This window comes from Lagenorhynchus albirostris, chromosome 19 (assembly GCF_949774975.1).
Source record: "Lagenorhynchus albirostris chromosome 19, mLagAlb1.1, whole genome shotgun sequence".
Classification (NCBI taxonomy): Eukaryota; Metazoa; Chordata; class Mammalia; order Artiodactyla; family Delphinidae; genus Lagenorhynchus; species Lagenorhynchus albirostris.
Genome location: NC_083113.1, coordinates 9,589,782 through 9,729,854, shown reverse-complemented (window position 1 = coordinate 9,729,854; position 140,073 = coordinate 9,589,782). Strand labels below are relative to the sequence as shown.

The following is a 140,073-nucleotide window of genomic DNA, read 5'->3' as shown; positions in this document are numbered from 1 at the left end:
CCCTTCCACTCAGCAACACCAACCCACTGCACAGGCAGCCTCACAACTCCAGGTTCAGCTGGTTCCTCACCCCAGGAAGTGGGGGAGGTATTTTTAGTTACAATTAACCTCCCGCCCAGTTTCTCTCCTCCCCCAAGGCACAGCCAATTGATTTAATTAGAGAGGATTAAATGAGAGGTATTTTCAACCAGGTGGGGGAGGGGGAGAGGAGAGCTTCCCCTCCCCCACCTGCCAGTGTCCCTTTGCCAGCCAGGCCAGGTTGCAGGAATACAAAGCCCTCCCCTTCATGTAGACCTCAGGCCTTGGCCCAGCCCTGCCCCCTCCCCCATAACCCTCCCCCACCCGCCTTTAAAAGTGGGGAGAAGAGGTGTCGTAAGTCCTTCTTGCTGTATATCCCTCATCCATCCCACTTCAGTCCCCGAGAGTTTGGGGAGAGACAAACTGTAATCATAGTCACCAAAACAATTTGTAACTCAGAAAACAATCGGTGATATAGGCCCTTTAGAAATCATAGACTCTTAGAATTCTATTTTTAAAAATGAGGGGTTGTGAGGCAAGTGGTTAGCTCACAGCCTGCCTGGGTTCTAATGGGAACACCCACTCTCCAGCTCTGTGACCCGGGGCGAACGATTTCACTTCTCTGGACCTCAGTTTCCTGATTTGGGAAATGTGGCCAGTGATCATACCTCCTCCTGGGGCTTAGTGGTAAGCATTTACCAGATTGATAGGTATAAACCTCCTGGAACAGAGCCTGGCACAGCACGAACTAGAGAAAGGGTAAATAAATGTGTAAAGGAGGCACCTGTACTCCCATCCCTACCCTGCTCTGCTTTTTATGACACTGTCAGCTTCTCACAGGCTAAATGATGTGCTCATTTATTTGGCCCATCGTGGGTCTTCCCCACTAGGATGTCCGCTCCCCCAGGGCAGGGTCTTGGGTTTGTTCACTCAAGTGCAGGGACGAGCAGAGGGTGCGTGTCCAGGGCATACGCGTGGCCAGGAGGAATGAATGACGAGGTGAAGGCGGCTGAGTCTCAGAACTATGGAATTTCTTCCGTTCTCCACCTGTTTCCCCGGCACCTGCTGGGTATAGGGTGCTTGCTGTCTGAGGCCCCAGGTCACCACAGTGACAGAGAGAGACAAACTCCTGCCTTCTGGAAGTGCTGAGGTTCCAGCCAATAATGAATAGGCAAATAAGTGATGGAAAGAATTCCAGGGAGGGGGTGATGGGGGACAGGGAATGAGGTGAGAGAGAGTGGTGGACAGAGCGGGGTGCTTTGGTTTGGCTGTTCCTGTCTTTGCAGAGGTGACCTCTGAGCCAGGAAGGTGTCCCAGGCAAAGGGAACAGCCAGGACAGACACCCCGAAGGGGGACTGAGCTGGTCATTTTCCACAAACAAGGTCAGCCTGCTGGGGTATGTTACCATGTAGCCCAGTCACTCCTGTTGTCCCCACTGCCTGCCAGCAGAGCCCCCTTGCTGACCTGTGGCTGGCCACAGATACACAAGAGAGCCCTTTGGAAGCCACAAGAACTGCCCAGCTCAGCCTACTACATCAACCTGTAGATTAACGTGCTAAAAATTAATTGGCCTTTTGAACCATGAAGCTTTGGTATGGTTTGTTACACAGCAATAGCTAACCAATACATACAGAGGGCCTGAGGAGAGAGCAGGATAAAAAGCATCAATTATTATTACAATTAATAATATGAGCTTCAAACTGATGAGAATTTGAATCATGGAAGAGACCCACGAACTCAGATTGGTGGCCTTTTGTTTTTAAGACTTTATGCTTAAAAAAAAAGGTAGAAGACAACACAAGAGGGGAGTGGGGGAGGGGGAAAGAGGGTGGGCTGGGAGGATGAAGGGAACCTCTCTAAATGTCGGATCTGGGTGACCCTCCTTCCCTGATGGCCCCAGCCCACCCCCAATCCCTTCTCTGTCCTAGGGGTGGGGGGGTACCCAGCCGCCATCTTCTGAACTCCCAGGCCCAGGATCTCAGCTCAGGTTCCAGGCAGAGGTGAGGGCAGAAGTGGGGCACAGGGCCTGGAGGCCTTGTCTTTGTCCTTGAGAGACCCTCGAGTGGGTGCTCAGGCCCCTCATGTCCCGGCAGGGCCCCAGGGAGGTAGGCATTGAGTTGGGGGGGGGCCATAGGAGGTGGGGTCCTGAAGCCAGAGGGCCAGACGTCGACCAGAAGCAGGTATGAACCTGGCAGTCACAGTCCAGAGGTTGGGGTCTGTGGAAAGGAGAGGAGAGGCCAAGTCAGGAGATGGAGAGGGCGTTTGGACCTACATCAGGCCTTCTGCGCTGTCCCCACCAGCCCCACAGTGAGAGGGACACAGAGAGAGAGACAGAGACAGAGGCAGAGAATCAGAACAGAAATAAAGGGAAAGAGACAGACAGAGATGAAAAAAAGACAAGGAGACAGTCAAGACAAAGAAAGAGATAAAGATAAGGAGGGCTTCCCTGGTGGCGCAGTGGTTAAGAATCCACCTACCAATGCAGGAGACACGGGTTCGAGCCCTAGTCCGGGAAGATCCCACATACGTGGGATCTTCTAAGCCCGTGTGCCACAACTACTGAGCCTGTGCTCTAGAGCCTGTGAGCCACAACTGCTGAGCCCTCATGTCACAACTACTGAAGCCTGCGCACCTAGAGCCTGTGCTCTGCAACGAGAAGCCCATGCACCGCAACGAAGAGTAGCCCCCACTCACTGCAACTAGAGAAAGTCAGCGTGCAGCAACAAAGACCCAACGTAGCCAAAAATAAATAAATTTAAAAAAAAAAGATAAGGCGAGAGGGACAGACAGAGCAGGATACAGAAGAGACATGGAGATAATCAGAGATGGAGATGTGGAAAGAGAAAGAATGAGAGAGACAGAAATAAAGGGAGAGACAAAGAGGAAAAGGCAGGGATTGGGAGAGACAGAAAAGAGTGGGGAGAAAAGGCAGCTTGCTTGGGGAGTAGGATAAGCAGCTCCCTCCATCACTCTTGGTCCCAGAGGTCCCCTGACTCTGGACCAGGGCTCACCTGTCTGCAGTTGGTCAGGGCAGAGCTGAGACCCCCCATGGACCTGCCAGGCACTGAACAAACCTCTGCTCCCAGGCTCAGGCCTCCAGTGCTCTCCAAGCCTAAGCCCTTGCAGGTCTCCACTCTCATATCCCAGCCTTTCTGTGGGCCTTGATTTCATTACTCACCCATTTGACACACCAGCCTCAGCCCAGCCCAGTCCCTTTGTATGTACGTGTGTGTGTAGTGAGGGACTGTCTTATAGCCTTTGCATATACTGTTCCTTCCTCTCCTGTCTCACTCCTCTTATTCTCCTGGTCTCAGCTCCAAAGTGCCCTCCTCCAGGAAGTCCTCCCTGAACACCCCAGCCTAGGCCCGATGCCCCCTCTGGGTTCTTCCAGTTCTTGGGTTCCCTCCTCCCAGCCCTGCCTACTGTAGGTCATTACTGTCTGGGGACAGATCTGTCTCCCCCACTGGACTGTGAGCCTCATGGGCACAGGGCTGGGTTGTCATGGTCACTGCTGTGTCCCCATCACCACCCAGCACAGGGCTGGGCACACAGTTGCTCAGGGAATGTGTATGGAATGAATGAATGGATGCCAAACTGAGGAGTTTGGACCTCATCCAATGGGCACTAGGGAGCCACAGAAGGGTTTTAATCCAAGGAGAGTCAAGATCTGATCTGTGGGGCTTCCCTGGTGGCGCAGTGGTTGAGAGTCCGCCTGCCGATGCAGGGGACACGGGTTCGTGCCCCGGTCCGGGAAGATCCCACATGCCGCAGAATGGCTGGGCCTGTGAGCCATGGCCGCTGCTTTAGAAACTCCAGGCAGCCTCTCAACCCTGGGCGTTTGCACATGCTGTTCCCTCTGCTTTTCTAAGCTGAGTGAACCTGCACAAGTGAACTCTTCTCTCCGAGCCTCAGTTTTCTTATCTGTAAAATGAAAATAATAATAGCTTCTCTCTTTTGGGGTTATTGTAAAGACTGAGAAGATACTCTAGACTGAAGACTTGGGAGAGTAAAAGAATGCACCCTGCTACCTTGCCCCCAACCTTCTGCCCAGTGGTCTCCTATTCATCCTTCAATGCCCTACCCAGAAGCTACTTCTTCTATAAAGTCTTCCCTGATATCTCAGAGATAGCTGATGACAGCTGTGTTTTATTGTTTGAACTGTTGGACTAGATTGCCATTGGTTTCTAATGTCCACTTCCTCATGAGCCCAGAATCTTCTCAAGAGCTGGACCCTACCTGAGGCATGTCAATATATGTTTGGAAATGTATGTAATATGTGGATGGGTGGATGAGTGGGTGGGTAGGTAGGTGCGTGAATGCATGGGTAAGTTGACAAGTGGGTGGACATGTGGGTGGGGGGATCAATGTGGAGGTGGGTGAATGAGTGGGTAGATGCATCTTCTGATGGATGAAGGGTGGTGGATACACACATGGATGGATCCATGGGTAGGCAGGTAGGTAGGTAGGTGGATGAATGCATGAATAGGAGGGTGGATGTGTGGGTGGATGGATCAGTTTGGAGGTGGATGGATGAGTGGATAGGTGGGTGGATAGATGAATGAATGAGTGGATGAATGTATGTTTGGATGGATGAGGGGGTTGGTGGATGATTGATGGATGGATAAATATATGTATGGGTGAATTGATGGATGGATGGATGAATTGGAGAACCCTCAGTTCAGAGACGCAGGCTGACCCTGCTCTGGGTGGGCTCACTGTTGGAGTCTGGAGGGGTTGAGAATAGCACAATCTCCAACCTAGTGCCCCTAGGCCTAGGACACTCACATTTCTCCTGACTCCAGCCTCTATAAATAATGCCACTCTCCTTCTAAGTTCAAACTCATCCCCATTGATCCTGGAAGACAAAAGAGGAGTGTTAGTGGTCTTCACCAGACACCCCCATATGCCCCACTCCCCCTTCCTTCCCCAGGGGACTCCTCTATCAGGACAAACTGAGTCATCCTTTAAGAGGGTGCTGGTCCTTTAAGGAAAAGTGGAGCTTTCCAATGGGTGGTTGAAGCCTGGAAGAAGCAAACTCTGGGAGGAAAGGTGGGGACCAGGAAATCTGCATTTGCATCTTCGACTCCCCTTTTAAGCAAATGAAGCAAGGTATTTTTCAAGAACTTAATCCCAGAAGGTGGGGCACATTGTTTGGAGGAGGGGCCTGGAGTGCTGGGGGTGTGGCTTAGTTAGGGGGCGGGGCTTACCTGGGGGCCTGACAGTCACTTGTGGCTGAGTCTCCGTGTAGGCCCCCATGGGCTGGCCCTCTGGGCTGAAGGCTGCACCCTGCCCTGCTAGGGGAGTTGACGGGTGCAGGCTGAGCCCCAGGATGCCCGGTTCAGGCTTTGATACTCCCACGGGAACACTAGGCCCTCTCTTCCCACCTTCTCCCTGTACCTGTGCGGTTGGATTGATCGATCATTGGTTGCACGATGCGTCTCCGGGCATTAATAAACCTGGGAGGGGGCCATGGAAACGGAGGAGGGTGCAAAGAGGGAGTAGAAGAGAGGCAGAAATGAATACACAGGGACAGAGAGAGAGCAGGCAAGAGAGGACGGATACAGGGGCGGCAAAGCAGAGGCAGGACGAAGAGAGGCTCCGAGGGGCTTTCGGGCCTCCTTCAGCACCGCGGACAGCGCCCGGCCTCCCACCCCGGGCTGGCCCACGGAGCGTCCAGGCCTCCGGTGTCACTCACCAGTTGTTGACTTGTAGGATGGTGAGCCCCGTGTCCTGGGACAGCTGCTTCTTCTGCTCCTCTGAGGGGTACGGGTGCTGTGGCCACCAGCAAGAGTCACCCTGCTTGCCTGGTTGCCCTCTGATCCCCCAGGCCTGGCCTGCCCAGGTCCCAGGGAGTTGGTGAGCCCAGGCTGAGGCAAGGCCGGGACAGCTGGCGGCCTGTCTGAGCTTCTCCGTGTTCCCCGGGGCCCAATGGAGGGAGGCAGAGCCAAGCTTCGGGCAATTACACCGGTGGGTGTCCCCCAACCTCTTCCAGCAATTAGAGGCTAATTGGCCAGCTCTCATCAGGGAGGTGGAGCTGCGGGAGGGGGGAACTGGGGGAACTCCACCTCCCTGGGGAAAGGCGGCAAAGCCCAGCACCAGCCCTCTCTGAGTCCGATAGGTCCTTGTGCATGTCTCTCCCCGTCACAATCTCTATCTTTCTCTGTGTCTGTCTGTCTGTCTCTCCCCCAATGTGACTCAGTCTCCCCCTGTGTCTCTCTTGCTCTGACTCAATGTTCTCCATAACTCCCCATCTCTATCTTTGTTTCGGCCTCTCCCTGTCTGTCCTCCTGTCTCCCTGAGGCAGGGTGGTTTGCTCATTAAGGCCAGACTGCCTGCATTTGAACCCACTTCTGGCTGTGAGACCTCTGGGCCTCAGTCTCCTCATCTGCGAAATGGAGCTAACAACATCGCTGTCCTCATGGGGTATGTTTGGCTGGATGGTGGATGACTGATGGGTGGGTGACTGGATGGGAGGGTCTGGGGTGGGGGAGAGGACTGAATGAGTCCAGAGCCCTTAGTGGCACCTAGCACACAGGTAGTGCTCATGGATGTTTGCTCTTGTCAATCCCCATCTGCTTGAGATTTTCCCTCAATATTTCCCTGCTGCCTCAGTCTCCCGTCTCTGGGTCTCTCTCCGGGCCTCAGTTTCTGTGTAGCCATCCTTCTCCATCTCTCTCTCTGCCCACCCCGCACCAGGGCCCCAGGGCTCTCACCGAGAGGTGCTGGAACAACCAGGCTCTCATGATGTTGGTGGCCACCTTGGGGAAGATCCCTCTCTTCTTGTTCTGCCGGCGCTCGTGGTCCAGCTCTTCGTCCTCTCCCCCAGAACTGGGAGAGGCCACATTTGTGTCTAGTCCATCTCCTGAGCAGGGAGAGGCATGCTGTGCTGTGGACGGGAAAGGTGGGGGACCAGAGGGACCCAGAACTTTCCCCCAAGGCACCACTCCACACCCCAGTCATCCTTGCCCCTCTGGAAGTCCTACCTGCTGTCTAACTTCAATCCTTAGACTGACTCCCACCTTTCCCCTCCACCTCTCAAGCTTCTCACCTTGGTCACTGGAGTTGTCACCACTCTGGGAGGCCAGGCCCCCGCTGGATGGACCCGGGGTCCCCAAATGTACAGACCCGCTGTCTTCATGGTCTCTAATCCATGTAGTATTCTGGAAAATAAGACTTGGAAGTCAGTGCCAAGGCTTGGGGTATAATATACTACAGTGGCTAAGACCACGGGCTCTGGAGCTAGGAGCCCTGAGTGTGAAGACTGTGTCTGCCTCTTTCCTGGCTGTGTGTGACCTTGGGCAAGTCACTTCACCTCTCTGTGCCTCAGTTTCCTCCACTGCAAAAATGGAGGACAACCATCCCCACCCCCCTCACAGAGTGTGGTAAGGATTCAGTGAGTTAATTTACGTAAAGGCACACGGCAGTCACTCAGGAAAGGTGAGCTTGTACAGATCTCTGGCACCTGATCAGAAATCCCGGGAAGCCAGCGCTCTTTCAAAATTCAAAACTTTTCATATCTTTAGGCAGTGCACACGCCACGTATTTCCTGACACCTCCACAGTGTCTGGGGCGTAACCTCGTCATCAAACTCATTAACATTTCTGCAGCAAAATGGATGAATATTTAACTAAGTGGAATAAATAAAGGCTGTAAATAGCCTCTCAGTTCAGGTCAGATTTTGCTGCCAAATAAATCTGCACTAAACTTATGGGGAAAAAAACACCAACTTCTAGTTTTCAGAGATTTGGTGGTCTCCAAATTGCTGATCAGGGAGTCGGGGGTTGTATTTTCTTTATCCAAACTCCTACACACTTTGAGGAACTTGACAATGTGTTGAATTCACCCCCTGCCCCAGCTCTGTGTCCCAGGAGGCCGACCCACCTGTATAGATACATCATTTCTTTGTCATTTGGTTTAAGGTTCTTCAGTTGTTGGGAGGCAGACTGGGTGGAAGTGGGGATGGCAACAGCCGCCTGCTGTTGCTGAGCCCTGGGGTACACCCCTGCCCCTGGTGAATGTCCTAGACCCTGCCCTCTGCTTGGTAATTAGCCCCTCACCCCTGCAAATGGATGCATCATTTGTGTCCTTCCAGGGCTCAGCCTGCGACACGGCACCTTAGAGCAGCTTTCTCTGGGCTCAGAATATCTGTGTGCAATTTAGAGTTTGAGGGCTTTGGGGATGGGTTGTGTGCAAACGACAGAATCATGAGGTCTGAAGGCTTTTGAGCATTGCTGGAATTGTCACCCTGCCCTTCTGGCATTGGATCTGATCGGATGAGCGTCCATGTCAGTGTACCTGAAGCTGTCCTGAGACTGTCATGCAGCATGTGAGTGTGAATGTGCTAATGTCCGTGCCCGACGAGGCAAGGTTGTCCCTGGAGAAGAGGTGTCACGTGGGCAGAGCTAAGACACGCAGCCGTATTTGAGCGTGGTTGTGTCACTCTCTCAACCGGCCAGGTGGCTATACCTGGCAAATGCAAGGCTACGTTTATTTTTCTAAGCTTGTGGCTGTAGTTCTAGGGGTTGGGGTCCTATTTGGGAGACAGTGTGTGGTTATCCTGAGTCCTGCATGAGTGGGCAGGCAGCTCCGTGATTCTTTGGCGGGGGACGATGGCCAGAGGGGTGTGTTGGCAGCTGTGTGAAGATATAGAATATGGCTACGCCTCCGAGGGAGTTGTAACTGATCAGCACATGCACGTGGTGCTACTGAGCGGGTGCATAATACGGGTGTGGGGCAGAGGGTCCCTGAGGCTCATCTGTGACTGCTGTGTGCGCGTGCTCCAGTCTGTGTAGTCGTGGCATGGCCACGTGCCTGTATTTGGGTGTGGGTGTCATGTTGTATAATTGCTGCATTGACAGTGTGACCGCCTTGTGGGTAGGGGCCTCACTGGGATCCGCACAGCTGTTGTGTGATTGTTGCCTGGATGCCTAAGTCTATGAAACTATAGTCTGATTGTATCTGAGACTGAATGAATCTGGGGCCTCGTGGCCATTGAGTGGCAAGGTGTGTGCCCACACCTACACTAGTCCAATTGTTAAGAGGTTAGGGTAGGACTTCCCTGGTGGCGCAGTGGTTAAGAATCTGCCTGCTGATGCAGGGGACACGGGTTCAAGCCCTGGTCTGGGAAGATCCCACATGCCGTGGAGCAACTAAGCCCGTGCGCCACAACTACTGAAGCCCGCGCGCCTAGAGCCCGTGCTCCGCAACAAGAGAAGCCACTGCAGTGAGAAGCCCGGGCACTGCAAGGAAGAGTAGCCCCCGCTCGCCGCAACTAGAGAAAGCCTGCATGCAGCAACGAAGACCCAATGCAGCCAAAAATAAAGAAATAAATTTATAAAAAAGAAAAAGAGGTGAGGGTAGCGTGTGTGTGTGCGTGTGTGCGTGTGTGTGCGTGTGTGTGCGTGTGTGTGCGTGTGCAGGCACTGTGGTTGCTCTGGGTCTAAGCGTGGCTGTAGCTGAGTTTATGTCGTAGGATCTGGGGCCATTTGGCTCCATCTCCAGCTGGGTGGCTGTTACGTTGTTGAGGTGTGTGTACTGCACACACACACACACACACACACACTCTCTAGAACGGCAGTGTCTCAATCAGGCTGTGTGATCTATGATGCTATTATGCCGTTGGGCTGTGAGTGTTTAAGTATGTGGCATATGCTATCACCTTACTGTGAGTGTAATGGGTTTTGTGGCTCTCTGTGAACCTATGTGGGTGTAGCCAAGTCTATGTGTGGCATCTGCAGCTGTTGGGGTGTGTATGCGTCCTGTCATCCAGCTGTATTGCAGTCTGTGTGGCTGTTGCATAGTTGGTGCCTGTCCTGTGGTCAGGCCATGTCTGACTGTGGCTGTCTCAGGCCGTGTGGTGTGTTGTGTGTGCCCTGATACTGGAACCCAGCTCTCTGGGCATGCCTTTGGTTTCAGGGCAATGCGTGTCGCCCCATCCTGGGGCCCACCTGATCTGGGAGGCTCGGGCAGGAGGCCGGGTAGTCGTCGAGATCCTCCCTGCAGCCGCCGTCCCGATCCTCGATGACCAGGTCGATGGGCATCTTTCCCTTGAGGCAGGTGATGTAGCGGTGACAGAAGTTGTCGCACAGGTCGTGGACCTGAGGGGGCACCGGGGTACTGGGGGGGCCACCCGGGGGCCAGGGCTGGGGTGTATAGGGATGGGGGTGGCCTTCTGCTCCAACTCTGGTGGGGAGAGAGCCTGAAGGAGGGGTGGAGGGGGCAAGAAGGGAAGGGATGGGGGGCAAGTGAGGGCGTGAGGGCAAGTGAGGAGCACTCACCTTCTCCAGCTCCAGCAGGTGGAAACGGAGCACTTGAATGGCTTGTATCATCTGAAAACAGAGACACAAGAGGGGAGGGAGAGAGGGAGCGAGGGAGCGAGACAGAGAAGAAGGAAGAGGAGAAGGTGAAAAAAGAGAAGAAGGAGGAGGAGGAGGAGAAGAAGAAGAAGAAGAGGAAGAAGGAGAAGGAGAAGAAGGAGAAGGAGAAGGAGAAGGAGAAGAAGGAGGAGGGGGAGGAGGAGGAGGAGGAGAAGGAGGAGAAGGAGGAGAAGGAGAAGGAGGAGGAGGAGAAGGAGAAGGAGAAGAAGGAGAAGAAGATGAAGGGGAGGAGGAAGAAGAAGAGAGAGAAACAGAAAAAGTGCATTGGATGACAAACAGAAAAAAGAGTGCAAAGAGAGACAAAGACAAAACGACAGGGGCAGAGAGAAATAGAGAACAGAGATGGAGACCCAGAATTAAGGAACAAGGGAGTGTGAGATTGAGATCAGAGACAAAGAAAGAGAAGCAAGAGGTGCAAGAGACAGAAGAGGACCCATCACAAGAAGAGTGAGCTAAGGTATGCTCTAATAATAGCACCACATCCTTTGCCTGCTTGCCCTTGGATCCATTTCCCACCCTTCACCTGAAAACTACATTTCCCAGAGTCCTTTGCCAAAGGGTTCAGCCAATAGGAAGCTCTGGTGGGAGCTGGAACGCAAAAGGAAGGGACAAGTCGGGGTATTTCTCCCTCTCTCTCCCTCTCCTCCTTCTCTTCCCTTTCTCCCTCTTCTCTCTCCTCTCCTCTCTCCTTTACAGCTAACTGCTTTTATTCATTTTGATGTGAGCCCTGTTCTGACTGATAGAACAGCAAACACTTAATGAGTCCCCATTCAGTGCCAGGCATTGTGCTACAGGCTTGACTCTCCTTAACTCATTATACACTCGCAACAGCCCTACAAGATAGAAATTATTACTAGCTACACTTTACAGATGAGGAAAACGGGGCCCAGGGAGCTGGAACTACTTGCCCTGGTTCTTAGAACTAGTAAGTATAGAGCTGGGATTCGAACTCAGGCCATCGAGTCCCTGTTCTCAAACTCTAGGCTACACTGCATTGCAAATGGGCAACAATTATCACTATTTGAGGACGTGGGCCAGGCGGTCTCCTCTTTGCTCCCACAACCAATCCCAGGGCTATGGAAAGTGGAACAGGAGACCCCCTTGGAGGAGAAGGAGTTGGGGAGGGCCCAGGTCTCACCAGATTGTCCAGCTCCGGGTTGGAGGAGAAGAGAGGCCTCTCGGAGCGGACCTGGGAGAAAGAGAGAGGCCAGGGAGGGCACATCCTGTCTCCTGCCCACCCCACTTCACTGGTTCTCCTGGCGCACAGCGGATGGTGGGTGCCCACCTGCTTGGCAAAGGCTGCGATGTCCTCATTGAAGGAATCGGAGGAGCATACGTCACTGCCTGGGGGTGTGCCCAGCCCAGTCCCAGCCCCATCACGGGGAGAACACGTGGCCAATTCACATTTCTCAAAGACCAGGGCCAGCAGCGGGAAGAGCGGGTGTCTGGGGAAAGCAGGGGGTGAGAGTTCACGAGGGGAGGGCAGGGGGGCTGGGAAGTATGGCGCAACCGGGAGGTGGAGAGGAGACCCAGAGGGAAGAGGTGGAGAGATAGAGACAGAGTGAGACAGAGTCAGAGAAGAGAAACATATCCAGAGAGACAAAGAAACAGGGCGGGGGGCACATCCCGAGACCCCATGGAGCCCTCAGCCTTGTCCCCACTCACCCGTAGATCTCATCCTTCTCCCTCCTCAGGCCATCACTATCCAAGCCCAGGGGCGGGGGCTGGGGAGGCCGGTGGAGGCCGTAGGGCCCGGGGGCTGTCGGTGCCGAGGGCACTGCCTCCGAGAAGCCAGCCAGGGCTGCAGTGCTGTCCACGATGCCGGGGTAGTGGGGCAGCTCATCGTACTGGGTGGGGGGAGGTGAGAGGGGAAGAGCCCCAGGGACGTGTCAGCACCAACAAGAAATCTCCCTACCCTCGCACCCAGGAAATGCCCCCTCCTTGCCCCAGTCACCTGCCCTACTGTCCCCAAGTGTCCCAGCCTTGCTCCCTTAGGCCCCCGATGTCCCATGGGGCTGTCTGGGTGGGACTGAAGGCCCTCTCCTCAAGCCTTCCTTTGGACCCGTGGACTGTGAAAAATGTCTCGTCAGAGATTCCCAGTGTGTGGGCAGGAGGGTCCAGGGGAGAGAGACTGACCCAGGTCTTGGATCTGAGGGTCAGGGTTGGGGGGGGTCAGGGATTGGCTGGCTGGTAACTGCTAGCTTCTCACAGAGAGTTAGGGGAGAGAGATTCAGAGAGAGGGAGAGAGATGTGAGAGAAGAGAGAGACTGGGAGGGAGATGCAAGAGAAAGACAGAGGGAAGGAGAGATTAGAGGGAGAGAGAGAAATGGTGAGAGAGACAAAAAAGATGGAGAAAGAGACAAGAGATAAAGAGAGATGTAGAGTCAGAGGGAAGAGCAGAGAGGGAGAGAGACACACACAGGGAGAAGATACAGGAGAAACAGGCAAAGGGAGACAGGAGACAGGGGGCAGAGAGAGAGAGAGAGAGAAAGAGAGAGAGAGAGAGAGAGGGAGGCAGAGACAGAGACAGAGAAGGGGAGAGAGAGGAGGGGAGAGAAATCGATTCTCACTCCTGGGCACTGCCCATCAAAGCAGTTCATTGTTTGTACACAAATGTACACATACAGCCTCCCCCGCTTCAATTTCATTTCACAGATGAATATGCACGTCTGAGTGCATCTTAACTTGTCACACTCCACTCCCCATGTGGACCCACCACACACGCGCGCACACACACACAGCCAAAAGCCAGGCGCAGGAATGAATGAGTGGGTGAATGAATCAATGCGCGAGACATTTAGCACAGTGCCTGGCGCACAGTCAATAAACACTTGTTGAACCAAAGTATAACCCGGCTCAACCACACCAACGCACTTGTGCCAACAGCCCCAAAGAGAAATCACGCGTGAGATTTCTGTGTCCTGTCATCACAGAAGCACACGCACCGGTGAAGCCAGGGGACCTTTAAGTCACCCACGTCCAATCCTTTCCTCGGAGATGAAGAAACTGAGGTTCAAAGAGGCAAAGGGACTGGAGAGGGGGAGGTACCAGTGTTCCTGCCATAGCGGGTGTGTGCACGGAGGGCTCTGAGTGTGTGTGTGTGTGTCTTTCCTTTTCTCCTAACTTCTCCTGAGCACTGAAGTTAAATCCAACTGCCCCCCCCACTGTTCATCGCACATCTCAGGATGTCCTCGAAGCCTGCGGTATTCCTGCCCCCCTCCACCCCCAAAGGTGCCTGCTCACCTCTTCGCCTGTCTCTCCAACCCCAGGACAGCGGAAGAGAATCCCTTGGCCCTGCCTGGTGAGACCCACCTCTCCCAGCACTGTCCCCACGCCTAACCCTCTGGAGGACATGGAACAAAAGTAGACCAGGGAGAAGAATAGGGGAGGGACGAAAAAGAAGGGGGGGGTAGGATAAAGGGCCTGAGATGGAGGGGAGACCAGGGGCAGAGAGAGGGGAGACCCGGGGTTAGGAAGAGGGGAGATTCAGGGGCAGCGAGAGGGGAGGCAGAGAAAGAGATGGTGGAGAGAGCGGGATGGGCTGATGGGGGCCAGAGCTCCCCAGGGAGGAGATGGAAGGATGGGGGATGCGACCACCGGCCGGGGCACAGGATCGTCCGCCCTCAGACCTACCCTCCGGGCCATGGGCTGATGCCGGCGGCAGCTCCCGGGTCCCTCCAGGGCCTGGCCGGCGGGGAGGGCGCAGCCAGGGGCAGCGGCCCCAGATGGCCCGAGGGGCCGACGCCAGGGGGTGGGGCAGGAGGCTGGGTGCCCGGCCCCCCCACCCCCACCGCCGTCAGCGGCAGGCGCCGGGCCGTACGGAGGCTCCGAGCATGGACCCCCAGCCTCCTGCCCCCGCGGGGGTCACAGCTAGGGGCTCCTGCCAGCGAGGGCAGGGGCGAGAAGGCGGGGGAGGGCCGCCCGAGGCCCCCTCCCCGGGGCCCCCAGTCCCTCCCCCGGGTCCTGGGAGGATGGAACCAGCCCGAGATCCACAGACCGAGAGGCGGGGGAGAGGGGGGCGCGAGGGGGCCCGGCCCGGGGGGCGGGCGGCGGCTCCCAGCGCGGTGCGGGGTCCCGGCGTTGGCGGGCCGGAGGGATGCTGGCGGCTCCGACTCTCCCTCTCTCCCCCTCTCCCCCTCTCCCCGTCTCTCCCTCTCTCTGTGGTCACATCCGGAAGTTCCACAGCGGAGATGCTTAACCCACTGTCCGCCGGCGGCTCGGCCGCTGGAGGGGCGGGGCGGGGCGGGGCGGGGCGGGAGCGCCCGGAGCCCCTCCCCTCCCGTCGCCCTCCCCACTCCCGGGGGCTGCGGCCGCTCTCGGGGGCGGTTTTTTGTATGGGAGTCTCGCAGCGTCTGGTCTGCCTCGGTCCCCACCCCTCCTGCCTTCCTCTCTCCACGTCGCGCGCTCGGGTCTTCTCCGCCTGTCCCCCTCCCGGCCGCCCCAGGTCCCTGTCTCTCTCTCTCTCTCTCCCCCCTTTCCTCCTCCTTTCCACCCGACCCCGTCTCTCTCTCTCTCCATCTCCCTGCTTCCCTTTTTTCGCTAGGTCTTCGAGTCTCTCTCTCTCCATTTCTTTCTCTCTTTTTCTCTCTGTGTCTGTGTCTGTGTCTCTCTCCCATCCTCTGCTCCCCACAGCTCTGCCCCGCTCCTGGCCGCCCACGCTCCCACTCAGGCTCTCTGATCAGTGCCTCTCCCCCTCCTCCTTCCCCTGTTCTCTCTCTCTCTCTCTCTCTGACTGGGAGACAGCTCAGAGGAGAACCAGAGGCTGGAAGTAACCAAACCCTATGATGTACTTTCTCTTCCTTCTCCAGCCCCGCCCCCCCCAACTTCCCACCCTGGGAGACAGGGACACTTGTGCGCTTGCCTGAAGCCATCTGTGTGTGTGTGTGTGTGTGTGTGTGTGTGTGTGTGTGTGTGTGTCCCCAGCTGTGTCTGTCTGTGTGTCTGGTTGTTGGATCATGCCTGGTGTGGGTGTGTTGTTTCTGTTTCTGAATATAGTGGGTGTGTAAGTGGTGTGTGTGCGCACGCATGCGCGCACATGCCTGGAAATACCACTCTGCCCCTCTGCCAATGTTTCACCTTTGCCTTTTGGAAGTTTCTTAGCCTGAAACCCCCTCAACAGCTCTCAGGGAGTTTGTGATGGCATCTCCAAAATTGAGGGTAAACGATGTGCCTGGTTACACATCTGCTGGAGAGCAGGTTCACAGCTTTGACCTGATTCCCGGAGGAGCCTGGGACCCAGGCAGCCTTTGAAACTGGTGTTCTAATGAAAGAAAGATTTCCGCAACAAAAGTGTATTGAGTGCCTACTGCGTGTTGGGTAACGTTCTGGAGATGTAGCAGGGAACAAAAGACAACCGTTCCTGGTCTCCTGGTGCGCACATGCTACTGGGGATGGTGTGGGGGAGAGAGATTTGTCCGGTAAATAAATGTGTAAGTGTAAAATCATGCCTGGAGGTGATAAGTGCTCTGAGACGAAGCAGAATAAGGACAGGGGGATGACAAAAGCTGGACAGGGCAAGTTCTCAGAGGAGGTGACATCTGAGCAGAGACCAGAAGGAGGGGAGGGAGGGAGCCACATGGATGTCTGGGGAAGATCATTCCAGGCAGAGGAGTGGCAGGTGCAAAGGCCCTGGGGCAGGAATGTTTTGGAGGCCAGCAAGGGCAGGAGAGGGCATGGGGCTGGGGGGAGGGAGGTTGATACCCCTGGGATTCCTCCTCTCACTGGTTTTTCTACAGTAGTGTCTTTAGCCTCTGGTGGCTGCAGATTCCCAAGGGGATGTATAAGTGGGTATCAAGAGGCCTGTGAACTCCATCAGGTTGCCTGGCAAATTATGGTCTTGGTGCTTATGTGTTTTCTTTAGGGAGATGGCCCAGAGTTTTCATCCTATGATCAAAAAGGATACTTGACCCCCCAAAAGTTACAAACCATCACCCCAGAGTAAGAGCTCCAGAGAGAAATGAGACAGAGATCCAGAGAGAAAGGGACAGAAATTGGAGGAGGGGACAAAGACCGAGAGAGAGAGAGAGAGAGAGAGAGAGAGAGAGAGAGAGAGAGAGAGAGAGAGAGAGAGAGAGGGGGGGGGGGGGGGGGGGAAGAGAGAGAGAGAGAAGAGAGAGAAGAGAGAGAGAGAGAGAGAGAGAGAGAGAGAGCTGCAAGCCGTACACCCATCCCTGCTGGGCTCTCTAAGGTTATGTTTATGACCCTCATAAACAGCTCCACCTCACCCCACCCTGCTGCTCTTACCTCCTCCCAGCTTGTGGACCTTAAGCCAAACCACCCAGGCCAGGCAAGCGGGTGAGAGAGCTGCAGCTACAGCATGACGGACTGAGGTTAGGACAGCAGCGGCACTTCCCAGAGGGAGAGGGCAAGCTGGAGGGCTCTGGCTGAGGGCGAGGATGATGGCCCTGGTCCCCCTCAGGCCTGGGGAAGGCCGTTCCTCGTCCACCCAGGATTCAGCGTCACCTCCAGCCCACACCCCCATCTCTGTCTCTCCCTGGATCGCTTTCTCGCCGGTCCTCACTCTCTCTGTCTCATCCAGGATCTCCATCCCTGTCTTTCTCTGTGTCCCTGACTCTTGTCCTCTGACCCCCCCTCGGCACACCACCAACCTTCCTTCCTGGCTATGCCTGGGTCTCCTCCAGGAATCTGGGGTCCAGACCCACCTCAGACCAATTCTTCCTTCCCTAAGCCTCAATCTCCCCATCAGCTGGATGAGACTTGGGCTTGAGGAGTGAGGAGTGATGGCGAAATGGTTAAACTGGTAGATGCCAGGACTCTGGGCACCTTGTCTGAGTCCGGTGTCCTCAAGCCAAAGGGTGCTCCCCCTGAAACTTTCCCACGCACTGTCCCGCGGGTGACGCTGGCCCTTTAAGGCAGGCGGAGGGGCAGGGGAGAGCCTTTAATCACTGCGCCACACACCCCGCCCCCCAGATAGGGGTTTTGGGGTTTTGGAGCAGAAAATTTATTTAAATAACTTTTTAATTAAAGATGCAAAGCTTTTCTGGGTGCACCCCCTCCGCTCCCAGCCGAGGCTTAGGGTGCGGGAGCCAGGGGTCTGGGCCCCCAGCCTCTCTTTGGGTCTTGGGGGATGTGTGTTGAGGTCCCCTGGCCCAAGCTGATTCTGAAAACAAGGAGGGTGGCCTGATCTGATGGGGGGGGCAGGGGGCGGTAAGTGGATGGAGGGGAGGAACCAGCTGTGTCTTAACTGGGTGGCGGCCTTGGTGAAGCCAATGGGGCAGGGCGGCTGGGGAAAGGCAGAAACAGTGGCGCAAAGAGGGAAAGAAGGAAAGGGGGTCAGACTGAGGCCCAGAGCGAGCCGGACAGAGGAGGGGGTCGGGGGGAGAGGGAGGGAGAGACAGAGGCAGAGAAGACAGGAGACAGAGACCAGAGTTACTCCTTGCATCACTCAGCCCCCAAACAAGGAGGAGGGGCTTGAACTCTTGGGCATAAATCTTTTTAATTAAAGAGAAGAGCAAGGGGAAAGCAGGAGTGTCTGTGAGAGAACCTGCTGGGGAAGGCAAGATACTGGAGGGAGGAGGCAGGAAGCTGGTTTTCTCACTCCTGCTGCCTCCATTCTGTCTGACACACACACAGACACACCCTGGCCCGTCTCTCTCAGACCTCAGGCCTCCTCTGCAGAGCTGGTTTCCCCCAGCGTGGCCACCAACCTCTCAGTGGCTGGGCGGGACCCTGTTGCTCTCTTCGGTCCCCCCACAGGGGCTGTGCCCACCAGGGAGCGGCGACCCCCAGGGAACCCCAGGGGTCCCCAGGGTCTGCGCTCCGAGGCTGTGGGAGCCGAGGGAGCGAGCGAGGACCAGCTCAGGGCCCCCCATCTTCCCTCGTGGGCCTGCGAGCTCTCCACCTCAGTTTCCTCTCTTTCTCATCAGCTGTGTTCGCCTCGCCCTCCTCCCCCACTCCTAGTCTCTCTCCAAGGGTCTGTATCTCAGGGGTGGGGAAAGTGGATCCTACACGAGGGGGCCTCTGTGTCTCTGTTTCGGTCTTGGGTGTCTGTCTTTCCAGCTGTTTGCCTCATGTGTCTCTCCCTCTATATTTTTGTCTCTCTATCTCTGTGTCTCTCTTTCCCTGGGCGATCTCTCTGTGTCTCTGTCTCCATCTCTCTCTCTCTCTCACTCCCAGTCTCTCCCCTTCTCTTTGTCTCAGACCTCCCTCCCTCCCCCACCTCCAGTCCGTCCCTGGGGACCTGTGTCTCTGGGCCTTTGTCTCTCCACCTCTCTGCACCCCCATCCCCGTCCAAGCCCTCCTCCACCCGGCTGCCCAGGCCTTTCATAGATGCATCGCACCGAATCCCCAGTTCCTTCCCCTGTGCCTGGCCCGGCCCCAGGAGAAGGAAGCATTTATGCTGGTGGGCCCCCTCTCCTCCGCTCCCGGGCGCGGCTCTCCGCCTGCCGCCCAGGCCCATCCAGCACCAGAGCTGGTGACTCCGGAGGCTCATTTGTCACCCGCTGCCTGCCGCCCCACCAGGCAATCGTACCATTAGCCATGGCTGGCCAGAGGCCACCGGGAGGACCGGGCCTGACGCGGGCGGAGGAGGGGCACAGGGCCGCACTCCCCACCCACTTCCCGTCTCTCCGGCCTCTCTCTCCTTTTTCTCCGCATCTGCCTCCCTGTCTCCTTTCTGGGTCTCCCCTCTTCACTCCTCCTGCTGCCTATCCCCTCACCCCCACCCCCATTCCTCTTTCACTGTGTCCCTCCTTGTCTTGGGTGTGTGTGTGTCTGTCCATCCATCCGTCTGTCTCATGTGTCTCTCCCTCCATCTTTTTCTCTCTCTCTGCCTCCATCTCTCTCTCTCTCTGTCTCTCCCCCCTCCCCCTCCCCATCTCTCTCTATCTCTGGGGACCTCTTTCTCTCCTGTCTGTCTCTGTTGCCCTCCCCCCACCCGATGTTTTGTTCTGGACGCCCTCCCTCCCCCGCTCCCTCCTCTCCTGACCCCAGCTGCCCCTTTTCAATCCATCATCCTAGACGTTTCCTTCCCTTCCCACCCAGGGGGAGAAAATTGCTGGGAGAGGGCAGAGGGAGGAGGACGGGTGCCCTGGGAGGCCCGTCCCTTCTCCCCCCACCGCCAGCCCTGAGTGCCTGGAAGTCCTCCCTAGAGTCTGACTTCAGTCCTCAGGGAGACAGCAGGATGCAGACGAGGTGCCAGGAGCAAGCCCTCCCTGTTCCCTGGAGGGACAGAAGCTCTGTGCTCCCAGGGGCGAGGCGGGGAGAAGGGGGCTGGGGGGCCTGGGGCAAGCGGAGGGGGAGACCTGGGCACCCTTGTGCCTCCCCTCGTTCCTTGGTGCCCACAGATTTTCCCACGGGAACAGGGATGCCCCATTCACACCCCTCTGACCCAATAGCAGTCCCCACACCACCACCTGGGACGCCCCCCACTGAATGAAGCGGCCTTCCCCCTCAGCAGCCGCCGGGGGTTGGTAAATAAACGCCCCAATTTCTTCACCCCGGGTTGGGCCCCCAAAGAGGGTTCTACAGAGTCCCCAGCGGACCTCATCGTCTACAGGGGGTGACCTGTGTGTCAACACACCCCTTAATGGTTTCCTTCCCTGTCTCCCCTCCAGTGTTTCCTGGAATCGCCTTCCAAACAAGCCACTTGCTTTGGGCTGACTTCTCTGGAGCCCAGCCTGAGACGGCGGCCAGCCAGGGACGTGGAGGATGGGCAGAAAGGGGGGCAAGGCGAGAAGAGACGCCCCCCCGCCCCGTGATGGTTAATTGTATATGTCCACTTGGCTAGGCTATGGTACCCAGTTGTTTGGTCAAACACCAGCCTAGATGTTGCTGTGAAGGTATTTTGCAGATGAGATTCACACTGAAATCAGTTGACTTTGAGTAAAGCAGGTTATCCTCCATAATATGGGTGGGCCTCACCCAATCAGTTGAAGGTCTTAAAAGGAAAAGACTGAGGTTCTTTGAGAAAGGGAATTCTGCTTCCAGACTGCCTTCAGATTTTTTTTTTTTTGCGGTACGCGGGCCTCTCACTGCTGTGGCCTCTCCCGTTGCGGAGCACAGGCTCTGGATGCGCAGGCTCAGCAGCTATGGCTCACCGGCCCAGCCGCTCCGCGGCATGTGGGATCTTCCCAGACCGGGGCACGAACCCGTGTCCCCTGCATCGGCAGGCGGACTCTCAACCACCGCGCCACCAGGGAAGCCCTGCCTTCAGATCTGAGCTGCAACCTCAGTGCTTCCCTGGGTTCCCAGTTTTGGACTTGCCAGACCCCACAATCACATAAGCCAATTCTTTAAAATAAATCCTTTACTATCTGTCTATCTACCTATCTAACTATCTATACATCCTATTGGTTTCATTTCTCTGGGGAACCCTTACTAATATACTTCCAAAATCTAAATTGCTATGAGCATGTGAGGCATGACAAAGAAATAAAAAGAACATAAGGGTTCAAGATGTAGCATCCTTCGGGGCTTCCCTGGTGGTGCAGTGGTTAAGAATCCATCTGCCAATTCAGGGGACACGGGTTCGAGCCCTGGTCTGGGAAGATCCCACATGCCGCGGAGCAACTAAGCCCGTGCGCCACAACTACTGAGCTTGAGCTCTACAGCCCGTGAGCCACAACTACTGAGCCCAAGTGCCACAACTACTGAAGCCCACGCGCCCAGAGCCCGTGCTCCACAGCAAGAGAAGCCACTGAACGAGAAGCCCGCGCGCCGCAACGAAGAGGAGCCCCCACTTGCCACAGATAGAGAAAGCCCGTGTGCAGCAATGGAGACCCAACGCAGCCAAAGAAAGAAAGAAAAAAAAAGATGTAGCATCCTTCAACAGATGAATGGATAAGCAAAATGTGGTATTTTCCTCCAGTGGAATATTATTCCTCCATAAAAAGGAATGAAGTTCTGCTCCATGCTACCGCATGGATGGACCTTGAAAACATTAGTCATGCTGAGTGAAAGAAGCCAGTCAAAAAATACCACACGTTGTAGGATGCCAGTTATGTGAAACGTCCAGAATGGGCAAAACCATAGAGACAGGAAGTAGGTTAGTGGCTGCCTGGGGGTGGGGTGGGGTGCGAATGGGGCGTAACTCCTAACGGGTACGGGGTTTCCTTTAGGGGAGATGAAAAAGGTCTGGAACTAGATAGTGATGATGGTTGCGCCACATCGTGGTGGTAATAAATGCCTCTGAATTGTGCCCTTGAAAATGGTTAAAATGGTACATTTTATGTTATGTGTATTTTACCACAATTAAAAAAAAGAGTTCAAGATGTAGCGATCCATAGAAACTCGAGACAAGAGGCGGTGGTGAATTAGCTCTAGAGATGGTGTGTTAATTTCCTGCTGCGATTGTAACAAATTAGTGCAGTCTCAGTGACTTAACACAAATTTATTCTCTCACGGTTCTGGAAGCTGAAAGTCCCAAATCAGTCCCAGTTGGCCAAAATCAAGGTGTCCGCAGGGCTGCAATCCCTCCAGAGGCACTAGGGGAGAATCAGTTCCTTGCTTCTTCCGGCTTCTGGGGGCTGTGGCATTCCTTGGCTTGTAGCCACATTGCTCCAATCTTCAAGGCCAGCATCCTCAAATCTCTGCCCCGTCTTCCCATGGCCTCCTCCTCTGTGTGTCGTATGATCTCCTCTTTGCCCCCCTCTTCTAAGGACCCGTGTGATCCAGGATCATCTCCCCATCTCAAGATCATTAATGTAATCACACCTGCAAAATCCTGTTTTGTCATATAAGGGAACACATTCACAGTTTCTGGGAATTAGAATGTGGATATCTTTGGGGGGCTATTATTCAGCCTACCAAGAATGGCCACCAACTATTCCTCCCCTCCTTCTAGGGTGCCCTCTCCACCCACCAAGAGGTGGTGTCTATTACCCTGCCCCTTGAATCTTGTGACTTGCTTTGACCCACAGAATATGGCAGACGTGGCCTTACAGCTTCCACGGTGGCTCTCTTGGAACCCAACCACCATGCTGCAAAGAAGTTGGTCTAGACAACTAGGGGAGGAAGGGGGGCTCCAGGGAGAAGTGAGGTGGCCCAGCCCACAGACAGCGCCCACTGCCAGCCATGAACGAGGGCACCTTGCACATCTGAGCCCCAGCCAAGCCCCAGGATGAATGCAGCCACACGATGATGTCAGCCAACACCACCATCAACACAGAGAATCGTTAAAATCATTGTTTTAACCCACCGAGTTTCAGGGTGGTTTGTTACTCAGAACTAGATAACTGATAACAGAGACACAGACACAGGGGCAGTGGGCAGGGGCCACTGACATTTGGAAACGGAGAAATAAGGTGTGGGGGGCGGAAGATACAGATCAAGGAAGCAAAGCAGAGAAACAGAGGTGGAAGGGTCAAAAAGAGACAGAGACCTCTGGAAAGAGACGGGTCGGGGAGAGACAGCAGCGCACAGACAAGATGCAAAGAAAGAGAGAAACAGAAATTGTCAAGAAAGACAGGGGCTAAAGAAAAAGAAAAAAGAAAAAAGAAAGAAAGACACGGGCTCCTGTCAGCCCCAGCTAAGTCAGCCACGTGAGTGAGTTATCTCACGAGTTAGTGAGTTGCCTTCAGATAACTGTAGGCTCATCCGACAGCTGATTGCAATCGTGAGAGACCCCAAGTCAACCCCTAGAGCCTAAGTCAACTGGAGCCAGCCACATAACCATGAGAGACAATAACTTGTCATTTTAAGCCACTAAGTTTTGGATGGTTGTTTTGTAGCAACAGATACCCAGAACAGGATGCATGGAGTGTCACAGAAAGGTAGGCGAGGAAATCGGGGGAGGTTTTAAGCTGAAGATTTAGTTGGAGGAAATCGATTAAGAACTTGGGAAACTGTGAGAAAGATGAAGCAGAGGAAATGTGCATTTCAGAATTTGGGGAAGGTTAGAGGCTCAGGCCTGGATCCCAGAACAGATGACGCAGAGGATCTAGGGCCCCTTTGCATCCATTTCAGTGGTGGTTTCATCCAGTACCCACAATCTGATTGGTTTTTGGAGCACCAGCTCTGTGAGTTCCCTCAAACCTTTTTGCAGAAGAGACTGTTCATTGCCTGATAACCTCCAATTTCCCGCTTTTCCTTAAAAATTCTCTATGATTTTTAGCATAATGACTCAGAATTAAAACTCCTTTTTCTCCAGCTCTTCTTGCAGCTCAGTGTGGCCAGATGATTCAGATCTGGACACTGAGACGTAGCAGGAATCGTTAAGTGGAACTCCTGGGTCAAAGCCTTACAGAGGACGGTGGATCCGGGACCCGTCCTTCCCTCTCCATCCTTCTGGTTGGAGGATGATGACATGGAGGTGCACCATCCTGGACTAAACAGATGAGGGTCATATTCTAGCTACGTCAGAACAACAAGGTAGAAGCAGGTTCTGTACTGCCCCCCTGCAATAGGGGTGCTATGCCAGACGTGAACTGTTGCATAAGAAATAAACTCTTATCTTATTTAAACCACTATTATTTTGGATCCTTGTTATTCACATCTAAACCCATATCTAACTGCTATTAATAAAAATCTGATTAGGAAGCTCTTAGGAGGACTTACATACACCCACCCTCTTCCGGTTCTGGAAATCACCCCCCTTCTATTGCCCAGCAGGCTAGGGGGGGTAATAGCTCCCCTCCCACCTCTGCTAGCCCCAAGGTGCCCCACCATCCCTTGTCTGTTTCCCTGCACTCTGCACAGCCTCGTTAATATCCCCTTTTACACTTGCCTAAGTCACCCAGTTCAGTGCCATGAGTGTCCTGCTGTGCCTTGCTACAGAGTTCTTGCCCTCACCAGTCCCACTGTGATCACCACCTCTGGTACCCTGGCGTATGTCCCGCCACTACTGTGTAAGCCTTGGGAGAACAGGGCCCAGAGACATTGTGGTCACTGCAGTGTCCCCAGCACAGCGCCAGACACAGGGCGGGCACCCAATGGAAAAGTGAATTAAAGAAACCCAGGGTCTGGAGAGAGAGAAAGGAATACTCCCCCTTGGCTAATTCTTGTCCCCTGGGTTTGGTGACTTAGCAACTGGGACTCAGGTGGCAAAGCAGTTCATGGGGAATCTGCATTTCTCTGTCCTTCTGAGGCTGTCTGTTCCAGGAGTGTGTGTGTAAGTAAGTAAGGGGGAAATACTTGGAAAATATAACTATTCCCATCTGTTAAGCTCTTTCTATGTGCCAGGTGTTATTCTAAAAATATATATGTATATATTTAATACAACAATCCTGTGAAACAGGTACTATTAGTTCCTATTATTATTATTATCCCCATTTTCCAGATGAGGGAACTGAAGCACCCAGAAAGTAAATCTTTACATTATGCTGCATCCCATGACAAATAATTCAAATCGCTCCCAAGCCGCCCCTTGGATCGCCTTGCATCCCGGTGAGGATCATGGCATCTGGGGTGGGATGAAGGGGCATTTGTACTGTTCCTTGTCTCGTCCACATCCCAAGCTCTGGAGACGCCCCTCTTGGAAGCTGAGACCTCACTCCTCTCCCTGTCCCCAGACTCACACCTTTCCCCGTTCACGTCTGGTAAAATACAAGTGTCCTGGTCCCGTTCTGCACCCTGGATGTCATCCTCTTCCATCTCTGTCCTTCCTCGCTGTGAGACTCGGGGCAAGTTGCTTCACCTCTCTGAGCCTCAGTTTCCTCACTGGTAGAAGGGGGGTACTCCGGGGAATGGCAGGGGACTGGACGAGGCTGTGCCCTGGGAAGCCCAGCACAGTGCCGGCATCGTGGGTGCTCCCTAACTGCTTCAGCCCCCTTGCATTCAGTGCCCTCCTGCTTCACACGTCTCCCCACCTTGCAGGAAAAGCCCTCTCAGGTCCCGTAGCTTCCTCCCTTTCTCTCAAGATTCTCCAAAGTGAGGTCCACGTGCTCTGACTCAGTTTCCCCAACTTCCACCCCCTCCTCACTCTATATCAGCCTGACTTCTGCCCCCACACCCTCCCCCTAACTGCTCACATCAAAACCTAAACCCAAGGGTAGACTCTAAGTTCTCATCTTCCTCCACCTCTCCATGGCCTTGGGTCCTGTTGACCACACCTTCATTCTGGAAACTTCTCTTGGCTTCAGGTGCCCCAGTCTCCTGCCTTCCCACCTACTTCTCTGGCTTCTTCTCCATCGACAGGTCTCCCACCTTCCACGTGCCCCTTAGATATTGGGGCTCCTCAAGGCACTGCTTTCTTCTCACACTACCCACGCCCTGGGCAGCCCAACCCCTCCTGCGGCTCGATGACACCTCATTGCCAACAAATCCCAAATCGCTCTCAAGTGCAGCCTCCTCTACTGAGCTCCAGGTGTCCCCTGGCTGTCTCCCCACCCTGACATCTCCTCTGGATGTCCCACAGGCATCTCACGTTCGGCGTGTACTCACCTGAATCCAGCATATCCTTCAAACCTGTTCTTTCTACTTGCCCCCAACTTGGTCCCCCAAGACCTGGGGAGACCTCACTCTCTGGGCTGGAAACTGTCCACCCCCTCCCAGATCCACTCCCCACTCCCCACGTGCCCACACTCCATTCTTGCTTGCAGGATTCAACCACTTGTAAGACTATGAAAAAGTCATTAACTCACAAGGCTGCACACCTTTACACAGGCTGTTCCCTTTATCTAGACACACACACACACACACACACCCCTCCTCTGAGACAGTTACCTGCTTTCTTTAGGAAACCCGCATCAACCCCGGCTCTCCTACTCAGGCGACTCAGGTCCTTCTCTTCTGCGTTCCCAGGATACCCCTATGACGTGGCTGAGGGAAGTGGCTAGGCGTGGCTAGGGAAGCTACTGGGTGATGGATGAGGAGCTAGTGCAGCTCGTGGGTAATGAGTGGGGGTGTGGCTAGGGGGAACTTTGGGCTGATCTTCAGAGTGGCTGGTGCCTGCCGGTGTGTCCTGGCAGATGAGGGGAGAGGGGAGCATGGAAAAACCCAGATTATTTGGTGTATTTCACAGTTGCCCAAATCTCCATCAAAGACTTCATTAGCCCTCCCCTCGTGAATCCCAACTTCCCACGGGGAGGCTGTTTTTCCAGGCAGAATTTCAAAGTTTTATGGCAACTTTTACAGAAATCACAAAGGAAAGAGACAGCGACCGGTGCTGATGAGCTAGGAGTAGAGAAGGCAAGTGGGCAACAGGTCTGGGACGCTGGGGCTGATGCACAGCAGGACGATAGGACACTAAAAACCTGTGGGAAGAAGAGTGCTACGGGGGTTGCGGGGTCATCCTCAGGGTCCCAAGAAGTGGGCAGCACTCCTCGCACCCCAAGTGTGTCCTTTGGGCAGGAAACATCAACAGTAAGAAAATGCACATGGCCTACCAACAGATAGGTGGCCTCCAAAGTTAAAAATGCCCACCCAGACCCCCCGGCCCCAGTCCCACCCTCCCACCCACCCCTGCTCCCCATCAGGCAGAGATGTGGCAGCATTTGCTGGCTTGTAGCATTGGTCCTCTGGGACCCTCGGTCTCCTCTTCGAGGGTCCTGCCCGGATTGGCTGGCACTGAGGGCAAAATGAGCCTTCTAGATAGTCAGGGGAGATTGGCTGCACTCCCTTGGATTCCTGGCCTCCTCCCCAAAGCCAATTCTTACGGCTGGGGGAGTCTGCTGCCCTCTCAGTGGAAAAGTCTGTCACCCTTTCCCCAAGTCATGCACCCTCCCACGTCCCCCCTCCCCCAAACACACTATGTACACACATAGCCCCACCCCCCTCCAAGGCGTGGCTGGGCTCTCAGAGGTACTGGAGGCAAGTGAGGGTGCTGGAAAGTGAGAAGTTACAGGTCCACAATGTGCCTCCTCCAGCTCTGGAACCCCAAACTTTCCCCTCCCTTCTCCAAGCCTTGAGAATTAGTGTCCTCCCAAGGGCCTGAGTGGAGAAATCAGGGAAGGTGTGCGCCCCTGTGCACATACCCATCTGTTCCTCCCCCATCCCCCGAGGCCCACAGAGCTCCCTGAGGGTTGGGGGAAAGGGCTGAGATCTGTGACCTCCTGGGATGGATCAGCCCCCTCCAAGCCCCGCTCCCCCCGCAGGGCTGAGTTCTGAGGCCCTGGGGCACAGGTCCGTGGAAGTGGTGAGGGGGTCCCCTAGAGGAAGGGGGACTTATGGCATGGAGCAAGGCTGGGTGTCTAGGGAGACACATGGGAGACTCTGTAGGGGATTACGGATGAGGGAGGGTTCTCTGGGGAGGGGCCTCGAGGTGGAAATTGCTCCAGTTACAAAGCCAGTAACGAACAGGGACGGACTGGCTGGAGATGCACGTAACTGAGGGGGTTGTTCTTCGCAGGAGGACCTGGGGAGGCTCCCGACGGGAAGGGAGGAGGCTGTAAGTGGGGACCGAGGAGAGGGGTAGATGGCTTCCCAGGAGGAAGGGAGGCCGAGTCCCAGGAGAGGAGGCGAATCTCTGGAGGACAGAGGAGAGCCAGTCCAGCACGGAGGCGGTGGTCTCGAGGGGCAGGCCGAGTCCCTGGGGAGGACCCTAGAAGCCCCGGATGTGGCAGTAAGCCTCCAGGCTGGCGAAGAGGATGTAGAGGAACCAGAGGCCCAGGAAGAGCGCGGTGGTGGCGAGCTTGGGGCCGCGCGGGCCGCCCAGCTCGCCGCCGATGTGCGGCCGGCGCCGGTACAGCAGCACGGCGATCCCCACGAAGGCGAAGACGGTGAAGAGCGTGACGGAGAAAGCCAGCGTGCCGGTGCGCACCTCGAAGGGGCGGCCCTGCACCGCCCAGTACACGGCGGCCACCGACCAGGCCACGCCCAGGCCCAGGAACACGTTCACGGCGTTGGAGCCCGTCACGTTGCCGATGGATGCGTCGGCGCACTGGTCCTGCAGCGCCGCCACCTTGCTGGCGAACGTGTCTGCAGGGGCAGAGACACCGCGGGTCAGGGGGGGCTCCGTGGGCCCCCCAGGAGCATCCGCCTGGCTTCGTCAGTCACTTGCTCCCCAGAGACCCACCAGCACCCCGCTGGCCCAAGGATCCAGACTCCTCACCCCAGTGTCGCGCGGGTCTAGCCTCCCACTCCTGGAGTTCTGTGCCCTTGACCCCACCCAGGGGGCAAAGTCGATCGCCATCTCTGTGCCTGCTGGCTACAGGCCCCGCTGCCTGCTTTCTATAGAACGTGTCTACATCCACTGGGATCCACTACCTACTCTTTGGAACTCGCCTCTCTATGGGACCCACTGCCTGCTTTCTTTGGGATCTGCTGTCTACTTTCTAGGGAACCCGCTGCCTGCTTTCTACGGAATTTGTCTGCGTCCGATGGGATCCACTACCTACTCTCTGGAACTCACCGCCTCCCTCAGTGGGACCTGCTGCCTGCTTTCTATGGGACCCACTACATAGTTTCTATCAAGTCCTCACCTTATTTCTATGAGACCCCTGTCCCATCACCTGTCTCTTCAATGCCCTGCCACCTTCTTTCTATGGAATCCATCGTCTGGTTTCTACCACTTCCCACCGCCTTAGTTCTATGGGACATCCCATTTGTTGCTTTGGGGGAGGATTCAGTTGACATGTTGAATCTATGGGCCCCCCTGCCTAGTTTCTATTATTCCCCACCATTGCCTATGTTCTATGGGGTCTGCTGCTTGCCCTCTACAAGACTTGCTGCCCGCTTTCTGTGGGACTCAGTCTGCTTTCTGTGGGACACACACCCCACCTGATTTTTGTGGAATCCACTCTATTCTATGGGGTTTGCTGCCTGCTTTTGCTGGGAATCACTAGCTGTTTCCCATGAACCCACTGCCTGTGTTTCTACAGGCGCAATTATCCCATTGCCACCTGGGTGGACAAAATAAATGTTAGGCCCCAGCCACGTGGCACCCCTTGCCCGCCCATCAGTTCCCCACTTGGCTTCTGTCAAGCATACGGCTTCGCTTCTCTGGCCTCCACCCATTCCTGAACATCTTGCCAAGACTGCAAGTCTCTGTTGCGGAGGGCAGGCTTCACAGACCCATTCACCAATGGTTGCTTTCTACAGGACCCATCACCTGCTGTCTGGGCCTACAGCGCCACCACCTGGCTGGTGAACACATTGATGTGGAAAAGCAAGGTGTCTGCCTCCACGCGTGGTCTCCTCCCTCCTACAGGAATTTCAGTCTCCTCCACCTGGTTTCTAAGGGACCCTCCCTCAGATTTGGGGCAAAGAGGGGGTCACGTACACTGTAGTCTCTGAGGCCTCACTATCTTATTTCCATGGCATCTCCTCCAACATGTGGTTTCTACTCTGACTCTCCTCTTAGTTAAAGCTTTGAGATTCATTGGCCTGGTTCCTATCATGCCCAGCAACAAAGGTCTATGGAATCTTTCATCTGGTTGCTTGGCAGGGGGAGGAAAGGGAAAATGAATATCTTGTTTCTGTGGAACTCACTGCATGGTTTCTATGAAGTTCCCACCTTATTTCTATGGGACCCTCCTTCCAACACCTGTCTCTTCAATGTCCTGCCACTTTCTTTCCCTGGAATCCATCGTCTGGTTTCTACCATTTCCCACCATCTTAATTCTATGGGACATTCCACCTGCTTGCTTTGGGGAGGATTCAATTCACATGTTGAATCCATGGGTTCCCTCCGCCTAGTTCCTATCATACCCACCTGCCTATTTCCAAGGGACCCCACCATATGGGTTCTGTATGATTCCACCACCTTATTTCTGCAGGGCCTTTCTCTTAGGGTCCACCTGCCTGGCTTCTCTGAGACACTCCCCCAACAAGGGGTCTCCTGAGGGGTTACCGGGGATGGAGGTGCCCAGGGCCACGAAGACGACAGCGTTGACGGAGTCCTTGAGGCCAACGGTGCAGCCAAAGTGGGAGGCGAGGTCCCCAATGAGGGCGGTGAGCAGCCCGATGACCAGGATGCAGACACCGAAGCAGGCCCAGCCGTGGCAGTACTCGGTAGGGGGCACGCAGGCGAACAGAACCTTCCAGAACACCGTCAGGAAGTGCATGACGTAGTCAAAGCATGACGGCAGTCGCTCCTCCCGGGACCCGTCCTCCTCCTCCTCCTCGTCCCCTGTGGGCACACGACCCAGCTGGGGCACACACCCATGCCTCCTTCCTCGCCTACAGAGCCCCCCTTTTGTTCAACTTCTAGGCAGCCAGTCCCCAATGAATTGCTTTCCCAGAATCCCTTGCAGCTAAGAGAATGTACGGGCCCAGGTAAAAATATTCATTTTCTCAGAATCATTTGAAGCTAGAGGAGGCCATGTGCCCAGATAAAAATATGCAGTTTCCCAGGATCCCTTCTGCTAGGGGTGGCCATGTCCCTAGCTAAAGATATGCCTTTCCCAGAAGCCTTCACAGCTACTGACAGCCAGGTCTGCAGCTAGAAATATTCAGTTCCTCTGATTCATTGCAGCTGACAGTAGCCACATGCTCAGCTAAAGGTGCTCACTTTCCCAGAACCCCCTGAGGCTAGCAACAGCACTGTCCTCAGATAAAAATATTCACTTTCCCAGAATTCCATGCAGCCAACAGCAGTCAGGTCCTCCGCTAAATACTTGGTTTCCCAGAATACCTTGCAGCAGTGGTCATGTGATCCAGTCTGGCCATGAGACATAAACAGAGGGTTTCTGGAAAGCTCTAGCTTTCCTGATAGGGGTACTGTTGTTATAGATGTGTTTTCTGAGATTCGTAAAGGATGCATCATCCTTAGAGCTGATTGTGTCACCTACTGTGGCCGAATTTGACCCACTTCTGACCTGCAGTGACTTGTGTAATGGGAAAGTGCAAATGAAATGTCTTCCTACCTCACCTGAAACTCATAAGCAGAAAGCAAGGAATGAGAAGCAATGAACACACTTGCGTGTGCCGCGAATTACATCTGGAAGGATGCTGATTAGAAACATTGTCACCCCTGACCAGCTGCTCACAGCAAGTCAGGAAATAAAAGCCAGGCCAGCCACCAAATCCTGAAGCCACTTTCCATGGTCCCACCCAACGGTTCCTTGGCATGTCAGGGAGCATAGGACAGCGGGTGGCAGTGGAGGCAGAGAGAGACTGATGGATTTGGGGATTCGGGTCATACATCCCTGTCCCACTTTTCTAGCTCGCTTAGCCACTTGGCTTCTTAAAGAAATAAATGGCTGAATTTGTAAATGCTTAACTAAGTGGTTTGTGAGGCTTCTCGGTTCTGCGTGTTGCATCACAAAGAAAATGTTTTTGCTGCGACCCCAAGTAAAATGCAGTTGGAAACTAGAACTGGAAACTCAAATGCAACAGGCACTGTGCCCCTTCCTGCTTCCCTGCTTCCTTTCTTCCTGCCTGGAATATGGACACCTGGAGGTACAGCAGCCGTCCTGCAACCATGAGGACAACACCCGGGAATGGGAAAGAGAAATAAAGAAGGGGCCTGGGCCTTTAACGACACTACTGAGCTGCTGCTAACTCTTGATTGCCTCGTACAGATTGTTTTGTTCTGTGAGAAAAAATAAAGTCTGGTGTGCTTAAGCCACTTACGGTCAAGTTTTCTGTTGTTTGCCACTGAACGCATCCCTGATTGACCACACTGAGACATGGCGGAGGTCAGAGCAGGGAGGACACACTCTTGGGAGGGAGGGGGCTGCTATCACTCCGTCTCTTGGGGCTTCTCCCTGCCCTGCTCCAAATCCTGCCTTGGCTCCCACTGCCCTCAGATCCAGGCCCACACTCCTGAGCTTGGCATTCCAGTACCCACAGGCTCTGGCCTCTGCTGCCTTCTCCAGCCTCTCCCGTCTAGAGGGAGCCTCACGGGTATGCCTGTGGTTCTGGAGCTGACTCTTTGGTGTCAAACCCTGTGTGATCTTGAATCAGTGTCCTAACCTGTCTGAGCCTCTGAATGTCTATTTGACAAATGGGAATAATCATCAGACCTGCCTCAAGAGAGGGCTGTGAGACTACACGAGTCAGGCCATATAATGTGCTCTCTATGGGGCCTGGAACATCTCCACTGTGACTGTCATTGTTGCAGGCCCATTCCGGTGCCTCGGGGTGGGGGGGATTCAAAGATGCCTGAAACCAAGTCCAGCCTGCAAAGAACTTTCCATCGGGAGGTAAAGGAAATACAAAATCACCTCTAAGTGCAAGATGGGACATGATTCATCTCCCAAGGAAGCGAGAACCACCCTTCTTCAGTACCTCAGAAAGCTTTGTGCTCATGTGAGGACCCAAAAGGAACAAAGTACAAAATGACCAAGCCCCAACCCAGATACTCAGGATACGTTCATTAAATGAGTTCGTACAGGAAATGGACTTCAGAACTGCCTGACACTCAATCTGTCTTCAACGCTGTCATCATCGTGATTATTATTACTGTTATTATTACCATAATGGTTTTATTCTTCCTCTGCTACTTCCTCTGATCTAATCGCTTGCTTTCTATAGACCCATGGCCTCCACGACCACCATCTCACACCCACAGTTTCAGTTTCATGCAACCCTCTTACCCTCACTAAGCCCCTAGAGGGACCTCTCTGGCTCCCCACTGTTCTTGAAGCTCAAATTCCTCACCACATCCTCTCAGACCCTGCATGACCCATCTCCTGCCAGTTTTGACAGCCCCAACTCACACCCCATCCCACCCTCTCCCTCTTCCTTCCACAGGCTCTCTCCACTTCCAGGAGTTCCCCTCATTCAAAACACACTCCATGAGGAAAACAAAGAAAAGAAAAGAAGAAAGCTCCATGGCTCCCGCTGCACCTAAAATGACACCCAAGCCCTCTCCTGTGGGCTCTAAAGTCTTTGGGGTCTGAACCCTGCTCATCTCTCATGCCTCATCCCATGCCTTTTCTTCATGCCTGAAACCAATCGCCCTCCCTAAATGTGCCATAATCTTGCACATTTCCAGACTCTGGTTTTCCCTCTGCCTGGCTCCCTCCTCCTGGCTAACTCTTATTCCTATTTGAAGACTCAGATCAGAAGACTCCTCCTCCAGGAAGCCCTCCCTGACCTTCATGTTGGGTCAGACACCCGATGTGGTCTCCCATAGCTCCCTGGGGACCCCGTCCCAGTCCTGCCCAATCTGGGTTGTCACTCTCTTGTGACAGGTTGATTCCCCCACCGGACAGTGAGCTCTGTCAGGACAGGTCCCGAGCTGTCATGATCATTTCTTTGTCCCCAGCAATGGCCCTGTATAGAACCGGGTCCAGAGGATCCTTCAGAAGTAGATGTCGGAAGAATGTGGCTTCAGAGGGAGATGCCACTCCATTTCTATTAGGCCTACAATCTGGTGTCTCTAGGCCTGCTACCGGGTACTCTTCCATCCCTGATGCCTGGTTTCTTTTGATCCCACCGACCAGTTTCTTTCCACCCACAATTCCTCGTGTGTTTTCAGTTCCCACCAGCTTGGCCTCCCTGAAGGAAACCTGATGTTATTCAAGGGACAGAAGTCCTGAGTTCCACCCTGGTCCTTTCTGGATTCCCTGAGGGACTTCAGGCCAGTCCCTCTTATGTCTCTTGGCCTCAGTTTCCCCAATTCCTATCACAGATGGCCAGTGTTGACCTCCAAGATTGTCTGTGAATCCATGTCATCACATATCTGGCCACAGGGGGGCAGTGTGAGCCTGTCTGAGGCCTAAGGGGGTGAGAACCCGCTCAGGTGGGAGAGCTAGGTGCCCTGGAGACTGTCTCCATAGCAACAGAGGAACCCAGGCTGTGTGGAGAGGCCATGCCATTTAACCTGTTTCCACCCTCCAATTACTGAGGCCAGGAGAAAGCCCGGGCTGGGATCCCACCGCTTCACAGCTCTCCACCTCCGCCCCTGTCTCCACCAACTTTCTGCGTCTCTGTGTCTACCTGCGTCTCTCTCTCTCTGGCCCTCTGCGTCTTCATTTTCTACACCCTTCATGCTTTCTCCGCATCTCTGTCCTTCTCTGGGATTCTGTGTGCCTCTCTCTCTTATTTGTACACCTTCCCTATCTTTTACTTTGTCTTTCTGTATCTGTTTCTTAGTCTTTTTCTTTGAGTATCTCTGTGCCTTTCCTGTCTTCTTTCTCTTCTCTATTGCTCTCTGTCCTTTTCTCCATGTCACTCTTTCCCTCTCCCTTTCAGTTCTCTTCCTCTGTCTCTCCATCCCTCTCTTCTTTCTTCCTCTCTCCTCCCTTCCCACTTACCTGCGCTCACCGTAATTGCCTCTAAAAACTGCTCTCTCCACGAATGGGTCCCAATCACCAAAGCCAAGTTCGTTTTCTTGATGAGTTTATCCACTGTGTTCTGGGGATGAGAGGGTGGGGAGAGACCATGTTCCATGATCACCCCAGGGCAGCTCAATGAGGGGTACTGGGGATGCGGGCTCACACCCCATGCTCAGGGGTCCTCAACCTTCCATATCCCAGTTCTAGCAAGAAGGGACAAGGGAAGCATGCGCTGTCCATGGTGCTAATGGAGGGACACAGACGTGGCCTCGGACCTTGCTTGCCCTTCCCTTGTGACCCTCATGGTCAATCCCCTCCTGGACTCTCCCCAAGGAAATGACCCAGGCAAGACTCCAGGAAGGTGAGGTCCCAGAAAATCACCTTAAAATCATACGACTCCTCAATGATGACCTCCAGTCGACAGTTTTCCCCAAGAACTGGCTTGCCCATTTCTGCTATCCTCCGAGCCTCTTCCTCCTCAGCCGTCAGTTTCCTGTCCCCATCCCCTGCAGCACGAGGGATGGGAGTTAGACTCCAAGGAGACCTACCTACCTGGGCCTGCGATGCCTTTACTGCCTGTTCCCACTGATAAAGAAAACCCTGTCTTTCCCCAACCTGAGAGCCAGCTCCCATGGGCTGGTCCACGAAGTTCAGTTGGTGGGCTCTGAGGTTCATGTGGTGGGGGCTGTGTGACCTAAGACAATACCTTAGTCTCTCTGTGCCTCAGAGTTCATATCTGTAAAATGGGCACAATAACAGTACCTACCTCATAGGGTGGTTTCCTATTAACCCCCAGTTAAAGGAGTTAATTCATGTGAAGTGCTTAGAAGAGTGCCTGGTTCACAATAACCAAAAATGTTACTTTATTATTATCACCACTATGGTCATTACTGTCACCACCCTGTGGAAGAGGCCTGGTCTTTATATCCAAGCTCTGAAAACATCCTAGAGTGTGTTTGAGGTGGTGAGGAGAGAGGGGGATTCCCGATTTTGGTACAAATCTTGGACCCAGAACCATCTACAGTTGGCTCTGGGCTCATTGACCTCCCCAAAGTATGTTGATCCTTTGCTCCAAGCCCGGCAACAACCCAATCCTAACTCTCATAAGAAAGCCACCCGCCAACCAGGAACAGTCTCAGAAAACTACGCCTGAGTGAGAAATGACTTTTATTGTGTTAAGCTACTGAGATTTAGGGGCCTATCTGTTATAGTAGCTTGTATTACTTACCTTGACTAATATAATCTTCAGTCTATCCTTAATCTTAACCCCAAACCCCAATTCTGATCTCAGCTCCAAAACCACTCTGTCACTATCTCCAAGCCCCTGACCCTAGTCCCAACCCTCACCCCAATCTCTGACCTTGGCCCCAACTCTACCCTCAAATTCCTCAAACTCACCTCAAATTCCAACCTTAGCTTTGACCTAAATCTGACCCCAGTTCTAATCAGATCCCACCACAAACCCAGAAGCCAATCTCCGTCTTAATGCTAGCTTTGACCCAGTTCCTAATACTGACCCCAAATCCCAACCCCAACCCAGTCCTAACCAGCCTCAAACCTGATTCCCTCGGACCCACCAGAAACCCAAGCTGGGGACTTACCGCCCCCCACCATCTTAACTACAGCCAAAACATGATCTGGGCCTTTAAACTTCTGTCACCCCCCATTCACACATGTTCCACCAAATTTATCGCACCTGCAACCTGCCTCAAACCTGACCTTGAGGGGAACTTGAGGCACTGACCCACCCCCAAGACCCTCCCTCCAGCGCCCCCCCCCCCAAAGTCTGGAAGTAACTCCACTCACCTTGACTGAGTAGCAGAGCTGGGGAGAGACAGAGACAGGGAGAGGGTGAGATCTTCCCTGGGAAGCTCAGGTCCACGAGCTTGAAGGATTGCCCACAACTGAGCCTCCAGGGGTCCCCCCGCCCTGGAGCCCTTACCTCTCCCACAGCCCACCCGTCGCCCCTTACCTGAAATCCCTCGCTTAAGCCACTGCGGCTGGCCCAGCTCGATGAAGAAATTATCCTTCTTCTCATATTCCTCATCATCAACTATCTTCACCTGAAGCGTTTTCCTGAGCAGAGAGGGAGAGCACCCAGCGTAAGACTCCCTCCCCCTGAATCACCAATAACTCGCACGTTAGCCACCCGGTTTCTTGAGCACTCGCTCCATCTCAGGCTCTGGAATCTCATTCAGTGTTCACAACAACGCTTGGGGGGAAGGCTCTCTTATTATCCCCATTTTACAGAAACGAGCTCAGAAGCATCTGACGAAGCTGCGTTTGTATTAAGTATCAAGCTGAGGGATCCCGATGAAACCTAGGTTAGATTGGGTGCTTCCTCTGCTCGGAACATTCACCTGGCTCCCATCTCACCCAGGATAAGAGCCAAAGACCCAAGAATGGCCCCCAAGAACCCCTGCCATCCGGCCCTTGTGCCCTTTCTGGCCTCCCAGCCCTCTCGCCCTCGCTCACTCCCTCCAGCAACGCTGGCCTCCTCGCTGTTCCTTGAACCTACCAGGCCTGCTTGTGCCTCAGGGCCTTTGCACCGGCTGTTCACTCGGTTTCCCCATGCTCACTCCCTCAGCTCCTCCAGCTCTCTGTTCAAACTTTACCTTCTTTCTCAATGAGACCCACTCCCACCGCATTCTTTAATATTGAAATCCATCCCTACCCCTACCCCAGCACGCTTGGCCCCCTTCCCTTGCTCTATGTCTTCCTTGTTCCAGATTATCTTCTAACACACCGTCTAATGTGTTTATTTTGTTTATTGTTTGCCATTTGCCTCTTCACATTAAAATGTAAGTTCCACCAGGGCAGCGATTTTTGTTCATTTATGTTCTTTGCTGTATCCCCAACGCCTAGAACAGGGCCTGGCATATAGCGTGCCCTCCCTAAACAGTTGTTCACTCAAAATTTTCAGTCCGGGAGACCCTTGGCTTCCTGTTCCCTGTCCTGACCACATTCGGAGGTGCAACAGAGGGCTAATTGCTTTTCTCTGCATCTCTGCTGCCATGGTAACCAGGACGGTGGGCGGGGGAGAAACAGCCAAAAGTTATCCATCCCTTTCAGGCACACAACCGACCCCGCCTCGATTACGAAGACCCACAACCCCCCAAAGCTCACAGCTCTGCCACTAGCAGCTCTTTCAGCTGTAGGAACCACAAGGCCTGGCCCCAGAACCCAGAAACACAAACACCCAGCCCACGCAGTCACCCAGCAGAGGAAGCACAGCCGGTCACACCGCCCACACCCACGCACCATCATACCCCGCAGCCATTCCCTATGCAGTGGCGAAATCACATGGACCAGATGCCAACTAGCACGACACCCCCTCCGCAGCCTGGGTGACATCACCAACGTGTGAGACCCCTGCTGTGCTTCCATGTAGATTCTCCTTCCTTACATCTCACTCTCTATGCCTCTTGGTGTCTGTTTATTCCCTTCAACGTCTCTCTCTGCATCACAGTTTCTCAATCTTCCTTTGTCTCTCTGCCCATCTGTCAGCCTCTCTGTGTCTCTCTCTCCATCTCTCTGACCTTCTCTGTCTCAGTCTCTCCCCAGCTCTCTGCCTTTCTTTCTGTGTCCTCCTCTCCCCATCTCCGTCTGTCAGTGTCAGAGAGACTGAATGGAACACAATGGGATAGCCAAAGTCAACACCATCTAAGCAAAGGGGTCTCAATCAACAGACCTATCTCAACACACGCACGCACAGGACACAGTGACACCCATGCAAAGACAGACGCACACAAGACGGTCACGTGGAGACATACGCCTACTTCCACCTTCACCCACTCCCAGTCTCAAGATATTTAAAATTTTCTGTGGGTGGAAAACATGGGTGCCCCCCACCTCAGGAGTGGGCTGGGAGCTGTCCGCGGTGCTGAAACACCAGAGCAAGGAGGGGGTCTCCTGACACACAGACAGCTATTGACACGTTGACACACTGACAGGGTGATACACACACACCTCCGACGCTCACTCTCTCGCAGACACGCCGTGATCCTCTGACACGCAGTGACTGACACGCAGTGACACACGCGCCAACTGGCGCCCAGACAAGTGTGCCCTCACGGGGCCCAAAAGGAGGAGAAACCCAACTAGCAAGGGACAGCAAGAGGGACTCGAGCTACACAAGGGCAGGACCTCCTGAGATCAAAGGAAGCAGCCTTAGGAGTATGGGATTAACGGATACACACCATTAATATATAACATAGATAAACAACAAGGATTTACTGTAGAGCACAAGGAACTATATTCAATATCCTGTAATAATCTATAATGGAAAAGAATCTGAGAAAGAATACATATATATACATATACATGGACCTGAATCACTTAGCTGTACATCTGAAACTAACAACTATAGTTCAAATAAAAACGAATTAAGTATTTTTTAAAAAGGAAACAGCCTTCCTCCCCAGCCTGACGTTTTGTCATCCTCACGCCTGCCCTCCTTGTCTCCTGGGCACTCCACTCTAATTTCAGACCCAGTCTCTTTCTTATCCCGTCTCCCATCCTCTCTTGCTGACCCAAACTCTTTTCTCTCTGTAGCATCAGAAGGACCTTTCCTTCCCTGAGTCCCACTGAGTTCCTCTCAGTGAGAAGAATGTCTCTCTTTATCTCCCCTGCGTCTCTCTTCCTTTTACTCTTCCTCCATCCCAGTCTCCCAATCCCGTGTTCCCTCTCTTGATGGGTCTCTGTCACTCAGTTTCTGGCTTCCTTGGTATCCATCTCTAAGTTTGTGTCTTTCTGTCTCTCTCGTGCTCTCTCTCTTCTCTGTTTCTCTCTCTGACTCTCCCTTACTCCGGCTCTGTCTCTCTTTCGCTAGGTCTCTTCTGTCTCTGGGTGCCTCTCTGTCTCTCTCTCTCTCTTGCATATCTCCCCGACACCCCATCTCTGGGTGTCTCTCTTCCATCTCTGTGTTGATCCTGCCGGGGGCCAGCCCTCCAGCCCAGCTTCTTGGAAGCATCTCTAATTAGCGCCTGCCCGTCAGAGGAAGGATGTGTTTCCCTAAACGCTAATTTCCTGTTCTCCCTCTCCTGAAGCCACAGCTGGAAGCTTGGGCGGGGGTGGGGGACAGAGGGTGTCCCAGCCTGGGGAAGCCATGCGGGGGAGGAGAGGGCCTGTGGGTTTGTGGTGGCAGGCGGGAAGTTGGTTGGAAGCGATAGACTACAAGAAGGACTGGAACAAGTAGAAAGATAACGCCCTCCATCCCCTCGGCCTCTTGGGTGTGAGACATGGGGCCTGGAATGGTGCCCTCAGCCCCCAAGCTAAGTTCTCAACCCAAGTCAGACAGAGAGAGAGATGGAAAGGTATGGAGAGTTCGTGACTGAAATACAACCCGAGTCAGAGAGCTAGCTAGATACTGGGGACAGAGATCTAGAGATTAACAGAAACCCAGAGGGGAGGTGCCAGGAGCGAGAGACGCAGAGACGCAAACGGAGAGATGGAGAGAGAGAGCAGTGAGAAGCTGAGCGGGAGGCCTAGCCACAGAAGTGGGGAGGGAAGAGGGAAGGCGAGCGCGGTGGGGGCTCTGCTAGGTGGGAGGAGCGTGGGCGGCAGGAGGAGAGAGACAGACTGGCGTGCGGGGGCGGAAGGGAGCGGGCAAAGGAAGGGAGACACCTTCTGCATCCCAGGCAGGCGGGGGTGGGGGGCGGGGGGAGGAGGAGGGGGAGGGGATGTGAGGCTGCAGGCACACATGGGGGGAACTCGGGCATCTGTGTAAGGGGTGGCCGGGTGTCTGGGCGTGAGAACAGCCCTGACTCTGTGTCTTTGACTTTGTGTGTCCGTATGTGCCGGTGTGCGTGTTGGTTGTGTCTGTGTGTCTACATACTTATTCCTGTGTATCCAGCTCACCTCCCAAGATTCCACCCCACCCTCCCAAATCCCAGCCCTCCAGTTTCCCGTGTGTCTTCCTAGGCCCCCATATTCCTACTCGGCCTCTTCCCAAAGCCTCTCTCACATTCCTCTTAGGTCTCCTGCTATTTCCCCAGGTTCTTCCGCCTACCCAATAGCTTCACCCCTTCCCCCATCCACCTCCTCAGTCTCTGCCCCATCTCCTTAGACCCCCCCCCTCTAATGTCCTTGTCCTTTTCCCTGAGTCCCTACCCAGACCCCACTCGCCCTCCATTTCCACAGACACCTTCCCACCTCGAAAGGAACCTCAGGCCACACTCCTCCATTCTACAAATTAAGCCTTCCACATTCCTCTCCCCAGGCCCCATCCTATTTCCTCTCCTCTCTCCTCACTTGGCCTTTCTTCCTGGTGTCCCACTCTCCTCTCCCCAAACCTGCCCAGTTCTCCCAAGCCCCGCCCACATCCAGTCCCAACACCTTGGCCACGCCCCGTCACTCCAGTCTCCTCCCTCCTCTCCCCTGTCTCACCTCTTCCCTGGGCCCTGCCCCACTTGCCCTGACTTCTCCGTTTCAAGAGCAAGGCTCCATCAAGGCCCCACCCCTTTCCAAGACCACGCCTCTCCTAGGTCCACCCACTTCTCGACCTCGCCCATCCAGGCCCCGCCCCGCCCGGGCACAGTCCCATCCTGGTCCCGCCCCTCTCGCGGGCCGCGCTCGGTCTGCCCCGGCCGGCGGACTGCCGGACCGGCGCGCTCACATGGTCTCGTCGTCGCCGAACTCGAGCTCGCCGCACGCGTCCTCGTAGTGCACGCCGCCGCCGCGCGCCGTCCCGTCCACTGTGCGGTAGGGGAGGCGCACGGTGCCGCGCGCGCCCGAGCTGCGCACGACGCGCACGTCCACGGTGCCCATGCACTCGCTCACGTGCAGCAGGCGGTCCTGGAAGGAGAAGATGCCCGCGTGGTCGTCGTCCAGGATGGTGACGGTGGCCAGCAGAGGCGCCACCAGCCGCCCCTTGGGCCGCCCGCCGCCGTCGGGCTCGAACATGCCCTGCGCGTCGCCCACGCGCAGGTTCAGCAGCCGCACGAAGAAGTGCTCGTCCTCCTCGAAGATGTCGTCGTCGATGATGCCGATACGCAGCTCCTTCAGTGTCTCGCCCGGCTTGAACACCAGCGTGCCCTCGCTGCGGTGGAGGAGAGGGGAAAGAAAGGGGTGAAGGTCGCTCAAAGGCTGTGGGGGAGGTGGGAGGAGTCAGGGGGGCCTCCTAGAGGAGGGGGCCGCACCACGGAAGAACTTACAAATATAATGGTGGACAGGCATTAAGCAAGTAATACTGAGGGGGAATGAGGGTGGGCTTCTCCGGGGCAGGAGATGCAGAGGGAGAACAAGACAGAGTTGGTCCCTCCCAACATCATCATCTGATGATGAAGGTCAGATCAGGGCAGGCTTCATGGGAGAAGATTTAGTGGGCAGGAGAGCTCCAGGCAGAGGGAACAGCACATGCAAAGTCCCAGGGTGGAGAGGGAGCCTGGAGTGGTCCACAGCCATGCTTCTCCAACCTCCAGGTGCACACGAATTCCCTGGGGCATCTTGTTAAAATGCAGATTCTGGTTCAGTAGCACCAGGGTTTCAAGACTCTGCAGTTTTAGTTAGCGCCCAAGGGATGTGAATGGTTCTGGTACATGGACCACGCTTTCAGTAGCAGGGACATAGGGCCCAGAATTGACCTTGCCATGCTTCTCATAAAAACCATTCTGTGCTCCCAGGTATCCCCAAGAGAAAGTCCACACTCCTTAACTTGGCATCATTCAGTCATTCAACATACACTCCCAGAGTAACTGCTGGGCAATGCTGGGAACATGGGAACAGCCCCACGGCAGAGTTATATCACAGTGACAATTACACATCTAGGGATTTAATTACAGTTCGTTCATCCAACAAACGTGTATTGTGCATCTGCTGTGTGCCAGGCACTGTTCTTAGTGTTGGGGAAACAGCAGCAAACCAGATCAGAGAAAAATCCTTGCCCTGGTGGAGCTTCTGTTCCAGTGCAGGAGACGAATAATAAAACATATAATGTCAGGTGGTGATGATGCTCTGGAGAAAATGGAGGAAGGAGGGTAGAGAGTGAGGAGAAGGGGCTGTGTTAGCGTGGCCAGGGAAAGCTCTTCTGAGGAGGTGACATCTGAGCAGAGGCCTGAGGGAGGGAGCCACGTGGAGGATATCTGGGGAAGAGTATTCCTGTAAAGGGAACAGCCAGTGCAAATGTCCTGAGGCAGGAGTGAGCCTGGAGTGTTTGAGGAACACCAGGGAGGCTGCAGCTGAGGGAGCAGGGGGAACAGGGGCAGATGTCATGGGGCCTTGGTGGGCCATGGTGAGGACTTTGGCCTTTACTCCAAGTGAGATGGGAACCATGGGAGGCCTCCGAGCAGAGGAGGGATGTGAACTGGCTTAGGTTTAAAAGAGCGTCAGTTGTGTGACTCTAAAGCACATGCAAGATGTTCTATTATGGGGTGGGGGAGGGAATGAGGCAGGGCCTGAGACAGGGTGAAACTTTGAGGGAACAGGGAATGAGTGGGCTCCTCCTGGCAGGGCTGCAGACATCAAAATGACTCTGGGATGTTAGCAGATGTCAAAAGTCTATAATATCCCCCCCATCCCTCTGTGGGAGGGGAAGAGGGACCCCAAGATTCTGGCAGAGGTAGAACTGGATGACAAGATCTGGATGGAGGGAACAAGGCCTCCCTGTTGGGGCAGCCGGCAGCCTAGGGGCGCTATCCATGGGCTAAGGCACCCGGCTGGGTGGGCCGACCTGTACCAGCTGCGGGATCTCCAGGCAGGTAGGATTCTGCAACCCTCTAAGCCTCGGTTTCCTCATCTGTAAAATGGAGGTAATCTACCTCCATGGTAGTGTAAATCTACCTCATGGTAGTGGTATAAGGATTGAGTTAATACAGGGGAAACACTCAACAAAAGTTAGCTAGTGACATTTGCACTAGCAAACTAGTGAATCCTAAAGTAATGGCATGTTAGAAGTGGACACTTAAGGGATAGTAGAATGTTGGGCTTTTAGCACCATCTTTACGAAACGGTTAACCTGGACATCACCAGTAATGGGACACGTGGGCGTCATGTGCCTCCCGGCACCATGCACCGAGGAGGGCACAGCATCACCTCCACGGAGTCCTGCCAAAGTGCATCACCTGAATCTAATCATGAGAAAATATTAGGTGAACCCAAATTGAGACTTGTTCTAGTAAGCGGTCTAACGTCTTCAAAAGTGTCAGGGTCATGAAAGTCATGCAAAGGCTGAGGGATCGATCCAGACTGAAGAAGGTGAAAGAGACATGACGACCAAATGCACCATGTGGTTCCAGGTTGGATGGGAAGAGAGGGAGTGAAGACACAGCCATGAAGGGTGAGATAGGGACAACCGGGGAAATGCAAACATAGACTGTAGATGGGATCATAATATTGATTCAGTATCAAATGTCCTAAGTGTGATCATCGTACTGTGATGATGGAGGAGAATATCATTATTCTTAGCAGATGCACACTTATGTTTATGGGTGAATGGCCATGCTGTCTGCAACTCTAATAAGGTGCCACAGTTATTAATATTATTATATATTTTTCTAAAACAAACTTATGGTTACCAAAGGGGAAAGGTGGGGGGGAAGGACAAATTAGGAGTTTGGGATTAATATACACTACTATATATAAAATAGATAATCAACAAGGACCTACTGTATAGCACAGGGAACTCAATATTCTGTCATCACCTATATAGGAAAAGAATCTGAAAAAGAATGGATGTATGTATAACTGAATCACTTTGCTGTACACCCAAAACTAACACAACATTGTAAATCAACTATACTCCAATATAAAATAAAAATTAAAAAATAGAGTAGCATCTCAATAAACATATTATTATATATTAAAGAGAGAGAGTGAATGCACACAGGACAAAATAGGAACAATTGGTGAATCTGGGTGGAGGTTACATGAGGGCTCGCCAGACTATATTTGCAGCCCTTCTGTAGGTGTGAAATTTTTCAAAATAAAAAGTTGGGGAGAATCCGCCTGGCAATGCAGGGGACACAGATTCGAGCCCTGGTCCGGGAAGATCCCACATGCCACGAAGCAACTAAGCCCGTGCTCCACAACAAGAGAAGCCACCGCAACGAGAAGCCCGCGCGCTGCAACGAAGAGTAGCCCCGCTCGCCGCAACTAGAGAAAGCCCGCGCACGGCAACGAAGACCCAATGCAGCCAATAAATAAATAAGTAAATGAAGAAAAAAGAAAGTTGGGGAGAAAAAGAACATGCGGATTTTAGAAACCAGATATCAGAATCATAGAAGGCTAGGTTCACAGGACTCATATTCCAATACTGGGTGCACAAAATCTGAGAAAATGAAAATCTTAGAACCATCAGATCAGAGACTACTTGGGGTACAGATTAGAATATCAAAATGTGGGAAACCTGGAATCTTAGAATTTTAGACCCTTAGCATGTTAGGATTATAGGGGCTTAAATCTCAGAGTCTTGGAAGAGCTGTGCGGTTTGGGGGCCTCAGAGATCATTATTAATTTGGAGAAACTAAGACCCCCACAGGACCACCATAGCCTAGTGATACCTGTGGGCAAATTAGAAAATGGCTCCCCTTCTTCAAGACACTATTTCCACGAATCTGGAAATTGTCATAATAGACATAGAAATCTACAATGTCCACTATACGAATAGCGCTTTCTTAGATGTGCTGCTCTTGTGCAGTGCACAACCTCAACAACTGTATGTGACAGCCCTGTCTGCCCAGACTGAGGCAGGAACTTACACAAGGAACAGGGGGCAGGGCTAAGCTTGTACTGGAGCCCAGGTGTCCTCTCTCCCAGTCCTGGACCTAAGCTGCCTTGATAAACGATGCCAGGCCTGTGAATATCAACTGCGTTGGGAGAACAGGGATGGGTAGGAAGGTGTCAACTCTTCCTGGCTCTTTGGTTCCACCACTGAACAGCATTTACTCCTTCACTTCAAACATCTTCATGACGTCACTGGCAGGTGAGAAGGCAGCCTCTGATCCCAGCAGGTGACACGTGTACTCACTTCCTTCTGCAAAGGCTTGGGGCTTTGATGGGGGCAATGCAGACCCAGAGGTGTGGGTAGGAGGGGAATGGTGGATAGACTGAGTCACAGCAAGCCCCCAAGTAGTGGATACCTTTTCTTCAGTTGAAGGAGGCTGGAGATGTAGGATGGGCAGAGAGGATGGAGGGAGGAGGTCATGGGTGACCAAAGGGATCCCATGCTACAGGATGATGGAACAAAGATCCGTGAACAGTTGTGCTCCACTCAGGGAAGGCTGCGGAGGGGCAGGGTAGGAGAGGTGGATGAGGATGGGCAGGCTAAAGGATCCTGGGCTGACTGAGGTGGAGGGAATGACCTACAAGTGTCCAAAGCAGTGGAAAGATATGTAGATATGGTGGGGCAGAGGGGAGCCTGGGCTACCAAAGGTCTTTGCTGAGGCACAGTGGTGGAACTAAAGATCTGTGAAACAGGGACCTCAATCCCAGAAAGAGAAGAGTTCGCGGATGAGGGGCTGGCTGCTGCATGATGGCAGAACCAAAGATCTGTGAACAGTTCAGCTTCAACTTAGCAGGTGGAACCCATGAAAAGCTCGGCCATCAACACTCTCTCCCGTATTCTGCTTTATTTTTCTTCACTGTTCTTACCACTCCCTGATATTTTAATGTATTGAATTATACTTTCTAATGGCCTGTCTTTCCCATGAGAATGTCAGCTGCATTGGGGCAGGGACTTTTATGTCTTTCATTTACTGCTGGTCTCCATTGCCCAGATTCATTTCTGGTACATAGAAGACACACAATAAATGCTATTATTATAGGAAATCATGGGAGACTTGCACATCAGTTAACATAACAAAACATACTGTAAACCTATAATTCCTGAAAGAGTGTGGTATGGACAGAACTACAAATACATAAAGAATTTTGTGGTCCCATGAGAACACAGCAGTTATCTATCTTCTTTACTGTTCTCTGTCAAGCCTCTTAAAAAAGCATCTGTCAGATGGATAAACAACAAGGTCTTACTGTATAGCACAGGGAACTATATTCAATATCCTGTGATAAGCCATAATGGAAAAGAATATGAAAAACAATGTATACGTATATATAACTGAGTCACTTTGCTGTACAGCAGAAATTAACACAACATTGCAAATCAACTATATTTCAATAATTTTTTTAAAAAAAGCATCTGGCACCTAGTAGGCGTGCAGTAGGAGTTGCTGAACAAGATCACAGTTCTGCTCAAAGAGGGGTGAGGAGAGGGACTGGGGCAGTGAGACACAGGAGGGTGCAAAGAGTGGGTAGCTTTATGGTGGAACCAAAGACCCAAAGACAATTTGGACACTGTCTGTCTTCTTATCCCACTTCATTTTCCCCCATCACCTGATGTTTTTATGTGTTTCATAGTTTATAACCTTATTGCAACTTGAGGGTAGGGACCTTAGCTGTCTTGTTCACCGGGGTATACACCTGGCATATAGTAGGTGCTCAATAAACGTTTTTACTTTAATAATGGTGTGTGGGAGGGTACTTGTTTTACCAGGTATGATACATATAATGGAGTTATAATAATGAACACAGTGGAGTGTCAGGCACAAGAATGCACAGGTAGAGCATGGACATGGGAGGAGCAGCCTGTGGTAGATGGACAGCCACCGCTGTCTGCCTTGTCCAGCAGCGTTTACCAAATGCCTAGAACAGTGCCTGGTACAAAGTAAACTCTCACGAGAGAATGAATGAATACTGCAGGTCTGCCCATAGCAAAGTAAGGATGGGCGCCAGAGGTAGCCAGGAGACTGGGGAGCCTGGAGGCCGCTGGATGGCGGAACCTATGACCTTCGAACAGCCAGCGCTCCCTGCCCAGCCACTCCAGGCGGGCCGGGGAGCACTGCCCGGGACCCACCTGTACTCATAGTCGGAGCCGGCCTTGGCGGAGCCGTCCTCCGTGCGGTAGTCCACGTAGAAGGTGCTGTTGCCCTCGCCGCCTTGGCAGGTGACGGACAGCAGCACGGAGCCACAGTTCTCCAGGCAGTGGTAGAGGCTGGGCTCAAAGAAGATGCGGCTGGCGCCGTCGTCCTCGTCCTCGCCGGGGCCCTCGGCCGAGGTGGCCCTGCGCGAAGCGTCCACCGCGTGTCGCCGCAGCACGTTGCCCGCGCCCGTCATAAGCCGCGTGGCCTGGATGCGGTAGAAGGCGCGGCTCTTCTGCTGGTGCAGCAGCGCGTAGTAGTTGGCAATGCCCACCAGCTGCTCCAGGTCCTTGTCCGGGTGCTTCTGCTTGAGGTCCTTGAGGATCTGGATGACCTCGCGGCGGCTGGCGTCCAGCTCGCGGGCCTCGGCGGGCCCCGGGCCCAGGCCGCCCACCTCGCCCGGCGCCTCGGCGCCCAAGAACGTGCCGTCCAGCTCGATGCTCTTGGGGGGGTCGCCCTCGGCGCCGATGATGATGCCGCTGCGCGGGTCGGTGCGGTAGCGCTTGTACACGTACTTGTAGAAGAGTAGCCGCTTGTCAGCCATCCAGGCGAACACCACGCACACCGGGAAGAAGACGAGGGTCAGCAGCGCCTCCCACACCTGCGGGCGGCCCCGCGGGTCAGGACCGCCGCGCCGGGAGGGGGCGCGTTCGTAGCCGGCCCGTCGCCTCCCGGCGCCTCTCTTCCCAGAGCCCCGTCCCGGCCACCACCCGGCGCTCCCCGCGTCTCTCGCCTGCATCTGTCCGCATCTGGCCTTCTGTCTCTTCCTCTCTCCTGTCTCTCTTCATCTCTGCCTCTCCGCCTTTCTCTTCGTGTCTCTGTCTTTCCCCTTTTCCCTTATCTCCCTCCATCTCTGTCTCTCTCTCTCTCTCTGGCTCTTGTCTCTGCTCCTGCCTGCCTCTCCCCATATCTCGCTCTCTCTGTTTCTCTAGGTCGTTGTCTCTTTCTCTTTCTGCCTCTGTCTCATCCTCTATGTCAGTTGGTTTTTTATCTTTCTCCCTCTGTGTCTTCCTTTCTTGTTGCCGCTGTCTCCTTGTCTCTCTTTCATATCTTTTGTAGATACCTACCTCTCTCCCTCATGAAATTCTTCACAGTTTCCCACCCCACCCTTCTTCCCTCTTTATGTCCCCCCCCCCTTTCCCCGCCCTTCCTGTCTCTCTCCTGGTCTCATCCATCCATCCATCCATCCGTCCACCTTTTGTCACACTGAGAACCACACTTAGCTGCCCCAGTGCCGGGAACCCAGACATCCTAAGCCACCACCAAGCCAGAGACACGTCCCCACCGTGTGGTCCCAGCCCCTGTCCAGGGGCAGAGCTGGTGTCTCTTCTTGCCTCTCTCTCCCTCTATCTTTTCTCTCCCTGCTCCATTTCCCCTCTGCCCCTCCTCACCGGGGATGCCTCCACTTCTCCAAAGCCTACCCATCACCCAGGGTCTGCCCTCTGGTCACCTCCCCAAATTGTCGTATTCCCTCCCCTCCACCCCCCCCACCAGTGAGTACAGCCCTTGCCAGATTCTCCTTCCTTAGGTTTTGTTTGGCCCTTAGGGACAGGACTCTGACTCTAAAAGAAGCCCAAGTTCGGCTCCTTGTCTGACAGCCTCATAAAGCGAGTTCCCGTATTTACATGCTATCGCCCCAGAGGGACAAGGCAATGCTGAGTTTAGATCCTGGTTCTAGAAGAGGAGTGCCTGGCCCAGCCTCTTGTCTGTAAAATGGGGACATCCCCAAGACTGAATGAGCTTATGTACCCCTAGCACTTAGCTTTGCTGGTTATTGACACATGGAAAATACACAAAACGTGAAATGACCATTACCATTATTACTATTACTAGCGCTATTATCTTGGGCTCATTGAGGTCTGGGACTCAGTCTGCCTGTGGTCTGGCATAGGTCCAGGCATGTACAGGAAACACCTGACAGTTCGCCTTGAAATATTCATGTAAAGACTCCTATGTTACCTTTCTCATTAAAGATAAGGAAGAAAAGATTAAAGAGTATTTACAAATCAGATGGCCCCAGAGGTATATTTAAAATGAGCCTGGTAGGGGAAGGAACGACCTTTAAGCTCCGACTGCCACAGGCCCTTGTCGCTGTGTTTACGGATGGTTCAGAGGAAAGGCAGGACTTGGAAATAGCACCACACAAAGCCACCAAGCAGGTTTGTGAAAAGAAACTGAATTTTCCACGCAAGCCGTAAAATGAACTCTTGCCTTGTGCTCATTGAACTGGCCACTGTATATGCTGTGGGCGAGTCTCTCTTAATCAGAAGAGAGATCTCAAATACCTGAGATCAGCTTTCTTCCCTGCAGGTAAACAAAAGGTGATTCTGATAGACTCACATCTGCTTTCTAGGGCCTCCCCTGCAAATGGGCTCACGGGCTCGCCCACCCTGGGAGGGGAGCGAGACACACCTTCAGGTCTCAGTGGATAGAACGCCCCCAAGAGGGGTTGTCACAGATCTAGGGATATTTATGGGTTGCCACCATAATTGGGGAGGGGGATATGGTCCCAGCCTGGTGACATCCAGCGACTCATGGGACAGTCCCACACAAGGCAGAATTGTCCCACGTCCTGCCTGACTTCAGAACCTCCCACTGGACGTTCACGTCAGCGAAAACCCTGCTTATGATAATTGGAGTCTACACTCCATTCTGTTTTATGTCTGTATGAAGTATTTTCCTGTACGGTTTAATGTACGCTGAATATGCCTGATTTCAATCTCATGGCTACCCGCTCCTCTGCTGGTCTCCGTGCATGGGAATGGTTTCTGATTTTTTTTTTCTCTTAAACCCCAACTTGTTCATTATATGTAAGTAGATGCCACCATCTGGCTCTTCGTCATGCTTTTGAAGGTGGTCATGCCCAAGCGTTTACATGTAGAAATGCAGATGGTTCTATTAGATATTACTTTCCTTTATATCACGGTCTGGGCAATATACTGACTTCTGGGAAGCCAACCCGTGTAGGGAAGTTTGTTAACGGGAAGACGAGCTCACATTTACCCTGTCCCAGGCTCGCTGTTCTAAGCCCTTCCACATGTAGCAATTCAACTGATCCTCATGCAGTCCTCTGAAGCTGGTACTAGGATGACCCCCTGATTACAGGTGGGGAAACTGAGGCACAGAGCAGGTAAGGAACCCGCCCAAGGTCATACAGCTAGGAAACAACAGAGATGGGATTTGAACCCAGGCCTCAGGTTCAAGAGTCCAGACACCAAACTCCGAGGCTAGAAAACCTCTCTCCTATTAGCTAAGAATTTCACACCAGCAGAATAAAGGGGATATAAAAAAAATTGTTATAAAAAGGGAGGATTGGATATGAAGAGTCAAGAACCAATGGTCTACTTCAACCCCTTCTATGGTTCAGATGTGTAAACGGAGGTCCAGAGGGTACAGGCTTTGCCTGACGTCACACATCATTTCTGGAGAAAACCCAGAGCCAGACCCATCTCTCACTCCTCCAGGTCATCGCCTCTAGGAGGGACGGGCATCATCTTTAGCTCGTGCCCGTTCTTTCGATTATGTCATGAAAACATCCCAAAAGTCTGGTCTCCATTTACTCCTGAAGGGATCCTCCGTAGCCACTTCTCTACCCAGAGCTGTGGCATTTTACACTGTCTTCTCTATGTCTGAGCCAGCTCCTTCTCAGGGGAAATCTCTCCCTCTCCCTATCCCATCCCTATCCCACCTCCCACCCATGGTGTCTAAAATTCCTTTCACAGTTTCGGTGTAAATCCTTGTCAGGGATCACTTTGAGAACCCGAGTCAGAATAGCATCCTTTTTTAATAGTGCCTGAGAATCGTGTGAAGCGTCGTTCTGTAATTTTTGCCATGGCAGCCAGGAAACTCAGCGTTACAGTAGTGAGTCAGTCACAGTAACTGTCTCTCTCCCTTTCTTATCCCAGTTTTCTGGTGCTACCATCTCCCCTTTTCCTCACTGTGGTTTCTAATCCCTCAGATCTGCCTTGATATCATCTGCAAAGAATTTTTATAGCTCTAACTTTAGATCCTTCCTGGAAAGAAACTATAACTGGCAGAACATGACAGATATGCATGAGTATATTATACGCATGTGTGAAGGAATCCTGGTTAGGCTCAAATAAATTATGCACGTGCGTGAGCGAATTAAGCCAGGCCCATGAATACATTATGCAAATGTAGGTGGTGGTCATGGGGGCTGTGGGAAATAAATTGGGCAGATGTTTTAAAGGAAGACTAAGCAGTATGCCCGTTAAGACACTGGGTAAATGAGAGGCAAATGATTATGTGAATGTGGGTGTAAATTATGCATCTGTGGGTCTACATTTTGTCTCACTATTAGAATAAATTATGCAAAGTGGTCTTTGCAGTGGGCGGGGTTTATACCTAGGTTGGATTGGATGTGAGTATGAATTACAGTGAAGTGGCATAAATTATCCTAACATCAGAAATCAATTATTAATAATGAATGAATTATGCAAACCACGACTGCATATCTGGCAAATACAGAGCTAGATTACGCAGATGTGGGCATGGATCTATGCGAAGTCCACGGGTAAACTATGCAAATTGCACCAAGTTGCACCGAGTTACACCAAGTTACCCTAGTTAGCACTGTCAGAAGACACAAGGCTGGATTATGCAAGTGTAACGTGAATTATGCAAATGGGGGATGTCTTACTGCCAAAGTGGAAATAAATTATGCAAAAGGCAGGGAGTATAGGAAAACATGTGTGACCATACCTGGCAAATACCTGGCTAGACTGTCGTATGCATTACACAGATCACTAGGACTCTGCTAGCACATATGGCCCCCCTGTGAGAGTTCTGGATGGGCATATTGCAAAATGGCGCCCCATACTGTGCAGATGAGCCCTTTCCAGGACCTGCAGCACCATCCAGATCTGGCTTGGGAGCACCCGCTGGGCTCCAGTCCCAACTTGCCCTCTCCGGCCCAATGCCTTTGTGCAGTGCGTGACCTGTACAACCATACCTGGCGGCCCTCTCAAACGTGAGCATGCATTTCTGCAAATACAGGCAATTGACTCTCCAAGCCCGGGGAGCCACCCCTCTGGATTTTGCTGACATACATGCACCAGGGAGATGTCTGTGGGTCCTTGCTCACCTGCACCACACCCGGGGAGAAGACGGCAAGGATGAGATAAAGCCAGACATAGGCAAAGATACTCCAGGAAGCGGTGACGAAGAAGACCCTCAGGTGCTTGATCTTGCGGCTCTCACCGGCCGGGATGACGTAGATGCACACGGCAATGACCACAAACATGTTGAAGGCGGCGCTGCCCACGATGGTGCCCGGACCCAGCTCGCCCGCCTGGAAGTTGTGGCCGCAGACCTCAATAACAGACAGCAGGATCTCAGGGGCTGAGGAGCCCAGGGCCATGAGTGTGAGGTTGGACACAGTCTCATTCCAGATGCGGACGGTGCCCACGCTGGTCTCGCCGTTGGACTTAGTGATAGTGATCTCTTTCTCCTTGGACGTGATGACCTCGATGGATGCCATGAAGCGGTCGGCAATGATGGATACACCCAGGAACATGTAGACCATGGCCACAAAGTAGACCACGGCCCGCGCTGCTTTGTCCCCCAGCGACGGGTCATCGGGCTCCCAAACGGGCAGCAGGACCCCTGGCTGGCAGCGGTTGGAGCCCTGGCAGCCCCCCATGCTGCTGGCATCGCTGTCGTTGGCTGGGGGAGGTGGCAGGGAGGGGGTCGGGGTGGCTGCCCCTGAGCATGGGGGAGTCCCCAGGAGGAGTGCAAACCCCACCAAGGCCAGGGTAGCCATGGAGGGGGTCAGGGTCCTGTGGGGGAGGAGGAAGTCTGGGTGAGGGGAGCAAACCCCTCCCTGTTGCTCAGGAGTCAAGGTTCATTGGGGTCAGAGAATAGGGGAGAAGCTGAGGACTAACAGAGGGAGGAGAGAGACTGGAGGAGCCAAAGAGAGACAGTGATTCAAAGAGACAGGGTCACAAAGAGACACAGAGAGCACCAGGCAGAGACCAAGAGAGACAGACACAGAAGGATAAAGACATCATGCACTGCTGATGGGAGTCAAACCACTGCAGGAAACTATAGCTGAACATCAAGCATCCTAGGACTCAGCAATTCCACTCCCAGGTATGTACCCAAGAGAAATAAGTCAAGTGTTCATCAAAAGACACATACACAAATGTTCACAGCAGCTTCATTTATAATGGCTCCCCTCTTGAGACAACCCAGATGCCTATCAGCAAGAACATGGAGAAGTACATGGCGGACTAGGCACGCAGTGGAATATTATACAGCACTGAAAAGGGAGCGGGCAACTGATACACCCAACAATGCAGATGAATCTCACAGACATGCCATGGAAGAGTGAAGTCAGGCGCAAAAGAACACAGACTGAATAAGTTAGTGGGAGAGGCAAGGGGCTGGGGGGCCCTCAACTCATTTTGTGATTCCTATGGTTTCCAACTTGGCGTCGGAGGGCTCCTGCTTGGGATTTGGGCTGTGGAAGGTGCTGGGGTGTTTGCCTGTCTGTCTCAGGTAGGGCTGGGGAGGGGCTGCTGGAGGGTCTCTCACTCACATCCTTCCCCGCAATGCTGGCAGGTTTCTGTCTCCAGCATCCTCGGGTCTCTGGCAGGTGCAGGATTCCTTAGAAGCTGTGACATGAGGTCCTAGGTTGGGCTTTTGGACCCCACACTGTGGGTGTGGGGTGAATACTTCTCTTCCTGCCTCTGGTCCTGGGTTCGAGTGGCTATTTCTGTACCTAGGTCTCCTTTAAAAATGCCAATCAGTTCACATTCTCCCCTCTGATCAGAACCCTCCATGGCCCTGGTCTCACTCAGACACCAAAGTCCCCTCCCCGCTTCATAAGGTCTCGCACAATCTGGCCCCCTCATTCCCTCTCTGGCCTCATCTCTCTCTCTCTCTCTCTCTCCCTCCTTCACTTGGCCCCAGCTACACCACCTCCTTGCTGTTCCTCGGGCAAGTTCTTGCTTCAGGGCCTTTGCATCTGCTGTTCCCCCTTCCTGGGACACTGTTCCCCACATATCCGCTCCCTCTTCTCCTTCAGCTCTCCACTCAGATGTCACCTTCCGTGGTCGCTCTGTTTGAAATGACACCATCCCACTTTGGGGAGTCCCCAGCCATTTCACAGATGAGAAGACCAGGGCTCAGAGAGGCGAAATAACTTGCCCAACATCCCCCAGCACCCATTCTGCAGCTCCCAGTTTCTCTCTCCAAGAGTGGTCCTGACTTCCAGCTCCCCTGCTCCACCCTTGTGTTGTCATGGTAACCCCGTAGCCTATAAAATGGAACTGAGAGAGGAAGGCAGGGGTCCTCAGGGCCTCCACCCTCCCCGACCCCTCTCCTGGCCACCAGCCTCAGTTCTCCCGGTAACGTCCATTTCTGTCTGAAAAGTTCTTCTCACGGTCTAACCCACAGCCTGCCCCCAACATACACCCATGTCCTCACGGATTGGGAGCTGGCTCCTTTGGGGGAGGGAGGCAAAATGTTGGCAGAACTTCCCTGAAGAGTGTATGTGTGTGCGTGTGTGTGTGTGTGTGTGTGTGTGTGTGTGTGTGTGTGTGTAGGGGGGCAGGGGGCGGGGTGATTCTTAAAGGGCCACCACACAATTAGCCCCCTCGGCAAGGCCCCTAATGATATATCTAATTAGCAGCCCCCTAATTAGCAACGACTTAGGCATAATTACAAACCCACCAGGATCCAAGGCAAAGACTCACGCTCTCTTCTCTCTCCCTCCCCTCCCCCCAGCTTTCAGGAGAAACCAGGTCGACCTGCGAGTCAAGAATTCATCTATAGCATCTCACTCCCTCTCTCAGGGAAGGGCCATGGCCTGGGAAGTCCTCCCTCAAGTCCAACCACCTGTCCCTCCCGCCTCCGTCCTCAAGCCTGGCTTAGTGCCTTTTCCTGCAAAACCTGGTTTCCTCTCCCTGGGGCCTTAGGGAAGAAGGGAGTCAGGGAGAGAAAGCACTAGATAAATATCTGTTAAAGGAACCACCACGAGGTCTGAGCCCTGTCACTGGGGACAGCTGGGTTCCCTCTTCTCGAGGCTCCTGCCTCTGCCTCTCTCGCTCCATGAGCAGCCCTGAAACCTAATCTGGGTTTAGAATCCAGGGGCGAAAGCATCAGGTGGAGGCCAGGGTGGGACTCTGGAGGGCAGATGGCGGGCACCATCTCCTGGGGCCATCTCTCCCCTCCCTCGTGGGCCGGTGGCCAGCTGGGTCAGCGGTGAGTGCCCCGGTTCTGCCTCACCCACCTCTCGGGGCCTCGGAGACCTCATCTGTAGGGTGGGACTGCAAGCTTGAGCGGGGTGGGGCAGTCAGTCTGGCAGGCCAGGTGGGACCCCCTCCTTCAAGTCTCTCATATCGGTAAGGGGGGTGATGGTTCCTGACTGCGCTCAGCCTGGGCGCAGGGGGTGCCCGCCGCCTGCTCTCGGTGGGGACACGGCCTTCTAAACACGCATGCTTACTGCTCCGGGGTAAGCCAGGCTCTCCCGCCTGCCCACAGTGTCCCAGCCTGGGGATCACACACAGACACACACAGTCTCAGTGTTCAGGCTATGGTACGCCGATGGGTAAACTGAGGTCTGGAGGGGCAAACAGCTTGGCCAAGTCATGCAACTTCAAGTCAGGGGCAGAGAAGAGATGGAACTCAAGGTGTGGGACTCCTAAGCTGGTGCTTGTTTTAACCCACCTGGAATCCCATGTGGGCACTCGGGGACCTCACCCCATCACAGCGTGGGCTACAGACTCAGCCCCACACCTCTCATCTCGCCCGCCTTCTCTGGGGCCCCCTTCCCAACAGAAAAGAAGAGGCTGTATTGGCCTGGGAACTCTAGACTCAGAAGGGCCCTCTCAGAGCCCCCAAGGCGCGGTGGAGAAGCTTTTGAGCTCCAGCCCGACTGGGAGACAGGTCTGGGGCTAGCACACCATGAGATGATGGAGGCGAGACTGCAGGAAGGACTGGCCTGGCCCAGTACCTAGAGCTGTGCCTGGAGCAGGAAAGGTGCTCAGTAACTGTCAAAAGAATGAATGAGTCAAGAAACGGACAAGCGGCAAAAGAGGTATGGAAGTTAGACTGCAGCAGGGACTGGTCCGGTCAGTATGCAGAGGAATGGGGGGTTAGATTGCAGACAGGACTGGTTCAGTCTCCTCTACAAAGGGTACAGGTTAGACTGCAAGAAGGACTGGCCTCAGGATGCCAGAAATAAGGCAGGGGAGAGCAGAGGAGCTCTATCCTCAGGGGAGGGACGGGCGGATGCCAGCCGGGAGGATGGGGGGAGCTCGGCTGAGGAAGAGAGAGGAGTCTGGGGGACTCCGTGCCTCCTGGGGGAGCCCACTCTGCGGCGGCGGCAGGGGGCGGGGCGGGTCTTCTTCCCCCAGGTCTCCCCTTGCCAGGGGCGGAGACAAAGGTGTGTAGGAGGCAGTTAACCAGGGAGAGGAAGCAGAGAGGAAAGAGAGAGACACAGAGACCAGGTCCTAGAGACGGAGATGGAATGAGAAGCAGGGAAGACTGAGGAAGATACACGCGGAGATGGACAGAGACAGAGACAGGGGAAAGCTGAGACAGTAGAGACAGAGACAGAGGGAAACACACAGAGATGGCGAAAGAGGAAAGCAGAGAGGAACCAAGGACTTAGAGGCAGAAAGCCGGAACAGACCCAGACACAGAGAGAGACAGACAAGAGTGAGACTGAGGGAGACAGGGAAAGGGACTCGGAGAGGCGTCCAGACTCCGCAGGACAGAGACCCCTGAGAGATGTGGAGACACAGAAAGACGAGACCGACACAGGAAAGCGGGGGCGGAGGTGGAAGCGGAGAACGGGAGTGCGGGTGCTGCCCCAGACAGGGTGGGGTGTTCTCACCCCCTCAGTGCCCAGGAGGCACCCCCTCCCCAGCCCGCCATGCTCCCTGAAGCGCCGGAGGGGTTGAGGATGTTGACGGCTGGTGGCGCCCCTACCGCACGTTAGGGCCCTGGTACCCGCGCCCCGGGATATGCAGCCCCCCATCCCCTATAACGGAGCTCAGCGAGAAGCGGCTCCGGGCTCCTCAAATGCCCCCCTCCACCCACCTGGGGTAACACCATCCTTCCCCCAAGCCCCCCCTAACTGGGGGTCTCTTACCTGCAGCTACAGCCTAGAGCAGGTTCCCTCAGCACTGTATTGGCAGTGGTGGGCGACTCCGCCCGACAGAGGGAGAGAGAGAGGGAGAGAGAGAGAGGGATGAGCTGGGGACTGAGAGGGAGAGCTAGGGAGGAGGGGAGGGAGAGGGGATAGAGGGAGGAGAGGAGAGGAGGAGGGGGGAGGGATTCGGGGGAGGGGGAGTCGGCTAGAGAGGGAGGAGGGGAGGCCGGCGCGGGGAGCCGGGGCGGGGCCTGGAGAGAGGAGGGGCGGGGGATGGGGTGGGGGGAGACGAAGCAGCCCAAGCCTCCCACCCACCCTCTGGGTTCAGCACCACAGGCAAGGGACAGTGGCGGAGGGCGCGCGCGCGCACACACACACACACACACACACACTCGCTGATCCATACAAGGGCCAACGAGGCAAAACAGCTACAAATAGTCACAGGCTCCCAGAACTGGGGGGAGGGCAAGAATGTTTTTAGCCAGAGTCAGATGCAAATTCACATGCTGTGCCTGCTGACAAAGCGAGCCAGAAACAACCACAGAGGCGCCCATTAATAATAATAACAACAGTTGCCTTTCACAAGGGGCTTCCAGCCCTTACTACGTGCCAGGCATTGTTACACTTTAAAAAAGTGCTTGACGCGTGTTGACACAACTGCCCCTCCTAAAAACCCTGTGAGGTAAACGCTACTAGCCCCATTTTACAGATGGGAAAACTGAGGCACAGAGTGGTGAAGTGTGGCTTCAGGTTCTACCCTTAACTGCTACACTACACACTGTCCCAGACTGAGGGGCTGGCAAGAAGTTAGGCAGCGAGCTGCGAAGGACCGGGCAGGCGCCGGGAACACAAACTCATGAGTCCTGAAATGGTGAACACACACACACACACGTGCACACACTTCACAGACCCAGAACATCACTACTTAAATGCCCCAGATCCCACCCTAGGGCCCCACTCCTGTCCAGGACAGAGGCGATGGAACACTCAGCCTCTGCAGATGGGCAGCAGGAGAGAGACCCTGATGCTGCCCATGGCCCATGCCCATCACCAGTCCTGGCTGGACACCCCCGGGCCCACTGCCAGGAGAGGAGGGAGACGACCCAGCTCTGGCTCCCTGCGATTTCCCACGCTTGGGTTCTGGGAGGTGAGGTGAAGACAGGGGTGGCCAAGAACTGGTGGGCTCCAGCCTCCTGAAGACCCACTGTGGGGCACTGGTAGCTTAGTCTTCACTGTTGGTGCAGATGGTCAGACTGACAGGTGGACTTCCATGGCAGGAGGTAGACAGATGGCTAGAACGACCATGGTGCCTGCCCTCCCCCCCCCCCAGGAAGCAGGGGTCCCACCCAAACCCTGCAGCAGCAAGGTCCCACAGCCAGCCTGGACCCCACTCAGGAATTGCTCCCCCACCCTCCCGACCCGATTCTATTCCTGGCAAGATTTGTTCTGTTGTCCCCGCCCTCCACTGGTCCCTGTGATGTAGGCCTCAATGCCTTCTCCTGGTGCCACGGAAGTGGCCACAGGAGGGGCAATCACTACAGCCACAGGGCAGGGAATTAGCCTTGTCTCCCACTTCCTGGTCCCCCAATCCCCTGGGCTTTTCAACTAGGCCTACCCTTAGCCCTTTCCAGGACAGTGTAGCCTGGGGCTCATCTCAGGACTCCCTAGTTGAGATCTAAATTGATCACTTCTGCTGGGTGTTAACCTTGGCTCTTGGCGCAAGGTGTAACCCTAGTAATTTTTGCTAGGGTCCAACTTCAGTATTATTCACAGGGGGTCTGGCCTCAGACTCCCTGCTACAATTTGACCATGGCTTCCCCACGACAGTCCTTTCCGCCCACATCCTCTCCTCTGAGGCTCAATTTCCTTATCTTCCCACTGAGCCCTGACCTCAGATCCGGAGCTCTCCACTGGGGTCTAACCTCAGTTCACTTGCGGAGGTCTAACCCTACAAACCTTTCCCTTATACTCTACAGTCTTTCCTATGGAGGTTTAACCTCCTACAGTGCCTAACTTCCCTTCTTTCCTCTGAAATCTACACTACAGTCCCACTTCAGTCCGGCGGCTGGGTCTGACCTTGGATCCCCAATCCCCGAAGTCCCCTCCCTCCATTCTTCTGGGTGAGTCCAGCTCCCGACACAAAGCCTGGCAACAACTGTTCCTCATCAAACGTGTGCCGAACAAAAGAATGGAGACGAGTGCAAGTTTGGTTCCTCTGGACACAGAAATAATCACCACGGACCGAGTCTCAAGGGGACAGAGGCGGGGTGGGGTGGGATCATCCCATTTTCAAATGGGGACACAGAGAGGGGAGTGGGGGTCACAGGGCATGCTGGGGCGGAGCCAGAGCAGGACCCACCGCTCCACCACCCTGGGGTGTCTGGGGAGACCAGTGCCTCCTTCAGGATGCTTCCCCCGCCATGAAGAGCTGGAGGCGGGCACCCCAAGGAACCTGGGGTGGGCAGCGGGTGGGTACTCAGGAGGCCGGGGTCTCAGCAGGCCCGGCACCCACCCTGTCCCCCAGCCTCTGTGGTTGACGTCTCCTCTGCTCCACTTGGTGCCGAAGCCGGGTCAGAACCAGCTCCGAGGCCTGGATCAGGCTGTGCTGTGGGGAATGAGAGAGGACGACAGGGCTGAGACAGAGCTGGAAGGTGCAGGTTACACGCTCCCCCCCAACCCCCAGAGGCTGAGAGTGCAGCCACGCTGGGAGGTCTGTGTGTGGGCTTAGAATGGGTCTCTGTGATGGGGTGAAGGTCAGACCCAGGGGGACGGCCTTCAGTGAATTTCCGGTGGAAGGGACAAAGCCCAGCCCCAGATGTGTGGGTCTGAGGTTAGAACTCAGTGGAGGGGACGGGGATGGATCAAAACATACCGGAGATAACACAAAGGTAAAACAACTATACCCCAACAAACAAACAAAAAAACATAAAAGAGAGCTCGCATTACATGGGGGTGAGGCTTGACCACCCGAGAGAGGCTGAGGTTAGTCCACAGCAGGGGGAACAAGGGTGAGACACTGGCGGAAAAGGTTAGGCCCACAAGACAGAGAAAGAGCACACCAAAGTGGAAAAGAGAGGAGTAAGTCACCACACAAGGGACGGAGCCAGACCCTGGTTGGAGGGTCTGAAGTTAGCCCCTGACAGAAGGGAAGGAAGGGAGATCACAGTGGAATGGCTTGAAAGAGATCACAATGAGGGATGCTGGGAGGCTGAGACCACAGCAGAAGGGAAGCCCCTTCTCCCACAGATGGACCACAGCCCTGTCCACTGTGGTCTAACCTCAGACCTCTCCTCATTCCGTTTTACTCGAGGGTCTAACTTTTGTTCCACGTACTGTGGTTCAACCTCAGACTTTTCCACTGGGGTCCAACCTCTACCTCTATGAGGTCTAACCTGGACCATTCCGCTGATGACTAGACTGAAGGAAAAGGCCCCAGCAAAGCCTGCAGCGGAGACAGTAAGGTTAGACTCCAGTAGAAAGAACCCAGGTTAGACCACATGGGAAAGGAGCCTGGAGTCAGACCAAAGGGAAGGGGTGGGCAAACACCAGATCAGGAAACAGACGTACATCATAGCTGAAGGGCTGGGGCCGGGCCGTAGTGAAAAGGTCAGAGGTCAGACATATTAGTTGGAGGTTAAACAGCAACGGAAGGCTCCAGGCTGGACGGTGGGCCATTGGAATGGTTGGATATTAAAGCCTAAGGGCGGTTAAGCTGCTGTCGGAGGGTGAGAGGTCAAAGTACAGGAGAAGGCTGGACATTAGACCACAGGTTGTGGGCGTGACCACAGTAGAAAGTTCAGTGGTTAGACCAAAGGGGAAGGGTTTGAGGTTGGACTATGGCAAAAAGCTGGAGAAGGAGGCAAGGTTAGGCCACAGGCAGAACGAAGCCGGTCACACAGGCGGAAGAAAGGGTGGCTGCAGTAGGAGGGCCAAGGTTAGGGCGCAGTGGAAGAGCGCAGGTCAGGTCCCGGGGGCAGATCCAGGCTGGGCCACAGGGAAGGGACACGGTCAAAGCAGGTGGAACACAGTAGAGACGTTCGGGAGGCTGAGGGAGGCCAGGGGGCCGGGGGGGACGGATGCTGCGGCTGAGCGCCCTTCACCCCTGGCTGTGAGCGCCCCCAGCACCTCCCTTCTCCTTGACCAATAGGAACCGCCTGCCTCCCCCAAGAGGGGGCCTGCAGCCAATGACCCCCTTGCCCGAAGGGGGGGCCAGGCTCCAGTTTCCAGAGGGATCGGGCCAAGGCCTGACTGCCCCTCTCCCGTGAGAACGTGCCCTCAATAAGGCGGGTGTTAAGGCCCCACCCCAGGGGCCCCTGGCTACCTGCAGGATGTGCACGCCCTTCAGGGAGACCACAGCGAGCTCGCGCAGCCCGTCCCCGGTCAGGTCCACGTGCGCCACGGCCAGCAGGGGGCTGGAGAAGCTCCGCTGCCACAGCAGGTGGAAGCCACGCTGGGCCCCGGGGAGCCCGCGCCCTGGGCTGCAGTACTTGTAACAGAGCAGCTCCTGCAGGGGCAGGGGATTGGGGTCACACGGGAAGAGGCAGGAGGCAGAGGACACAGCCCACGGCAGCCCCATCCCTCCAGTCCTACCTGTCCGTAGGTGGCCACCAGGACCTCCGGCCGCCCATCCAAATCGATGTCAGTGACCAGGCCACAGAGGACGCTGTCGAACTGGTCGCTGCCAGGCAGGAGGAGCTGGTCCTCGAGGCCCCGGCTCAGCAGGTCCCTGAGGGTCAGACCACGGTGGGGAGACCGAGGTCGACCGCGGTGCCCGCCACCCTTAGCACCGGACCCTCATGGGTCAGGTCTGGATGTGCTGTTCCTCCTGAAGCCTGGACGCCCTCGTCTCCAAGTTAGACATCCTCATATCCACCAAGGGGAGCTCAAATTGTCTCTGATCTGGACACTCACACTGTCCCCTGGAGGTGGGACCGTCTCGCTCCCAAATGGAAACCCACACCGTTCCTTCTTGTGAGCCCCTTGTCTCCAGTCTGGACACCCACGAGGCCCCCTGAAGGCTCAGAGCTCAGCCCCAGCCACAGCTGGCTCGCACTGGCTCACGGGAGCCGACCGGGAAATTTTCAGAAACTTTGTGAGCGGCTTGGCATCACGTTGGTGGCTCACAATCCCCTGAGGTGGGAGTGTTGACACCACGGAAACGGGCAGATCCTATAAGCCAGGGCTTCTCCCACATGGAGCCTGTGATTAAACACTTGCCAACGTGCTCTGTCCACCTACCCCGGGGGACTGGACATCTCGGTTCCCACCCGAGGCCTCAGCACATGCCCTACAATTTCTAGACTTAAACACTCGTTCTTTTCTCTCTGGGACACAGACACCTTTACCTGCCCAGCCCTGAACCACTACACCCAAAGCTTTACTCTCTGTGGAGAACGACAAGGCTAGATCACCGTGCAAAGGCATGGGGTCAGCCCACACGCACGTGCCCCGTGGCCCTCACCGATACACCACCGCTGGTTCCAACATGCTGGCCACCAGCACGCTGTACTCCTCCCGCTGTGGTCTGTCCTCGGTCTCTGGAGGAGGAACGTGAACGGCGGGGGAGGCGTGAGGGGCCAGGTTCCAGGCTCCTCCCTCCTCCCCACCCGTCCATTCCTGAGAGGAACACACGTTAGACCCCTGAGGTTGGGCCACAGGGGGAGGGTTAGAGATTAGACCACGAGCGAATGATGGAGGTCAGATGCCAGGAGGAGGGAGAGGTGTTGGATGACAGTTTAAAAAGTCCAAGGTTAAACCACCAGGTTAGAAGAGACAAAGGTTAGGTGACAGCACAGAAGTCCGTGGTTAGACCACAGTGAGAGCATCAGGGGATAAACCACAGTGGAAGGGGCAGAAGAAAGACCACAGAGGTGAGGCCAAGAGAAACGCCAGAGAAGGACAGACCGCAGTAAGAGGAACAGATCAACATGTGGGGCGAAAGGAGAGACGCCGAGTGGGGGGACGGCGCTGAGTCCGGGAGAAAAGCCTGGACTTGGATGGCAGCAAGAGACAGAGTGAAGAGGCCACAGACAGGGGGTCCGAGGAAGCCACAGTGTGAGCGGTGAAGGTCAGACCACCAAGGGAAAGGCAGAAGTTCAGCTCCAGGGTGAAAGCTCAAATCAGACCACCACAGGGGCAAGTAGCTGGATCTGAAATTCAGGAGCGCCGTGTGGAGGGAATGGGCGCACTGTAGCTCCCGGGCTGGAGCGGGGCACACGGCGGGGAGGGAGGGACGGTGGGGAGCTGGGCATGTGGGGAGAGGGGTACAAATGCGGGTGGAGGAGCCGAGCCCGCGGCCTGGCCTCCCCCTGCCCGGAGCTCACCCTCGGGGGCCGAGAGGCTGAACACGATCACTCGGGAGATGGGGCCGTCCTGCAGGATCGTCCAAGTCTGCAGAACCTCTGTGTGGAGGGCGAGGACTCAGGGCCCCGTCCCGAGCACCCCCGCCCCAGTCCGGCCTCGCCCCACACCTCGTGTCTGGGCCCCCGCCCCAAGCCATCACCTCGACTCTGCTGGTCTACGTGGGCGACACGGACATAACCGCTCTGACAGCCGAGAGCTGAGAGTCGCCGGGACGTGCCGGGCAGGTTGTGCACGTCAAGCCAGAGGACACTGGGGGTGGACGGGCGGACAGAGGGGCCTGAGGGCCGTCGCCAGGCCCCAGCCCCCACCCCCACCTCCCTAGAAGCATCCACCCCACCCCACCTCCGGGAGAGCCTTGGGCCTCCGCTGGGCCTGACTCTTTAGGGGTCAATTCCCACCACCTGACTTCTCTGAGGCTGCCTGCCCCGGTTCCCACTGGCCTCTGTCAGGGCCTCTCCTACCTACTGGTCAGGTTCGTGAGCTCTGGGAAGAGGTTTTCCACGGGCTGTTCTTCAAACTGATGCAGCCCCTCGTTCTGGGGGAACCAAGACCCGCCACGAGCTTGGAGTCAGTGGCCAGCCTCACACACTGCACCCCGTGCCAGCCCATGGTGGCCCCGGCAGGGCTCTGCCCACCAAGCCTCGCCCTGCCTCACCTCCTTGTAGAGATGAATGGCCGGGTCATTCCCACTCAGGAGAAACACGGTCTCCAGTTGATCCCCAACCTGGACCCTGAAAGCAGAAAAATCTAGAATGCCAGTGTGGTAGAGTCCGTGTGTTTTAAAATCCTCCTCTTGCAGAAACTCTTGCCTGTGAGAACCCTAACATTCTGGGTTCTAGACACTGGATCCAGAGCTAGGATCTCAGGATGCAGAATTCTAGAAACTAGCCCTCACAGAATCTCAGATTTTAGAACTTTCCAGTCTCAGAATCACAGAAACTCAGCGTTTTCGAACCTTCTGTTTCTAGAGCCCTCACTTGCTAGAATCTTCATTCTGGATGTGGATTCAGGAATGAACATGGAGCTCTAGAATGGGCTGCAGAACCTCAGAACACTAGCACCTCTTTTACCCTAGAACCCCAGTGTTCTAGAAGTTCTGTTTTCTGTCTCCTTTGAAATGCTAGAGCTTCTGGAAATTGCCATCATGGATATTCAGATTTACAGAATTGGTAGAATACCCAGATCGTAGAACCCAGAACATTAGTACTTTAGAACCTTCAGTTTCTAGAACTCTCATCTGCTAGACCAGAGGTTGGCAAATTATGACCTGCAGGGCAAATCCAAAACCCACGGCCTGTTTTTGTGAATAAAGTTTTATTGGAACACAGCCACACCCATTCATTTACACAGTGTCAATGGCTGCCTTCTTGCTACAGTGGCCAACCTGAGTAGTTGTGATAGAGATTATTTGACCCCGAAGCTGCACCTTAAAAGAAAAAGTTTGCCAACCCCTCTGCTAGAACACTGGTGTTTTGGAATTCAGAGCTCTAGAATGGAATTCTTATACTCTGGGATTCTAGAACATCAGTATTCTAGACGGTCTGTATTCTATCTCCTTGGAATATGACAATGTTAGGGCTTTAATATTACAGAATCTCAGAATCATCAAACTGTAGAACTTTCAAATCTTGGAAACCCAGAGCTTACAACTCTAGAAAAATTGGCATTTCTGGGTCTTGGAATGCCCAAATCTAGATCGTTAGAACTTGAGAATTCTACACATCTGGAGCACAGGAGCTCATTCACTCTCAAATTATCTAGTTCAGGGATAACAAAATGGTAGCCCGTCAGCCAAGTCTGGTCCGTGGCTACCTTAAATGCACGATGCTCTAAAAAACAAACTAGTCTGATTGTCTATAGGCAGGTTTGTGGTCTCCAGTTTGCTACAGCCTCCGCCCTCCCAACACACACACACACACACACACACACACACACACACACACTCCCTATTGTATCACACCTGTGGCTTACTTACTCTGCGTGGCACAGTTGGAAAGGAGTGAACTGGAGCTCCAGGTTCAGGCAGCTCTCTGCAGGGGGAAGTACAGGCAGATGGGCACAGGGGACCTGACAGCACCCCCCCAACCCCCTTCCTCATCCCTCCTTCCCTCCAGGCCACACTTACGGGCAATGGAGTCCAGGTTGTACTCAGAGCCAGGCTCGTAGTCACAGTAGATGTTAAGGAAGGGGCTGCCCTTGTCCCCTGAATCCTGGGAGAGGAAACTGGCCTCAGGGGAGAGTAGGGGCAGCAAGAGGGATATGGGTCAGACTCAGTAAGGAGGAGAAAATGGATAGGTGGAGGGCTCTGGGTACCTTGATGAACGTGATCCCCACCACCAGGCCCTGCTTTGGGGGTGACTTGTTGAAGGTGTCGATGGAGACAATCTCTGCGTCCACTGGGAGAGGACAGTTCAAAGTTCACGTTTCAGGCAGACCCGTGACCCCAATATTCCCAATCAACAGTGAGCCCTGACCTCTAGGACTCAGTCATCTCTGACCAGCACAAATTATCATGACCTCTGGGACAGTGTGAGTCCTGATCACCATCACCATCACCATGGTAGGAAGGATCCTGGTTTCTGAGTCTGAGGAATCCTGAACCCTAACTACTTCAGGCCCCTATTAGCCCTGTCCTCTGACCCCAATGCCTCCAGATTACCAGCCTTGACCCCCTTCAATCACCATCACCCTGATCCCATTCTCCCATCCTGGTGACCTGGCTCAGACAGAGCCTCAGAAGCCTTCTCAGCACTACATTCCAAGACCCCCAGCCCCATGGCGCCACGCACCGGGAATGTAATTGAACTGCAGCTCCTTGGCCACGGGCCGGATTTTCTGTCGGAGGTCTTGGTAGCGGAAGCCTAGCACCTTGCCTTTAAGGGTGGCGGCCAGCAGCTCCCCGCGCCCACCCGCGCCGCCCGCCAGCCCGTACACATTGCTCTGAGACGAGAAGCGTGTGAAGCTGTCCTCGCGCAGCGGACAAGGCCCCGCGGCCACAGCCGCCTCCCCCATCACGCTTCTCAAACACTGGTCCCCGTAGCCCCCACGGCTGCCCACTCTACGCCATGGACCGCCGGGCACCGGCCGGTCGCGCAGACTGATTACGTAGAGAAGCTGTCGACGCTGCCCTTTACCAAGATGGCTGCCAGCCGGGCCGCTTGGGCTTCCCACCAGACGTTGCCCCAATGCGCCTGCGCGCTCCTGCCTGGTCCTTTTCAGGGCCGAGGTGACTGCCGCCCACTGATTAAGGCCTGAAGATGAGAGGTGGTGGCCCCTGCTGTGGGCGGCGCGGAAGACGGAATAAGAAGAACCTTAATGCTCAATATAGCCCTTACGTGCCAGGAACTGTTCTAAGCCTTTACATGTATCAATTTTTAGTTAAAACTCACAGGCAGGCTTGAGGTAGGTACTATGATATGTTTTACCGATGAAAAAACTGAGGCACAGACAGGTAATTTGTCTAAGATCACACAGCTAGAAGCAGCAGTCAGTATTGGAACCCAAACACAAAAGCTCCATAGTTTGTTTTAATCACATCACCTTTAAAATGGTGAAATGCATTCTTCTTACCCCAAGGAAAACAGTTCTAGCTATCTATCCTGGCTAATCACCACCACCTTCTTTACTGAAAGCCTACTGTATCAGTCATGTTGGCTGATTAGCTCATTGAATCTTCACAACTACCCGGCTCTGGTTACCCCGCGTTCATTCATTCAGCATTTATTGACCACTGTATGAATTTATCTCCATGAACTGTTGCAACAACTTTGGAAAGAGGTTTATTATCCCAGTTTCTGGAGAATGAAACTGAGGCTCGGGGAGAATAAGTCCCTTGACTGATATGATAGTAAGTGGTGGAGACAGGATGAGGTCTTCTGGGATTCCTGTATATACTTTTTTGTCTCCAGAAGGGCATCAAGGGTTTGGGGACTCTATGTATACCTGTATGTTATTTCCAGAAGACATGAGTTGGCCATCTGTCCTGGCCACCTTGAGTAATCTTCTATCACCCCCTTCCATGCAGAAAGAAAACACACACACACACACACACGCACACACACACGCAAGATCTGTGAAGGCAGTGACTGGATCTCCCTTGGTCACAGTTAAATCCCCGACGCCTGGCCCACAAGGCCTGACATGGAACGAGCATTTAGTAAGTATGTTAAGAACCCAAAACTATGTACCAGGCCCTTTGCCAAGCACCTGGGACACTGTTGCATAAGAGCCCTGAGAGGAGAGTTCTCAAAGGCAGACTGGATCTGGAGTGTGGTGAAAAGAAAGGAGTTCGTGTCCACTCCAGATCTGGTTATGCTATTCAGTGCTGTAATCCCAGGGTTTGAGCTAGGGCATGGCACACGGTAGGTGCTGAGTAGATACTTGCTGAGTAAATGGGGGTGGGGTCTGGTTCTGCTGCTTCTGAACAATGTTTTCTTCAGGCTTCTTCTACCTCCCTTGGTAACCGCGAAACCACATTCCCTTCATATTTGAGTGAATGAATAAACAAATGGGTTGGGAAGGAAAGAACTGTCCTGTTCAGTGGTTTCCAACCCTAAGTACACATTTGGATCACCTATGGAAAAAAACTCTCCAAAACCAAAAGGGTGGGGAACTTCAATCAAATCACAATTTATCAGAGTGCAACCCAAGCTTGAGCACTTTTAATATGATTTTAAAGCACAGCCAGGGTTGAGAATCACTATTTAGGTCATGGGTGGCACAAACAGATTCTCACACTACTTAACTCTTCAGCCTGTGCCAAGGCAGACACTGGTAATCAAACTGAGATCTCAGGAGTCTTAACTGAGCTCTAGGCAGCCATTATCAATCGATTAGAGCTGTGGGAAAAGCTGAAGGGGACAGAGGGGCAGGACAGGGTGTCATAGAGAGGCCACTCTTGACACACACTGAGCCTGAACCTTTCCTGAATTCCTTCCAGGCTCTAGGCTGGAGCAGCTCTCAGAGGAGCTTGCCCTGGTTTCCCAGGCAGCACCTCCTCTGCAGCCCCTGTTCACTTCCTGACATCATGCCACATACTGTGACACTGAGTCTGCAACTGGGCACTGACCCTCCTCCAGCTGTTCCCCTACTCCAAAGTGGGGAGCGCCCTGCCCAGCCCAGTGCCGGGTGGAAGCACAGGCACATCAGACTGTCCACCTGACAGGCAGGCCCACATGCTGGAGTGTGGAGGAGGTGGCTGATTCTTGCCCTCCTTTCCTGGGCAAAGGGCTCCCGCTGTTTCCTCTCCCACTCACCATACCCACTCGGTCCTCCTTGTACTCCGCCCGCCAAAGCCGCTCCCTGCCCCCCTTCAACAGATGGAACAGTGCCACTGGGGCTTTCAGCCCTCCCTGCAGGGAAATATGGACGTGGGGTGTGAGGCTGGAAGACTTGGTGGGCCTCCTCCAACCCTTCTTATCACCGGTGATGCATCCATCCTCCCGCCAGCTCTGGGGGAGGGGCACTGGCACCCATCATCCCAGCTGAGGAAACCAAGGACCAGAAAGCCCAGAGCTCAAAGAACCCAAGCCCATGGCTCCAAACCCACCAGCCCTGGGCCTCCCTTCTCTAGGCTCTGACCCAGCCCATCCTCCTGGTTAAGCCTGCCCTCTTCTTTCCCAGGAAGCACACCCAGAGCCCAAGGTGGGAGGGCCAGGGAGCGGGGACACAGGCCCTGAAGGGTGAGGAGGGAGCAGAGGTGAGGAGGAAGAGACTCATGCACAAGTGTTGTCTTTTATTTCCTTCCTCAGGCAGCTGCAGCTTCCCACCAACAACACCTCGAAGCGCAGGGTGGAGATGGAGGGGTGGGCATGGGGATGACCCTCGGAGCTCCAGGGCCTGGGACTACCCTGAGAGGTGAGGGCTGCAGGAGGCTGCGAGGCTCCCGTGTTGGCTGGGGGAGGAGCCCACCCCAGCAGTGACAGCAAATCACGGTGGCTACGTGGGCTCAGAGCTCGGCTGGGGGACAAAGGTGGAGAGACAGACACCAACCTCACGACTCAGCTGGTTGGGAGATGGGGGGCCAGATGCTGACCCTGACCCCTGGCAGCACCCACAGCAAATAGGTCTGCATCAATGACTCTGAGTGTCGGGGGGGAGAAGGGTACCTCCGGGGGCTTAAATAAAGGGGCAGGGGGCAAGGGATGCGGCAGGAACAGAGTATGACCGTCTGGCCAGCGGGCCTAGCCTCAGGGGCCCCCGAAACAGTGCGGAGCCTGCGCCGTGGCTTGCGAGACTCCTTGGCGGGGAGGAGGGAAGGTCTCGCAGCCAACGTCTCGGGCCCCACCTCTCTGGGCTCTTCGCGATCCTCACTGGAGGGTCAGGCTGGGGGAGAGCGGACGGGGCAGGGAGATGGGTGCCAGGGGGCCAGGCGGGCCTAGCGCAGGTCCTCCTCGTCGCCCTGGATCGTCTTCTTGATGCGCAGCAGCATGGTGGTGAGCCACTGGTCCAGCCGGGAGATGGCGTCGTACTCCTTCACCTGTGTGCGCCGGGGGACCGGTGTCAGGAGGGGCGGCCCACCCCGCGCCTGGCTCCCGCCCTGTCACCAATCCTAGCCCATGGTCTCTGTTCCCAAGAGCCTCCAGGCATGTCCCTGTCAGCCTCAGTCCCCGAGGAGGAGCAAGGGGAGGCGTGGGCCCCGACCCAAGCCGGGGCGGCTCCCTTCTGTGTCTTTACTGGCCTGGGCGTGAGGCTTCCCTTGGGGGGAAGAAAGATTTTATGGCTGAAAAAAAAAGTCCAGTTTTCTTGTTTTACGGATGGGAAATTGAGGCCTGGAGACATGACAAAGCGGCGGGATGGACCTGACGAGTTTTGTCTCTGTCATCGTTCAGAGGCCTACGATTGGTGATGGGCACCCAGGGAGAGACATGCTTGACAGATACAGTCTGGAAGACATAACGTGGGTCTAAGCTGGATGTAACTGAGTTCCAGAAAGCTCAGAACAGGGTAAGGAAAGGGAGAAACATCTCCATGGGACGGTTCTATCGGGGAAGCTGCCGGAAAGGGGGACCCTCCCAATGCTGCCTCTCCGGCACCCTTTGCTCCTCCTCCCTCCTGCTGTCGGGGAGGGGAGAGGGAATGATGCGACTCATTCCCTCCCTCCCTGCACATCCAGGACCACCCGAAGTGCCCGATGTGAGACAGCCTTAACTGCTCACCCAGGGGGACTCTGAGTGGTGCAAAGACCCTGGCCTTCAGGAGCAGACAGATATGGGCTCCAACCCCAGCTCTGGCCCCGAGAGGCCTCAGTGCCATCATCTCTAAAAAGGGGAGAACACTCCCCGCACCTCTTGGGGCTACTTGTGAGGATTCTGCAGCGACTGGAGAAAGGAGTTCATGGCCAGGGGCTGGGACTGGAGATAAAAACGGGTGAAATTGGGCTTCCCTGGTGGCGCAGTGGTTGAGAGTCCGCCTGCCAATGCAGGGGACGCGGGTTCGTGACCCGGTCCGGGAAGATCCCACATGCCGCGGAGCGGCTGGGCCCATGAGCCATGGCCACTGAGCCTGCACATCTGGAGCCTGTGCTCCGCAACGGGAGAGGCCACAACAGTGAGAGGCCCGCGTACGGCAAAAAAAAAAAAAAAAGTGTGAAATTCATGGGACCACATCTGACAAGGGCAGCCACCCCTGCCAGCCACTCACCGCCTCGGTGTAGCTGTCCACGTTCTGTTCCTCGTGGGCGTCTAACAATTTCTGCAAGAGAATGGCAGGCGGGGCTCAGGGCCCCAGGCTGGCCTGAGGCCTGACCTGGATGAGATTCACACACACACTATCTGGGTGAGTGAAAGTCCGGGGGACTCCCATGCTGACAGGAAGGAAGGGGCTGTGTTCCAGCCCTGCCCTCCGCATCACTAACACAGAACATCACGTGTGCACGCGTGCCCGTGTGCGTGTGAGATCCCGCAGCCTCCCAGCTCTGCCCCCAGCTCCGTCGTTGACTGAATCTTACTTGTCTCATCCAGAAACTGGTGACCCAAATGGCAGACGAGGGGGAAACAAAAGACCCTTGAAAAGTACTGTACAAATCTCGGTGATCGTGCTAACCAGAGCCAAGCCTCCAGGCTCCCAACCACATGCCCCGCTCCAAGCGCAGACGCAGGAAAGCGCTGGCCTGAGCCCCCGGCACTCACTTTCATCAGCTTGCACTCCCGGGAGTCGGAGAACGCAGGGAATAGCTCCTCATACTTCTGGACAGCGAGCTGAGTGTCGGCGAGGGTGGAGGGGAGGTCGAAGGGGACAAGTTAATAAAGAAGGGCCCTCGGAGCAGCTGGCCCAGCAGCCGAGGGGATCGGGGGCCGCTCTGGCCCCGAGTCAGCTGTCTGCGCCACCCCCCAGCCTCCAGTGACACTGGGCTCTGTGCTTCACGGAGCTGAGCTCAGTGCAAGCCTGGCTGCAGAGACAGCTGCAGGGGACGGGGGGCGGCGGGGGCCTGGGGGAGGGAGGAGGGTTCCCCAGGCCGGTGCTCAGTGCCTCTCCGGCACCCGATCCACCCAGGGTAGGGGCAATGGCAACAACTGCCTGGTACTGCCTCATAACAGCCCATCCTATGCGTCAGGCCTGACGCCGGGCACTTCTCACGTTTAACCCTCACGAGGACCCGGGGAGGGTCAAACGATGGTGACCCTATTTTGAAAGTAGAAAACAGATCCAGAGATGGTAGTGACCTGCTCAGGGCACAGGGGACGTGTTGGGGATCTGAACTGGCCTGACCCCAAAGCCCAAGCTCTCACCTGCCCTGCCAGATGCCGGCAAAGGGAGCAAGGGTGGGGCTCAGACACACCATGTGGCTGAGGATGGGGCAGCTGGAGACGCCAAGAAATCCCAGACGCCAGGAGAACCCAGCTCCTCTCCCTGGCCATTCTCCAACCCCTCACCCAGCCCGGACCCCTCTCTTGCTAAGAAGCCCTGAGAACAAGCGGGTCTGGCATTTAGGCTCTGGTTCAAATCATGACACTGGGAGTCAGAAAGATCTGGAATCCTGGGGCTGCAGTTTACTAGCCATGTGCTTTGAACAAGGGACTCTGGTTTCAGCCTCAGTGTCTTCAACTGTAAAATGGGGCGACCATGGTATCAACCTCATGGGGTGCGGTAAGGACTCAAAAAGTGCTCCCACAAAAGAAAAAGCCTGGCACTGAGCAAGTCGGGAGTTGGAAACTCAAAGGCTACAGGGACTGAGCGAGTGAAATCAGGGATAGAAACAAGCATTTCCTGCTCAAAGGCCGAATGCCAGGGGCCAGACGTGAGTGAGGGGCTTACCCTCCGAAGGGGAAAGAGGTGACTCGGCCTAGTGACAGACACTGGGCTCCAAGGGCAGTCACCCTGTGTGTGGGGGGGTGGGGTAAGCTCTGGGTGGGCCCCCGGGCCTGGGCTCACCTTGGCGTTGAGCATGTCGATGCAGAAGTGGCAGAGAGCCGCCTTGAAGAAGTAGTCCTTGGCGCTGTACTTGAGCAGTGGGCTGTCCATGGCATTGGTCCCCACCTGCAGGCACGAGGAGGCGGGCAGCCAGAGGGCCAGGGTCACTGCCAGGCACTTGGGGGCCAGCTGGGAAGTGGGTTTGTTCCCCAGTGGGGCCCTGTTAACCCAGGACCCTGAGGGCAGGGAGAAGAGAGACCGGCCCTGGGCAAGTCAGCAACCAGTCTGTGAGCGACCGAGGACCATGGCATGATGGGGAGTGGGGGTGTGGCCACAGGGCTGAGGCCAGGTGTCCGTGGGCTTCCCAAGGCGCCCGCGATGGTGGAGGGAGAGGCGGCCCTGCTGTCAGGCCCGACAGGAGGCTGGCACATCGGTGGGCAGAGGGGTGGCAGGCTGCGGGAACATGAGAGGCGGCGCCCGCCCCGCTCTCCTCCGAGGCCAGCTGCCTGCCTTTCTCCTGGCCAGGCTGAGCCCACCAGGGCGGCCGGGCCCCCCCCCCCCAGCCCTCCCCGCCCAGCAGAGGGGAGCCTGCATACCCAGGGGACACCCCCTCCCGGGCCCCTTCTAGCAGGCTCCTCAGCTGCCCCTGGCTACCCCGGGCCTCGCAATTCTTCCCACTCTCTCCCTGACTCTGGTTCTTCAGAGTTGGCCTCACTCTGGGGCCGCCTGGGAAGCGCCCTGTGAGGAGTGTGGGAAGGGCCCGTCTAGGAAGAGGGCGGTGACACCGCATGGGGTCGTGGGTGGAGAGAGTGTTCAGCCAGGGGGAGCACAGGGTGAGGGCGTGGGGATGACCGAGGGAAGTGCAGAGAATGGGGGGGGAGGGCAGGGCACTGGAGAGGATGAGAGACAGGACGAGGGGCACTGGCAGGCAGGATGGGGCGCCACGCCCGCCCCGCCTGCCCCCACCTGTTCGTAGATGTCAATGGCCTTCTGATACTGCTCCAGCTGCGCCGCGTAACCAGCCACCTTCAGCAGACACTTGTTGGCAGAGCTGAATGGGGCAGAGAGAGGGGAGGGAGGTGGGTGGTAGCAGGGTCTGGGGCCCTCACCGAGGGGCTGGGGCGGGCAGGAGGGGTACCTGTTGGACTCCTCGCCTTTGTAGTAGTCTGCAGACTGCTCATAGTGGGCGATGGCCTGGGGAGACACGGGCGGTGGGGGGAGGGCGAGGGGCCAATGCAGCCTTCATCACCTTTGGGCACAATATGGCCCGGGACTCACCGGAGCCCTTTACCCAGGCTCTGCCGGTGCCCCGTGCTCCTGTCCTGGTCTCAGAGGACTGGCCTAGGCAGCCCTCCCCGGCCACTGGCCTGGCCCCACCTGCCACTGACCTTCTCGATGTCCACCAGCTCCGTCTCGTAGATCTCAGCAATGGAGATGTGGTGCTTGGCCGCGATGGTGAACCGGCCCTGGGTGAGATGTGGGAAGGAGCCCTCAGGACGAAAGGCGTCCTGAGTGCCCCGTCCCAGCTCAACCACACCCCTCCGGGTCCCCGAAGCTGGATCCTCAGCCGCCCCTGGGAGGGGAGGTGTGCAGAAGAAGGTCCCAAGAGACAGAGGGGCACGGGGCTTAAAAGGGAGGCTCTAGCATGAGCGGCCTGGGTCCGAGTGCTGCCCTGACTGGGTGACAGTGGGCATGTCCCTCCACAGAGTCTCCAGGGGACACAGGCAGATGGAGCAACACTGAGGTAACGTTTGCACAGGGACTTGCCAGAAGCTCTGGCCCAAGGAGGCATGTGACAGATGGTCCAGAGAGGCGGAAGGACCAACCCAGAGTCACCTGGTACAGGCTCCCCGCTGCCTAAGAGACAGCCTCCCTCCCGGCCTCCCTGTCCCGTGTGGCCACACAGCCCTTCTCACAGGTCAACCCCTGCTCCAGCTTCCCCTGCAGGCACCCAGGGCTTTCCCCAAGGATGCCTTCCAGCTCCCAGAGGGGCTGAGCACCTCCTACCTGCCTCCACCCGGTGGGGGTCCAGATGCCTGGCCCGCCACTCACACACGAGCCTGGTCCATGGCTACCTCCTTGCTGAGGGTAGCAGGAAGGGGCAAGGCCCTGGGCTCAGCCAGGACTAGTTTTGGGTCTCAGCGACTCCTGTTGGTAGGTGTGGGGCCCTGAGCGAGTCACGTCTCTTGTCTGGGACCCTCTTTCCTGACTGTCAAACGGGATGACAACAGTGCCCACCTCACGGGGCTGCTGTAGGGGAGACTAAACCACCCAGCTCAGAGCATCTGCTTCAATACATGGCCGCCGCTACCACTGCTGTAACGACACTACTACAGCACGGCCCTGGACCCGGCAGGAGGCAGGGCCCACGCTCCTGCCCAAGGGAGGGATCTGACAAAGGTAGAGTGCGAAGGGGCAAAAAGTGGAGTTGACAGGAGCCAGGGCCTGGCTTTGGTCCACTGTCCTGGCTCCCTGGCCTCAGGCCAGCAGCCGCCTCTCTGGACCTCATCTGTCGATGGGGATGCTCCCTGGGGCAGGGCAGGGGCTGAGCTGACTCTGGGCCCTGCCTACCCTCCCCAAATCAAATGGGACGCTGGCGGCGGGTGTCTGGGTAAAGGGAAACGCGCCGGATATGCGAGGACCCCAACAGCAGTGACGTCTACGAGTGAGGACAACGACGGCCTGTGGGAGGCCAGAGGCAGGACCTGGGGAGGGGCCGCCAGCCCCTGTGACGTGCTGGGAGCTACCACCAGGAGCCAGGCTGGTGAGAAGCTGCGTGAGGACCCAGCCAGCCCAGCCCGGCTCCGGTGACACCCCTCACCCTGCCAGTCTCCCGCCTGCTCTCAGGGCCGGAGGAGGAGAGGGGAGGCTGGGGCAATATGGTAGGACTTGGAACGGGGTGGACAGGACACGCAGTGACCCTTACCATGTCTGTGTATATCTCAATTGCTCTCATCAAGCAGTTAATGGCCTCTGGGGAGAGAAAAAGGAAGGCAGGGAGGAGAAATGAGAAGGTGAAGTCATTTCAGCAGAGGCCAAGGAGAGGAGGAAGGTGCAGGGCTGCACTGGGAGAGGCCAGGGCTACGCATCTGAGCAGGGAGGGAAGGTGAGGGGATCCCCGAGATGCAGGAAACCTGGTCAGGCTAATTTATTCTGCTGTGACTTGCCGGGCACATGCTTTCAGGGGAGCCCTGTTGATACAGCTGCCCTCTCCCTCGGGCCAACACGACGCCACCACCTTCCCAGCAACCCCTGGGACAGGGCATAGCGAGCTGGTGGCCAGACTCCCGTGGGTGTTTTGGGCCAGACCTGCCAAGGCCCTGCCCTTGAGGATGAGCTGCCGGCAGAGGCGGCAAAGGCTGACATCGGAGGAACGGCCAGGTCCCACCTGGGCTCTGCCACCCTTTCACGGTGGGACCCTGAACCAGCTGCATCCCCTGGCCTCCGTCTGCGGCAGGAGGCGGCTGGGTGCTGTGATGCTGAGGCCCCTGCGGTTGGGGTCTCCACTATTCTGCCCACATCCCAGCCTGCAGCAGAGCCCTCTGCACCCTTCTCCACCTGGCACTGCTGCCTGCTGGCTCCTCAAGCCACAGGTTTCACCGACAAAACACACACACTGGGGTGGCACCTGGGAGGAAGAATTGGGGTACCTTTATTGTACCACCTTTTGCAAGTTTTTAAATTTGGGAAAGGCATTTTTTTTTTTGACAAGTTATTTGGAGGATAGAGGGAAGCATGAGTGGGTGGCATTTTCTAGCAGATAGAGATGAGCTCTCGGGTGGATATTTTTTTAACACCATTTTAATGCATCTCAGGAGGAAAGGGTGTTGGGGGAGATGGAGGGAGATGGACAGAGAACCTGGACAGACCACAGCAGGTGGGCTCTGAGCTGGGGCAAGGTTGAAAATTCACCCCACAGTCCAGCATTTGTAAGCCCCCTGGTCTGCCGCTGGGGTCTCCAAAGTCAGCAGGGCCCACTGGGCTGAGATGCTGCAAAGAAACTGCAGGCCCGGTGTCTGCTCTCAAGGGGCTAATGGTTTCGTCACGCAGGGAGACATGTGAACAGAGGCTCTTAGGCCCATACCTGTGGCTGGCCCTTCAGGGAGTCCACAAGCGCCCTCCCCAAATTTACAGGCCAAAAGGGGGTGTCTGTGAGCACTACTCTGGGGGAGGGAGGATTGGTAGGTCGGGTCCAATTCTGAAAGCCCCCTCGGGACCCCTAAAATATTCAGAGAGCGTACACCACTGGGTCAAGGTTCTGAGGCTGATGGGGGAAGCCTGAGGCAGCAGGGAAGAGAGAAAGAAAGCAAAAAGGGGCAGAGAAGGAGAAAAGGGAGAGAACACCACAAACAAATACAGCCTGAAGCAGTGTTACTTTAAAACACACACACAGATTTTGTGACAGAGCATTTCTGGAAGTAACTGACGAGCTGGCAACCCAGTGGTAAGGAGGATAAGGAACCAGGGGTAGGGCTGCAGTGCGGGAGCTGTGCACACCCCACCCTGCTCCGTTCTCCACCCAGGGGGCTGGATGCGGCCAGCAGGTCCCCCCTGCAAGCGACTCACAGGCTCCCTCTCCTGGAACGATGGGGCGCACAAGCAGGCACCTACGGGCAGAGTGGCAAAGGTTGCCGGGTGAGGTTAGCAGCCCTGGAGGGGGAGGCCGGAAGCTCCCCTGGCAGGACAGGCTCCCCTGCAGCGGCCGCCCCGGGCCTGCTGGCACTGGCCTGGAGTGTTGTCAGCAAGACGGCCCTTGCGGTGGCAATAGGGGAAGAAGGCTTACCCGCAGGCAGCGGCATGGATTCACAAGGTTGAGTCCCCTCGCTCCAGGACAGCTGTCTCTGAAAGCGGCAGGCTGCCAGCTGCCACCCCAGCCAGAGCCCTAGCGGATTACCTGCTAACTTACTGGCTAAACCAGCTTATCTCCGGTCACCAGGACCCTGGGGGCGAACAGCCCGCGCACCCCGGCACACCTGCCCCCGACCAGCCACCTGCAGAAACCGGGAGCCAGAAAGGGGCTCTGGGAGTGATCCAGCCCCAGAAGGTGGGCAGGGAGGGCTGAGGCCCAGAGAGGGGAAGGCGCTGGCTTAGGGAGACAGGTCTCCTCAGTACAAGGGGGCAAATCGCAGAACCCCACGAAGAAGTAGAATGGGTAGAAGGAGGACGCCACATGTCTGGTACACAGCAGGTACCCAGTGAGGCTGGCAGTGAGGTTGGGGGAGCACATGGGGGAGGGCAAGTGGGGGTCTGGCCACTGCCCTGCCCTGGGTGCACGTGTGCGCACACACGCACCCCTGGGCCCAGCTCCCCGGCCTGAGTCTACCTATAGCAGCCGGCAGTGGCTGAGAACCAATGACAGCTGTGGTCATCACCTCCCCCCTCTGCCCTCAGCCACCGAGGAGGCAGCAGGCCACCCTCGGCCCACACTCAGGGCAGACTCGCAGAGGGAGAGCAGTGACAGGCGCCTAATCGCTTCCTTCCACCCTGGCAGTCCCAGGCACAGGCTCAGCTGCCTGTCGGTGGTGGGGAGGGGGGCGTTTCCAGGACTCCTGTACGAAGTGCTGACACAGGGCGAGGCCTCTGAGGCAGGTGAGGCAAGCAGCGAGGCCCCGGGGAGCTGGCCACCTGCTTGGGGAAATGCGGCAGTGATCCACATGGGCCCTCCGGCTCTGCTTCACACGGCAAGCAGCGAGGGGTGGAGGCAGGGGGTGTCCAGGCCAGGCTCCCATCTGACGGGAGCCGAGGGCTGCCCCTTACTGGACGTTTATCACACTCAAGGGGCTGTGCTGGGCACGTCTGTGCTTTATCTCACGTGTGGTCTCTGCTTTACCAGACCAGGAAATGGAGACTCAAAAGATTAGGTGTCTCCCCGAGGTCACAGGGGAGCAGGCTCCCCCGGGCCTCAGAGACCACAGTGAGCCCCACCCTCCTTGACTGGGGTGGGCAGTCGAGACGCGGTGGTGCGGGGACGCTGCCGCTCCAACACCGCTCCCGGCTCAGCACCAAAAGCTGGAGCCCCAGCCGGCACCGCTCCCGGCTCTGCCCACACTAGGCTCTCCCCTGTGCCACAGCGCCTCCTGTTCCCTGAGAGCCACCGCCAGCACCAAATCCACCCCTTCCCACCTCAGCATCCAGGGCAGAGAACCAGGCTCGCTGATCTGATCCCTAGAGAAACCAAGTTGGCCTCTGAGCCCCAAGATGGGCACGTCACCACACCTAACCACTGCTGCCTTCCCACCGACGCCTCAGCCACTCTCCACGCTTCCAGAGGCTAGGCACCGGGCCACACCCCAGACCCGGGCCCTAGTACCCCCCACACACCCTGCAGAGCATTGCTGCTAGCTGAAAAGGCTCAGGTCAAAAGCTGGGGAAGGACGCAACATCACGGTGCCAGGTGGGGCCTGTCCCCCGGAAGCACAGGGGCTTGTTCGAAGAGCAAGTGGTGCTGTGCACATGCCATGAAGCCTGGCCTCAGCTCCCGCCCCAGACATCAGTCCTTCCAGTCACTTTGGAGCAGCAGCTGAACGTCACAGATGCTAGGGCAGCGTCTGCAGGTCGACCAGTTTCCCAGAGAGAAGACAGGCTGGGGGTGGGGGCCCTCTGCGGGGGACGCACAGACTTCCCTGGGTGATTTGAGCTGAAAACAAACCCAAGGTCACCCTGGGTCATCATCACATCACCACATGGCCTGCTGTGGCCCAGCGCTGCCAGCCAGGTGCACTTAGCTTTGTGCGGAGCGACAGCGGCCCACCCAGTCACAAGGCCTCCCCTTGGTTCTTGCTGAGCCTGAGCTCATACGTGTGAGACACCCGGCTACACAGGAACCACCCGTCAAGTCTGGGAACAGAGAACAGCTACTTGGTCCACACAGACGCCAAATCCTCCACTGGGAACTAGATGTCCCGATGGCGACAGCGAATCCACCACCAATTCCCCAGTGCTGGTGTGTGAACCAGTGCTCACAGATCCTTGGAGAGACCCCCGGGCACTGGTGACAACTGCCCTCTCTTGGGAAGGATAGGCCTTTATCCCAAGGTGATGCATCTCCTTTCTTTTAAAAAAATTAATATTCATATATTTCCCATTCTCTTATGAGTGAATAGTGATAGCAGATGGTCATTTAAAAAAATGAGATTGTTGGGCTTCCCTGGTGGTGCAGTGGTTGAGAGTCCACCTGCCGATGCAGAGGACACGGGTTCGTGCCCCGGTCCGGGAAGATCCCACGTGCCGTGGAGCGGCTGGGCCCGTGAGCCATGGCCGCTGAGCCTGCGCGTCCGGAGCCTGTGCTCCGCAACGGGAGAGGCCACAGCGGTGAGAGGCCCGCGTACCGCAAAAAAAAAAAAATGAGCTTGTTAAAATTAAAAGTTGGCAACCAATGTCTGGCACCATGATTAAAAAATAAAATTCCGGGGAGACGCAAGCGGGAAATAAATAAATAAATAAATAAATGAAAATAAAATAAAATAAAATAAAATAAAATTCCGGGCTTCCCTGGTGGCACAGTGGTTGAGAGTCCGCCTGCCGATGCAGGGGACATGGGTTCGTGCCCCGGTCCGGGAACATCCCACATGCCATGGAGCAGCTGGGCCCGTGAGCCATGGCCGCTGAGCCTGTGCGTCCGGAGCCTGTGCTCCGCAACGGGAGAGGCCACAACAGTGAAAGGCCCGCGTACCACAAAAAAGATAAATAAAATTCCAGCTCCACGAAATCCAGAAGTCTGGTACCCACTGGGTTGCGCTTCTACTTCAGAATGAGCCCCGGGGGACAAAAACGGTTTCCTCACAGTGAGTCAGTCCCAAACTGGGCTTCTGTCCCCAGCACGCTCTCATTTTAAGGAACTTGTTCTCTGCAGCTACATCTCTGGGATCGGTTCTCTCTGACCCCATCCCCACCCCCCAGGGGGTAGGGAAGCCAGGTTAGGATAATTTCCGCTCCTTTTTCGGCAGCAACTCCTACCTGGCTGGTCTCTGAACCCCCTCCCACCCCCTCTCGCATGTTAATTCTGACAACAGAACAGACTTTCCTCTCTCCTGGCATGCGGTGGGTCTGAAATGTAACTCCCACTCCCAAATGCTCCCAGGCTCCAGGAGGGGAGGGGAGCGATCAGCTGCAGGCACAGAGCAGAAGGGGAGGCGGAGGCTTGGAGCGCGATGCCAACGCCAGCCGGAAGGGAGCCAATTCTGAAGTTAGAGCGCCAGCGCCTCCGGGCCAGCCTATTGCCTACTATCTTGGGTCGGAAACCTGAGGCCTCCTCTGGGTTGGGGCTCAGCTGGCGCTCTGGGCTGCCAGCTCCAGCAGCCCACAGAGGCCCTCACCTTGGGGGTCGGCTTTCTTGAACGCATTGCCGGCGTCCACAAAGCAGGTGGCCGCGTCGTGCTTGCTCTGGAGCTGCAGGTGCAGCTGGGCTGCCTGGCAGAAGGCGTTTCCGGCAGCTGGAACAGAAAAGGGGGATCCCCGTCTTAGGGGGGTGCTCCACGCTTTAGGTTGCTCAGACAGGGCCCGGGGAGGTGGTCGAGCTCTCCAAGGGCAGGCAGAGTCGCCGAGAGAGGAAGAGCCTGGCCGGGGTGAGCCGAGGTGCAGACCTAGACCTCGGGCCTCCTGACCCCAGAGCTGCTGCCCGCACCCCCGGCCCAGGGGAGCCTGGAAACAGCATCCCCGGCAGAGTGCCGGCTGAACCGTGGGATGGGGCTGCTCGGGGGTGCTGGGGAAGAGAGTGGCAATCAGGATACAGCTACCCCAGACCCCCCACTGCCTCTCCCCTTCCAAGACTGACTTCTCCCCGCACGGCCCCCAGCCCTTTCAATCTAACTCCCCGGCTCCCCTGCCTCTGTCCACATGCCGGTCCCTCGTCCAGAGTCGCGGCAGGTTGAGCGGCAAGGAGGCCTCACAATGTCCACTCCCCCAGGGGCTTCACGTCCAGAAAGGGAAACAGGACGGAGATGCTACGAACTTGAGAGCATGGGGACCAATGCCCATGGGTGCAGGGAGGCGGAGACCACACCTGAAGCCCAGGCTGTCCTGTACTCAGCTGCGAACTGCCACCTTCCAGGCGCCCCAAGCCATCCTGTTCCCACGTCTCCGGCTCCTAACCTATCTGACTTGTGGGAGACAGTGGGACCCCTTCTCCTCAAAGGGTAGGGGCTGTGCTAACTGGGAGCTCCAATGGCCAATGCCAGCTCAGTCCTGAGGCCCCTGCCCTTCGTCCTCCTCCAGCTGAGTCTGAATCACAGAATTCCTGAGCTGGAAGAGGACAAGAGGGCCTGGCCCCCATCCTGTACCTATAGAGCAGGAGGCTAGACAAAGCCACCCAGGTTTTCACTATGCATGATTTCTTTCTTGTTTTTAAGGGCTCCAAACTTGAGTGCAGAATTTCCAGAGAAGTAGTATCATTGGGGGAAAAGTTAAAAAAAAAAAAAGGCCTAAGAGTTTTGTTTGAATATTTGGGGGAAGGAGGGAGGTGACAAATTTTAGGAGAGAAGCACCATCTATGCGATTGAAAAAGAAATATTCTTTCTCTAATGGTATTGTTACCTTAGGAGCATATAAAAATACACATAGGATCTGGCTCTAGGCATAATACATGCTATGAAAGCTTAGGAAAAAGCTCTTCTAATTTTCAGGACACCAAAAATATTCTCAGAAAACGACAGTCCATTCTGCCCTGTGCCTCCACACCCCGCCTTCACAGCCCCATCCCAGGTTTCGTTTCCTTTGTAGTCGGAAAGTTCCTCCCTGGGTTTCAACAGTCTTTGCTTGATATTCTTGATCCAATCTTGCTGATGTCTGAAGCCATGTTATGAAGTCAGCCCCCAAAGGGCTCGAGCGCTGGCTTTTTGAACCTCTCTTCCAGGCCTGCAGGTAGCTCCCAAACAGATCTTTGGCCCCTTGGACCTCCAGGAGCTCCTCCCTGGACTTTCCTGGCGGTCCAGTGGTTAAGACTCTGAGCTTCCACTGCAGGGGGCACAGGTTCAATCCCTGGTCTGGGAACTGAGATCCCGCATACCGCACTGTGCGGCCAAAAGATTAAAAAAAGGGCCCCTCCCTACCCACCCACCTCTCCTTGGCGGACGCCGCCCAAGCTCCAGCCTTGCCAGGGTCTGACCATACCCCTCCTGGCCAAGTCAGAAGGGCCACTCCGCCCACCAACACAGCCTGTGAGAGTCTCAGGAGGCACGTGACCTGGGATGCCCTTTTCCGGGAAGAGGCCCTTCCAGTATACTATGATACTGTGTGTGTGTGTGTCTTGCCCCAACTGGAGTGAGAGCACACAGATGGCTGGGGACCTTGTAAGTGCTCCTGAAGTCTGCCAGTCTGTCGACTGGAGTCCTATAAGGGCTTCCCCTCCCACTCTAGAGGGAGGGGTGCTGCTAATAGGAGCGGGAGATGGAGCTCGCAGCTGCCACTGTGCTGGGCTGACTGCTCTGCGTGGGGACGACTGAGCTCCATGAACCCACATGACAGCCCCGCAGGGTCAGGACCGTTCCTTTCCCTGTTGCCGTGCTAAGGAGGAAACAGTTTTGGAGAGGCCAGGTAACCTCTCTGGGGTCACGTGGCCAGCATGAGCTGTGACACAGATCCAAGTCACTCTGGCTCCAAAGGTCAGGAAGCCACATGGGGCAGGTTAAGCCCTCCAGCTCCAGAGTCAGAGTTCTGGTTTCTGAATTCTGCTTCAGTCACTCACTAGCCGTGGCGTGTTGGGCAAAGGGCTGGGCCAAGCCTCAGTTTCCAAATCTGTGAAATGGGGATGTTAATGGTACTGACGCTCATGGTGTTGCTGTGATGATTCAGTTAAATAATGCAAGCTTGGTGCTTAGGGGAGCGCTCAATAAATGGAGCCATGATTAATGTTATTATTGGAACCACTTGAATCATCCCCAGCCCAGAATTCAGACTCTGATGGAAGTATTAGGGAACTGCTTCCACGGAAACCTGAGATTCTTTCTTTCTTTTTTTTTAGTAGAAGTATAGGTGATTTACAATATTGTGTTAGTTTCAGGTGTACAGCACAGTGATTCAATTTTACATATCTATATATTCTTTTTTCCGATTCTTTTCCATTATAGGTTATTACAAGATATTGAATACAGTTCCCTGTGCTATATAGTAGGTCCTTGTTGGAAACCTGAAATTCTGAATTTAAGGAGAAACCCCTCAAAGAGCTCATAATCTACATGGGTCTATCTGAATTCAATAATCTATTTATCCTTATCCTCTAAGTTCTCATTCCAGGGCCCTGTGACCCAAGTTGTAAAATAACCCAGTGGGCTCGGAATGACCAGATGGCAGGCCAGTGGGTTTGTAAAGCTGGAGATGGCATTGGTGGGGGAGCTGCAAGGCTGAGGCCTCAGCCAGGCCTCTGGGACTGGAAGCTGAGGGGAAAGAGGAGAAAGAGCCATGGAGGCGCTCTAGCAGGGATCACATACCACTCCAGTTTTTGGCCATCTTGAACATGTTTGCTGCTCTGGCGTAGATTTCACATGCTTCCTCTATTTTGGATGAGCCTCTGGGAAAAGGGAAAGGAAAAACAGGTAAGAGAAAGATCTGATCTGGTATCAAAGAGAAAGCAAGCCAGGGCTTCCCTGGGGGTCTGGCGGTTCACTAAGACTGAGCTTCCAATACAGAGGGTACTGGTTCGATCCCTGGTCAGGGAACTAAGATCCCACATGCTGCACAGTGAGGCCCCCCCAAAAAAGGAAAAAGCAAGCCTTCTGCCCCAGCGACAGTGGAGATGTGTCCTTACATCGCCCGCTGGATGGTGGCCCCAGCCCCAGCATGTCCCCGTGAAGCCAGCTTCCCAAGTCCAGCTACGGCTCAGGCCTCTGCCCGGGCTCAAGGGAGATGGAGCTGGTGGCCCCCAGCCCCCATGCAAAGGCTGGCTAGGCCCTCGCTGGGCAGGTCTGGGCTGGACCCTCATTGTGGGGGGGGGGCCCTTCCCAACCACCCCCAGGAGCCCTGCCTCTGACAGTCTCCTCCACTTTCTGCTCAGATGCTCGGTGCTGACCACTGGATCCCAGGCTCTCTGCAAATCCCTTTTCCCCACGAGACTGCAAAGCATTCTGGGGGAAGAGTCCATCCTTGGACACCTTGTCCTTTCCTCAATGCCCTAACCCTGTCCCTTGCACACTGCAGCTGTCCAATGAAGACATCTCAACCCTAAAAGCGTGTTGCTGCCAATTCACGACTAGGCAGGTATATAATGATACAGACATATAAAGAAATACTGTTTTTAAATATGTACACTGAAAGTTCCCATTTGTGTTAAAACAAAACAGAAAAAGAGGGTGAGAACAGAAACATACATGTAAACATAGAAGATTTCTGGAAAAATACACACACAAAAAATAGAGTATTTTTCTCTAAGGTGGGGTCTGTAGGACTGGGTGCCAGGTGTGGGAGACAGACTCATATCCCTCGCTAGGACTGTCTGGATTTTAAAATCGTCTGCATATTTCCTATTTGAGAAAAAAGATATGTATATATTTTAAATATTAGCATTTACGCTGGGTTCTGTGATCCAGCAATGAATTACATTCCTAGCAATTTATCCTAAGAAACTAAGCAGAGGGACTTCCCTGGTGGCACAGTGGTTAAGAATCCGCCTGCCAATGCAGGGGACACAGGTTCGAGCCCTGGTCCGGGAAGATCCCACATGCCGCGAAGCAACTAAGCCCGTGTGCCACAACTACTGAGCCTGCACACCTAGAGCCTGTGCTCTGCAACAAAGAGAAGCCCACGCGCAGCAACGAAGACCCAACGCGGCCAAAAATAAAAATATATAAATAAACTAAAAAAAAAAAAAAAAGAAAGAAAAAACAAAGAAACTAAGCAGAGAAGCTACAAGGATGTTCAGCACAAGATTATTTAAAATGGCAAAATAATGGGAATTCCCTGGTGGTCCAGTGGTTAGGACTCGGCGCTTTCACTGCTGGGGCCCAGGTTCAACCCAGGTTGGGGAACTAAGATCCCACAAGCTGTGAGGCTGCCCACCGGCCACCCCCCCCCACAAAAAATAAAGCCACACAAATAAATCATCTTCACTGTCCTAGCCCTCAGCGCTGTGTCAACCGGCCCTGGAACCTTGCCGACACCAGCCACAGAGGGTGAGGGCCTCCGACATAATTCTGGACGCAGTATGGGGAGCACCCCTGCCTTCTGCACTGCTGGTGAGGCAGGGCCAGCGTGCCCACGCTTTGGAGGCACATCAGATGTTTGTTATAATAATCAAACCAGAGCCCCAGAGTCACCCTCCCTGGAGATCTCACTCAGCAGGTCTGGGTGGGGCCTGCAATCAAGATTTGTAACAATGGCCTCAGATGATTCAGATGATCAGGCGAATCTGGGAGGGAAAAAGCTGACCTACACTGACCTCTTGGGAAGCAGCCACCAGTGACTTGTCCCATGTCAGGTAACATCGGAAGGCAATACCCCCAGGGCGGGCTGGCAGAGTGGCTGGGACTGGAATCCTGGCTTCCTGAATCCAAATCGCACCAGGTAAGCTGCTTTAGATGAAGTCTCCCCTCTGCCTTCTGGGGCTGTGCTGACACTGCACCCACCCTCTGCTGTCCCCAGAAAGCAGCCCTGAGGGATGTGGTGACACACACCTCCCACACTCCACCCTGCTGGGTTCCCCCATCTTCCCACCACAGCTGCACAAGACGCCTTGGGCCTGGGGCCCCTGTTTGGAGTGAACCCACTCCTGGCCCTGGAGAGGTGAGGAACTTTCACAAGTTTTGGGCAGAAGAGATTTCAGAAGGGTCCCTGGGGGCCAGGCTACAAAACCCCCTGGGGGATCTTCTCTGGAAGGTTCTCTGAAAGGAGTCAGGTGCACTCACAGGCCAAACCACAGATCTGCCCACCCCATGGATCCCCTAGCGCATCCTTCCCTTCCTTGTGGGTGCAATTAAATCCTCTCCAGACCCAGACATTCTCTGAAAAAGCTCAGGTTCCCGGAGGAGCAGAAATGGCCCGTCCCACCACAGAGAGGCCCAAAGCCCGGTGATAACAATGAGCAGAGTCAGCCTCAGCTGGCTTGTCGCAGCTCAGTGCGACGGGGCAGACTCAGAACACAAGGCCTGTCAGCTGCTGGGCTGAAATTCTATGATCCCAGACTAAGCTGGGCCAACCCCGTGCTGGCTCACTGATTCTAACTGTGGGTGGAAAAGCCAGAGGGATTAACATCTGCTCAGGCCTCCAGGCCTGCCTTCTCCTTCCCCTCAAAGCTTGGGTCCTGGCCACTCCCATGACCAGGCGATGACAGGAGAATCTCTGGAGCTCTAGCCTCTTGCTTTAGAGATGGAAGTGGAGTCATCAAAGGGGAAAGTAATATGGCTCAGGTCCCTGGCGAATCCTGAAGGAGAAACCATTCACATAGCCATTTATTCAACTGGGGAGCAAATATCTGAGCATTTATTACGTGCCAAGCACTGCAGGTAACAGTAGCAAACAAAGGAGAAGGGCCTGACCCTCACTGAACAGGACATCAGCAAGACAACTGCAGAGGGACCGGGGGACGAGGGGCTTCTCTGAATGGGCAGGTCAGGGCAAGCTGCTGTGACTATGTGAGATTTAAGCTTAGTCCCCAGAGATGACGAAAGAGCCATCCATGTGAAGCGGGAAGCACATTCTAGGCAGCAGTCACAGCACGTGCAAAGGCCCTGAGACAGAAACAAACTCGGCCAGTTCAAGGAAGAGAAGGGGACCAGGATGGCTATGGTCCAGGGAGTGGCAGGCATTGAGGCTGGAGAGGTGGACGGGGGACCCCATGCTGGAAGCAAGGACAAGGGTTTAGGCCCTATAATAAGGAGCGTTCTGCAAGGCAAGAACGGGCAGAAGGAAGAAGAGCCCAGCTCCTCTGCTTTTCCAAGCTGTCTCTGCATGTGATACACCTGCATTGTTTACTACAGGATTTCTCTCCTTGGTCAGGTCACTTCAGGTCACTCATCTAAGAGTGGCCTCCCCGACAAAACCCACAAACTCGCTGAGGGAAAGAAACCAGGCCTCCCTTGGACCCCTGCACAAGGGCCAGAGGGGCTAGCTGGCCCTGCATCTTCTCAAGAGCCCAGGTGGCTGTGCCTGTGAGAGCTGACTGTCCCTCCCCCCACCGATCCCCCCAAACTGCCTCTGCTCCGTCCTTCCCATCACACAGCTCTGAGCCACACTGGGAATAGAGGGAACTGGTTTGGGCCAGGCTGGTGCAGGGCTGTCTATAATTACCCCACTCAGCTTTGCTTTCTCCCCTCCGCAAGGCGGAGGAAGCAGTCTCAGGTCTCCCAGGCACAGCTACCATCCTCCAGTGGCTGCCATATGGAGGGAAGGGGGTGGTGCCAGGCATGCACAGATAGCCTGGCGGGACCCGGGCCAGGGGGTCCGCAGGGCAGAGTCTCAGCCTCCCTCCTTCCTTTCTCCATCCCCTGGGCACTTCCCGGCTCCCAGAAACAAGCCACCCACCCAACCTGCAGTCTCCTGAGGGCCTCAGAAGGCAAGGCAGGTGGAGTAACTCCCATGTTAGGTCCCCGACACTCCCTAAACCCCTGTCCTTCTGCGGCGCCATAGACACCTGCCCTCAGCCCCCTCCTCAGCCTGAAGGTCCCCGGGAAGAATGGACCCAAGGGCCGGTCCGGCCCTGACCTCCCCTCCTTTGCTGTGCATCCTCACGACTCATTACGGTGGCCTGCCAGGTGCCACCTGAAGCAGCACAGAGAACCTCACAGTCACCCTCTAGGTATGACCCTGGCTTACAGAGGAGGAAGCTGGGGCTCACAGTGGTGAAGGGGCTGGCCCAAGCCGATGCTGCCAGGAAGCGGCAGGGCCGGGGAACCTGCCCTGCCTCTTGCTCACCCTGTGATCCAGGAAGCTTCCTTCCCTGTGTCCGAGAGTCTTCTGGAAAAGGAGGGGGCGCACAAGCTCCCTGCCTGCTCCAGCCTCTCTGGTCGATGAAACAGCCAGCGCTGCTCAGGTTTCCCTCATCTGAGGAGGAAATGCTGCTCTCAGCGGGAGCCAGCCTGAGCAGCCTCGAGGCCCCGAGGGAGTCATTAAGCCAGCCCCCCGCTGAGCCCTAGCCCACCTCACGGAGTGGCAGGCTGAAGGTACATCAGAAAACAGGCCCCTGGCACCGGGAGCAGCGGCCCCCCCAGCCTCGCCCCCCTGCCGACTGCACCGGGGCTGGCTAAGCCAGAGCCGCGGGGTCTCTGGGCATCTCTTGGCCTCTCCTCCTCCATCGCCCATGAGCGCTAAGCCCCTTGCTGCCCCTCTGGCTCTGCGGTGCATTGAGCTCCCGTAGGGCCCCAGGAACGACGGAAGAATCCAGTATTACACACTAACTGCCCAGCTGTGAAATGCCTGGACGGGCAATGGGGAGAGAGAGAATGCACTTGGGGGCCGAGAGACCTGGGCTGAGGTCAGCCTTGGGCACTTTGCTAGCTGTGTGGCCTTGGGCTAGTGATCCCTGAGCCTTGGTTTCTTTATCTGTAACACAGAGACAATGAGCCTGACCTGGGAGGCGCCTCGTGAGGATGAGAAGGCGCAGTACCTGGCACACAGCACAGTGAGGCCCGGAGCAGGCGCTCAAACAGCTGCTATTATATGAAGGAGGAGAAATACACCCCAAGGGCTGCCGGCCGCCCGGCAATGGGAATTCTAGAGTCGCTCAGGGTGGGTGGAAAAATCGAGGACCACAGTCAGGCAGGCCTGGGCTCCGGTGCTGGCTCGTGGTGCCCCGGCCTCTGCTTCCTCAGCTGTAAGCGGGGCTAAGACACCACAGCCGGCAGGCCTGCTGGAGGCACAAGGAACACCCCCTGCCCCCGCAGGCAGCAGCCAGGAGAGCGCCTGCCACACGGCAGGTGCTCAGCCAACGAGAGCATCACTCGCTTCAGGCTGGCGGAGAGAGCAGCTTCTGGAAATGTTCTCCTTTCGCATCGCAGTGTGGGCTTCATCGCCTTACCTCCAGATTAGCTAAGCGGCGCCCCTCCCCTGGCTTCCACAGAGCCGGGGGCCTCCCACCTACCCTACCCACTGAACACCACACTGATGGGGCTGGTTCCCGGGCCATCGCCCTCCTGCCCGTGAGCTCAAAGGCAGCGGCCACGCCTCCCACACGGCCCAGCAGGCCTTCCCATGGTTTTTATACGGATGCCCTCTGCAACCCAACAGGATTCCTTCATCCCAGCCAGAGCGCCCAATGGTTCCTATTCTTAAAAGATGTTTTGGAAAGACCCTTGCCTCTCAGTAGCCCCACTCCAAACAGGAGTGTCGAAACCTCTGTGTGAGCAGACAGCAGGGTCCCATCCATCAAGAGAGGCAGAACCCTCAGACTGCAGGGAAATGACAGCCGGCTCCCCTGGAAGCCTTGTGTCCCCTCAGGAAAGCCTCCACTCTGAGCCCAGGCAAGAGAGGCTGCGTTTGAAGTTGTGGATCTTGGCAGCTGGCAGGGGACAGCGAGTCACCTCGGTGCCCAGCTCACCGGCACCCCGGGGTCCTGCGTGCTCTGCAGGTGGAGGGTGGTCTGGAAGCCGGCACTCCTCAGCCAAGGGCCCAGGGGGGTCCTGGATGGGGGACACCTACCCAGAGGACCTTGGCCGCAATCTCTGCCTCAGGAAAGCCAGCCTCCAGGGCTCCCAGGGGTTGCTGGTGCCCAAGAGCGGTTCAAGCAGGAACTGTGTCAACATTTGATCTGCAGGCTGCTGTCTGTGCACAGAAAGCACCCCGTTATCTCTAGTTCTCCAGCGCCTCGGGCTCAACTTCCAATCACAATACCCAATACTAATACTGTTGATAATAGTAAGCACTTAATAAGCACTCACCAGGGTCAGGCACCATGCTCGCAGCGCTTCACATGCATAACCTCATTCTCTCCTTAGGACAATCCTACGAAGTAGGTATTACTATGATCTTCAGTTCAAAGAAGAAACTTAGCTAAACACACTGGTATCTGAGTGGAAAGAAGTTTTTATTTTGGATTTGGGGGAAGGGGTCACGGGGAGATGTCAGGGACGACAAAAAGCACCAGGAACAGAACCACTGTTTGGAATCTGCGCAATCCCGAAGGGGTACAGCGAGAAGTCTGGATCCCTCGGGAGACAGGCAGCAGGAAGGAAGAAAAAGCGCATCTTGCATCTCCCCTCTCCTTTTCCACAACTGCATCGTCTTTGGGAAATCGCCACCTTTCTGCTTCCACAGCAGAAGTCTGGGCTGCTCTCCCATCTCCTGAGCCCTGGCTGGGGAGCTGAGGAGGGGAGGGAAGGTACAGAAGCAGCTCGGATCTGTGAGCTGGCTGGTACAGCCTCCCTCCCAGGCTGCTGGTGCACCAAAGCCCCCTAGTGTCTGGCAGCCCAGAAACAACGAAGAGCAAAGAAGGCCTTAACAGCTCAGGTGACGGGGCTGCCCCCGATCCCAGGCGGGAGCAACCCTCCTTGGCCCTTTTGACATGAGCAGAGACCTCTCAGTTTGGGCTGCTGTCATCGCTGAGGTTCCTGAAAGGGGAAGGAGGAGCAAGAGGGACAAGCTGAGCCCTGACACTCCCCGCTCCAGTCCTCGGAAGCCACAGCGGGTTGTGAAACGCTGAACCCCAGCAACCCCGGTTCCAGAGGGAAGGTGTCAGGAGTGGTTCCCGCCCATGAGGCAAGTCCTCTCGGGCTGGCCCCTCCGGCAGACAGGCTTTGGTCAGGAGGGTCTCGGTCTCTGTCTGCATCCCTGTCCTGTGCGCTAGCCTTGCACCATGGCAACCGCTCTTGGAGCTGAAGGGTCTGGGATGAATACACCTGCTCTTTCTTTCAGATGTTTGGAGAAAACTGTCACGTGGGTGGGGAAGATGGGGGAATCAGAGGAAGGAAAGCTCCCTAAGACGCCTAGTTAGCCAACATCCTCCCTAAACGGAGTGCCCTGAAATGGGCCCGAGCATCAAGGACAAACTTTGTGTGGCAGCAAGAGGGCTTTGGGATCAGACAGGACAGTGTGTGAACACGATCTCCCACTCACCAGAGGACTGGGCAAATATACCAATATCTCTAAGCCCCCATTTGTCCACCTCCACGGGGATATCGTGAGGACTACATGTGAGGACACAGGTAAAGCGCCTGGCCCAGGCCGGACTCAGACTCAGAGTGAGCACTTAATAAACGTTATCAGCTATTATTACTGTCACCGTCTTCACTCTCCCCAACACCAGCTGCTGCAGTCCTTTCTACAAGGCAAATGGGAACCCTCCAGCACTGGCCCTACTATGGATTGAATGCTTGGGTCCCCCACCAAAATTCATGTGTTGAAACCTTAACCTCCAAGGTGATGGTATGAGGAGATGGGGCCTTTGTGAGGAGATTAGGTCATGAGGGTGGAGCCCTCATGATTGGGATTAGTGCCCTTATTAAAGAGACCCCAGAGAACTAGTTCACCCCTCCCACCGCCCTTTCCACAATGTGAGAACACAGTGAAACAATAGCTGTCTATGAGGAAGCAGGTCTTCATCAGACACCAAATCTGTCAGCACCATAATCTTGAACTTCTCAGCCTCCAGAACCATGAGAAATAAATTTCTGTTGGTTATCAGCCACCGAGCCTATGGTATTTTGTTACAGCAGCCTGAACAGGCTAAGACAGGCCCCCATTAAAATCCTCAATACTCTCCAACACCTCCTCAAATCCAAGCCCTTTGTCAGAAGACCCTCCAGGACTGGGCCTGGTTCTTGTTCAGTCTCACCCCCTTCTGCCCATTCTACGTTTATGGGCTAACACGGAAGCCCCTGCATTAAACCTTCATCTGGGCCTTGCTCAAACTGTATCCTCTGCCTGAAGCAGTGCTCCCCCGCCAGAGGGTACCCCTGGAACTCCTGTTCATCCTCCCAGATGGAGGTCTCTCCTCTGGGGAGCCATCCCTGTTCCCTTTAGATCTTGGTTCCCCATCATTTCGGGCAGAACCTCCCCTCACACTAGACCTCTGTTCACACAATTCCCTCTGCCTAGAACACCTTCCCCAGCCCCCACTCCCTTAGCATGACCTAGGGTTCCTTGGGGCCCAGCTCACACCTCACCAGAACCTTCCTTCAGCTCATGCAGCTTCCTCTCAGGTCAGGAACCTCCCACAAACGACAGAATCTAGCCCTTAGTCACATTTGACAATTTTGCTTTACTAGTGTTTTAGCAAGCGTTCATCTTGCCTTCCCAACCAGGTGGCAGGTGTTTCAGGGTCTCACTCAGCTGCTCCCTCCAAGCACGGCCCAACAGTACACTAACCCCCAGTCCAAAGGGACCAGACACCAAAAGCCACCCAGGAAAACCATTACCGAAAACTGAGCTCTTAGCCCCACCCCAGAACACTGCACTTTTATTTCTCCCCTTGTGAAGGAAGCAGAAACACACATACCCTCTCCCCACTCTTAGCCTCCAAAATAAAACATTTCTCACTTTATCAATACAGGCCATCAGCCCCGGATGTTTCTCCACACCAGGCAATTCTCAGCCAGGTTACTCAAGTTCTTTCACTAAACATAATCCACCCTCAAATAACAACGAGCGGCTCCCATCTCCTTTCCTGGAAAGAACCCTCCCCCACTTCATTTCTTACCAACCTCCTAACACCATCTCTCCCAATCCCTGGTCCTCCCCGCAAGCCCCTTCCCCAGCCTTCTGGATGACTCTCCCAGCCTCACAGCCCTCCCCAACCTCTGCCTGTCTCTGCTGCCAGGCTCCATGAGGCCCCCTCCTCACAGTTCTTCCTAACTCACTACAAACTCACCCGGCCTACTGCAGCTCTCCTCCCAGGCCGATGAGCAACACAACCCTCCTCAGTCCTCCGCGGCCTTCTTCTCCCTCCACCCGGGGCCTCAAGCCCCCTCCCCTCACCCTATTAAGTCTCCATGGCCCGGAGTTCCGTTCCCAACCTCTTTCATCTCCTCTCTCATCACACCGTTTCTCCCTGCTCTGACCCCCCCATCCCCACTTCTCCCATCAGACCCCTACCTTGATCCCCACCAGCCCCGTACAGGCTCCACACCTGTTTCCTTCCTGGAAGTAACACTAATGGTAGCTAGCACTCTCAGAGTGATAACCACGTCCCAGGCGCAATTCTAAGCACTTTACTTGCATTCTTATTCTATACTAGGAACAAACCTGAGATAGATTTCACTAAGCTCCCCTGTAACAGGGAAATTAAACAGCTTCAGGAAATGGCTGTTGACACTCCTAAGCCACTAAAATGCCTCAAAGGATGGCCAGCCAAACAACTTTTACGAGCCAACATGAACTTTATGTGAAATGTCTGCCGCACTGCAGGTGTTGGTTCTGTCTCCCAGACCCCTTCAGCGATATCCTGGGCACGCCACTCTCATCCTACTCACAATGCCCACCCAATCCTTACTCAAGGATCACACAGCAGGCCTTCGGCCCCTTTTGGTTTACTCATCTCCCTCATCTCTCCCTTTTAACCCTCCAGTTCCTAAATCAAGCCTCACCCCACCTTAGTCTCCAGCCTCCCAGTCCAGGCTTCTTCAGAAGCCGTAACTCCATCACCCCAGGGATTCCTCTGCTCAGATCTCAGGGTGTCAGGTCCCCTTACACTACTCAGCCGTGACCAAGACCATACCCATCCCAGACACCTCACACATCTCAGACCTGGGCTCATCATCCCAGGATCACCTTAGCCCTGCGCCCTGAGCCTGCGTTCACACAAATCCACCGCCCCAGGCCTTGGAAAGGTGAAGCCCTCGGGCAGGGGTCCTCAGTTCCAGGGACCCAAGACGCCCGTCTGGGATCCTTCAAATAGGTTCTCCTAGAGCTCCAAAAGGCTTCTTGACCTGGTTGCCCTCCCAGGTTCCCTCAGTCCCGGCAGGCCAGGTCCCCTTCAAGGCCTGAGACCATACTCCCTCGGCCCAGGTTCTCCACCAGCCCCTTGGCCCATCTTCAACCTGGGTCCCCTTCCTGCCTCCAGATGGTGTCGCCTCGGCCTGGGTGTCCTCAGCCCAGGGCCCTTCTACCATCTGGGACAGACTCTCCTCAAACTATTCTGCCAATGCCACAACCCGGGCACCCTGGCCCTCGGCCGGTGTCACCTCTGCTGCCTTAGACCATGTCACGTAACCCCGCAAGCCGCCCCCACCCCGTCCTCTAGGTTCGAGCCCTTCGTCTCTATCGCCGCCCCAGTCTATGACTCCTCTGTCCTCTCAGTCTAGGTCCCGGCCGGACCCCTCGGCGCGGTTCTTACCCAAAGAGGCCCGAGAAGAAGGACTGTGAGTTCTTCACTTTGCGCTCCGCCTCGGCCAGCAGCGCCATCGCCTCCGCTTCCTTCCCGGAGTTGTCCATGGCGGCCGCAAAGGTACTCAACAAACCGCCCGACCCGGGCCCTCGGAGGACTCAGCTGCGGCCGGGCGGCGGTACACAGGTCAGGACAGCTTAGTGGTCTGCGTTGACGTCGCACCGGCGCGCGCCTCAACGCGGCCCAGAACCACGTGATTCGCACTGGCCAACCAGCGGCGTCGTAGCGCGGCGCGCGCCCCGTCGGCCACGCCCTCGCCAGCCGCCGCGCGCCGCCCCGTGACTCACGGCCTCCAATTGGCGACCCGATGCTTTAACGCATGCGTATGCATCCGCGTACGGCACCCTACTCTCTTCCTGGTGCTACCGGGACAGACCACGTGACTCCGCGTAAGCCAATCGTAGTCCTCACCGCCAAGGACCCGCCTTGAGGTGCTACCTTTCTGGATCCTCCTCTACCAATCAACATCAGCTCTTGGCTCCGTCTGCACTTCCCGGCGGAATTTGGACCGTAGTCAGCTGACCATTGATCCTCACGTGACAGCTCCATGCCGGAAGACACGGCCAATCCACGCCTGGGTTTGACAGTTCCCTTGCGCAGAGTTTAGTCCCCGCCTTCGCTCTTTACCTCCTGACGTTCTCCTTCACTTGGAAAGGCGTAAGTGGTAAGACGGAAAATGGTATCCGTTTTCCTGCGCCCTCTGTCGACCTACGCTGAAATTGGTTTGGGAAGGCCAGGGAAGTAGGCGAACATTATTTTATCGTGCTTTGCTTTCTTGCCTTTCGCAGAAATTACGGTTTTCACAAATTGAAGGTTTGTGGCAACCTTGTGTTGAGCAAGTCTGTCCAAGCTGCGCCATTTCCCAAACAGCGTCGGCTCACTTAATGTCTCACTGTCACGTTTTGGTAATTCTTGCAATACTTTAAAGTTTTTTATTACTATATTTGTTAGGGTGACCTGTGATCGGTGACCTTTGACGTTACTGTTACGACTGGCTAAAGGATCAGATGATGGTTAGCATTTTTTAGCAGTTTTTATTTTATAATTTCTTTTTTTTTTTTTTTTTTTTTGCGGTACGTGGGCCTCTCACTGCTATGGCCTCTCCCGCTGCAGAGCACAGGCTCCGGACGCGCAGGCTCAGCGGCCATGGCTCACGGGCCCAGCCGCTCCGCGGCATGCGGGATCCTCCTTGACCGGGGCACGAACCCGTGTCCCCTGCATCGGCAGGCGGACTCTCAACCACTGCGCCACCAGGGAAGCCCCTATAATTTCATTTTTGATGTTTTTCTTTGACCCATGAGTTATTTAGAAGAGTGTTATTTAGTTTCCAAATATTTGGAGACTTTTTTCTCTTATTTCTTTTATTTCTTTCTTTTTGGCTGCATTGGGTCTTCATTGCTGTGCGGGCTTTCTCTAGTTGTGGCCAGTGGGGTCTACTCTTTGTTGCGGTGCGTGGGCTTCTCATTGCAGTGGCTTCTCTTATTGCGGAGCATGGGCTCTAGGCTCGCGGGCTTCAGTACTTGTGGCACGCGGGCTCAGTACTTGTGGCTTGCGGGCTCTAGAGCGCTGGCTCAGTAGTAGAGGCGCATGAGCTTAGTTGCTCCGCGGCATGTGGGAGCTTCCTGGACCAGGGCTCGAACCTGTGTCCCCCGCATTGACAGGCGGATTCTTAATCACTGCGCCACCAGGGAAGTCTGCAATAAAGTATTATCAAATTAAGATATGTACTTTTTTTTTTTTTTACACATAATGCTACCCCACACTGAATAGACTATAGTATAGTGTAAACATAACTTATGTGCACTGGGAAAGAAACAAACAAAACTCCTATGACTGGCCTTATTGTGGTGATCTGGAACCGGACCTGCAGTACCTCTGAGGTATGCTGATATTTGAGTGACGGGAGTCAAAACTGAGAGCAGAGGTTCTCTAACTCTGGTTTCAATAAGAAATAGCTGGTGAGACTGTGTTAAAAATTCAGGTTCAAACACACCTAGTGCCCAGATCTTAGTTTTTAATACTGTCCTCCAATAAAAGTAACCAGGGCTCCTTGGAAAAATGGCTGGTTCTAGGACTGGGCAGGAAATTATACAGGATGTGCTTAGAGCATCTTGTAGTTCCAGAACAGAAGTCTCTCAGCCTCCATCTCGTTGTCTCTCTCTCTCTCTCTCTCTCTCTCTCATACACACGCACACACACAAATGGGGTATGTCAAAGAGACACAAGAGCCAACTGAAAGAGCTCCCAATAGTCAAAGCTGGAACAATTTGAGCAACAAAGTAGCACTGGATAATAACCCAGTCTATAAAATCTCCATGAGGCCATGCTGATGTAAATGAATGACTGAACAAGTAAATAAATGGCCGTGCCTAATTCCAAATAATTTATGTGGCTATTCTGCCCTCAAGAAGTTGAAGCATGACTCTTCACACCTTACGCATGAACTGTGCACAGTGACTTCCTTCCACAGATGAGAGGATTGTGGGCGGGGACTAAGTTTACAGTGCAGAAACATGACAAACATTGTCAGCCAGGTGGTGGAGTTTAACATCAACAGTGATAAGTCACACTGATACTGTGTCCCCTTAATAACATGTGATGACAGTGGCACTTCACTTCTGCGGTCTTCCTCACCCTCTGATCATGAGAAACATAAGACAAACCCCAGTTGAGGCACATTCTTCAAAATACCTGACCACGACTTCTCATAACTGTCATCAAAAACAAGGAAAGTCTGAGAAACTGTCACAGCCATGAGGAGCCTAAGGAGATGTGACAACTAAACGTAATGTGGTGTCCTGGGAGGATCCTGGCACAGAAGAGGGACATGAGGTAAAAATTAATGAAATCTGAATGAAGGATGGACTTTAGTTAATAATAATATGGCAATATTGGTTCATTAATTGTAACAAATGTACCATACTAATGTAAGATAATAATAGGGGAAACTGAGTGTGGGGTATATGGAAATTCTCTATACCATCTTCCCAACTTTTATGCATATCTATAAACTATTCTTCTAAGAAAGTTTCTTTAAAAAAATTTAAGTTCCAGGGCCCTACCTCCAATAATTCAGATTAGGAAAGTCTGTGGTGGGGTACAGGAATTTGCATTTTTTACAGGACCTCTAGATGATTACGATGCAGATAATTTGGGGTTGAGAAAACACTGTTTTCTGGGGGTGGAGTTTGGCTGGGGGGAGGTAATTCACAAGAAACCTTTGCCCAACTCTCTTCTTACCTTCAGAGATTCTTCTGGACCACCCACTTGTGGTTGCCACTGTATTCTGACCGCAGATAAGATGGGGGTGAGTTTGGATAACCACGAACAGTTTGGGTTCCCTGCCCCTCTAAGCAGCACTATTGTAAAAGTTTCCATTTGTTTAAAGCTGTTAAGTTTCAGCTTAATTTGTTACGCAGCAATAGATAACTAATATACCACCCGACCATGAAGCCAGAGACTTTCATTTCCAGTGTCTCGGGCTTCACTTGTTATGGAGGGCGGGACCCACACAGTGACAGCAACAGCATGAGTGCTTGTTAAGTGGCTCAACAGCATGAGTGCTCAGGTCATACGGGGCACCTGCCAATATCCGATTTACATTTTTCTCATCAACAGATATATGGGGGGCTTCCCTGGTGGCGCAGTGGTTGAGAATCTGCCTGCCAATGCAGGGGACACGGGTTCGAGCCCTGGTCTGGGAAGATCCCACATGCCACGGAGCAACTGGGCCCGTGAGCCACAACTACTGAGCCTGCGCATCTGGAGCTTGTGCTCCGCAACAAGAGAGGCCGCGACAGTGAGAGGCCCGCGCACCGCGATGAAGAGCGGTCCCCGCTCGCCGCAACTAGAGAAAGCCCTCGCACAGAAACGAAGACCCAACACAGCAAGAATTAAAAAAATAAAAAAAGTTAATGGCATTAAAAAAACAAAACAAAACAGATATATGGGGGTAGGCATTTTCCATCCCAGTTACAGGATGAGAAAACTGAGACTCAAACAGGGAAAATGACTTGCCCAAGGTGGCAAAGAAGGAAGAGCCAGCCCGTAAATTCTGGTTCATCTGATGCCAGAGTCCTTTCCCCAACCACAATGCCCGCACCACTTCAAACTCAACTTCCTCCTCTGCTCCTTCCTTCCCGTCTTTTCAGATTTACTGAGCTGAAAGCTGGCCCTTCTGTGAAGCCTCCTGACACCACCGTTTACCCTGCTCCCCTAGCCAGTCCCTCCGAAGGCAGCACACAGTTATAGACACAATCACGCCTTTAAGCCATCCTCTGATGTGTCCCTCTTCCTCATCTCAGTTAATAGCATCTACTCAGTTGCTCAAACCCCAACCTGCCATGCCAACCTTGATCCGTCCTTTTCCTTACCAGCTCTCCCTGTGACGTGTGACCCATCAGCAAGTCTGAATCTACTTCTAACGTGATCCCTAATCCTTGCGCTTCTGGCCTCTTCACTGCTACTCCAGCCCAGGCCACCGTCTCCGCTGAGAGCCTTCCAGCTACTCTCCAGGCTTCCCGTCTCACCGCCCACGGCCCCCACACAGCAGCTACAGCTTTGAACAGCCTCCCCTGGTTCCCGTGGCAGAGTCTGCGCTTTGCCACACCGTGGCCTGGAAGCGGGTCTCAGCCTCAGCAGCCTCCTCAGTGTGGCTTCCCACCCCCGCGCCATCCACCTACCAGTGTCTGCCACTCCCTGTCACTCCCTTGAACTTGGCCCCCTGCTGTACTTTCCTCATGTCGCTTTGTGGTGGACACAAGGTCTGACTCCCCAGTGGCTATTTCTGCTTCCTCTTCTTTTCCTGGCAAATGGGATTCCAGTTTTGATCGGGTGACAACAAATTTGAGGGAACACACTGGTTCTCCCCAGTCCTGGAACTGGGGAGAACCAGGGGGGGACACAGCTTGTGCCTTTGTCCTGGAGACAAATCTTGAAGGTCCGGGATAACGGTGGCCACTTCCCTTTCCACTGCCAGGGATCAGTTTAGAAAGAGCATGGGCTACAGTTCTGGCTGAGGAGACGTGAGGGGCGTTCTGTTGGGCGCTGCTACAAGCTTTCCTCACTCTTAAAAAGGGGAACAAGGAAGGGAGGGAGCTGCTCTCTGCCCTGCACCCTCTGAAGGTTTGGGTGCTCGGCGCAGAAGAGGGGATTCTTGCTGCTGCTGCAGCCAACCTGCTGGCGCTGGCCACTGCCGGCAGGCCTTGACTTCACCGTGGAGCCGCTGGTACCACCCCGTGTCCTGAGAGCTTAAACCTACGCTGACGACTCTGTTATTACGGCCAAAAGCATACACACTATAGATATCTAAAGTCGCCTTTTTGCTGATTTATCACTGCTCCCTTCCTGCTCTGTGAGGGGAGGGGCCTTGTCCCTCCATCGCTGTGTCCCCATCACGCGGACTGGGCGTTGCCTGGCACAGCTACAGTAGGTGCTTGATAAATGCTGGCTGCGTTAATGTATGAGGCTCCTCCAGGGCAGGGACTCAGTTTACTCGTCACTGTGGCTTCTGGGAGGGGCAGGGGCTCAAAAGCCTTTGCTGGATCAACAGGCAGGGAAGCCGTAAGACAGCTGCTTAAGAACCCAATTTAATAAGATTTACAAGTCGACAGTACAAAAAAAACAATGTATAAGTCATGGCAAGACTAGGGACAGAATTCGAAGGCAGAGGAACCCCCGGTAAGGGGCCCCAACACGGTGGAGATCTGAAGGTATTTCCCACTGATTCTCTACATCTTGGCCTTATCTAACAAATGTAACCAAAGCCTGAAACTGAGGCTAAGATTGAAGAACTACCCAGATCTAACCTTTCCCTCCCCAAGCCTCTCTGCTCTGGAAGGAGTAGAACTGAAAGAAGGTGAGAGGCTATTAACCTAAAGAGAACAGAGCCCCTGGCACAGCTGACAGGGCCTTCACAGCGGTCAGATGACTGTGCGTCCCCTGCCTGCAAGCTGGGCTGCCCGGTGGGGACAGTGACGGGGCCAGGGAGGCAGAGGGGTGCCTTGGAGTGGCTAAAGGAGACGTGACAGGGCTGGAGGTGCCCGTCCCAACTGGCTGCCCGTGCAGATTTCACCGCTGCAGAGGGCTGATGCCAGCTCCTAGCTCGCCCTCCTCCTCCTCCTCCAGCTGGAAGGGCTCCACGGGCCACCTTGCCCTGACGATGGGCTCCACGTGGTCCTGAAGCCGGTGCCGCTTCATGTGGGCATTTCGACTCTTGATCTTGTCAAACACCCTGAGGAGGCACCAGAGGACACAAGGGTCAGAGCAGGGGGAGGCGGGTAGCCCTGAGGGGGGGACCCCAGGGGGCTGAGGGCAGGTGGCGTGGGAGCATCCAGGGAAAGGGCGGTACCTCTCACACTCCCGGCAGGGAAAGAAGCCTTGGCCCTCCCTGCTCCCCGGCAGCTCAGGGGTCCGCTTCGAGCTGGCATTTGGGCTGGAGTTGAGGGTGGACTCCCTCCTGTCAGTCTTTCTTTTTAATTCGGGGATTGGACGGTGGCTGGGTCTATCCCGAGGGCTACGAGTGACCTGCAGAGGTGGCAGAGATGATGAAAGGGTGCTGACCGCCCTGCCGCCCTTCTAAGGGAGAAGCAGGTGTCCAGAGCACAAACGTCGTGGGGTGCAACCCCCCCACCCCTGCCCATCTTGGCTGGGCACTGGGCATCCAGATCCGCACTGAACTCCAGAAGCCCTACCCCGAGACCCTCTACCTTCGCTTTGGTCCTGTCTGCTTCATCCGGCTCTCTCTTGGCCCTCTTTTCCGGCACTGGGGCTCGGCCGCAGTCAGACTTCATCGTTTTTTTCCAGATGTAGTAATACTCAACGCACTGGGCTACAGTTTTTGTCTGGACCTAGTGGAGGAAGACAGAAGCCGGCTAAGGACAGTGCCTCAGGAGCAGCAGTGAGTATGGCCTTGACGCCCTAAATCCCCTCCCCATGGGGCCAGCTGCCACGTTTTGAAAGCCCTCCTGAAACGTCTCTCCCCTACAGCTTGGTATGCTCCTCTGCTACAGGGGACGGAGAATCACAAAGTCCTCCCGGGGATGAAGGAGTTCAGAGAGAAGCCACCAGAGTCAACACCATCTAAGCTCTGCACGCTCTGAGCAACAAGGCTAGCCCAGGAGCGCTTCTCTCCAGGAAAACGCACACAAAGGTACACGCGAGGACGCTCACTGTAACATCACGTGGAGCCACATGTCTACCAACTGGGACTAATTAAAGCAGAGTGTCCTTACGTGGTGGATACCTCATAGCCTTACACGACAGCTAGGCAGAGCCCTCCAAAAAACTGAAGAGGAAGGAATACTTCGCAACTCATTCCATAAGTTCAACATTTCTCTGACACCAAAGCCAGACAAAGATATTACAAGGAAAGAAAGCTACAGACCAATGTCCCTCATGAACATAGATGAAAAATTTTCAACAAAACTTTAGCGAATAGAATCCAACTCTCTCTCTCTCTATATATATATATAAAGGACAATATACCATGACTAAGTGGAGCTCATCCCAGAAATGTGAGGTTGGTTTAACAATCTAAAATCAATGTAATTCATCATATTAAACTTAAAAAAGAGAAATCATATGAGCATCTTGATAGGTGCAGAAAAAGCATTTGATACAATCCAATGTCCATTGCTGATGTAAACTCTCAGCAAAATAGGAATAGAAGGAACTTCTCTTCAACCTGATAAATGATACCTACAAAATCCCTACAGCTAACGGTGGAGTGGTTTTCCCTCAAATATCATGAACAAGACAAGGATTTCCACTCTTACCACTTCTACTCAATACTGTACTGGTGGTTCTAGAGTGCAAAAAGGCAAGAAAAAAAGTAAAGGCATTCAGGTTGGAAAGGAAGAAATAAAAGTGTCTTTATTTGCAGATGATATGACTGTCTATGTAGAAAATCCAGTGGAATCCACAAAAAAGTTACCAAAACTAGTAAGTTAGTTTGGCAACACTTCAGAACACAAGATCAATATAAAAATCAATTTTATTTCTATACATACTAGCAACAAACCATTGGAAACTGAAATAAAAAAGAACTGTTTATAACATCATAAAAAACAGAAGTACTTAGGAATAAATCTGACAAAAAATATGCAACAACTGTACACTAAAAACTTTAAAACATTGCTGAAAAATTAAAGATTTAAATAGAGAGATATACCGTGTTCACGAGTCAGAAGACTCAATATTGTTAAGATAACAACTCTCCCCAGTTGACCTATAGAGTCAAAAACAGTACCAATCAAGTTCCTAGCAGGAATTTTAATTTTGAAATTGACAAGTTATTTCTAAAATTCATAGGGAAATAAAAAGGATCTAGAATACAAAAAATAACTTTGAAAAAGAATAACAAAGTTGAAGGACTAACATTTTCTGATTTCAAGACTTAGAATAAAGCTACAGTAATAAAGACAGTATGGGAAGAGAGCTTAATAAAAGACAAACAGATCAATGGAACAGAATACAGAGCCCAGAAGTAGATGCATATATATATATGGCCAACTGATATTTAACAAAGGTACAAAACCAACTGAGTGGAGAAAGTATGATCTTTCCAACAAAAGGTATTGGAACAATAAATATCCATACGCAAAAAATGAACTCACCTCGTACCCCATACAAAAATAAACTTAAAATGGATCATAAATCTAGAAATAAAACCTAAAACTATAAAACCTCCAGAAGAAAACACAGGGGAAAATCTTTGTGACTTTGGGTTAGGCAAAGATTTCTTAGATACAACACGAAAAGCACAGTCTATAAAAGAGAAACTAATAAGTTATGCTTAATCAAAATTAAAAACTTTTCTTCAAAAGACACTGTTAGGACACTGACAAATTGCATATTGGGAGAAAATACTTCCAAAGCATATATCTGGATAAAGGACTGGTGTTCAGAAAAAAATAAGAACTCCTACAACTCAATAAAAACACAGTCACTCCAATAAAAACATAGGCAAAAGATATGAACACACAGCTCACCAGAGAAGGTGCACATATAGCAAAAAAACACAAAGATGCTCAGCATCATTAGTCATTAGAAAAATGGAGTCAGATGCTACTGTACACTCATTAGAATGGCTAAAATTAAAGAGACTGAGCATACCAAGTGTTGACGAGGGTGTGGAGCAACTGAACCTTTCATAACCTGCTGGTGGGAATGGGAAGTGGTACAGCCACTTTGGAAAACAGTTTGGCAGTTTCTTAAAAAGTTAAACATACATCTACTATAACTTACCCTCATTCCCCTCCTAGGTATTTATAATCCCACCCCCATCCCCGCAAAAAAAAAAAAGAACCCAGTACATGTCCGTACGAAGACTTGTACGTGAGTGTTCAGAGCAGCTTTATCTGTAGTCATCAGTAACTGGAAACCGCCAACAGGTGGATGGTTAAATGAACGGTGGTCCGTCCATACAATGGTATACTCCTCAGCAATAAAGGGATGAACTATGGGTATACACGACAACATGGATGAATCTCAAAATCATTATGTTGAGTGTAAGAAGCCAGACAAAGAAGATCACATGCTGTATGATTATTGCATTTATATAAACCTCTAGAAAATGCAAACTAATTTATAGTGACAGAAAGTAGACAAGAGTTGACTAGGGACCCGGGTGGCAGGAAGGAAGGGTTGCAAAGGGGCAGGAGGGAACTTTTGGGGGTGACAGATATTTTCATTATCTTGATCATGGTGATGGTCTTACAAGTGTATAAATATGTCAAAAACATTAAATCTTACACTTTGATTATGTGCAATTTTGCGTACATCAAGTTAAAAAAAGAGCAAAATAATCAGCAGGATATTAAATATATGATCTCATCCTTTTTTGAGAAAGTGCATACAGGTGTGTAAAATCCATATGGGCAGTAAATGCCTGTCAGGTTATCAATCAGAAGTAGGATTGTGGGGAGGGGCCTGGAGGGCTTTATTTTGAACATGGGATTCATTTCTGTACTGTTTGGGGTTGTTCAAAGCAATGGCATTTTAGTTGTCAACTGTTCACAGCATGAGCAGAGTATCGCCCCTGACAGGCCCTGCAGTTTTAGTGCCTCGGCCGTGTGAGGGAGCCTTGTCTACACCAGCCTGCCATGTTTGCCTTACCGTCTTGTGTATCAAGTAGAAGTCCTTCTTGTGGGCACAGAACGCCTTCTTAAAGAGCCTCTTCTCTGTGGAGGTCCAGATGTCCGAACCTATTGGAGAAACAGCCAAGAGGAGGAAGGATGTTTCTCCTTCTGGGACCGCAGCCACGGCTGAAGTGCAGACTCCCCTCCTTTTTCAGGCCACCGAGCGCCAATTATATGCCAAGATTTCTGCTAAGCCCCTTACTTGCTTTACCTCACACAATCCTCACAAAAACCGTAGCAGGTAGGGGCTATGACCTTCCCCACTTGACGGGTGCAGCAACTTGAGGCTTCCGCTGGTTAAGAGACTTGCCAAGTGCAGGCGCGGGCCCCAGGTTGCCTGACTCCAGGGCTGGTGTGCTCAGCTGCGGAACCTGAGCCCGCCCCAACCTGGCACCCCCCTTCTGGCCAGGCAGAGCTCATGAGGGAACCAGTGGAAAGGGGAAGGTTGGATCCAACTAGAGAACAGCACCCACTGAGTCCCCCAGAGAGGATGGGCCCTTCTGGGAGGGCAGGTGCAGGCCCCAAGAGAACTCCTGGAGGCAGAGCTTGCCATGGAAACTGACTGGCTCACAGGGGCCTCAGCCAGGCCAAAACCATGCGGGCAGCCACGCTCCAGTTACCTGTGTAGTGATAGTTGGCGAGAGGGTGAGTCGGTGGCTTCTGGGGTCCTTTCAGTAAGAGGGTCTCCAGGGCAACCTGGAACGAGAGGAGTGGCGGGCAACTCTCTGAGGGAGGGAAGGTGAGGTAGAGGCCCGCCTTCATTCTTTCATTCATTCAGAAAATATGTGCAGCCCTCCCCAAAGCCACCCCTACCCCAGGGCGACTCAAAGTGTGGAGGGTCTGTGGACTGGCCGCCAGCTGTGAACCACTTGGGACACATTGCCTACGGCACTAAGCGCACTGTTGAGTGCAGCTGACGTTACCTCTTTCATAGCAAGATTTACTTGAAGGAAACAGTGCGTGGACTTATTCTGGCACAAGCTCCTTATTTCTTCAAGGAGCAGCATTTGGAGTGGCACTGCCCCTGCCCTACCCCATTTTATGGTCCTCATAGCACTAATCATTATCTATCACTTTAAAAAAATGTATTTCATGTGTTCACTCTCCTAAAATGTAAGCCCTGCAAAGAGAGGGCATCTGTCTTGCTCAACAGTGTAACCTCGGTCAGGACTAGCTATGCAATTTGCAGCACCCAGCGCAAAATGGAAACACGGGGCCCTGTGTTCAAAAACTGTTAAGAATTTCAAGATGGTGGCAGCAGAGCATTAAACCAAGAATGGGCCCCTGAGCTGGCCCCAGCCTGATACCATGGCATCGCCAGGTATCAGGAGGACCCAGTAAACATGTGCTGATTACTCTGCTGAGCACCCACCACGTGCCAGACACTGCATCTCAGCTTGAGAAAAAGCACCATGTAGCCCTGACTCTTGGGTCTCCAACTCGGGTGACGTGACTTCTTCTCCCACTACACAGAGCTGGACTTCTTTCTTTGCTAAACTTCAGGATTGTGAGGAGGGTCCTTGGAGGAGGCAGAGGCATTTCTGTTGCATCAGAGGTTTTCACACACCATTTTTAATCAAAAAGCTAAAGTTCAGTAAATAAACCAGATTAATGCAGGCCCTGAGTTGCTTCTGCTAGGCACCCCCTCCCCAGTGCCGCTGAGATGAGGTAACGCTGGAGGAACCCTCGTGCTCTGCTGTCACCCCAGATAAATAACTGATTGACCCCGTATGTGTGCATTTCCCCTACGTTCACAAGGACCCCACCAGTCCCAAAGCGACCAGGGAGAAGGGTGGGTGGCCAGCCTTTGGTTCTCGTGAGCTGCAAAGCCCCAAGTAGAAGGCACGTGTCTTGCGCCTAGAGCCCCTGGCCGTAAGAGAGCAGGGAGCTTCCCACAGCTCCTCTGAGCCCACCCTCGCCTGCACCTCACCTGGATGTTGCCCTGGGCTTCATGCAGGCAGTGCAGAGCGAGCTCCAGGTTGGTGCCCCCGCCCGGCATCACGCTGGAGCAGGCCACGTTGCAGAGCTCGGTCACTGTTTCCAGCAGGCAGCCCAGCAACGGGAAGGAGAGGAGGCACAGAGGGTCAGCAAGTGCCAGAGAGGAAACCTCCCCGACAGCACAGGTGGGGCGGGGGGCTCCTGCCACCATCTCCCTCACCTCTCTGTTAAAAGCAGGCTGAGGGAAGGGAGGGACAAGGAGGACGGGCAGAAACCCTGCTCCTGGCACCTGCTCTCGATGGCCTGGCCAGCTACTGGGTGAGAGGAGAGGTGGTGCAAGGGACTGCAGCACAGCAAAGCAGTACTGCGCCGAAGGCCAGCTCTGCCCACCCCACCCCCGCCCGGGGGTCACTGCTTCTTGGTCAAGGTGAGAACTGGGAGGAGAAACCCCTTGGAGATGGAGGAGGGCCCTTGGGAACCTGGCCCCAAAGTCTCAGCCACCTCTATCCTGTGTTTCCGGGTTGGTCATCACATCTCCCCATGGCTTCCAGACCAGAGAAGCTGCATGCTCGTCACTTCCAGCCAGTGATCTGTCCTGGAGCTCTGGGATCTCAGCCTGAAACCGGCTTCCTATGTTGATGTGTCTGAAATGAGGCCACACACACGGACATACAAGACATATGTGTGTGACCAAGATGGGAAATAAAAGAGAGATGTGCGGTGAGCCCTGCTCTCAGGCCACAGCCCTGCTCTGTGGAACCCTTCGGCCATCTCTCAGACACCGGGAGTGCCCATCACCCCAACAGACACGCGCACGTATTCCACAGACCTCTTGCGGGATACTCTCTTCCTTCCTCCAGTTCGCTTCATAGCCAGATTTCTGGCCTCAGGCGTTTGGGGTAGGACAGAGGAGTTATGTGCTGATACCTGGTATGCTTCCACATCCAAGGTAACATCCATCTAGCCAGAGCCCATGGCTATAAAAGAGTGTCTCATTGTGGCATCACCAATTCTACCTAGAACCCCAGGGTACTGGGCATTCTGTCCACAGAGATCCAACTATGGTATGTCTGGACAGAAGGAATATTGGAGAAACACCTGGAAAAATCCACCACTTCTCTCCTAGAGAGGCTCTGGATGTAGACCTGACTTTCCCGTGATGAAGGCTCCCTTGGGAAAAACCGACACTGGAATGCACGGAGGGTGAAAGCATCCCCACTTTGGAAGGACCCTCAGGTTCTAAGTCTGTCCCAACTCACGGTTCAGTGCTGATCTTGGTGTTGTCCTTCACCACACAGATGCCAAAAGAGCCGTCCACGTGATCTGGAAAACACCCAAAGAAGGGCCTCAAGAGGACTGGCTAGAACTGCCCCGCGAGGCCCTTTCTGCCTGCCTTTCCAGAGCAGCTAAAGGCAGGCTCTTCAAGATTGCACGGTATACACATACTACTGTATATAAAATAGATCATCAACAAGGACCTACTGTATAGCACAGGGAACTATACTCAATGCTCTGTAAGAACCTATATGGGAAAAGAATCTAAAAAAGAATAGATATGTGACTATGTATAACGAAATCACTTTGCTGTATACCTGAAACTAACACAACATTGTAAATCAACTATACTCCAATATAAAATTAAAAATTAGGAAAAAAAAAGATTGCATGGTATGGAGTTTCCTCAAAAGTTAAAAGTAGTAGGGAGGGTGGGAGGGAGGGAGACGCAAGAGGGAAGACATATGGGAACATATGTTTATGTATGACTGATTCACTTTGTTATAAAGCAGAAACTAACACACCATTGTAAAGCAATTATACCCCAATAAAGATGTTAAAAAAAAAAAAGTTAAAAGTAGAACTACCATATCCTGCAGCAAACCCACTTCTGGGTATTCATCCAAGAGAACCACAGTCAAGACCTCAAAAGGATATCTGCACTCCCATGTTCACTCCAGCACTATTCACAATAGCCAAGATGTGGAGACAACCTAAATGTCCATTGACAGATGAGCACGTAAAGGAAATGTGATATAAACATACAATGAAATACCATTTAGCCTTACAAAAAGGAAATTCTGCAATATGCAACAACATGGATGACCACTGAGGACATTATACTAAGGGAAACAAGCCAGTCACAGAAAGAGAAATACTGCATGACTCCATTTATATAACGTATCTAAAGTGGTTGAATTCACATCGATATAATCAAAGAGTGGAATAGGGGTAACCAGGGGTTGGGGGAGTGGGAAATGGGAGGTTACTCATCAATGGGCATAAAGTTTCAATTAAGCAAGCTCTAGAAATCTGCTGTATAACATTGTACCTATAGTCAACAATACTGTATTGCACACTTAAATATTTGTTAAAAGGGTAGATCACAGATTAACTGTTCACATCACAATAAAATAAAAAGATTGCATGGAAGGGGGATAAGACTTCTGAAAAAGTAGAGTAAGGAACTCGGCAAAACAACAAATTTACTGATAAAAATAATTAAAAAAAAAAAAGAACAGTAAGCTAAAGTCTCTGCAAGTTGTCCTAAAGGCATACAGCATTTTAAGAAATACTCATTTAGGAAAATCTACTAAACCTTGGTAAGAACAGTGAGAGTCTGTGGCACTGGAGCCATGGCTCACTCCCTTACCCACCTAGCCCCCAGCTCTTTGTAATGGAAGCTCTACCCAGGTAGGTGCAGCCAAGGAGATGGGGGCTGCTTCTTCCCCCGGCTCCCATGCTTAAAGGATTAAAGTAGGATAAAATAAAAATTTCTTATCAAAGAGAAAATGCCATTAAGAGATGGAGATTATTTTTTAAAAAGAAACAAATGTGGACTTCCCTGGCAGTCCAGTGGTTAAGGCTCCACGCTTCCACTGCAGGGGGCACGGGTTCGATCCCTAGTTGAGGAACTAAGATTCTGCATGCTGTGCGATGCAGCCAAAAAAAAAAAAAAAAGAACCAAATGGAAATAATTCTGGGGTTAAAAAACTACAATAATCAAAATAAGGCTCAACAGTAGATCTGAGCTGGCAGAAGAAATGATCAGCAAACCTGAAGATAGAACAATGGAGACTATGAAATCTGAAGAACAGAGAGAAAAAAATGTAGGCAAGTGAAGAGAGCCTCAGAGAAATGTGAGATGTCATTAAATGCAACAATATATATGTAGTGGGAGTACCAGAAAGAGGGGAGAAAGGGACAGAATATTTAAAGTATTAATGGCTGAAAATTTCCCAAATTTGATGAAAAACAATATGTATATCCAGCAAACTCTATAAACTCCAAGAAAGGTTAAACACAAAGAGCTCTACATCTAGACATAACATAGGCAAAATGTTGAAAGCAAAAATAAAGATAAGATCTTGAAAGCAAAAAGGGAAAAACAATTTGTTACATACAAGAGCACTACAGTAAGATTAACAGCTAACTTCTTAACAGAAACGATGTAGGTCACAAGGCAATGGGATAATATATTCAAATTACTGAAAGTAAAAAAGGGTCAACCAAGTATCTTATATTCAGCAAATTGTCTTTCAAAAATGAAGGTAAAATAAAGACAGTCCCAGAGAAATAAAAACTGAGAATATCTGTTGCTGGCAGACCTGTCTTACAAGAAATATTAAAGGTGAAATATTATTCAGCCGCAAAAAGGAACAAAATACTGATACATACTGCAACATGGATGAAACCTAAAAACATCATGCTAACTAAAAGGAGGCGTTCATAAAGGACCACATACTGTATGATTCCACTCACATGAAATATGCAGAATAGCCAAATCGATAGAGACAAAGTAGATTAGTCGTTACCCACGGCTGGGGGTGGGGAGGATGGAAAGGAGGGACTGCTGATAAGTACAGGGCTTCTTTTGGGGATGATGAAAATTTCTGAAAACTGATGGTAGTGATGGTTGCACAGCTCTGTGAATATACTAAAAACCATTAAATTATATACTTTAAAGGGATGAATTGTATGGTATGTGAATTATATATCCCTAATAAAAATAAATACTAGAGAAAGTTCTTCAGATTGAAAGCAACTGACATCAGATGGTAACTTGAATTCAAACCAAAAAAAAAAAAAAAAAAGCGAAGCACTAGTAAATCTGGGTAACTATAAAACTCAGTATGATTGCATATTTCTTTTCTTAAGTGCCTTAAAAAACAACTGCATAAAACAATATGTATTGTGGGCCTGTAACATATAGAAATATGATATATGTGACAGTAACTGCACAAGGAGCACAGCTGCATTGGAGTAAAGGAATATCACCTCAGACAGTAACTCAAATCCACAAGAATAAATGAAGAGATCAGAAATGGTAAATAAGAAGGTTAATATAACAACCTCTATAAATCATGCTTGCTTTCCTTTATTCTCTCAGGTTTTTTACACGAAATAAAATTATATAAAGCAGTAAACATGACCAGTAAGGTATTACTGGGTCTCTCACATATAATAGCAAAAGAGTTAGAAGGAATAGAGCTAGATAGGGGCAGTGTTTCTATATTTCATTGTTAATGAGTTATTACACAACCTAACAGATTCTGATAAGACATATATTTTAAGTCCTAGAGCAACCACTAAGAAATGACTAAGAAAAAGTGAAAAATTAAGGAATTAAAATGTTACACTAGAAAATACTTAATACAAAAGAAAGCAGGAAAGGAGGAACAGAGGGAGAAAAAGACATGTAACATATAGAAAATAAAAAGCAAAATGGCAGATGTAAATCCAACCATATCAATATAACATTAAACAAGAATGGATTAAACAAACCAATCAAAAGGCAGAGTTTGTAAGACTGGATAAAAAAAACACATGATCCAACTAATGGTGTCTATAGGTAACATGCTTTATTTTCAAAGACACAAATAGGCTGAAAGTAAAAGAAGAGAAAAATACATACCAAGCAAACAACAACCATAAAAGAGAATGGAATGGCTATACTAATGTCAGGCACATTAGACTTTAAAACAAAAAATATTACTAGAGATAATGATAAAATTATTGTAATAATGACAAATGATATCACAATCACATCATAATGATATAAGGTCAAGCCATGAGGAAGATGTGACAATTACAAACATATACACACCTAAAAACAGAGCCCCAAAATACACAAAGCAACAAACGACAGAACTAAAGGATGAAATAAAACATTAAAAAATAATAGTTGGAGATTTCAATACTTTCAACAGTGGATAGGGCAACTAGGCAGAAGATGAACAAGGAAATTGAAACTAACTAGACAAAACAGACAAAATACAGCATTCCACCAAACATCAGTAGAATACATTCTTCTCAAATTCACATGGAACATTCTTCAAGACAGACCGTATTCTAGCCCATATAACATGCCTCAATAAATTTTAAATTTTAAAATAAATTTAAGGGAATTCCCTGGCGGTCCAGTCATTAGGACTCCACGCTTCCACTGCAGGGGGCATGGGTTTGATCCCTGGTGGGGGAACTAAAATCCTGCAAACCGCACAGCACAGCCAAAAAAATAAAAATAAATTGAATAAATTAAATTTAAAAAGAAACAAAGTATGTTCTCTGACCACAAGAGAATTAGATTACAAATCAATAAAAGGCAGCAATTTGGAAAATTCACAAATATGTGAAAATTAAGCAATACATTCCTTAATAATCAGTGTATTAAACAAGAAGTGGAATGATAAATTAGAAAATACTTTAGCTGAATGAATATAAAAACACAACATACTAAAACTTACAAAATGTAGCTAAAGCAATGTTCAGAAGGAAATCTATAGCTGTAAAATGTCTGTATTAAAAAAGAAGAAAAGTCTCAAATCATTTATGGTCAACTGATTTTCCATAAAGGTACCAAGACAGGGCTTCCCTGGTGGTGCAGTGGTTGAGAGTCCGCCGGCCGATGCAGGGGACACAGGTTCGTGCCCCGGTCCGGGAGGATCCCACACGCCGCGGAGCGGCTGGGCCCGTGAGCCATGGCTGCTGAGCCTGCGCGTCTGGAGCCTGTGCTCCGCAACGGGAGAGGCCACAACAGTGAGAGACCCGCGTACCGCAAAACAAACAAACAAAATAAAACCCCACAATGAGCTACCACTTTACACCCACTAGGATGGTTATAATAAAAAAGACAGATAAGAAGTGTTAGCAAGGATGTGGAGAAACTGGAACTTTCATACAACGCTGGTGGAAATTTAAAATGACCCGGCCATTTTGGAAAACAGTCTGGCAGTTCCTTAAACGGTTAAACATAGTTACCCTTCGACCCAGCAATTCCACTCTGAGGTATATACCCAAGAGAAATGAGGACTTATGTCCAACAAAAACTTATACATAAATGTTCTTGACAGCACTATTTGCAATAGCCAAGGGATGAAAACAACCCAAATGCTCGTCAACTGATGAATGGATAAATAAAATGTCGTCTATCCAGAGAATGGAATATCATTCATCCATGAAAAGAAATGAAGCACTGATGCATACTACAACATGGATGAACCTTGAAAACATTATTCTAAGTGAACAAACTAGACACAGAATATCACATATTGTATGATTCCAATTATATGAAATGTCCAGAATAGGGAGACCCATAGAAAAAGTAGGTTGGTAGACGGGTGGTTGCCCAGGGCTGAGGAGTTGGGGGCTACAGGGCCTGTGTGTAACCGCTCGTGGATATAATCTTCTGGGGTGATGAAAATGCTCTAGAATTAGATTGTGGGATGGGTGTACAATCCTAAGAATACACTAAAAAAAACACTGTACACTTTAAATGGGTGATTCATATGGCGTGTGAATTATATCTCAATAAAGCTGTTTAAAAAATTACTCGAAAGGGCAGGCAGAAGGGTGGTTAGGCTAAATGGCGTCTATTTTCTTTCTGGCTACAAAATTATAAGCACCTAGAAGGCTGCTGGTCCCAGATGGTCCTGGGATAGTTCTGAACAGCAACGGGACCCCCAGACCAGACCCAGGCGTAGGCCAGAAAGAATGGCTGGACCAAATTCTACAGGGGGCGGGGGTCTGGCCCCCCACAGGCCCGTCGTGGGGTGATCAACCTCACTCACCAAGCATGGCGCTGATGAGCCTGTCGGGACGGGCCTGAGCAGATGTGGAACAGAGAGTGTTGAAATACAGCCCAGAGCCCTCCCGGATGGGGCTGAGCATTGGGGGCGGCGTGTAGGGAGGGCACTGGGACAGTCCCTTCAGGAGGCAGTCCACCAGGAACACGGGCGAGCGCAGGCAGCTCTGGCGGCATCCTCCCGGGCCCGGCTCCCCAGACATGGAGGGCGGAGGAGGGATGAGCAGTGCCTTGGGCCGGGGGAGCTTCTTCCGCTTCCTGTGTTGCCTGCTCTCCTTGCTGTCTCTCTCTTCCCCGTCCTTCTCCTGTCCCTGGAGAAGAAGAGACTTCAGAACCACGGGGGTCACCTGAGGCCACCGGCCCCACAGCTCAGTCCTCAAGATGGCCTGAGAGTGGGAAAGGGTACTGACCAGCCAGACGCACACCCAGCAGAGTCCTCAGCGCAGGAAGCCGGGCAGGGCCACCACGCCTGAGCCAGACTCCAGACCCTAAGCCGGGCGACCTCTGACGCTGGAGCCTTCTCAGGCACCCACACCCCCCAAGGAGAGGCCCTCACTCAGACCATTTTGGAAACTCATGTCCGTTGTTAAAGTGACTGGCACTTAAAGTGTGGGGGCCAGACGGGTGCAACAGCATGACAAAAGGAAAACCTGTTCTCCTCAAAATGACAGCAGCTCCTGCGAGACCAACAGTGGGCTCCATGCACCCCGTCCCCGAGTCCAGCATGAACTTCTCCAGGTGGGGTCTTCCAGCACAGGCTGAAGAGACGATGGCTTGAGCTTGCTACACTCTCTCTTACCTCCACGCAATCTCCCCTCCTCTCTGCCCATCTTACCCCTCCTCATCCTCCAGCTCTCAGCTGCAACACCCGCTTCCTCAGGCAGGGTCTCTGGTGCCCCCGGGGCTCCCACAGCTCCCTCTCCCAGCCCGGCCCGTTCTGGGTCGTCAGTGTCCGGGGATGGGTCTATCTACTCCGCTGGGCTGGAAGCCCCAGGAGACGGGGGCAGGCCTGTTGTGGTCGCTGCAGTGTCCCCAGCCCTGCCCAGCACAGGGCCAGACACAAAGGAAGTTCACTGCAGGTTGAATGGATGAATGAACACGCAAACCAAGCTCTTCTGGAGTCAGGATTTGGGGGCTTTTCTCACAGCTCCCACTGGCAGGTGGAAAGCAGCTGGAAGGAAGTGCACCCACCTTGCTCCCCGGGGGATGGTTCGCTGGAGCCACAGGCACCGGCACAGGGACCACCAAAGGGGCTGCGGTCATGTTGTCCAAGGACTTCCTGGCTCCCGGGGGACTCTGCCTGTCGCCCTCCGGCCTCAGCACCTGTCTTGGTGGCTTGCAAAACTCCATGCCACACACCTACACACAGAGAAGAGCCAGCCCTTTAAGAGACACAATAGGTAGGGAGCAAGGGGCCCCTCCAGAGCAGCAGAGCCCTGACTCCTGGCCCCCAGCCAGGCTCCCGCAGGAGGACGGCTCCATCCTGAGATGAATGGCAGCTTCGCGCCCCTTCACCTGCGGCTCCTGCTTCCCTCGAGGTGACGGCCACTGGTCGCTGTGAAAACACATGTGGCTGCTCAGCCCTTTCTCTGTATAAAACATCTGGCTGCAATTCTTGCAGACATAAGTGCTCCTTGGCTCTGCCCAGTCTGTGGGACCGCCATTGTGCTGGTTACTGTGGGGAAAAAAGGGAGAATGGGACTCTGTCCCCAAACACTGATCCTCTGACAGCTCTGGACGAACCCTAAGAAATGGAGATGATGCCCCCGGTTCTCCGTGGCCTGGTGCTCGCCCCTTCAGGAGTGAAGCATCCAGAGCTCGCTCCCCCACAGCCAGCACATCAAAGCCACCAGAGGACTCCCGAGGGGCTTCTGAACTTACCAGCCACCTGCCATGTTCTCCTCCTTCATCGGGTCGGGGAGCCGGTAGATATTTCCACCCTGAAGACGAAAATACATCTGAGTCAACATATCAGAAATGAGATGCAAGAGTGAAAACTATAAGACTTGGAAGAAAACACAGGTGTAATTCTTGGTGACCCTGGAGTAGGCAGTGGTTTCTTGGATGACTCCAAAACCAAACAAAAGACAGAACGTATTGGACTTCATCAAAACTTACAACTTCTGTGCTTCAAAGGACATCATCAAGAAGTGAAAAGACAGAATAAGAGAAAAAAGTTGCAAATCATGTATCTGATAAGGGACTATGTATATTTATGTATCTATAATACATAATGAACTCTCACAGCTCAATAATAAAAACACAACCCAATTTAAAAATGGGCAAAGACTCTGAATAGACACTTATCCAAAGAGGATACACAAATGGCCAATAAACAAATTAAAAGGTGCTCAGGATTATTAGCCATCGGGGAAATGCAAATTAAACCATAATAAGATTATCATTTCCCATCCACTAAGGTGGCTGTAATAAAAAGAACCAACTGGACAATAACAAGTGTTGGTGAGGATGCAGAGAAACTGGAGGCCTCATATACTCTGGGTAGGAATATAAAACAGCACAGCTTTTTGGAAAAGTCTGGCACTCCCTCAAATAGAATTACCCTATAGCCCAGCAATTCCCCTCCTAGGTATTTCCCAAGAGAAATGAAAACATATGTCTAAACAATAATCTGTACACAAATGTTCATAGCAGCGTTATCACAATGGACAAGAAGTGAAAACAACCCAAATATCTATCAGCTGATGAATGGATAAATAAAATATGGTGTATCCATACAATGGACAAATTACTTAGCAATAAAAAGGAATGAAGTTCTGATCCATGCTTCAACACAGATGAACTTTGAGAACATCCTGTTAAGTGAAAGAAGCAAAAGACACAAAAGGCCATGTAGCGTTATGATTCCAATCACGTGAAGTGTCCAGAAGAGGCAAATCCATGGAGACGGAAGGTAGATGCATGCTTGCCAGGGGCTGGGAGGGATGGAGAGATTGCAGGTGACAACCAAAGGTGTGGGGTTTCTTTTTGCGGTGATGAAAGGGTTTTGGCAAAGAGTGGCGATGGGTGCATGACCTTGTAAACATACTAAAAACCACTGGATGGTACACTTCAAAGTGGTGAATTAGATGGTACGTGAATATTAAAGCTGTTAAAAAAAAAAAAAAAGAGGAGGAGGTAGCTGTGGTGTAACAGGAAGGATGCTGGACCTCGGAACATCACGAAGAGAAGTGGCCAAGCTCTCTGCGCCCAGGACCTCGTGGGCACGATGTGGGAGGACCCGAGCTGCTCCACAAGGACAGACTGGCGCCAGGCCTGCAGCAGGGGCCAAGTCGGACTTGTGGACCTGTGATTCACAGCCAGAAAAGACATAGCATTTCACGTATGAATGTCAAGGGCAAAGGAGCTCTGCCTTTACATTCTCTGAAGAAGTGAAGGAGGCAAATCCAAAAGGAAGCGAAAGGCAGAAAGGAAGCAAATAGAAAAAGTTGAGTGAAGAAGCATGACACAAAGTGTCTCTGACAACTCTAAAACCCTGTTCTGTTTTGTGTGTGTGTGTGTTGCAGGGCTGAGGGTGATGGGAGGAACCATCACTTCTCTGGACCTTCATTCCCCCCTCTGTAAACAAACTGCATCTGAGGATTTGCTGAGGTCAAATCCAGTGCCTGGACAAGTTAGCAACACGGAAACAGGTAAGGACGAGACTCTGCCTCCTGCACGGTCAGGTCCCGTGAGAGGGCCCTGGTACCTGGCTCCTGTTGAATATCGTCAGCTTGGACTTGGAGTCCCAGGGGCGATCCGCTGGAGGCCCGGCCGATGACGAGAAGGAAGCCATGGCTACCTGGCTTGGAGAAGCCGCACAGCGCATATCCATTTTCACCTTCTCCTTCCGGAAGCCTGAAAAGCGCTGGGCCCTGGAGTTGCCAGAGGAGAGCCTGTAGCCTCCGCCCCGGGAGCAGGCTGGGCCCTTTTCACCTTTCGTGGCCCCGGAAGCCATGCCACTCTCAGCCTGGGCCTGCTTCCCTGGGAGGCGGGCTCTGGATGGCTCCTCCCCTCCTAACTGGGTCTGACGCAGGCCCCCGGGGGAGAAGATGTCCCCCAGGTCCAAGGTCCCTTTCGAGGATCTCAACTGCTTGGCCAGAGAGGAGATGTCTGGGTTCCCAGGTGGGTCCAGGGATGACGCTGTGAGGGCAGGTGGAGCGGCAGCCACTTTTGGTCTTCCCTTTGTATCCTGGCTCACGCTGCTGGGGGAGGCCTCTGTGGGGAAAGCGGGTGTGGATTTTCTCCTGCAGGCTAGGGATCCCTCTGGCTCAGGGTTCACGGGGCCAGCATGGAGAGAGTCAACAGTGGGCGCCATAGGCGGCGGCTGCTGTGGCCACAGCCCCTGCAGTGACCTCAGGGCAACTTGCTTGCCGTCGGGCGTGGGAAGCTTGGAGGAGGCGGCGGTCACCTGGGTGTGGGAGAAGATCCGCTGGGACTTGGTGATCATCTGGAACACCTGCATCTGCTCGTGGCTCACCAGAGACTCCTGAGACTTCAGGAACAGCTGCCGCAAGAGCGGCGTGGCATTCGACGGGAGGCCGCTGGGCTTCAGGCCGTCCTGGGGGCCAGACTCACCAGGGTTCTGCCACGAGAAGGAGTTGCAGTCAAACTGGCTCTTCTTGGAAGCCGAGGAGTCGTCTTCCCCGCTGGTGCCAGCATATCTGGGGTCACCCGAGGCTTCCTCCGGTGCCTTCAGGAGCGTGGGAGGGAAGGGCGGCGTGTCCTCCGGACTGGTGCCCCGGCTGGGTGAGGGCTCCCCCGCAGGGGAGTCGCTGCTGAGCCCGGGGCCAGGCTCGGAGCCCTCCCGGGACGGCACTGCAGAGGGCTTGTGGACAACAAACATACTGTTTCCTTTGCTCTTAGGGCAGCCCGACAGGTTTCGGAGCCACTGGAAACTGTGGCTTAATGGCTGGGAACTGGTGGGGACAGTCTGGCCACGGAACAGAGGCAGGCAGGTGGGCAGGGGAGCGCCCTCGGGCCAGCCCTCCAGGGATGATGGGGGCTGGAGCAGCGGCAGCTCCGGTTCGGCTGGGTCAGGGCCGCTGTTCTCCGCTGCCCGCGAGTGGACGGCTGTTAACACGTCCGTCGCAGGCTCCTTCCGTGGGGGCCAGGGCTCCTCGGGAACCTCAGTGCCCAGGGCTCCTGGGGCCGCCGGGGTGCTGGCTGGGCCGCAGAAGGAGGACCCTGACGAGGGCAGGCAGGAACAGGCCGTGTTACTCCCTTCGCCGCTGTCTGAAGGCCCTCCCGGGGCTGGCCCGGAAGGAGGGATCTTCTGCTGGACGATGCTGTTCATGATACAGCGCAGGAGGTCTCGGTTGGGCAACAGGGAGCTGGGGGATGGGGTTTCCGGGGGCACCAGGGACCACAGGCTTGCGGGTGCGGGCTGGCTGGCCACCTCGTGCGCGTGGGGTGAGTTCCTGCAGGCCTCCTCCTCCGGGGGGGCCTCCTTGAGGATGCACAGGCCGTGCTGGACCTCGTAGTGCCGGCGCAGGGAGCGGTAGTCGCAGTAGCTCTTGCTGCAGCCCTGCTCAGTGCACACAAAGGGCTTGGTCTTCTGGTGGGTGAGCATGTGCCCCGTCCTGGAATCACATGAAGAGGAAGTTAGCGGGTGTCTTGGCGTGGGTCACCCACTGCAGGAACCCAGGCGTGTCCCCAGGGGGCAGCAGCATCGCAACTCAGAAACTGTGCTCAGACCCTATGAGGAAAGACCCCTGCTACAGTCAAAGCCATCTGGAAGGGGGAGCTCTTTCCCTCACCCTTAAGCAAACCCCTAATCTGAGATTAAAAAAATCAGTGGGAGCCAAGTCGGAGTTCCCCAAAGTGGGTTCCTAAGGAACACTAGTCTCCAGAGTTGCTCCCTGAGGACTTGGGCTCAGCTGGCAAATAAGTTTTGAAAAAACACTGTTTACTTCTTGTAGGTTCATAGTAGCCAACTGAAAAGCCACAGAGTAGATAAAGAGATATCTGTTTAAATTTCCATGTCTCTCAAACTCATTTGCCCACAAAACCATTTTTTTAAATAGCCCCTTTTAGCATCCCCAAGAACCAGAGAACCAGAGTTCTGAGAACGCACTTGAGGAAATGCTAACTTGGGGATGATCCTTCCTTGAACAAAGGAGTCTTTGCCTTCCCATAGGATTCCTCTAGACAGCTACCTGGGAGCCCCACAGCAAAAAAAAAAAAAAACAAAAAAAACACCAAATTTGCCTATAATTTCTGCAAATATAAAAGAATGCAAGTATGTATTATATTTACATCATACTTATATCTACATTAATATATTATAAATATAAACAAATGGGTAAATCACCCTCTGGGTTCCCAACAATCCTACTCCGGATGGTTCTAATCAACGTGGCCCAATAAATAATAAAACCCTTTCCCAAATGTGGACCGTTGGCCTCCATCTGAGGGAAGCAGCAGAGAGGGGATCCGGAGACCCGCTTTCTAGCCCTAACTGTTACCAGCTTGTGACAGGAGTAAATCATTTCCCATTCTTAATGGGGAGAGGGGAGAGGATGAAATGAAAGCGGGATTCATCGAAGCCCTCAGTAAAGGCTGGGCGAGCTGTAAAAATGCAAGGGATCGTCCTCTCCCACTTACAAGTCTCTTGGTTTGAAAGTCTGTCTCTCTTCCCTCAGCAGCAAGAAAAGCTTATCATTTCTAAGACATGAAGAACAAACAGAATTCTGCTCCTAACTCTTATACTGAGATTGCCTTTTAAAGTCAAGTTAAAAAAAAAAAATCGAGTTAAAAAAAGGGGGAATTAAAAAGGGAAAAGAAAGAGTAAACACTCCATTGCCATGTTCTAGAAACAGGCATTTCAGAACCCCTCACGCCCTGGTGTTCTCCCAACATATATTCCTCATGGAGTGCATATCTGTTCTGCTCAGACACCTACCAGGGACTCTGAAAATTTCTCTACAGAGTTAGCCCAACTCCCTCTGTGACAAAATTGCCTCTGGAGTGTGTTTTTAAAGCATAAGAGTCCTGTCTGCAAATCGCAGCAGCGCTCTCCTCACTGGAGTGAATTTGGAGGCTGGGGAGGGCGGGCTGTCCGGGGCAGTGTAGGCCCTGCGCCCCCAAACACTGGCCGTGGGAGGAGCACAGGTCGCACACACCTGGGATACCCGACGGTGGGGGGCGGTGCAGGTGGATGGGAGGGGATGCAAAAGAACCAGGAACACGCCCAGCCCCCAGCAGCCCCCTAAACAGACGTCCTGACCAGACTCCTACATACAGGTGGTCCTGACGCTTAAAGGCCTTGCTGCAGATTTTGCACACGTGTCTCCTTTCCTGGCTGTGCGTCAGGTAGTGCTTGCTGAGAGAACTGGCACTGCTGAACACCTTCCCACAGAGGCTGCAGTCCAGGAGTGGGTTCTGAGGGGAACTGTGCTGCCGCTTTCCTTTCCTTGTGCTCCCAGACGTGGCCCTGCCTCCTTTGTCAGCCTCTTTGGGCACCTTGAGCACGCCTAGCCCCAGGTCTAGACAGAGGGAGAAAGCACAGGTTATGATATCCGGGGACATTGGAGCCCGGGCGGAAGCACTCTACCACCCTCGGACCAACTTCAGAAGCTGAGTCCAACTCAGGGAATTGGCCAAGAACCCCAACTTCAGCAGCTTCACTCGCAGAGACGACCAGGTTTAGCACCAGGTGAGGGGGAGAAGGGACCCTGGTCAGGGCACCCCTCCAGGGCAGCACCCAATCTTGAAGCCACACTTGGGGGGTAAGAGAAGGGACAGCAACAGTCTGAGCGCTTCCAGGACAGAGTGACACGACGGGCAGGGCTTCATGACGGTAACATCAACAGCACACTTGCAAGTGCAATCCAGAAATGTACAATGCAAAATCTTAGAAAAGTTTAAGTCCTTTCTCCCAGCCAATTCCACTCTGGGTTTTTTAATTAAGGAAATTAACGCAGATCTGTACAAATTAACGGAGATCTTGCAGTTAACTGCAAGTGAGTTAACTGCAGCATTGTTTTTCCTGGTGAAATGTGAGAAACCACCTAATAACTGACACAAGGGCAGGTGGGTGACGGCATTCTGGTCTCAATGGTCTATGACGCAGGCATTTAAGATAAAACTGTAGGAAAATATCCGACGACGTGAAAGGATGTTCATGCTGTACCACTAAGTGCTGTGCCACTAACAAGAGGACTGTTGAAAAACAGAATGATCTAGTCTTTAAAAGGGAAAAATAAATTTGAATAGAAACAAACAGAATGGGATTGATTGGTAGGATCATGGATCAACTTACTTTTCCTTTTCCTGTGTATCTGAATTTTCCATGTTTCTGTACTCCTTGGGTAAATGATAAAAGGTATTTCCACGAATGACGTCATCAGAGGAACAGGTGAAGGGGCTGGGAATGTCCACGTGGGAGAGGGAGACGTCTTCAAGTAGCTGAAGGGACAGGATGTGGAGGAGGGAGCAGGTTGCTTCTGTCTTGCTACAAGGGGCAGAGCTAGATTTGATGAATAAGAGGTAAAGGGAGGGACTTCCCTGGTGGCGCAGTGATTAAGAATCCGCCTGCCAATGCAAGGGACATGGGTTCGAGCCCTGGTCCAGGAAATTCCCAACGTGCCGCGGAGCAACTAAGCCCATGCGCCACAAGTACTGAGCCCGCGTGCCGCATCTACTGAAGCCCACGCGCCCAGAGCCTGTGCTCCACAACAAGAGAAGCCACCTCAATGAGAAGCCCATGAACCGGAACGAAGAGTTGTCCCCGCTTGCTGCAACTAGAGAAAGCCCACATGCAGCAACGAAGACCAAATGCAGCCAAAAATAAATAAATAAATTTATATTAAAAAGATGTACAAAAAGAAAAGTATAGGGAAGCTGATTTTAAATCACTAGAAACGTAAGGACAGTGGATACAAGAACTAAGAACTCTGCAGGCTTGCTGCTGTGTTCCCAGCTCCTGGGATTCCCATTCTTGTACTTGTAGGCACGCAGTAACTGTTGGGTGGATGAATCATGGAAGATTTTTCTACCCCTTAAGACGGATTAGACTGCCTCATGCGACAGCAAGTTTAGAAACTGCCCTTCATCTAGGATGCAGCAGAGGCTGGCCCCAAGAATCCAACGGGTCAGGGCGTGGATATTGCACCAAAGGACCCCAAATGCTAATTCTCTGTGGCTGAGATGTAGCTTCAGAGACACAGCAGAAAGGAACCTCGACTCTCATCCCAACTCTGTCTCTGGCCATTTGTCACTTAACCTGCCTGGTCTACATCTTCTTCATATGAAAAACTGCTGGGTCGAGGGGTCGAATGATTCTAACAATTTAAATGAGGGAAAATAGGACTCCCATGTGGGAAAGTCCTTGCCTTGCTAACTTACTTTTAAAATGCTCATTAGAGGACTTCCCTGGTGGCACAGTGGATAAGACTCCGCGCTCCCAATGCAGGGGGCCTGGGTTTGATCCCTGGTCAGGGAACTAGATCCCATATGCATGTGGCAACTAAGAGTTCGCATGCCACAACTAAGGAGCCCGCCTGCCGCAACTAACACCCAGTGCAACTAAATAAATAATTAATTCTTTAAAAAAAAAAGATGAGTATTTAAAATAAATAAAAAAAATAAAATAAAATGCTCATTAGGACTTCCCTGGTGGCGCAGTGTTTAAGAATCCGCCTGCCAATGCAGGGGACACGGGTTCGAGCCCTGGTCCGGGAAGATCCCACATGCCACCGAGCAACTAAGCCCGTGCCCCACAGCTACTGAGCCTGCACTCTAGAGCCTGCGAGCCACAACTACTGAGCCCACGTGCCACAATTACTGAAGCCCATGCACCTAGAGCCTGTGCTCTGCAACGAGAAGTCACCGCGATGAAGAGCCCGTGCACCGCAACAAAGAGTAGCCCCCGCTCGCCACAAATAGAGAAAGCCCGTGTGCAGCAACGAAGACCCTACGCAGCCTAATAAATAAACAGAAGTTTTTCTCTAAAAATAAATAAATAAATAAAATGCTCATTAAAGCAACTGTTAAACTAGAGAACAAAATGTGGTTTAAAAAAAATTGGCAGGGGGCTTCCCTGGTGGCGTAGTGGTTGGGAGTCCGCCTGCCGATGCAGGGGACACGGGTTCGTGCCCCGGTCCGGGAAGATCCCACATGCTGTGGAGCGGCTGGGCCCGTGAGCCATGGCCGCTGAGCCTGCACGTCCGGAGCCTGTGCTCCGCAACGGGAGAGGCCACAACAGTGAGAGGCCCGCGTACCGCAAAAAAAGAAAAAAAAAAAAAATTGGCAGGGACACTGAAAAACAGGCACACTGAGTCACTGGCCCGGGAAGCCACTTGCTCTTCCCAGAAAGCATGTGCACAAGCTCTAAAAGTGTGTGTGTTCTCCGACCAGCAAGCCTACAGGGAGGAATATGTGCGAAGAACTCATCCAAGAGAAAACTCAATGGAAAAGTTATTCACAGATCCACTATAACAGTCTATCAGGCAAGAATATGGTCCGACAATACAACGGAATAACCATCACAATGACAACCGAATAGTCTACCTTCATATAAGAAAGCAGACACAGTAAGTTTTAGAAACTTCAAATGAATTAGACACTTAATACATCTCTGCAAAACCATGTGTACCCTAGTGGCTTCACCTACGTTTTTTAAAAATCCACGTGTGGGAGCCATGGTGGGGATTTTTCTTGTTATTACTTTTCTTTATTTTCTAAGTTTTCTATATAAATATGTATTACTTTTCTAATTAAAAAATATAAGCATATCCATTTGTATGAATCTGAATTTAAGTTAGAGAAGTGTAAAGAGTTAAAATTTAACGTTCAGTGGATTTTTTTTAATTAGGTAACCAAAAGAAAAAATCCTCAAGTTTAAAACAAATTAGGAAAAATTGAACTAGATTAATGTTTTGTAACGTTCGCTGGGGGACACAGACCCATATGAAAATCTGGTGAAAAATCACAGTTTCTCTGCCCAGCAAAATGCACACGTACTCACCCTAGCAGCATTTTTAGGTAATTTCTGTGGTTCAGGTTGAGAACCTTAATTACTGTAGCCAGGCCTCGCCCAGCATCTGCGATACCAAGGATGTCCTTGGTTTCTAGGATTTCACATTTAGCCATGGTTCCAACACGGGGACAAGGCTAATGGCTTGTCTACATTGTGTGGAGTGCGGGCCTCAGTAGTTTTTCATTCTAGCGAGTATGCAGGACATTTCTTGAGCTGCTGATCCCAATTAACATTGACATTTGTTCTGCAGGGCTGTTCCGGATGTGGCCTTCCACGCGTGTGGTGTGATTATAAATATCAAAGAGCTCTTAGTCAACTCGTCTAAGCAACTTACCCAAGAACCCATGAAGTGGGTTAAAAACAAAAATCAACTTTATCCTATGGCGGAAGTCTGAAGGTAAACCAAAAGGTGATTTAACCAAGGTCTTTGACTATTCCATTAGTTCTCCCTTTGCTCCTCCGCTGTGGAAGAGAAAGACTTAGAACTGCATCAATGGACTGTCGGAAGGTATTCTAACAGTATTGGTAAAAACCACTACCATCTGTCCAGTGCTTCACAGCCTGCAAAGTGCTTTTACTTTCATTTCTTCTTTTGCTTCTTACTGCTGTCACTCTGGGGGGGAAGCAGAGTGGGTATTATTGTCCCCCACTTTACAGATGGAGACAATGAGGCTTAGGTAGGTTAGACAACCAAGGAGCAGGTGGACAGGATACTGGGTCATTCTGGACATCTCAGAGGCGAAAGGAGCCTCTGAGATGTGGTGATGGATGGGAAAGTGTCCCATCAACTCAAAGGTCTGCCCACACCACACACGAGATTAGGATACCCCCAAACATCCAAGTTTCTCAACGTTATTCCCCAGGATCAGTGTTCAGTTTCCTTGACTAGGAAGTTGGGAACAATTTCCAAGTAGGAAAAAAGTGACTGTTCCCTATTCGCCCGTGGAAGAGAAAAATGTTCTTAACCATTCCGGGTACACTCAACCCCTCACCAGCCACAGGAACTCTCAAACAGCCCGCCAGGCCAGGGACCCGGGTGGACAGCCTCACCTTGTAAGGAAGTCTGAGATTCTGGATCTGCATACTCCTGCAGCAGCTTCATGGAGTCACTGTCCTTCCCTGAATACACAGACAGGGCATCCAAGTTGTCCTCCAGCACCTCGCTGGGCGCATCGGGCATCGGGAGGCTGGGGTCTAGGTCCAAGCAGCTCAGGCCGTCGTATAGCAGGTCTCGTGAGCCGGGCCCCAGATCCCGGTTGAGGGTGTCACTGCATTTGAGCGGCTGGCTCTCGGGAAACGAAGGGAGGTGCATCTCAGATGGAAGGGTGCCCTTGTCCCCCAGGCTGCACTGGTCCATGGCTCTCCACTACCAGGTCTCGGCCAAGAGCTACTCTCTAGACAAGCAAGGCCGTGTAAGGAGTCAAGGAGGAGAGAGCTCTTGGTGGTGTTTAATTCCTGAGAATGAACGAGGAGGAATCACAATTATGAGATGGCAACATGCATGGCGGATAGAGCATGGACTTGGAATTCAAACACACCTGTATGGGGGTTTTTTTCTCGGCCACTTAACAGCCACATGACCTTGGGCAAGTCTCTTAAGCTCCATGAGCCCTAGTTTCCTCATCTGTAAATTGAGCGTAAGAGTACCTCCATCATAAGATTGTTGTAAGGAAAAAGCAACCTAAATGTCCATCAACGGAGGAATGGATAAAGAAGATGTGGTACATATATACAATGGAATATTACTCAGCAGTAAAAAAGAACAAAATAATGCCATTTGCAGCAACATAGATGGACCTAGAGATTGTCATACTGAGTGAAGTAAATCAGAAACAGAAAGACAAATATCATATGCTATCACTTATATGTGGAATCTAAAAAAAAGGGGGGGTACAAATGAACTTATTTATAAAACAGAAGTAGAATCATGGATGTAGAAAACAAATTTATGGTTACCAGGGGATGGTGTGGGGGAGGGATAAATTGTGAGATTGGGATTGACATACACACTACTATATATAAAACAGATAACTAATAAGAACCTACTGTATAGTACAGGGAACTCTACTCAATACTCTGTAATGGCCTATATGAGAAAAGAATCTCAAAAAAGAGTTGATATATGTATATGTATAACTGAGTCACTTTGCTGTACACCCGAAACTAACACAACATTGTAAATCAACTCTACTCCAATAAAAATTTTAAAAAAAAGAAGAAAAAAAAAGATTGTTGTAAGGAATAAATGAAAGGATTTTGGCAACATAGTGGACTAAACTGACCTCTTTCTCCAACTATAAACACACAGAGATATGAGAAAAGACCATTTTTAATACAGAGTCAAGCTCAAGAGACAGGTAAGACCCCAAGTGCCAGCAACAATGAGGAAACTCAAAGCCACAGGTGCGAGCACAAGTTGGCCCAAGGGGAAAGTCAGACTCCAATACAGGGCCTGGAACTGTCATCCAATATGGCGGCCACCAGTCACATGTGGTGATGACACACTTTAAATGTGGCCCCAAATTGAGACCTGCTGTGAGTGTCAAATACACTGGATTTGGAAGACTTAGTACCCCAAATAATTCATTTTCATATTGATTACATGTTTAAATGATCATATTTTGGATCTATTGGCTTAAATGTAATATGTTATTAAAATTAATTTCATCTACCTCTTTATTTTTTAATGTGGCTATCTGCAAATTTTAAATTATATACATGGCTCATATTATATTTCTCTTAAAGAGCACTACCCTGGAGGCTGGGACCTGAGGTTGTAACAAACACATGGAAAAGGAAACAGGGACTTGAGTTCACAGGAAAGGGAGACCTGGGACCCTGGAAGAGCCAAGCCATCCACAGGAAAACTAAATAAATGAAAGAAAAACACTGCACACAAGCCTTGAAAAGCATCACAAGAACTAGTTAAAAATAGGATGAGAGACAACAAAACCTAGCAGAGAAAAGAAGAGGACAGAAGGGGCAAGGACATGTTTTAAAAGAAACAAATGAAACTTCTAGAAATGAAAGGCTTTCAAATTTAAAACTCACTGGGAGGGTTAAACAGCAGATTAAACAGTGCTGAAGAGACAAATAATGAACGGGCAGAGCAATCTGAAGATAATTTCTCCCCGCCCCAGAATTCAGTGCAGAGAGAGAAACAAATGGAAAATACAAATGAAGAAGCAAATGCAAAAGTCCAACATATGCCTAAAAGGGGTCCTGAAAGGGAAGAGGAGAGGATGGAGAAGACATGGTATCTTAGAGAGAATGGTGGAGGGATTTCCAGAACTGCGGAAACACAGGACTCCAGACTTAAAGATATGATTCTTGAAGGTATATGGTTAATCATGAACAAGCACTGCAAGGCCAGAGCAGGACAAATAAAAATGAATTCACTCCTCGACACACAAGCAGAACTGCAGAACCCTAAAGACCAAGAGAAAACCCTAAAGACTACCAGGAAGACGAGGCAGGTCATTTACAACTTCTCAACAGAAGCGAGGCTAGAAGACAAGGTCTACCACCACCTGCAGACTGAGGAAAGGCAGGAGTCAGCGCAGAACTCAACGCGCAGGAAAAGCAGTATTCAAGAGTCCACACAGACTTTTCCAGACAAGCCATAAGACTGTACCTTGTAGACTTTGGCTCAAAGACTACTACAGGTTTTGAATCATTTAGTAAAAACAAAAGGAAAGATGAAGATTAACTTCATACTTTAAGTATTCACACTAAAAGAATCTAACCGTAACTGCAAGAGAAAAGGAATAAACTATGTAACATGTAAACTAGTAGAATTTATCCTAAAAAGAAAAAGAGAGAAAAGATTCAAAATATTAAAATCAGAAATTAAAGAAGGGACATCACTCATGATCTTACAAAATTAAAAGGATTGTAAAGGAATACTATAAACAACTGCATGCCAACAAATTAGGCAACTCAGAGAAAAACGGACAGATTTCTAGAAAGATATAAATTACCAAAACTGACTCGAGGAAACAGACTATCTGAAAAGACCTATAAGGGTAAAAAGCTTGAATTACTAATTTAAAAACTTCCCATCCATGCCAGCATAGAAACAGTGAAAAAATCTACCTTGCCTGAACTGTGGAAAATAGTAAGGTTTACAGCAACCAAGCAAACACTTATCAAGAGAAAGGTGAAGGAACCGCTCCCCACCACTTCCCCACTCCAGCTCAGCAGTGATTCTGAAGACAGCACCCACCTTCTCTTGTGGGTTCCTGGTGTGGGAGGGAGCAGACAGGACCTTGTTCTCAAAGAACTGAGGCTGTCTGTCCTGACCTGTCAAATAGCTTCTGAAGGTCTAATGAAAAGGTGTTGCCTTTGTGAGTTGCCTTCTGAGTTGTGTCTAACTCAGAACTTGCTCAGAGCAGAGAGTGGCCATGGGGAAGGCATTTGTCAAAAACATTCAAGGCAGTCAACCAGTCACTGCAGCCTGGGGCAAAGGATATTAATTGAGGCCGACAACAGACAGCACTGAAAGCCAGGGAGAAAGGCTGGAGAGTGAGATGCTTTGGGGAACAAGGGCTCTGAAAGGGTTCCACACTGGCACTTTCTTACAAAGCTAAACATAAACAGGGCCTTACCATACCATCCAGCCATCACACTTCTACGTATCCACCCCAATGAGCTGAAAACTTATGTCCATACAAATGTTTATAGCAGCTTTATTCATAACTGCCAAAAACTGGAAGCAACCAAGATGTCTCTCAATAGAAGAATGGATAAACAAACTGCGGTACATCATATCATGGGATATTATCCAGCAATAAAAAGCAAAGAGCTATTGGACTTCCCTGGTGGCGCAGTGGTTAGGAGTCCGCCTGCCAATGCAGGGGACACGGGTTCGATCCCTGGTCCGGGAAGATCTCACATGTCGCAGAGCAACTAAGCCCGTGCGCCACAACTACTGAGCCCACGTGCCACAACTACTGAAGCCCGCGTGCCTGGAGCCCACGCTCCGCAACAAGAGAAACCACCGCAATGAGAAGCCCATGCACCGCAACGAAGGGTAGCCCCCGCTCGCCGCAACTAGAGAAAGCCTGCGCACAGCAGTGAAGACCCAACGTAAGCTGTAAGCTGCCTGCTGAATGTTGAAGGCCTGTCCCAACACTCACCCAGATCTCAACTGCAGAGACTGTGAGTTGTTTGATGTGGGGTTTGTTTGTTTGTTTTTCTTTGGACACTTAAGGAAATCTCTGTCAAATCTCAGAAGAGAGACTTCACTGACCACGCATGACAAAAAATACAATCTTTATAAAAATAGCCTAGAGAAGTCACTAAACGAACAAACAATTACAACCCACAGTGGACAACAGCAAAGCCTGGGGTGGAGATGCAGGGGAGAATCTGATTCCCAGAGTTACCATATTATAATATTCAAAATGTCCAGTTTTTCAACAAAAAATTATGACATATGCCAAGTATGGAGAGGGCCATCAATTTCATATAAATGGCATCAAACAATATGCAGCCTTTTCTGTCTCGCTGCTTTCACTAAGCATAGCATTTTCGAGTTTGATCCTCCCCTTGGGGCACATATCATCACTTTATTCCCTTTTATGGATGAACACTATTCCACCGTGTGGATAGAACACATTTTCTTCATCCATTCATCTGCTGATGAGTATTTGGGTTGTTTCCATTCTGGGCTATCACGCGTAATTCTGTCCATAGCTAGACATTTAATAAACGCTTGATGACTCACTGATAAATCGAGTGGATCCTAGAATAACTGGAGTTTGGGCTAGTTTCCTAGGCCATAGGTTTCGATTGTTTTTAAACCTTTCATGTTGCAATGTAATAGCTGCAAGCGCAATGTCTGAGTGTCACATTATGTGTCCCCCTGTGTGTCTGTGTAAGTAGCCTACTGAGGGCGCTCAAATTAAAGTTCAGTGCAGGTCTGAAATCCTGTACCAGAACTCCGGGACCCAAGTAAGTTTCAGAATTCAGAATCTGGGGGATTCAGAAAGGTAAATCAATGCATACGCCACACTGTAAGTAACCGCCAGTGGGTCCAGGGCAGCACCTGGTGACCAAATCATTCTTTCTGCATTGAAACCCTGACAACTCAGACTGAACAGAATAAATAAAGACAGTAAAGAGCAATATGTGAGTTCAGGTATGGCCACAAAGAGGTTTGAGCCACCTCAGCATTTTCAGAGCTTTCGGGGATTCTAAATTGCAGACAAGGGAATGTGGACGATAGAAGTTTATATTTTAAGGCAAAGTGAATTTCTCTGCCAATTCCAAAGTTTCTTCTACAGTGCTGCTATAAAGTGTTCCCAGCACTCCAAGGGGAAAAGAACCCATCTCCTTCACCTCCCAACTATAAAAACAAGCAAATAATATAAAACATAAAGCATTATTTAAAAGTAACATAAAGCAACATCTTATAAAGTAAAACTGTAAGCATTTTCTCCTTGTCAGGTATCACGCCAAGTGCTCTTCGTGCCTTAATTCACTCACCCCTCACAATGACCCCGAGGTCGGTTCTATCATTACTCCCACTTTGCAGAGAAGAAAAGGGACTCTGAGAGGGTAAATCATTTGTCCACAGTCACACACCTAACAGGTAGTTGAACCAGATCTTAAACCCAGATATTTTGACTTTAGAGCTTGTGTTCTTACCCAAGCTGCACAATACTGATTCCCTATAATCTGTAGATTGCACTGCACCAATTACACTAGAAAACACAAAAGGTGCCAATGGGGGCAGGGTGGGAGACAGGATTATGTCTCGGGATTTCCCCAATGCTGAATCGCCTTCCTTCCAACATATTCCTACAGTCCATAGAACAAACTGGTCCAGTTACAACCTCAGGCAGGCATGCCAGAAGTCCAAAGGCCGGGCTTTGATATTTACATCCTTTTCCAGATAGTAAAGCAACCCCCCCCCCAACCAATATTGAACTTGCTCTTGTTCTGTCAACAGATAAATTCAATTCAACAAGTTTTAGCACCTTCTATGCACAGAGCTCCCCACTAGTCTCTGTAGGGCAGGGTTTCTGGTCCCCTGGAGACATTCCCAAGCGTCCAACTACTCTTTACAAGAATTTTGTAATTTTGTGCTTTCGTTTTGAGAACAATCTAAAACAAGAAAATCTGTATATCTGGATTATTAGATTACCACTTTATAACCCAGTAATACTACCATTTGGTTTCAATACCCGGGGTTTGTTTATAATTGCTCTAATGCCACTAACACTGACTAGGGCTACTTTAATTGCTGCAGGCTAATGAGAAGAGGATAGAGGTGGATTTAGCTCATGATAATGCTTTTGGGCTCAACTAAACACAGCGGACATCATGGTACAAGTGGAGGTTTTGCTGCAGTTCAAACTGAAAAAAGGGATGGGAGATCTGAGATACCACAGAGACTGCTAAACCCAAAAGGGCCCGATGTGGCAAACAAATACTGCAAAGTATTTGTTTCAAGGAAGCAGTTAAATTCCAGCAAAATAGCATCCCTCCCATTAAATTAATGTTTGTAATTTGAGTTACATTAGTTTGGTTGCTTTGTTTCTATTTGATTGGCAAATTGACTTTGGCTTTATGGTGGCACGAGAGCTGTAAGCTTTAGGAACTTGTGCCTCATTTTACCATCATTTAGGCCTTGTTTAATAGTTTAAAAAACAATTTAAGTCGACACTGGGGATCCAAAGCAATTTTAATTTTTTTTTTTTTTTTTAAAAAGGCCTATCGGGGCTTCCCTGGTGGCGCAGTGGTTGAGAGTCCGCCTGCCGATGCAGGGGACATGGGTTCGTGCCCTGGTCCGGGAGGATCCCACATGCCACGGAGTGGCTGGGCCCGTGAGCCATGGCCGCTGAGCCTGCGCGTCTGGAGCCTGTGCTCCGCAATGGGAGAGGCCACAGCAGTGAGAGGCCCGCGTACTGCAAAAGAAAAAAAAATAATAATAAAAATTTAAAAATACAAATAAAAAAGGCCTATCATTCCACGACTGGTGGGGTAGGAGGAGAAACAGATTCTCCTGCGAAATGCTACAACCTCTTGGGAAAGTAACCCACAATTAGGTAAATAACATTTACTGAGGCCTTGTTTGGAGGGAAGGGAGAGAACAATTTCAATATCTACCTGTTCTATAAAAATGTTTTACTCAGCCTGCAGTAAATTTCAATATTTTTCAATTAGTTATCAAGTTGAAAAATCTGTCAGAGTTTTTTTGGACAGAGTATCACTGTCCAAAAGAACTTCCTGTGCTGCTGGAAATGTTCTAAATCTGCATTGTCCAATGATAGCCACTCAGCAGATGCAGTTAATGAGCAGCTAGAAATGCAGCTAATGCAACTGACAAACTAAGTTCTTTATTTTATTTAATTGTAATTAAGTTAGCTACAAGTGGCTTGTGGCTACCACCTGGGACACTGCATTGAAAATAAGGTTGTCCAACTTCTATTTAAAAACCTGGGGGAAAATATCTGATGCTCTGTCAACACTGAGTCCACAAAGCAACAACTGGCTGGAGCTGAGAAGCCACAGCTGCCTTTAGACACAGCATGCACTCTCCAGTTTGCCACAGTCCTCACCACTCCCTAACCTCTCACACCTGCCCATCCCACTCATCTATATGCCCTCAAGACATCCGAATTTATGACACTGATTTGTGCCGTTTCCCTTGACCACCTTCTCTTTACTCGGCTTTACCAAATGAAACGCTTCCAAATCAGACTGAAACGCCCCCTCTACTGCAGAGAATACTCCCAACATAACTAAGTCTGAGATTATTTCCCCCTCCTCTGAACTCTGATAAGCACCCCACATAACACTCATCCTGAATGGCTTCAAAATTTAATTATCTTTCAGGTTCTTCTATTTTCCCCCAGACTATAAGCTCTAGGATGACTTTGACTCTGCCTTATGTATCTATACTTCTTATAACATCTTATACATCTTATAGCATCTTGCTGGTCACAGAACTCTGATAAAAGAAGGCTCTCAGCATCTCTTTCCTTATGAGTGACAGGATTCCATTGGGCAACCTCTCTTCCTCTTTGAGCAGCCCTAACCTGTTGGTGTGTCAGCTTTGCCACGTCTCCCTCCCCACCAAGAGCCACCTTCTCTTCCTCTCTCTGCATCAGTGTTACCAGGGAGACAGTGATCATGTCTCAGTAACATCAGGTTGTTGGGAGCTGGGAGGTACGAGAGACTTGCAGCTTTTACCCCGCCGATGCCAATTCTTTCCTTATTTTCCCACTCCAAACATTGTTGTAAACTACAGGCTTGTTTTGTTTAACCTACACAGTGTTTTTAAAAACTGGATCCAAAAAAAAAAAAGAAAAGAAAAAAAAATTGCATCAGATTTCCTGAATACCCAAAAAAAAAAATTGGATCAGTCACCAACATTTTTTTTAATGGGGAGATTACACCTAGAGATATGAATTTCTGGCTTCTCTTGAAAATGATTAATTTGATATTCCCGGATAGGTAATAATAGGATAGAGTGAGGGACAACGGCCATCCCTGGATGGGGCAATGGCCTCCAGGTCCCACAGTCCCCACTTACTTCCAGCCTGGGCCCCATAATAACCACCATCATAATACTAAGAATAGCAGCAGACATTTACCAAAGCTTTATCATGTTCCAAGCATTACTGCAATCACTCATACATCACTTCATTTAATTCCCACAACATCCCTTTGAGGCATAAACTATATTATTAACCCTATTCTATGGATGAGGGGAATAAAGTCCACAGAAGTTAAGTAACTTGTCCCAAATCAAGGTTAGCATTCAACCCTGGGAAGTCTGACTTCAAAGCCCTCACCCTTAACCACTCACTGTGCTGTCATTCCACGCTTGATGCTGGGATTCCTGCCCTATACTCTGCACTTACATCCTTCAGTTGAACAAGCAAGGAAAACTCCTCCTCTAGCCATGTAACCAATATATAATTTTAACCATAAGTTTAACTCATTTCCTCTGATCGCTCATTTAAAAAGCAGATATAAAGCTTATGCTGGAAAACAGAACGACATAGAGGAATCAGAAGGCTATGATTGCACTTGCCAGAGAGACTTCTTAAAGAGAATTAACTAAACAAGGAAAAGAGACATCAAAGTTTCTCACTCCACAAGCTCTTCCTACCAGAAAATGCAGATAATCGTTAAAATCTAGAATAGACATTTTCGTAGTGAGGACAATGAGAGGACCCCTGGGGTCCTCGAGAGTCTTTCAGGGAGTGTGTGAGGTCAAAATTATTTTCATAACAATATTCAGATGTTATCTGCCCTTCCTATTCAGTGAAACTTTCCAGGGGCTACAGGACTTATCTCAAAAGGCTGAATGCAGAAGCAGATATAAGACTCCAGATGACTCTAAAAATGTAAAACGGGACTTCCCTGGTGGCTCAGTGGTTAAGAATCCGCCTAACAATGCAGGGGACATGGGTTCGAGCCCTGGTTGAGGAAGATCCCACATGCCGCAGAGCAATTAAACCCATGAGCCGCAACTACTGAAGCCCATGTGCCTAGAGCCCGTGCTCTGCAAAAAGAGAAGCCACTGCAATGAGAAGCATGTTCATTGCAATGAAGAGTAGCCCCCGCTCACCGTAACTAGAGAAAAGCCCGCGCACAGCAGCAAAGACCCAACGCAGCCCCCCCAAAAGTAAAACGATGCCACTATTCTTGCTAAATTTTTACCTTCTGAAATATAGTTTTTTAATAAAAATGTCAATTATGTTAATATATAATGGGTTTACTATTGCTATTTTTAAATGAATTAATTTTTAAAAATTTGTTTAAACTTTTAATACAGCAAATATCAGCAGATACAGTTCACATGCACAAAAATACCCTGAGGTCTTCAATAATTTTTAAGCGTAAAGGGGTCCTAAGATAAAAAAGTCTGAGAACTGCTGCTCTGAAGAGAAAAAGTCCAGCATGTATGCATGGGCCCAAATAGGTGTGTATATGTGTCTAACCTAAACCCCAAATTCCAAACTGCTGGCCAGTAACATGTTTTGCAAGGTCCCACACCCTGGTGTGGTCTTTAATAAGGTCTTTAAATACTTTAATAATTTAAATTTTAAATTATTTATATTTACTTATATTTAAATAAAGGTCTTATATTTAAATATTTATTTAATTTAAATATTTATATTTACTTATATTTAAATAAAGGTCTTTAAATACCTATTAAATTGGTTGTCAACATTTAAAGATCAAAAAGCTTCACATAAAGACAGTGTTCTGGTTTCTTCTGGAAAAAAAAAAACAAAAAACGTAAAAGTTCTGGCAACACTGCCCTGACATTTCCACTTGGCCATTTCCACTGGCTGCCATCGCTTAGATGAGGAACACAATCTTAGGTTCGCCACAGTCTGGGCCTTTACCTGCCCATCCCCTGTAGGTATCTAAGTTTCTGAGCTAGAGGGGAAAAAAAGGGTTTCTTTGCAATAAATGATAAAACATACACCAATCTAATAAATGTCTGCATTCCTACAGAGCAGTCAACATGTACAATAAATAACCCTTTTCCTCATCTGACCTCCCAAAGCAGCAACTTCTAATGGTTTCATCATTGGTACAGAGACCCTTGGATTGACGAGAAACCCTTCTGAGAAAGAAAGGAATCCATCTGACAAAGTGGATGTCCTCGGACAAGTGCAAAGGGAGGAAACTCACCAGGAGAAGTGCGAGTGAATGAAAGAATCTCGAGGGAACAGGAGGGCCCAGTTTAGGTCCCACAGAGAAGGGGGTTCAGGTGACAGACCATTAGATATTTCCTCCTGGAATGCTGGATAATAAATTCGGGACACTCATCCAACTTCTTTTGCCCTGAAAGCAGGTGGTGGAAAGGCAGGGGCAGTCAGAACTTGGGTCCCCAAAGAAGCAAGGGCACAGGTGTGAAATTGAGGGAGATTGGCAATTTTTGGAAGAAAGAAGAAAGCAATACTGAACTGGGGAGATCTAGGTCGGAAAAGGGATTTTGTTGTTAAAGGAGTTATTTTTTTCTTTCTTTCCTTATTTTTCCTCCCTTGGGAAGGAACCTGGAGAGCTTTGCTGGGAGAAGCCTAATTGAGGTGGAACTGGTGATGAAAAGGGGTTTTCGATGGTGAGTTGGGGAAGAGGGTTGGAAAAATAAATATTATACGAGAGAGAAAATGGAAGGACTGAGTTGGTTATCAGTGGAAAGATTTTCCAAACAGGGGCACTCTTGGTGGGAAGAAAGAATTTTTGCTGGAAAGTGATCCTCAATGGAGGAGAAATCTGGGAAAGAAAAAATAATTTTTTTGCTAGAGGAAGCTCCTAAAAGGAGGGGGAGGGGCGTAATCAAGGAGTCTGGGAGGGCTTTTTGGTTTTGCTGGAAGATCCTAAAAGGAAACAAATCTGGGTCCCCTAAAGGCGTGTGTGGGGTGGTGTCTCTTCAGGAGGAAAGGAGATTTTAGCACCAGGGGCCTAGAAAGCCGAGGGCGAATGCAAGGCCGAGATGCAGAAAGTGCGGAGGTCGGGTAGGGCCCGAGGCGCGAGCTGGGGAGCTGTGAGGGGGCAGTTGGGGCCTGGGGGGACGGGGTAGGAAAGAAAAGTCGGCCAGGGGCCTCTGAGGAGAGTTTTCTCCAAGGGGGAAGGGGCTGCGGGGATGCAGAAGGTGCGTGCGTGACGCGGTGCGAGGGGTGCGTGACGCGGTGCGAGGGGCACCCGCCGCGCCTGCTGCGCCCCTCGAAAGGGAGATTGGGCCCCCCTGAAGAAGAAATATAAACGAATTAAATTTTAAAAGGGGGAGGGGTTGAAGAATGAGGAAGGGGAGGGAAAGGACGGGGTAGGAAGGAAGGGGAGCGGGGCAAGGGGAGCAGCAACCGGGTTTTACCCGCCCCCGGGGGCTCGCGCGCCGGGCCTCGCGCCTTGCGGGCCTCCCAGCGGCCCCCGCCTCCCCCGCGCAGCCCGCCGGGCGGCCGGGCGCGCACGCGCAGCCGGGCCCGCTCCCGGGGCGCCCCGCACCCGCAGCGCGGGCGCGCGTGCGTGGCCGCGGGCCGCCTCGCACAGCCCGGGCTTCCGGCGCGTGCTTCCCGGCCGCGCATTCTCTGAGGCTATTAGGCCGCCGCCGAAGGGCGGGGCCACGCGAGGGGGCGGGGCTTGGTGTGGTCAGGTGACCAGTGGCGAGCGGGAAAGGAGGCGGTTGGTCGCCATTTTGGGAGGAGGGCGGTTGAAGGTGGGAGAGTGTGAAGGCGCAGCAGGAAAGGAGATGCGGGGGGAGGGGCCGGCCCCCCACGACCCGCACCCCGAGGCCGAGAGTCGGGCAGCTCCGACCATTGTTCCTTGAGAGCGTCGTTCTGACGCAGCATGAGGAACTCCGGCTCCCCGCGGGCCGCTCTGAGCTGCAGCCTCCCGCGATGGGGGGGGGGGGTTGAGAGCAGGGGCCGCCCTCGCAGAATCGTGGGGCCCAGCGAGGCAGTCCCCCGTGCTCCCGAGGGGCCACCGAGGCCTGCCTGGCAGTGGGTTGGGAAGATGTGGGGCTGCAGAAGCACGAAGCGGGACGCGATCTGCGCTGCCTTTCTTTAAGCAAACCCTGAACCATCTGTGGATCAGGCTATGTCCTGAGCTGTGCTGCCGGACAGAAGGAAACCGGGAGGAGCAATGGCCCGGGGTGGAAGGGGGCGGGGGTTAGGCCAAGAAGTCTGAACTGTGGAACGACTTAGAAGGGGAATTCATTCTTTAGAAATTGCGCACTGAAAACCTGTGGAGATAGCAGATCCGTGGTTGCCTGGGGGCGGGAATGGGTATCGACTAGTAAACTCGAGGGGAACTGATTGGGGTGATGGAAATATTCTGAAAGTGGGTTGTAGCAATGGCTGCACAACGTGGTGACTTTACTAAAAATCGTTGTATTTTACACTTAATGGGTGACTTTCATGTAAATTATATCCCAATAAAGGGTTTTTTTTGTTTTGTTTTGTTTTGTTTTGCAGTACGCGGGCCTCTCACCGCTGTGGCCTGTCCTGTTGCGGAGCACAGGCTCCGGATGCGCAGGCTCAGCAGCCGTGGCTCACGGGCCCAGCCTCCCCGCGGCATGTGGGATCTTCCCGGACCGGGGCACGAACCCGTGTCCCCTGCATTGGCGGACTCTCAACCACTGCGCCACCAGGGAAGCCCCCCAATAAAGTTTTGATGTTTTAAAATATTGATCCCTGGGGTAGGTAGAGCAGAGAGGAGAGGAAAAGGACTGGCGTAACACTTTTGGATTCCTTCATTCAACAAATATTGTTTATTGAGTTTCCGTTTTGTCCTGAAATACCGCAGTATATGAGTCAAACATCCCTGCTCTGGTTTATGTGCTAGAGCAACACTGTCTGGTAGAAATATAATACAAGTCCCAAGTGCCAGTCACGTAATTTTACATTTCCTAGTAGGCATATTTTTTAAAGGTTAAAAAAAAAGGTGAAATTAACTTTAATAATACAATTTAACCCTAAATGTCATTTCAACAGGTAATCAGTACAAAATTTTTTAATGAGATAA

The 140,073-nt window shown here is 52.5% G+C and overlaps 5 protein-coding genes across 13 annotated transcripts in view; all 5 read right to left on the bottom strand.

Moving 5' to 3' along the window:
• Positions 1-14,520, bottom strand: part of MEIS3 (Meis homeobox 3) — a 16,849-nt gene extending 2,329 nt beyond the window's left edge. The window contains exons 1-13 of one of the 8 annotated variants that reach the window (XM_060130049.1): positions 14,028-14,520; positions 12,060-12,241; positions 11,680-11,839; positions 11,533-11,583; positions 10,296-10,346; positions 9,966-10,115; positions 7,067-7,178; positions 6,732-6,904; positions 5,714-5,790; positions 5,416-5,474; positions 5,226-5,312; positions 4,804-4,873; positions 1,761-2,234 (exon numbers count right to left, since the gene is read on the bottom strand). In XM_060130049.1, the coding sequence (XP_059986032.1) occupies positions 4,824-4,873; positions 5,226-5,312; positions 5,416-5,474; positions 5,714-5,790; positions 6,732-6,904; positions 7,067-7,178; positions 9,966-10,115; positions 10,296-10,346; positions 11,533-11,583; positions 11,680-11,839; positions 12,060-12,241; positions 14,028-14,039 (1,164 nt within the window). In that variant the 5' untranslated portion in view covers positions 14,040-14,520 and the 3' untranslated portion in view covers positions 1,761-2,234; positions 4,804-4,823. The other 7 variants (XM_060130051.1, XM_060130050.1, XM_060130044.1 and 4 more) reach the window with 7 other exon arrangements.
• Positions 14,521-27,831: 13,311 nt separating this feature from the next.
• SLC8A2 (solute carrier family 8 member A2) lies at positions 27,832-57,239 on the bottom strand. Its single transcript, XM_060131622.1, has 10 exons — positions 53,927-57,239; positions 52,472-53,165; positions 47,304-47,968; positions 41,073-41,495; positions 36,429-36,532; positions 36,263-36,280; positions 34,838-34,962; positions 34,436-34,535; positions 30,082-30,360; positions 27,832-28,208 (listed from the first exon to the last, which is right to left on the bottom strand). Coding segments are annotated over exons 1-10 (2,787 nt in total). The 5' UTR covers positions 53,929-57,239.
• A 2,576-nt stretch (positions 57,240-59,815) lies between these two features.
• Positions 59,816-66,921, bottom strand: KPTN (kaptin, actin binding protein). Its single transcript, XM_060131469.1, has 12 exons — positions 66,640-66,921; positions 66,164-66,246; positions 65,976-66,060; positions 65,826-65,880; positions 64,506-64,581; positions 64,312-64,385; positions 63,990-64,099; positions 63,811-63,888; positions 62,949-63,024; positions 62,078-62,213; positions 61,809-61,991; positions 59,816-60,092 (listed from the first exon to the last, which is right to left on the bottom strand). Exons 1-12 carry the CDS (start codon positions 66,860-66,862, stop codon positions 59,964-59,966), a joined length of 1,308 nt encoding a protein of 435 aa, XP_059987452.1. The 5' UTR covers positions 66,863-66,921; the 3' UTR covers positions 59,816-59,963.
• Positions 66,922-69,569: 2,648 nt separating this feature from the next.
• NAPA (NSF attachment protein alpha) lies at positions 69,570-95,637 on the bottom strand. Of its 2 annotated transcripts, XM_060130017.1 has the most exons (11): positions 95,391-95,632; positions 84,625-84,704; positions 81,517-81,633; positions 76,128-76,174; positions 74,590-74,667; positions 74,340-74,395; positions 74,168-74,252; positions 73,223-73,327; positions 71,980-72,048; positions 71,492-71,542; positions 69,570-70,328 (listed from the first exon to the last, which is right to left on the bottom strand). In XM_060130017.1, exons 1-11 carry the CDS (start codon positions 95,486-95,488, stop codon positions 70,227-70,229), a joined length of 888 nt encoding a protein of 295 aa, XP_059986000.1. In that variant the 5' UTR covers positions 95,489-95,632; the 3' UTR covers positions 69,570-70,226. The 2 variants fall into 2 exon arrangements, with proteins under 2 accessions (XP_059986000.1, XP_059985999.1); XM_060130016.1 differs by lacking the exon at positions 74,340-74,395 and having other exon boundaries at positions 74,590-74,774; positions 95,391-95,637.
• Positions 95,638-101,388: 5,751 nt separating this feature from the next.
• ZNF541 (zinc finger protein 541) lies at positions 101,389-126,934 on the bottom strand. Its single transcript, XM_060130834.1, has 15 exons — positions 126,628-126,934; positions 121,840-122,083; positions 118,306-120,178; positions 116,478-116,536; positions 116,112-116,271; positions 115,782-115,955; positions 114,583-114,907; positions 108,778-108,841; positions 108,020-108,162; positions 107,511-107,614; positions 106,201-106,276; positions 105,558-105,646; positions 102,149-102,289; positions 101,791-101,966; positions 101,389-101,673 (listed from the first exon to the last, which is right to left on the bottom strand). Exons 1-15 carry the CDS (start codon positions 126,932-126,934, stop codon positions 101,511-101,513), a joined length of 4,098 nt encoding a protein of 1,365 aa, XP_059986817.1. The 3' UTR covers positions 101,389-101,510.
• Positions 126,935-140,073: the final 13,139 nt, after the last annotated feature.

Excerpts from the sequence above, each read along its gene's own strand:
- SLC8A2 (XM_060131622.1), bottom strand. Across the intron at positions 47,969-52,471 it reads TCTCCCCGGGTGTGGTGCAG|GTGTGGGAGGCGCTGCTGAC; the intron begins GTGAGCAAGGAC and ends GGCCGCCCGCAG. Across the intron at positions 30,361-34,435 it reads GGCAATTACGGTGAGCGCAG|GGGACGAGGAGGAGGAGGAG; the intron begins GTAAGTGGGAAG and ends GTGTGCCCACAG.
- KPTN (XM_060131469.1), bottom strand. The coding sequence starts at position 66,862 with ATGGGGGAGGCGGCTGTGGCCGCGGGGCCTTGTCCGCTGCGCGAGGAC. Across the intron at positions 63,889-63,989 it reads CGTAGACCAGCAGAGTCGAG|AGGTTCTGCAGACTTGGACG; the intron begins GTGATGGCTTGG and ends CCCTCCACACAG. Across the intron at positions 62,214-62,948 it reads GAACCAGCGGTGGTGTATCG|GGACCTGCTGAGCCGGGGCC; the intron begins GTGAGGGCCACG and ends TCTGACCCTCAG.
- NAPA (XM_060130016.1), bottom strand. The coding sequence starts at position 95,488 with ATGGACAACTCCGGGAAGGAAGCGGAGGCGATGGCGCTGCTGGCCGAG. Across the intron at positions 73,328-74,167 it reads CCATTGACATCTACGAACAG|GTGGGGACCAATGCCATGGA; the intron begins GTGGGGGCAGGC and ends TCGTGCCTGCAG. Across the intron at positions 70,329-71,491 it reads TGGACAGCTACACCGAGGCG|GTGAAGGAGTACGACGCCAT; the intron begins GTGAGTGGCTGG and ends CGGCGCACACAG.
- ZNF541 (XM_060130834.1), bottom strand. The coding sequence starts at position 126,934 with ATGGACCAGTGCAGCCTGGGGGACAAGGGCACCCTTCCATCTGAGATG. Across the intron at positions 107,615-108,019 it reads CCCGGAAACACAGGATAGAG|TGACCGAGCTCTGCAACGTG; the intron begins GTGGCTGAGACT and ends TGCTGGAAACAG. Across the intron at positions 101,967-102,148 it reads CAGACAGGACCAAAGCGAAG|GTCACTCGTAGCCCTCGGGA; the intron begins GTAGAGGGTCTC and ends CCACCTCTGCAG.